The sequence below is a fragment of the Hyla sarda genome, chromosome 6, assembly GCF_029499605.1.
Source record: "Hyla sarda isolate aHylSar1 chromosome 6, aHylSar1.hap1, whole genome shotgun sequence".
Taxonomy (NCBI): Eukaryota; Metazoa; Chordata; class Amphibia; order Anura; family Hylidae; genus Hyla; species Hyla sarda.
In genome coordinates, this window is record NC_079194.1 from 176,963,370 (window position 1) to 177,079,876 (window position 116,507).

The window sequence follows — 116,507 nt, forward strand, 5'->3', positions numbered from 1 at the left end:
GGTATAGATGGTGCCATATGGAGTCATATCAATGCGCTGTAATGCCCTCATAACAGTGCCAAATAAAATACCTCAAAACATTCACAGTCACGTTACCCTGAAATAGTGTCAGCCACATTACAATTATCCCTCTGAGGCTGCGTTTTTAAAGCCAGAAGTCTATTCAAAAAGAATGGAAAATAACCTATACTTCTCCTTTCTCATGGGTCCACTTTTTGCTTCTTGTGCAAAATGCAGAATTGGTACAAAATTCATGCAAAATTCACATGGATTTCACGTGAAATTTAACTTCTGCATTAAAATGAGTCGACCTTTTTAAGTGTACTGCAGAATCATGCGGAATTCATGCAGAAATTCAGCACAAATTACGCACAAATCCTGCAAATGCCTGAAAGATGCGGAATTCAAAGTAAGGTGGATGTAAAATTCAAGAATATGCAAAAATTCTGCTGTGTGAACCTAGCCTGACAGTGCTAGTCACATTGCATCCAGCTGAAATCAGGATTGAGATGTGGGGTACACAGGAAAACACGACTATCACCTTACAATAAGAAGGGAAGTAATTTAATTCCTTTCCGAACTGGCACATTTTTACTTTTTGCTCATATTTTTTCACTGTTCACTTTCTAAGACTCAGTTTTTTGGCTGAACAAGTTGTACTTTTTATATGCCTCCTTTATTTTACTGTATAATATGTTACCAGGAAAGCAGAAAAAAAATATTTGTAAGGGGAAATAGAAAAAAAAATTTTTTAGCGCTCACGTGACCAGCGCCAATGAATATTCAAATGGAGCCCGTAGGCCAGCCTCCAGCGTGCAATTCACAGAAGATGGAATCAGATCTTCGGAGGGACAGATCTCCTGAGTATAGGTACGTATAGTAGTCAGTGACTCCTCATCGGTCTCCTGTTCACCCACACTATAACCCGGTGTATTGGGTTTGATGTGGGTGAACAGGATGACTTTTTTCTTTAATAAAATGGGAAAAGGAGTGCTTCATGAGTATGAATATAAAACATGTGGTACCTAAATAAGTGTTATACATTAGGCAGATTCATTACTTATACACCTGTGTACATAGATACTGTAATAAGGCTAGGTTTACATATACCCGGCATCCAACACAGTTTCCCTTTGGAATGCACTGGAGGGAAACTGATGCTAGAACTGATCCCATTCATTTGATTGGGACAGTTCACAGCCATCCAGCTTTGGATCTCTTCTTAGGAGATATAATACTCACTGTATGAGTGTTTGTGCAGCATGCATGCATCATATCAGAATCTACCTGTTTTTATGTTTTTGCGCAGCGAGAGCCATGCAGATAGACTTAGGATCTAGTCAAGTGCTCAGTATTAATGTGAACATAAGCGTTTGTGCATCGGGGGGGTGCATATCTACATCACATATTGATGTGGCCTTTCTGAGCCTATCACAGGACTGCCCTTTGCTATTGGAGGTATGTACTGAATTATATCTGGCCAAAGTAGATGTCATTAACATGACAAACATAGATTGGCTAGATTTGTATCGAGGGATTCTATTGGGGGATAGGAAGGTCCACCTCCCCTAGTGATGTCACAATGAGAGTTTATAAAAACCTTGGTTACGGCGTTTGACACTCAGTACCCGCTACCTATTGACAAAGCCACGGGATCGTGGAAAAACATGTTGAAGGGGCAGAGTGTAACTTTTAAATTGGTGCTGTCCCCAGATAGGTACTGTGTGTGCAGGTACTGCAGGCACATAATAGCCAAGCTACTGTTGTACATAGCGTAGGGCCGGCTGGCCAATTCTGATTATGGCACAAAGATTTTAAATTATTTTTGTGTAAAATTCAATAAAGTTATCTAGTTTTAGGGTACATGGGAAATATAGGGTCTATGGGAACAATATTCTTAATAGTAAAACTAGTCTTTTACCCCCAGCACCATATTTAAAGGGGTACTCCGGTGGAAAACTTTTTTTTTTATCAACTGGTGCCAGAAAGTTAAACAGATTTGCAAATTACTTCTATTAAAAAATCTTAATCCTTCCAGTACTTATTAGCTTCTTAATACTACAGAGGAAATTATTTTCTTTTTGGAACACTGTGCTCTCTGCTGACATCATGACCACAGTGCTCTCTGCTGACATCTCTGTCCATTTTAGGAACTGTCCAGAGTAGGAGAAAATCCCCATAGAAAACATATGTTGCTCTGGACAGTTCCTAAAATGGACAGAGATGTCAGCAGAGAGCACTGTGGTCATGATGTCATCAGAGAGCTCTGTGTTCCAAAAAGAAAATAATTTCCTCTGTAGTATTCAGCAGCTAATAAGTACTGGAAGGATTAAGATTTTTTAATAAAAGTAGTTTACAAATCTATTTACCTTTCTGGTACCAGTTGATTTAAATAAATAAAAAAGTTTTCCACCGGAGTACCCCTTTATTGACAACAGAATAGAGGTGGTCATGTGTTTAAATGCAAACCCAGAGAGGGTAAGTAATACATAACATTGACCCACGCCAGTGAATACATCATGTCTATAAATATTTGGCACAGAATTCCTGTAGCATTACGGACAAAAATTTCTAACACTGAAAAAGACAAGCTGAATATCCACATGCCATGTATGCGAACTGGCCAGTCAAATATCAAATGTGTTAAAGAATCTCAAATTACACCAAATAAAAACAAAAATCAATGTTTACTCGGGCAGCCTGATAGAACTTGGTGTTGGGCCCACTAGAGTCCTACTGTTATATTAATTATGTAAATATTGTAATATAAGAATAATATATTTTTCCTAAATTAATTTTGTTATGGTTCCATGTATGTATGTATAACATGTTACTGTGCCTTTGTATTGAACTCATATGTACTAATATAAACTGTAGTGGATTGATATGTAATATATATATATATATATATATATATATATATATATATATATATATATACATTTTCCTAAATTGCATTGTTTATCCTTGCTGAAGCTGAACTGCTCCCTCCCAACCCCACCTGTATACTCCTTTTCCCTCCCTCCATCAAACATTAAAGATGGCGTCCTGGATTGGAATGTGGTAGAGATAAGAAATAAGTAGAAGGAGCTTTAACCAATTAGCTGTTTTTCACACCCAATTCACGTAAACCTCCAGCACACAGCATTGTATAACCATATAAAAAAAAATAAAAACTGTAGTCCCTTCATGGTTTAATAAAAGAAAGTATCATCTCAGCTAACAGGTGTCTGGGTGGCCTTTTGTAACGTGTGCACCGCTTCTGATTACTTACTGAACTAATCAGCAAGGGGGCAGATCTTCATTGAGTACAACCAGGATTTATTTCACCTTTAAAATGTGAGCAGTGAACCCCATGTGACCATGTGAGCCAATGAGACCCCAAAAGTTCCCCCCTACATAGCGAGGTGCAGGGAAGGAGTTAGTCAGTCCACAGTTAGTTTCCAACCTAGTGAGACTCCTGAGCAACAGCTAAGCTCAGGTGTGCTGTGTATTGTGTGTCCTAAGGAAGGGTCTACTCAAGCTTCAATCTTTTTACTGGTCATCCTACAAGGTTCACTCACAGGAGGGATACATGCCCCTGCAGAACAGTCTACAGTGCTTTGTCTGGCCCAGGAGAAGCTGCCTACAACCTTCAGACCGTGGTTTGGAAAAATGGTGCCCTGGCTTCACGAAGTGATAAGGTACGTCTACTAACACCCAGTGGCTGCCACAGTAAGTAATTGCCTAAATAACTATACTGTACAGCCATTAATAAGGAATTAGGAAAAAGGGTTTAGGAGAAGCTATGTTCCAATGCTGAGATATAATTAATAATGGAACATTATATTCTTTTGCAAACTGAGATTTACAGATGCCCAGGTAATCACATGAACAATCTAATATGCCTCCCAGTTTAGAAGGATATGTTAACCCCCTTTGTAACAGTCATTTTACCTTTTTATTCACAAATACCTTAAAGGGGTATTTTTGTTATTTGACTATGCTACAGGGGCTGTAAAGTTAGTGTAGTTCATAATATAGTGTCTGTACCTGTGTGTGACGGTTTTCTCACAATTCTTCTGCGATTTTCACTCCAATATTTATCAGCAGACAAAATTACTGTTGATTTTTCCCAGATTGCAATGCGGCCTAGACCTGACTCACTAGTCAGCTGATGACAGGGAGCCTGTCTGCTTCAATGGGTGGAGCGATCGCTTGGTGGGAGACAGATCAATCTGCAACTAATCCAACAGCTGTAGGCACCCTGATTAAAAACCACAGGTCTTTCTTTTGAATGGATGAAGCTCATTTGTTTCAATGGGTGTAGTGGCCGATATGTGGGAGGGAGGAAAATGGAATCATGGGATTTGTAGGCAAAGAAGAAAACAGGAAATACCAGTTCACAAACAGCTAGCCACAGTGTTATGGTAATCTCATGACATAGCCATTTAGCCCCAAGACAAGCGCAGATCCTTCCTAAGCATGTCTATTACTGTCTGCCAGGTACATACTAAAATCCCCTTATGGTGGATAACCCCTTTAAATGGGCATTGTCACCAACTTTATTTTGTGATTTGTTATAGTACTTATGTACTACAACATATCTCTAATACAGTTACATTTTTTTTACATTTTTTTACATAGTGCATTTTACATAGTGCATTTGAAAAGCGGCCACAAGGGTCTCCCTCCTAGTGGCCGGCTGCAGCCTGGCGTGATGTCACGCTTGAATTCGGACCGATGCCGGCCGGGCAATCGGTCCGAATTCATTCAGGCTGTGCTCGTCAATCAGACAGGCGGGAGCGAGCACTCAGAACAGAAGAAGCCCGCATTGGATCCCCTGCTCCCTGGCCTTGCACTCCAGCCCCGCCTCCCGGCATTCCGTCGCTGCTGCCGCCGAACTGTCCTGCAGTTTGGTATGAAGGGGGAGCAGATTGCGCGGCCGGGTTCGGGTGGCGGGTCCGGGGGGGGGGGTTCCAGGTATCGCAGATCACAAACTGACAAGTGGCACAAATCACTGACAAGTGGCGTGGGGGGGAGGGGGTCGCACCGCGGCCTTGGAAGGATATTGTTTTTAACACAGGGTGCCTCCAGTTGTTTCACCACTACAACTCCCAGCATGCCCTGACAGCCAATAGATGTCAGGGCAAGCTGGGAGTTGTAGTGGTGAAACAGCTGGAGGCACCCTGTGTAGAAGAACTAAGGGCGGAAGTGTCGGCCCCAGCAGGCATCAGTGACGTCGCAACTGCTGGGAAAGTCTGCCTGGTAGTGAGCACACTACCAGGAGACAAAAAAGCTATTTTAATATAGTAAAAAAAAAAAAATTAAAGGCAGGGATAGATGGGCAATAGGCAGGGACATATAAAAGAAAAGAAAAAAAAAAAGGATGGTGGGAGCTACACTTTAAGGTAGTGACTGAACCCACATACCAATCTATTAAGTGTTTTACTATCAGGGCTAGTATTACAACCCAAGTGTTCCTTCTGGTACTAGGTTCTACAAAAAACTTTCTGCATTGTGTACATTTAGTTATATAGTTCAGAAGGTTTAAAAAATACAGGAGTCCATCAAGTTACACCTATATAACTATTATGTCCCGAATATGTTAATCCAGGCAATTGCCCCATACCAGGGGAAAAAAATCCTTCCTGACTCCAAAGTGCAATAGAGTATAGTTGCAAGTAATGGCTATTTCTTGCATTCCTGGTATCTCAATTTATGTTTTATATTGTGGGAATTTATGTATATACTTCAAATTGTTATATATTTAGTCTCATGTTCCCCTCACCATCATTTTTACAATTGCCACATGTTTGTATGTTTACTTTTTTTTCATGAATTATGCATTTAATAAAATGTCATTACTCAGTACATTTGATTTGTTTGTTTTTTACCATCCACCTTTTTTTTTTGGAGTATGCACATTTATGTGAGTGGTGTAGTTTACAACCCAGTGAGGTTTTCTTCCTGTTCATATTGGTTGTTAAAGGGGTTATCCACCATAAGGTAATTTTAGTACATACCTGGCAGGCAGTAATGGAGATGCTTAGGAAGGATCTGCGCTTGTCTTGGGGCTAAATGGCTATGTTGTGGGATTACCATAATACTGTGGCTAGCTGTTTGTGAACTGGTATTTCCTTTTTGAGTTTTCTTCTTTTGCCTATAAATCCCATAATTCAATTTTCCTCCCACACATCAGGCACCACACCCATTGAAACATAAATGAGCTGCATCCATTCAAAGATCTGTGGTTTTCAATCAGGGTGCCTACAGCATTAGTTGCAGCTTGATCTCTCTCCCACCAAGCGATCGCTCCACCCATTGAAGCAGACAGGCTCCCTGTCATCAGCTGACTAGTGATGTCAGGTCTCGGCCGCATTGAAACCTGGGAAAAATCAGAGACAACAGTCATTTTGTATGCTGTTAAAAAGAATATTGGGGTGAAAATCACATAAGAATTGTGAGAAAACCGTCACACACAGGTACAGACACTATATTATGAACTACACTAACTTTACAGCACCTGTAACATAGTCAGATAAAAAACATTCCTGGAATGCCCCTTTAAGTTTAATGTACAGTCTACAGTTCTAAAGAAAACAGCCTCTGGAAGAGAAAAACACACAGTCTCATACTTGAGTTGGGATGTAGCCTTTACTCTGATATTTATACTTTATTTTACAAAATACACAAAATAAATATTTTAAATGTTGGTAAGAAGAACAGAACATACTGGGATAACAAAAAATACAAATTTTAAAATGTACAATCTATACAAACTATATATTATCCGTTGTCATGTCTTACTACAGCAGTTTTCTTGACAGTAGCTGTCTTTATCACCCATAGGAGATACATGTAATCCACAAAGGGTTATTTGGGTTATGCCATGGGACAACTATTTAGTGAACTTTTGATACCATCGACTAGAACCTAGAAAAAGAATAAAAATGTCAGGTATTGACAGTTTGAGTTGTTTTTTTGGCCTATGGTATTGCCATTTAATTTACTGAATGTTTGTTTATAAAACCTTATCTCACTTAACCCCTTAAGGGCCAAACTTAAGGACCAGGCCAATTTTCATTTTTGCACTTTCGTTTTTTCCTCCTTTTTGCACCTAGAGACCCTTAAAAGGGCTTGTTTTTAGCATCGCCAATTGTACTTTGTAATAACATAACTTATTTTATACCATTACCTGCGGTAAAACCAAAAAACATTATTTATGGGGTGAAATAAAACAAACTTCATTTTGTAACTATTGGGGGCTTCCATTTCTACGCAGTGCTTTTTTTTTTGTAAAAATTATACCTTATCTTTATTCTGTAGGTCTATACGGTTAAAAAGATACCCAATTTATGTAGGTTTTATTTTATTTTACTACTTTTATTTTACTACTTTAAAAAATTATAACTACATGCACCAAAATTAGTATGTTGAAAATTGTCATCTTCTGACCCCTATAACTTTTTTATTTTTCCACATAAGGGGCAGTATGAGGGCTCATTCTTTGTGCTGTGATCTGTAGTTTTTATTGGTACCATTTTACTTTTTGATCACTTTTTATGAATTTTTTATGGTATATGAAGTGACCAAAAATTCTCAATTTTGGACTTTGGTATTTTTTTTACGTGTACACCATCGACCATGAGGTTTAACTAACCTTAAATTTTAATAGTTCAGATATTTACGCATGTGGCCCTACCACATATGATTATTTCTTCTTCTTCCTAATGGATCCACTACCTATGCCATCTCTGCACACAGAAAAAGCCCACCATCATTGCCTGCAGTGGTAACCTACCTCAGCCAATGTTTGGTTGAGCTGGCATTTTCTGCAATTTTTGGCATGTCAAGTTAGGACCAGAAATTGGAGATCAGTGAGCATCAACAGCAGCAGGAGACTGGCAAGGTGAGCAAAGTTGTTTTTTTAAAGTTTTTTTTAACCTAGTTTGACCCCCTATTTAAGAAAAGAATATTTCACCAGACAACCCATTTGTGGATACTTACTTGAATTACGTTTAAGGCTGGCATAAGAATTAGGAGGCTGAAAAACAATAAAATTGCATTTATTACACTTGGTGCAACTTTCTGCCATAGTTTGCCAATATCATCACATCATAGTGGTAAAGACTTTTGGATTATACTATAGATAAAAATGAAACTGATTGGGGAAACTTTTGTTTACTGCAAATCTGACCAGACTTGCGCTTGTCATAGTATAATAAGGCAGAAATGATCAGAAATGCCAATTCTGGGAGGAGTTAAGAGGAAGAATCCCGAAGACCCTAACAAAAAAGAGAAGGATCATATGGTTTTCTATGGTCAACAAAGTAACAAATTGATTTGGACAACACTTAGACGTTCACACAAGTTAGCGAAGTCAATGGGTAGTAAAACCAGCAGCAGAAAATATGCAGCAAAAATATGCACATGTGAAGTACCCTTAGGTTAAGGTCACACATACCGCCGACATGCAATCCAACCTCCAGACCTGCAGCATATTTTACACAGCATGAAATATGCTGCGGATGTAGAATGTGTGATCCTACCCTTAGGGTGTATTCACATGTACAGTATCTTGCGCATATTTGATGCTGCAGATTTTAATGTAAACTAAACAATTGAACATAGCTTCAAATCTGCAGGATCAAATGTGCACAGGATACTGTACAAGTGAATACACTCTTTGGGTCAGTTCACACCTCCTTCTTTTTGCAGCAGATTTTGCTGCTGTGTCTTCAATGGGTAGAACAATCTGTTGCAGCACATAAGGACGTGTAAACTGACCCTAAGGGTGTATTCACACGTACAGTATCCTGCGCATACTTGATGCTGCAGATTTGAAGCTGTGTCCAATCATTTTGCTTACATTGAAATTTGAGCATACAATCTGCAGCAGATAATGTACATGTGAACACACCCTATAGGTGTTTTATGCTGCAGATTTTTTCTGCAGATTTCAATGTAAACTAAATGACTGAATCCAGCAACAAATCTGAAGCTTCAAATTTGCAGCATTCAATATGCAGCATATCCTGTACATGTGAATACACCCTTAGGGCTCGTTTACATGGGTAGGTTTAATTTTGGACTTGCAGCGTGTTTTTGACTGTGAGTTTGATTAGGGATGGACTCTCCATGGCAGATTTTCAGCAGTGGAGTTTCTGCTGTCAAAAATCCATCACAGACCCCATTGACTTCATTGGGTCTGTGGCAGATTTTGTGCGGCAGAAATTCCGCTGCCAAAAGTCTGCCGCGCAGAGCCCGCACACATTCAAATCCGCCCGTTAATGAGCTCTCAATGTCTATTATAGATGTCCTATTAAGATTTTATAGTAATCCTCCACTCAGGTTTCCCCTATTAGCCACAGTCTTGAGCTGCTTGAAAAGATGATCTCTCTCATTTGGCCTGTCCATATATAATACGATAAGGTACAATAATGATTTGTAAGAAGCTGAGATGATCATCTATGTGAAACTTCTCAGACAGCAGAAGTCAAGTACTTACCAGACCACATGATGGAGGACTGGCGGGAAGAGGTGGTGGAAGATTTTTTTCTGAAAGTTCGGTCTGAAAGTATCCAGTAGTGTAGTAATGTCCCTGTAACCCAGTCCAAAAGTTGTACCTTGATTAACATAATTGGACATTACACTTCGTAGGTAGAGAGAAAATCCCTAACCCTATAGAGCTGATCACACCACATGACAAAGCTACAAATGCATCCACAATATTTGCTTATGTTCAGGTTCTGTTGATTTCATGGTAGTTTGTAGATGTTGCTTCAATACTTGTCCCTACACTATGTACACATAGTTTATCTGGGAGGCTCCATGGCACCAAGAATAAGTTGCTGTAAATCTAGTGAGACTTCATGGCACCAAGAATAAGTTGCTGTAAATCTAATTTTTTATCCCTATATGCCCGAGCTGCTGCAAATGAAAAAAATAAACCTTGACTTTCCTCTCACCGCTCCCCCCATACCATGGTGCAGTCTTTTTCTTGCTTCTGGGGCCTGACATGTAACACTGCAGCTCAGCTTATCACCAGCTGCAACAGTGCCCCGCTTCAGCCAGTGATAGGCTGAGCAGCAGTGCGATGTACTGGGCGCTGGACCAGCGTTCCTCCTGGTTCCCAGGTCCGATACATCACACTGCTGCTCAGCCTATCACAAGCTGAGGCCGGACATCTCTGCGGCCAGCGATTTGCTGAGCTGCAGTATTACGTGTTGGGCCCTAAAAGCAAAAAGAATAGCGCACTGGATGACTAGAGAGTGATACCAGCGGCATCGTGGATCTGTGGGGCGGAAGTCAAGGTTTATTTTTTTTTTATTTGTGGCAGCCCGGCATATAGGGATAAGCAAAAATTTGCTGAAGTACTTCTTTAAGCAGCACTTTGAACAATGTCAAAGTAAGGTCCCATTCACACTACGGAGAATCCACGCAGAATATCCACAAGGATATTCCTCATTGATTCCACCTTGAGGCATCCTCCCATTGATTTCAACAGGAATTCCGCTGCTCGGTTCAGTTCCGTAGTGGAACTTTTGCTGAGGAATTAGTTTCCTGCAGAAGATTGAAAATGTTTTACACCTCTGAAGAGCAAATACTTACTGGCTTATTTTGAGTGACTGAGTGATATGATGGTTCTACTCCAGCCTTAAATGGTGGCAAAAAAATATTGGATTCTTTAGAATTATATACCTCAAGGTCGTGATGAGGTGATAAGACCTGTAACATACAACACAGGGTTCAGTCAACTAGTTGACAGGTAAAGGTTTTCAGATTGGAGCAGGAGAGCATGCTCCCCCAGCTGCTGCATACTGCACATGGATTTATGTATATAAAGGACAACTCCATCAGAATATACAACACTGGGGGTGCAAGATTTCTTTATATTCTACTATTAGAGATGAGCGAATTTAAAAAAAATTCGATTTGGCCGATTCGCTGAAGTTTCCCCAAAAATTTGGTTCGATCAGAATTTATTTGCGGCCAATTGCTATTAAAAATGGCTATTTCCGGCCTACAGAGTGCCTCAGTAGGGGTGTAGAACACTTTGCCTTGCCGTAACATGCATAGGGAGTGAGCTGGGTCAGTGAAATGATACTGTTATTCAGTATGACATGCAGATAACAGGTGTTGCTATTAGAATCACTGACGCAGAGCGTCTGGATGTGGCAGCAGGGTCGGGAGACAATATGGCGTCACAGTTGAAGTGATAATGTTAGTGTTAATTTAATTTTTATTTAATTTAATTTTTTTACATTTTGTAAAATCCTTTTTTGAGGACCCATTCTGGCAAGCATTGAGCTTGTGATAATTCCAGAGGTAATCTATGACGACGACTAGAGAGGAGAGCATTTTTTTTTAATTCGATTTGTCCGATTTGATTCACTCATCTCTATTGAGGACCCATTGGAGGGCATGTCTGGTGCCAGCAGCCACGGTAATTCCAGCCCTAATAGTGCATAATTGCTGCAGTGTATAAGTTGCTGCAGTGAAAAAGCCCATACTTGTATCTTTAACCCCTTCATGACCCAGCCCATTTTCACCTTCAGGACCTGGGCATTTTTTGAAAATCTGACCACTGTCACTTTAAACATTAATAACTCTGGGATGCTTTTAGTTATCATTCTGATTCCGAGATTGTTTTTTCGTGACATATTCTACTGTATGTTATTGGTAAAATTTCACTGATATTTGCATCCTTTCTTGGTAAAAAATCAAAAAATTTCATGAAAATTTTGAAAATTTTGCATTTTTCTAACTTTGAAAGTCTCTGCTTGAAAGGAAAATGGATATTCCAAATAAATTACATATTGATTCACATATACAATATGTCTACTTTATGTTTGCATCAAAAAATTGACAAGTTTTTACTTTTGGAAGACACCAGAGGGCTTCAAAGTTCCGCAGCAATTTTCCAATTTTTCTCAAGATTTTCAAAATTGTACTTTTTCAGGGCCCAGTTCAGGTTGGAAGTGGATTTTAAGGGTCTTCATATTCGAAATACCCCATAAATGACCCCATTATAAAAACTGCACCCCCCAAAGTATTCAAAATGACATTCAGTAAGTGTTTTAACCCTTTAGGTGTTTCACAGGAATAGCAGCAAAGTGAAGGAGAAAATTCTAAATCTTCATTTTTTACACTCGCATGTTCTTGTAGGGGTAAAAGGAGAGAAATCACCCTAAAATTTGTAACCCATTTTCTCTCGAGTAAGGAAATACCTCATATGTGTATGTCAAGTGTTCGGCGGGGGCGCAGTAGAGGGCTCAGAAGGGAAGGAGCGACAATGGGATTTTGGAGAGTGAGTTTTTCTGAAAGGGTTTTTGGGGGGCATGTCCCATTTAGGAAGCCCCTATGGTGCCAGAACAGTGGACCCCCCCATATGTGACCCCATTTTGGAAACTACACCCCTCATGGAATTTAATAAGGGGTGCAGTGAGCATTTACACCCCACTAGCGTTTGACAGATATTTGAAACAGTGGACTGTGCAAATGAAAATTTTTATTTTTCATTTTCACAGACCACTGTTCCAAAAATCTGTCATACGCCAGTGGGGTGTAACTTCTCACTGCACCCCTTATTACATTCCGTGAGGGGTGTAGTTTCCAAAATGGGGTCACATATGGATATTATTGTTGGATATATATTGTTTTGGGTTTGTCAGAACTGCTGTAACAATCAGCCACCCCTGTGCAAATCACCTCAAATGTACATGGCGCACTCTCCCTTCTGGGCCTTGTTGTGCGCCCCCAGAGCACTTTGCGCCCACTTATGGGGTATCTCCGTACTCGGGAGAAATTGCATTACAAATTTAGAGGGTCTTTTTTCCCTTTTACCTCTTGTGAAAATGAAAAGTATAGGGCAACACCAGCATGTCAGTGTAAAAAATAATTTTTTTACACTAACATGCTGGTGTAGACCTCAACTTCACCTTTTCATAAGGGGTTAAAGAAGAAAAAGCCCCCCAAAATTTGTAAGGCTGGGAGTTTGAGCTGCAGCGCAAAATTTGCGCCATCTCAAACTTGCAGCACTCACTGTAAACCTCCGCCCATGTGAGTGTACCCTGTACATTCACATTCGGGGGAGTGGGCAAACATCCAGCTATTGCAAACTCCGAGCATGCCCTTTGGCTGTCCGTGCATGCTGGGAGTTGTAGTTTTGCAACAGCTGGAGGCACACTGGTTTGAAACTCCCAGAGGCAGCAGTGAGATCGCTTTACGGCGATCTCACTGCTGCCAATGAAGGTGCCGCACTGCTGCCGGAAACTCACCTCCGGGACGCACCACCCCCGGGACCGCCTGGAGGACGCAGCTCACGCCGGGACCGCTCGGGACACCGCATGGCTGGGTAAGTGATGCCGGGGGACGGGTAAGGGACACTTAGTAGAGCGGTGTGTGTCCCGATCCCCGTGATCGGGACTCACACACCGCGCTGCTAAGTATTCTGATAGCGAAACGCTGCTATCAGCTAGTCAGATTTGACCAGCTGATAGCAGCGATCACTGGGGGTGGCGGTGGGGGATGAAACCCCCCGTGGTCGCATGGTAAGATGGCTGGCTATCAGTGATAGCCACCATCTTACCGGGCGCTGCGGGATGCCGCGAGTAGCGGCAAAAATGTTCATGACGTACCTGTATGTCATGGGTCGGGAACACCTTGCCACTCATGACGTACAGGTATGTCATAGGTCGGGAAGGGGTTAAATCGAGCTGTCGGTCCGCCGCGAGGCCAGCTACCACCTTTCCCAGCCCCTGCCTCTCAGTGCACCCCCATGCTCATGACTGAGTGTCCACTTCAAAAAGGAGGGAATGCAGCCCCAGCAACTTGGACAGAAGCACATTGAGCTTTTGCACCATTGGATAAGTGGGCGCATACTGCTATAAGTTGCTGCAGTGAAAAAGCTTGTTCTTGTATTTTAAAATCGAGCTGGCGGTCCACCACGAGGCGAGCTACCACCTTTTCAAGCCCCTGCCTCTCAGCGTCCCCCCCCCCCCGCCCCATGACTGTAAATGTTTGATTTAATCAGTTATGGTTCATTGTTATCGCTCCAACATGTTTCATTGGATTCTTGTGGTAAATCCACAAGTAATATATGACAACAACCATGGGGCCTCACAATTGAAAAGATTGAAGAGATTTTTAAAAATTTAAATTGAAGATTTTGATTAGATTCACAAGTTTAACCCCTTAAGGACACATGACGTACTGGAACGTCATGTGTCCACTCCCGATCTATAACGCGGGGCCACGGCGTGGCCCCGCGTCATAGCGGGTCGGGCCCGGCCTCTAACAACGGCCGGGACCCGTGGCTAATAGCGCGCGGCATTGATCGCTGTGCCGCGCGCTATTAACCCTTTAGACGCGGCGTTCAAAGTTGAACGCCGCGTCTAAAGTGAAACCGAAAGCATGCCGGCTAGCTCAGTGGGCTGTTCGGGATAGCCGCGGTGAAATCGCGGCATCCCGAACAGCTGACAGGACAGCGGGAGGGCCCCTACCTGCCTCCTCGCTGTCCGATCGCCGAATGACTGCTCAGTGCCTGAGATCCAGGCATGAGCAGTCATGCGGCAGAATCGTTGATCACTGGTTTCTTATGAGAAACCAGTGATCAACATAGAAGATCAGTGTGTGCAGTGTTATAAGTCCTATCAATGCAAAAATGGTACCGTTAAAAACCTCAGATCACGGCGCAAAAAATGAGCCCTCATACCGCCCCATACACGGAAAAATAAAAAAGTTATAGGGGTCAGAAGATGACAATTTTAAACGTATTAATTTTCCTGCATGTAGTTATGATTTTTTCCAGAAGTCCGACAAAATCAAACCTATATAAGTAGGGTATCATTTTAATCGTATGGACCTACAGAATACATATCAGGTGTCATTTTTACCGAAAAATGTACTACGTAGAAACGGAAGCCCCCAAAAGTTACAAAACAGCGTTTTTTTTTAAATTTTGTTGCACAATGATTTTTTTTCCCGCTTCACCATAGATTTTTGGGCAAAATGACTGACGTCATTACAAAGTAGAATTGGTGGCGCAAAAAATAAGCCATCATATGGATTTTTAGGTGTAAATTTGAAAGAGTTATGATTTTTTAAAGGCAAGGAGCAAAAAACGAAAATGCAAAAACGGAAAAACCTCCGGTCCTTAAGGGGTTAATGTCCCGGGGGCCCGAAGCATTTACTTTGAACTAATTCTGTATGACCGCAAAACCCAATATAACAAGGCGGCACAATGACAGAGCCTAGAGGTGGCAGCAGCCCGATGAGACCATAGTGCCTCACAATTGAAAAGCTTAAAAATATTTTTTTTTAAATTAAATAGAAGATTTTAAATAGATTTTAGATGCCCTGGAGCCTGGACCGCACTAAATTGAGTTTAATGAAGCGATTAATTTCATTGAATCGCGGCGATATTCAGGATTCCTTACAAATCAAATTTTTCCTGAAATTCTTAACGAATTCGGATTCATCAGATTCGATTGGCTCATCCCTAACTATTATGAAAGTTTGTGAATGTCACAATATGCTATATTCAGCCCTATTATTTATGACTATAGTTTAGATGACAAGAAATCATAAAAATGGGTGCCCAGCAGATTCAATCTGTAGGATTAGAACAAATTTCATTTGTAAGAGATGCTTTATAAATAAATTTTAGTGTGTACTTAAGGAATAACAGATACTTAAACTTACTGAGCTCATCGGAGCGAAAGGGTGATATGATGGCTCTTCTCCAACCTTAAATGGTGACAGAATAGTTTTGCATTTTTCTGGCTCATAGACCCCAAGGTTGAAATGAGGTGAAGGGACCTGTGACAAACAACAACTAATTTCAATAAACTGGTATATAGACAATAGTACTGCTATACTTATATTGCTATAGGAGTACAAACTCCACAATTCCTTAGCTGTATATGGGTTGCTATGGCTTATATGTATATACATTTACAGTACCTGAAATTCTGAAAAAGCATCCTTAAGTCACAGCACTCCAATGTAAAGGTGAAAAAGGTGGAACTATTAATTATTCACAAATCCATCTGCCCATGAATTGGTTAAAAAGTACCTGTCACCAAACAGACTTTTCTATACTAACTCAGGCTTTGTTCCCTAACTACTCCTAACACCCCTCCTGCGATAAAAAAAAAAATTCAGAGCTTGAAAAAGCCCTGTATGATACCTTTATTCTTGCTCACATTGTGCAATCTCCCAGCAGGAGAAAGTGGGTGTTTCCCAGAAGGCATTACATCACTGAAGCCTGCCGGGGGACCACTTCTGCCGTCACAGGGTTGTAGTGCTGTGATGAATAGAAGACATCAAGCTCTGTGCAGCTTTCAGTGAGGCTCTATGCATGTTTCAGTGAGGCTCTGCGCAGCTGTCAATCAAGCTCAGTGCAGGGAGAAGCACTTCCTGAGTTTGGTCTCCTACCAGGCCCGGAAGAGACCAAACTCAATGTAATATTTGTGGCAGGGAACAGAACAGAGCCACCTAGTGGACATTTTTCCTATTACATTTTAAACATATTTATGTTGATAATCTTAAAAGCAAGTGAATGGGAAAGTGTCTGCTAATTACACAAGGAACACTATATTAAAAGTTTTATTTGGTGACAGGTACTCTTTAATAAAAGTACCAACTCTTTCAAGTTTACAATGGAGTGCTGTGGTTTCTGCGCATTTTTTCAATGTTTGGAGGAATCCACAGGACAGGATCTTCTGTTACTGCTCGGCACTAGAGAGGTTGGATTGAAGAATTTTGTTTTATTACCTGAAATTTAGCTTTTTTACTTGAATGGGCAACTAGAATAAGAAAAACTGTGGCAAATTAACTTAATTTACATTCTATCTTCCCTTCCTTTAAGGGAATGTGTCATCAGAAAATTACCTATTCTCTAAGTCATGTTACACTTAATCAAGTGTATGTTAAACATTATTTGAAGAATGGCCACTAGGCCTAACATTAAGCTGATGGTAGATGGTGACTTCATGGGATGAGCAGGGTTCAACGGCGCTGACCAGGAAAGACACGCCAGTTAAGATCAGAAAGGTTTAATGAATAAAATGAGATGTGTTTCACTGCAATTGCACAGTTTCATCAGGCATGCTCTGCTCCTCATCCTCCCAGGTGTGGTATCCGCACAGAAGAAAAGCATACTTACAATTGGCATGAATGGTTATCCTTATTAGAAATCCATTACACTTTCCTCTCTCCTAAAATGCTTGGTGAAATTTAAATGGGCACGGTCATTAAAACCAATTTTTGCTATTGCACTTTTTGGTAAATAACAAATCTTTCTAATGTACTTTGTTTAAAAAATATAACGTTTTCTATGTTTTACTTGTGTTTACAAAAACTGCCACCAGGTGTCTCTCTTCTTGTCCAGAACACATTTCCCCCTTTCTCTTACACAGATTTTGAACTCTTGTTGGCCTGGCAGAAGTCCAAAATTAGGAAATGCAGTCTGGAGTGCTGAATGGGGTGTGTGCAGCCTTAGCCAGTCATAGCTCATCTCACACTGAACTGCTCTGGGCTGTGTGTAGCCGAGTAAGGGAGGATGATGTCACACCTGCTGGGGAACGCCCCTTCCCAGTCTGTGAATCTGACTGAGCAGAAGATACAGAGCAATATCAAGGTAGAAAACAAAAACAATTATAAAAATAAAGGCAGGGGGTGGTTTATCATGATGGGGGCAGTGAACTGGGAGGAATATAAAATGTAACAAGATCATGACAGGTACTCTTTAACTCCATACAACTGATGGAGGAAATACTTTCCATAGACCTATTGAACTAAAGAGCATACAATATTATTTGGTGTGGCTTCTATTTAGGGAATCCGCGGCTTTCCAAACTTGCTTAGCTAACCATCCCCCATTCCCAATATAATTATGTCTTGTTGTATATGTGTCTATGTAGTTGTGTTTGGTTTGTCTACTATAGCTCTTTCATTACTATATTACAGTACAGCTGTGCGTGTTATTTTCTTCCAAGGTCATGCTCGACAAGTGTTTTTTTGGTCTTTTGTACATATATGTACCCATGTCCTGTATTGCATTATCTCTGCTGTACACCACATTCTTCTTTTATCTCTTTGACTGAACTATAATATAGGATTATGTATCTGGTACCAGGGGAATCTCCTTGGTCTCTTCCATCAAAGCTTACCTTCCACATGTTTTCATCTGTAATCTCCAAGTTACTAAGGTCAGGCAGCTGAACTTCACTCTGGGAAAAAATCATAATCACAGACATATAATAGTTATAAATGCAAGCATAAAAGACAAAACAATATACTGAAGCTACACATAGGTTGTTTTATAGTGTGTCAAGTTCAGTCTTTTATAACAAGGAAAAACTGGTGCAAACTCACGTTTTGTCAGCTGCTGCTTATAAAGCACAATCTAAAAATGTGTGCATTGTTCTAACGTTGTTTTTGACTGCAGTTTACAAACGCAAAAGTGAGAAAACTACCATGAGGTAGTGTAAATGAATGGTTAGCCAGTGTGGGCTTGTTCATTGAAGTAGTGTCGTGGACGGAGCACCTTTTACATTGTAGAGGGCCTGTTGGGCTGGGGACCCATCCTTTAGATGAATCTGTGCTTTCTTAGTATATAGGGTTAGGATAGTCTAGCTGTGAAAGGGAATATGTAGTATGCAGAAGTCTATGTGTGGGCTATTTATGTGGCAATATGACTGAGCTCATCATTTCCAGCTTGTGAAGGAGTGAATTGTGGAGGGGATGCATGCTGGGGGTGCGAAAGACCACAGACCGAGAGAATAGTTAATGCAGAGGACGGGATAAGAGGACAGGATATTAGGTTGGTATATGAAGTTGGGATATGACTGCAGGATATGAGGTAGGGATATAAGGGCGGCATATGTTGTCTGGATGGGATATGAGGATGAGATATGAGGATAAGAACATTATTATTGCTTTTCCTCTCCCACATGGTTTAGATAGGAAGACAGTGCAACATCAGGTACTCTGCCTTTCTACAGCATAAAATCGGCAGTATGTGTGAATATACTCTAAGGCTGGTTACACACACAGCATTTTTGGGGGGAAAACGGCCATGCAGTTCTGAAAAACAAAAGCTAGAAATAAATTCAAGTGAAATGGGAAATATAAAGGAAGGATTTATACTTCTCCTTCCTGCTAAATCCACTTCTTGCTTTGACTTAAAAACTGCAGTGGCAGTTGTCCAAAAACTACCATATGCAACACCAGTGTTCCGGATTGTTCAAACAACAGCACCACCTACAACGAACTACAACCAATTAGCCTGAGTGCCCTGAAAGACAGTTTTAATAATCAAGCAAACTTAGCCTCTGTAATGTGAAGACTCAGCACTGTGGCCCTTTTATTGTCAACATCAGTGGGGGTCCTAGATGTTACCATCACACTTTAATGAGACAGGTAATCTGAAGCTTTAAAAACGTAGAAATCCATTTTACTCCAGTTACATCAGGAATGCTATATATATATATATATATCCTCAAGCATATAACTAAAGGCTTGTGCAAACTCCAAATTATACTCACTGAAACTGCAAGATCCATTTCATAGGGAATGTTATAGTGGTTGCTGATCTCGATAAGATACTTCTCCACCAGACATTTAGAAGGAGCTACGGTACTAAGCCTCTGCTTCAGCTGTGGAGAAAGAAAGCTTGAGGCCAGAACCTCAAGCATATTACACTTTTGAGTTGACTTAAAATAGCACATACGTTCTGAACGGAGTCTCTAGTTCAGTGGTTCTCAACCTTTTTCACGACTGTACCCTTAAAGGGTGATAGTATTTCGGCGGGTCCCGTGGACAAAATAAATCATAAAAGTACTTAATTTCATAAAGGCGTGTGCTTACCTTTCTAATGCGATACTAATGCGATACTTAATCCCCTTGTGCCATTATTCCCTCCTCCCTCTGATCCCCTTTTGCCATAATCGGATAATGGCAAAAGGGAATCAGAGGGAGGGGAGAATAATGGAACAAGGGGATTAAGATGGGGGGGGGGGGAAATAATGATTACACCCGCTCCATATTAAGCCCCTTGTGCCATTATTCCCCCATCCCTCTGATCCCTGAGGGGGGCATGGCTTATTTCTCCCATGTAGACCTGCATCCTCTGCTCTGCCTTCGCTACCCGCAGCTCTAGATTCGGAAACCTTCGGAGAGCTGAGGGGGGGGGGAGCGTTCGCATGGCAAACGATGGCCGCGTGCCCACAGAGGGGGCTCGGTGTGCCACCTGTGGCACGCGTGCCATAGGTTCGCCATCACTGACCTAGTAATTCTGTTTGGGACATATGTACTTTTTGAAGCAGATTAGACATTGCAACACAAAGCCCAGTTGCCATTAACATGGTTGTTAATGACCATGCAGTTTTGCAGGTAAAACTGCAGGATTACTGGTAAGATTGTTCAGCCATTTAATACTACAGTATGTGATTTTGGTTACATGTCACTACAGCGTTGGAACCCAGGCTGAAATACTACATGCAGTTTTTGCATCTTCTTGCTGGATCCAAAACTGCATCAAAAACTGTACCTCAGGCTTCATCAAAAACTTAAAGGGGTACTCTGGTGGATTTTTATTTTTTTTTTTATTAACTGGTGCCAGAAAGTTAAACAGGTTTGTAGATTACTTCTATTTAAAAAATCTCAATCCTTCCAGTATTTATCAGCTGCTGTATGCTCCACAGGAAGTTGTATAGTTCTTTTCTGCCTGACCACAGTGCTCTCTGCTGACACCTCTGTCCATGTCAATAACTGTCCAGAGCAAGAGCAAATCCCCATAGTAAACCTCTCCTGCTCTGGATAGTTCTTGACAAAGACAGAGGTGTCAGCAGAGAGCACTGTGGTCAGGCAGAAAATAATAATACACCTTCCTGTGGAGCATAGTGCAGCTGATAAGTACTGGAAGGATTAAGATTTTAAATAGAAGCAATTTACAAATTTGTTTAACTTTTTGGCACCAGTTGATTTAAAAAAAAATATTTTTCACCAGAGTACCCCTTTAATGTGTGGTTCTAGCATTCACACATAGGCCCTCATTTACTATTGCAAACCTGACATGTTTTGTCGGGTGGTGTGCCAGATTCTGTCACATTGTGCCAGAAATTCTGTCTGTGCCAGAATTTGCGCCAGAATTGAAAAAACCCGACTAACCCTCCATTTTGTTAAGAAAACCCGAAAAAGGGGACGTGGCCTCCGAAAAGTGGTGTGTTCCCGTCATTTTCACAAAAACCCAACATATTTACTAAGGTTTCCACATAAAATGTGGTGGATTTGAGCTGAGAAAAACCTGCAGATCAGAACATGTGTAAAAAAAATAGCAAAGTGTAGGGAAAGTGCAAAATGTAGGGAAACCTTAGTAAATACAGTGGAAAAAAAATTGTAGGGAATTAAAACCCACAAAGAAACCTACACAACACTCTTAGTAAATGAGGGCCATCGTATTTTAGTCATCATTTGCAATTTGAAAGAATGCAATTTTGCTACTTTTGCCCATGTAGAATAACTTAAAATTTGTCTGCCCATATTTGCACAGCTATAACTTACTTTTGGATTAATGGATTCAGCTTTACCCTTCTGACATAGTTTGCCATACTTTTTGCCATACTTGTTGCACAACTGCATAGAGACCTGTAATGTACACAGAACAGATCATTTACTGCAAAAACACAATCCGCTGGCATGCAGCTTTTATACCACATTGATATCTCTAATGAATATCAACAAGATCTAATAAAATACATTTTAGAACTTAGAAATGTTTCCATTTTTAGACACTAGTAACACTAGCCTTAGGCCGGGTTCACACTTGTGAATCTGTGAATGGAAAACTTTCGTCCGGAGCTTCCAAGCGCGGCCAGCACCAACTGAATCAGCCAGCCCTAGGACCACACAGACATTGCCGTCCCCATAGACATTGAGCAAGTTTAATGTTCTAGCAGAATTTTTCGAGTGGATTTTCCAGGTGGAAAGTCTGCCTAGAAATGTCTGCAGTGTGCACGAATGTAATTTCAAAATGGAATTCCATAATGGGAATCTGGTGTGCTGTGTTGTTGCTGTAGCATGGCTATTGCGTGGGATTAAAGTCTATGGCCCTTAAAGGGGTACGCCAGTGAAAACCTTTTTTCTTTTAAATCAACTGGTGGCAGAAAGTTAAACATATTTGTAAATTACTTCTATTAAAATCTTAATCCTTCCAGTACTTATTAGCTGCTGAATGCTACAGAGGAAATTCCTTTCTTTTTGGAACACTGATGACATCACGAGCACAGTGCTCTCTGCTGACATCTCTGTCCATATTAGCAACCATGCATAGCAGATGTATGCTAAGGGCAGCATGGTGGCTCAGTGGTTAGCACTGCTGCCTTGCAGTGCTGGGGACTTGGGTTCAAATCCCACTAAGGACAACAATAAATAAAGCGTTATTATTATTATAATAATGTCAGCAGAGAGAACTGTGCTCCTGATGTCATCAGAGAGCATTCCAAAAAGAAAAGAATTTCCTCTGCAGTATTCAGCAGCTAATAAGTACAGGAAGGATTAAGATTTTTTAATAGAAGTCATTTACAAATATGTTTAACTTTCTGCCACCAGTTGATTTAAAAGAAAAGGTTTTCACCAGAGTATCCCTTTAATACCTGCTGAGATGTAACATCTCATGCACTGCAGTATTCCCATTTACAGACAGAGGTAAGGCTATGTTCACACACAGTATTTTGGTCTATTTTTGAGCATTAAACAGATGAACGAGCAACAAAAACTGCTGAAAAAAAACAGTATAGCCTCAAAATCTGCAAAAATCGGCTGAAAATATGGCTGACAATATGGACCAATGTGGACATACTGTAGCTTAAAACCAATTTGGCTATGTGAAAAATGTAGCATTGACACTTTATTGAAGCAGAACTTTAGAAAATTCTTCAAATCCTAAAAAAAAATTATTATAGAAAGATATTCTATTACCCACTGGTTTTAGTTCTGGAACGTCCGCCTCTACTAGTGGGGTAGACCAAACCACACTGGACACAGCTTCTTCTAGATCAGGGCTTAATTCCCTATAGAAAAGTAATTTTAGTGTTATTATGAGATGTATGCTGACCACAGATCCTAAATAACTTGACATTGCAAAAATAGCAATAAGAACAATTGTCCTGTTTGATCTCAGAAATTTATATTATTTTCACATCATGTTTTCGGTCATCCAGCAAGGTATCCATTTTTCTATTTGCTAGATCTGTCCAAAGAAAGAATATGTAAATGTCCACACAGTTTTAGACAGATCTGTCTTAAAAACTGATCAGCCCTGCCTGTTTTTTATTGATGCATCTGTTGTTTTTATTTCTTTCCCTATAGGTAACAGATAAGTATTGCGAAAAAGGAGATAGCACCGCCAATTGGACGGAAAAAGCAGACATATTTGATGTCATCCATGACATTATATCCGTCGCTATATACTTTTTCCATAGAAATTTAAGACAGATCAAGATAGAAAGCAATGCATCTCACGGTGTGCAATAAAGAGAAAAGAAGTCTTGGCCATCCAGAGAAACAAAAATACAAAAACAGATATTACACATAGTGTATAAGATATGGTGCAAACTTACTTCATTGTTTTTATTAAATCCAGTCTTTCTAGAATAAGTTGACAGTATAAATGCAGCATCTCCAGGACTTCCACCATGTAATCTTCTCGAATAATGGACTCCACCTGGATTCGTGCATTCTCATGTTTCCCACCTACTAAATAATCTGCTATCTCTTTCCTCTTCTTCTGGACCAACTCAGCTGAAATAAGGAATATAAGTATAATTAAATAAATAAATAAATAAATAGAATACCATTTTTTAATAATAATAAAGATTATATATATATATATATATATATATATATATATATATATATATACATATATAGATAGATATATTAAGCCTTACTGGAAAGGAAGGATATGGGCACATATGGAAGATTAGCAGCAGATTTGTCTGATAGGATCTCTATATGAAAAATCTACAGTGTTTTCAATAGCAGCAATGTGGAAAAGATTTTTAAAATCACATCCTGTGGAAAAGATCCATACTAAAGTCCCCATATCAACTATCCTGTCAGATTCGCTGCATATTTATTGTGTGTTTTCCCCATTGTCTTTAATAAATCTTCATGTGCTGTGGATGTGCTGCGGATCTGCAGAAAAATCTACAACTGCAGAATTTAAATACATTAAAGGGTACCTCTCATCAAAAAAACTTTTGATATATTATAGATTAATGTATGCAGAATAACTTTACAATTGCATGTTATTAAAAAATATGCTTCGTTCTATTTAATTTTCCACTTTGAAGAAATGACCACTAGGGGTCTCCCTACCAGTCCTGGCAGCAAGCATTTCAGACTCATGCTGGAGTCCTAAACACTACGAGCTGCCAGTCTGCTTTGTTCACAAAGGAGAACACTCAGAGCTGCCAGCCTGCTTTGTTCACAGCCTGTTTGGCTGTGAACAAAGCAGGCTGGCAGCTCTGAGTGTTAAGGACTCAAGCATGAGTCAGAAATGCTTGGTGACAGGACTAATCGGGAAAAATACAATAGAAAGAAGCATATTTTTCATTAACACGCTATTGGAAAGTTATTCAACATTCATTAATCTAAAATATATCAAAAGTTTATTTGATGAGAGGTACCCTTTAAGGGTAGGGTCACATGAGGGCATCAGCATCATATTTCACATTGTGGATCACCTGACAGCAGTCATGGAGCAATTGCAGAGCGAGGTAGCTCTGTGTATCCACTCATAGTGGTGTATTTCTACAGTGGAAAATCTGCCACTACAAAGGGAAACACATAGCTACCCAGCGGCAGCCAGTAGCTCGCTCTGCAGTCCCTCAGTAAATGTAGTCAGGGGCATCCGCAGCGTAAAATACACTGCAGATCCACCCCGGGTGACGCTTAAGGGGAGGGTCACACGTAGTGTATACACTGTGTATTCTTCAATGAGAAAACACACAGGGCTTCCCTGTGGCAGTCCTAGTTGCAGCGAGGTTTGGACGCATGACCAGCATGCTGCACTAACTGTGATGCGCTGGCCCTGCCTCCAAACCCCACTGCGTACACAGGGCTGCCACAGGAAAACCCTGTGTGCTTGCTCAAAGGAGAATACACATCGTATTTACTGCTGTGCAGCGGATTTTGCCAAACGTGAAATATGCTGCATAGATGCAATGTGTGACTCTACCCTTAAGGGGTATTCCCCTCCCGTTGTTTTACTGTTTATTATTTTCTTGTGTTTATGAAAACAGCAAAACTTGCAGGGCTATACCATTTATACTTTTCAAATTGCAAAACTTCCCTGCTTTCGCTCCTTCCAGCTTTCCTGAGTACCTTTTAGCGGCTGCACAAAGGCCAAAGTTTCCACTTGGTTTTTTTCTGGCAGTTTTGGGGAAAAAAGCCAAAGTCAGAAGTGGATCCATAAGGAAGGAGAAGTATAGGTCCTTCCGTTATGTATCCTATTCCTTTTGAACACATTTCTGGCTTTGGCTCAAAAACTGCAGTGGCAGTTTTCCAAAAACTGCCAGAAAAAAACATCAAGTGGAAACTTAGCCTAAACGTCCCCAAATCCACAGCAACAAATCTTCAGCAAATCAACACCAGAATGTGTAGCTGTATTCTAATACTTTTAGTATAAGAAAATTTGTTCAGTCATTAGTCATCTGCCTATTAGTAGTAATACGTTTATAACAACTTCACTATAAGGCCTTGTTCACAAACTGTCTTTGGACCTCATTCTAAGATGTAAAGAAATGTCCAAAAAACATTTTGGACTGACAGACATTTAATGCAATTTAATGGGAAAGCAGCTGTCAGTTCATGAGTTCATGTAGGTTAAATTTTACAGCCATAATTGTAACAACCATGGGGTAATTTCTGAGTCAAACAACATCAATTTTCTCAGAATGTGTTCTTTTGTGGCTACAGCACATGTTAATTGTATATTAGCATGTGTTGTAGCCCAAGGAAACTGATGAAAAAGTGTGAAAAAACATCGAAACATTTTTAACCTTAGGGACATTTTCACCTTAAAGGAGTACTCCAGTGAAAAACTTTTTTTTTTAATGAACTGGTGCCAGAAAGTTAAACAGATTTGTAAATTACTTCTATTAAAAAATCTTAATCCTTCCTGTACTTATTAGCTGCTGAATACTACAGCGGAAATTCTTTTCTTTTTGAAACACAGAGCTGTCTGCTGACATAATGAGCACGGTGCTCTCTGCTGACATCTCTGTCCATTTTAGGAACTGTCCAGAATGTTTGATATGGGGATTTCCTTTTACTCTGGACAGTTCCTAAAATGGACAGAGATGTCAGCAGAGAGCACTGTGCTCATGATGTCAGCAGACAGCTCTGTGTTTCAAACGGAAAATAATTTCCACTGTAGTATTCAGCAGCTAATAAGTACAGGAAGGATTAAGATTTTTTAATAGAAGTAATTTAATCTGTTTAACTTTCTGGCACCAGTTGATTTAAAAAAACGTTTTTCAGCGGAGTATCCCTTTAAGGACACAGCCCTTTTTTGCAATTCTGACCACTCTCACTTTATGCATTAATAACTCTGAGATGCTTTTACCTTTTATTCTGATTCCTAGACTGTTTTTTCGTGACATATTCTACCTTAACATACTGGTAAATTTTTGTCATTACTTGCATCCTTTCTTGGTGGAAATTCCCAAAATTTGATGAAAATTTTGAACATTTTGCATTTCTCTAACTTAGAAACTTTCTGCTTGTAAGGAAAATGGACATTCCAAATAAATAATATATTGATTCACAAGTACAATATGTCTACTCTATGTTGGCATCATAACGTTGGGATGTTTTTACTTTTTAAAGACATTAGGGGGCTTCAAAATATAGCAGCAATTTTCAAAATTTTCCCGAAAATTTCAAAATCTGAATTTTTCAGGGACCAGTTAAGTTTGAAGTGGATTTGAGGGGCTTTTCTGTGAAAAAATTACCCCATAAATGACCCCATCATAGAAACTGCACCCCTAAAAGCAATCAAAATGACATTCAGAAAGTTTGTTAACCCTTTAGGTGTTTCACAGGAATAGCAGCAAAGTGAAGGAGAAAATTCAAAATCTTCATTTTTTACACTTGCATGTTTTTGTAGAGCCATTTTTTAATTTTTACAAGGGGTAAAAGGGGAGAAATCCCCCCAAAATTTGTAACCGAATTTCTCTCATGTAAGGAAATACCTCATATGTGAACGTGAAGTGCTCTGTGGGTGCACTAGAGGGCTCAGAAGGGAAGGAGCGACAATGGTATTTTGGAGAGTGAATTTTGCTGAAATGGTTTTTGGGGGGCATGTCACATTTCGAAGCCCCTATGGTGTCAGAACAGCAAAAAAAGAAAAAAAAAACACATGGCATACTATTTTGGAAACTAGACCCCTCAAGGAACGTAACAAGGGGTACAGTGAGACTTAACACACCACAGGTGCTTGATGACTTTTCGTTAAAGTCAGATGTGTGAATGAAAAAAAAGTTTTTTCACAAAATTGCAGTATTTTCCCCAAATTTTACATTTTTACAAGGGGTAATCGGAGAAAATGCCCCCCAACATTTGCAACCCCATTTCTTCTGAGTATGGAAATACCCCAGGTGTGGACGTCATGTGCTCTGCTGGTATACTACAATGCTCAGAATGGAAGGAGTCACATTTGGGTTTTGGAAAGCAAATTTAGCTGAAATTTTTTTTGGGGGGCATGTTGCATTTAGGAACCCCTATGGTGCCAAAACAGCAAAAAAAAACACATGGCATACTATTTTGGAAACTACACCCCTCAAGTAATGTAACAAGGGGTACAGTGAGCCTTAACACCCCACAGATGTTTGACGATTTTTCGTTAAATTCAGATGTGTAAATGAATTTTTTTTTTTCACTAAAATGCAGTTTTTCCCCAAAATTTTAAATTTTTACAAGGGGTAATAGGAGAAAGCACCCCCCAAAATTTGTAACCCCATCTCTTCTGAGTATGGAAATACCCCATGTGTGGATGTCAAGTGCTCTGCTGGTGCACTACAATGCTCAGAAGAGGAGTCACATTTGGCTTTTGGAAAGCAAATTTTGCTGAAATGAAAACAAAAAAAAACACATGGCATATTATTTTGGAAACTACACACCTCAAGGAACGTAACAAGGGGACAGTGAGCCTTAACACCCCACAGGTGTTTGACAACTTTTCATTAAAGTCGGATGTGTAGATGGAAATTATTTTTTTTCACTAAAATGCTTTTTCCCCCCAAATTTTACATTTTTACAAGGGGTAATAGGAAAAAATGCCCCACAAAATTTGTAACCTCATCTCTTCTGAGTATGGAAATGTGTGGATGTAAAGTGCACTGCGGGTGAACTACAATGCTCAGAAGAGAAGGAGCACCATTAAGCTTTTGGATAGAGAATTTGTTTGGAATGGAATTTGGTTGCCATGTGCGTTTACAAAGCCCTCCGTGGTGCCAGAAGAGTGGACCCCCCCCCCACATTTGAACCCATTTTGGAAACTACACCCTTCACAGAATGTAATAAGGGGTGAAGTGAGCATTTACACCCCACTGGCGTTTGACAGATCTTTGGAACAGTAGGCTGTGCAAATGAAAAATTACATTTTTCATTTTCACTGACCCCTTTTTAAAAATCAGACACCTGTGGGGCGTAAATGCTCACTGTACCCCTTATTACGTTCTGTGAGGAGTGTAGTTTCCACAATGGTGTCACATGTGGGGGGGGGTCCATTGTTCTGGCACCATGGGGGCTTTGTAAACACACGCAGCCTTCAATTCCGGACAAATTTTCTCTCCAAAAGCTCAATGGCGCTCCTTCTCTTCTGAGCATTGTAGTTCGCCAGCAGAGCACTTTACATCCACATATGGGGTATTTATATACTCATAAGAAATGGTGATACACATTTTGGGGGGCTTTTTTCCCAATTTTTCCTTGTGAAAATGAAAAATTTAGGGTAAAACCAGCATTTTAGTGAAAAACATATTTTTTTTCATTTTCCCATCCAACTTTAACGAAAATTGTCAAACACCTGTGGGGTGTTAAGGCTCACTATACCCCTTGTTACGTTCCATGAGGGGTGTAGTTTACAAAATGGGGTCACATGTGAGTATTTATTTTTTTGCGTTTACGTCAGAACCGCTGTAAAATTAGCCACCCCTGTGCAAATCCCCAACCTTTTTTGTGCGCCCGCAGAGCATTTTATGCCCACATATGGCGCATTTTCATACTCAGGAGAAATTGCATTACAAATTTTTGGGGTATTTTTTTCCTTTTACCTCTTGTGAAAATGTAAAGCATGGGGCAACACCAGCATGTTAGTGTAAAAAAATTTTTTTTTTACAATAACATGCAAGTGTAGACCCCAACTTTACCTTTTCATAAGGGGTAAAAGGAGAAAACAAAAAACAAAATGTGTTACGCAATTTCTCCCGAGTACGGAAATAAGCCATATGTGACACTAAATTGTTGCCTATATGACAGGGCTCCAAAGTGAGAGAGCGCCATTTGAGGCCTACATTAGGGATTTGCATAGGGACGGACCCGGATGCAAGAATTACACTTGCCTCCGATACCAAAATTACCCTACGGCAGTGTTTCCCAAACAGGGTGCCCCCAGCTGATGCAAAACTCCCAGGATGCCTGGACAGTCAATGGCTGTCCGGCAATACTGGGAGTTGTTGTTTTGCAACCTATGGAGGCTCCGTTTTGGAAACAGTGCCGTACCAGATGTTTGTCATTTTTATTGGGGGGTGGGGGGGAATGTGTAAGGGGTATATGTATACGTAGGGTTTTACTTTTTATTTTGTGTAGTGTAGTGTTTTTAGGGTACATTCACACAGGCAGAGGTTTACAGCAAGTTTCCCACTGGGAGATTGAGCTGCAGCGGAAAATTTGCTGCATCTCAAACTTGCAGCGAGAAACTCACTGTAAACCCGCCTGTGTGAATGTACCCTGTACATTCACATGGGGGGGGGGGGCAAACCTCCAGCTGTTGCAAAGATACAACTCCCAGCATGCCCTTTGGCTGTCGAGCATGCTGGGGGTTGTAGTTATGCAACAGCTGGAGGCACACTGTTTGCAAAGCACTGAGAGTTTGTTACTTAACTCAGTGTTTTGCAACCAGTGTGCCTTCAGCTGTTGCAAAAACCCACAACTCTCAGCATGGAGTGACAGCCGAAGGCCATGCTGGGACCTGTAGTTATGCAACAGCATACTACTAAAACTCCCAGCATGCCCTTTGGTTTCCCGTGCATGCTGATGGTTGTAGTTATGCAACAACTGGAGGCACACTGGTTGCAAAACACTGGGAGTTTGTTACAAACTCAGAGTGTTTCGCAACCAGTGTGACTCCAGCTGTGGCAAAACAACTTCCAGCATCTACGGTCTGTCAGTGCATGCTGGGAGTTGTAGTTTGCAACTGCTGGAGGCACACTGGTTTTGAAACAATGAGTTAGGTAACAAACTCAGTGTTTTGCAACCAGTGTGCATTCAGCTGTTGCAAAACTACAACTCTCAGCATGCACTTACAGCCGAAGGGCATGCTGGGACTTGTAGTTATGCAACAGCTGGAGGCACACTACTGCAACTCCCAGCATGCCCTTTGGCTGTCCGTGCATGCTGGGGGTTGTAGTGATGCAACAGCTGGAGGCACAAAAATGTGCCTCCAGCTGTTGCATTACTACAACCCCCAGAATGCACAAACTACCAAAGGGCATGCTGGGAGTTGTAGTTGTGTCTTTTGCTGTTGCATAACAACAACTCCCAGCATGCCCTTATGTTCATGCTGGGAGTTGTTGCTGAGCAACAGCAGGAGGCCAGCCTTACCTCCTGCTGCTACGCAGTGAAGATCCGCCTGCCGTCGCCGCCTCCGCTGCTAGGACCCCGATCCCGCTGCCGATGCCAGGGATCAGGGGCCCCAGCCTCAGGTCAGGGCTCCCGGCACCCGCTCTCACCGTCGGAACAGGGACAGAGCGGGTGCCGTTAGGGTCACCCCCACAGCAGGCGTCCTGAGGACGATCGTGAGGTGGCACCAGTGCCACCTTACTCCTGCTGCTAAAGGATGATAGGTGCTATCTCGGACAGCACCTATCATCCTTTTTTTCCGGGTCAAGGCTCCGCCCCGTGTGACGTCACGTGACAGCTGCCACGCCCCCTCCCATAGGCTTGCATTGAGGTGACGTCACATGGGGGCGGAACCATGATGTCACAATGCTCCGTCCCCGTGATCGCCAGTAATCAGACCCGGAGCGTACACGCTCTAACGATGTGCTGCGTGCAAGATCACGGGGGTCCCCAGCGGCGGGACCCCCACGATCATGCATCTTATCCCCTATCCTTTGGCCCCTATCCTTAGCCCCTTATGCCCTTTTGGGTGATTAGTTAATTATTGAACCTCCTCTGCTGCATGTGTGGTCGAGCCGTGCCAGGGGTATCGACCTAGGTGCCGCCTGCCGCTGCAAGTCCATCCTGCTTTTCGGCGGGCTCTGGTGAAAACCAGCAGCACCTTAGACCCTGCTCCCTGGTACGGCCCATGTCATCTGCCACACAGGTCCAGCGGTTCCACTACCACAAGTGTTCCTGTCTACTGACCTGTGAGTGTTACAGTAAATAGCAGGAAAAAACATCTGACATTTGAAGAATCATTTTGCATGTAAAATAAGCTTTTTTTTTTTCTTCAAAATAAGTCAAAATGATTGGTAACATACAATGACTTGTACTTGATAAATCTGGGTCTATGTGTGCACATAGCCTAAAGTTGTAAAATGAGATGCTTCTCCAGAGAGTCTCCTGTACACCCTTTTTGGCCACAAGGTGTCAGCACGTACAAAAACTGCAATATTTTGTTAACATTATTTACTTGACCTACAAAAAGAATTAAAATGAGCACTGTGAAAGCCTCCAAAAATGACAAAACTAATGATTTTTAAAATGTCACATTTTGATGTCCTTTGGGCATTTTGCAATATTTGTAAAGAGAACCCGAGGGTTCAGTGAAACCTGTTTTGTACTTGCAGATGACAGTATTTAGGGCACAAACCCAAGATATATTAACTGCATTAGTTTTCTTCTCAGGCTGAATGTATTGGGCTAAAGAGAAAAAACCTAGATGCATAGCCTAGAGGTGTTCGGCCTGTTACAGAGCCACATTGCAAGCATACTCTGAGAAGCACAGAAAAAGACAAACATTACATTCTGCCAGTTGAACTCCATGTTTTTCCAGTATGGCCCTTGTACAGTATCTCATATAAGTGAGTACACCTCTAACATATGTGTTAATATTTTATGATATCTACCACTTGGTAATATTACTGTGTTTTTTATACTTGATTCCATTAGTCCTATGGGTTACGTCATGTTTATATGCTGAGCAGCAATGGCTGCTAGTACTACTATATATATTTTCTGAGGTATTACATAAGCAACTTTGCCCTACTATTCTGCCTTTTGGTCACTTATGAGCCCCCATCTTTAGACTGTCCCACTTTGGCATCCCTTAATACTTGTCTGTATTGTTTCAGTAATGAGTTTGCCATTCTTTTTTAAGATAAATATTTTAAATGTACCGTATTTTTCGCCGCACAAGATGCACTTTTTCTTCCCCAAAACTGGGGGGGAAAAAACGGTGTGTCTTATACGGCGAATACACCCCTATCGCGGCGGTCCCTGCGGCCATCAACGGCCAGGACCCGCGGCTAATACAGGACATCACCGATCGCGGTGATGCCCTGTATTAACCCTTCAGACGTGGCGATCAAAGCTGACCGCCGCGTCTGAAGGGAAAGTGACACTAACCCGGCTGTTCAGTGGGGCTGTTCGGGACCGCCGCGATTTCACTGCGGCGGTCCCGAACAGCCCGACTGAATAGCCGGGTTAGTGCTTACAGGACACCGGGAGGGACCTTACCTGCCTCCTCTGTGTCTTCTCCATTCAGGGATCCCCTGTATGCCGGCGCTCTCCTTCCGCGTCATCACGTCGTTGCGTACGTGCGTCGTCATGTGTAACGACGTGATGGCGACGGAGAGCGAGGATACCCGGCCGGCAGCAGAGACGTTCCAGAGCGACGGGGACACGGCGACAGCGATGGAGCGACATTCAGGGCAGCAGTGACGGGTCCGGAGCGGCGGGGACACGTGAGTATTACCTCCTCCTGCAGTGGTCTTCAATCTGCGGACCTCCAGATGTTGCAAAACTACAACTCCCAGCGTGCCCGGACAGCCAACGGTATGTTTTTTTGCATTTATGTATTAATAAATCTATTATTTGATCCACATATTCGCTGTTCTCTTTTTTGTTGATATTTTGTGGTTATATGTGTGGTAGCGGGCTGTGATAAGGGCAGATGTTGTTACCCTAGGGGCAGATGTAATTAACCCCTTGTATTTGTGATGCCAGGGCATGGTTTAGCCTAAAACCACCCGAAGGTATACCACTGGATCCTGGGCTAGGCACGGGGGCAATAAAGACTCCAGTGCCAACTTACGGACAACGGTAGCTTTATTGAGGGTAGATAGTTGGCAAAGTCTATATAGTTCAGCCAGGGCCCAAGGAGGTGACCAGTGATGCAGAGACCTTAAGGGCTTGCTGGGACTTGTAGTAGGACTGGACAATTGAATGCAGACCATGCTGACTTGACAGATGACAGGGACTGACTTGATTTGACTCAAAAAGCTGTGACTTTAGCTTACTTGAATTGATGGTGGCTGCAGGACTTGACTTTGAGGTCTCCAACACTCTGGACACACACACTAGGCACGAATGCACTGGACCTCAGCAGGAAGCAAGAGCTCTAAGCTCCAAGAGAAAGAAGCTCCACCCAGGGCTTATATGGGGGAGACTAGCAGGGAGCCCATAGGTCACTCTTGGGATCACCTGGTCACTGGTACCTCCTGGGTAACAATCACTAGTGTTGAGCGGCATAGGCCATATTCGAATTCGCCAATATTCGCGAATATATGGACGAATATTCGTCATATATTTGCGAATATTCGCATATTTGTAAAATTCTTGTTTTATTTACGCATATGCGAAAATTCGCGTATGTGAAAATTAAAATATGCGGAAAATTTGCAGATACAAAAATTAGTATAAGCGAAAATACACAGTAGTATTAGAGCCTTCTTTACACCACACAAGCTGGAAGCAGAGAGGGATGATCACTGTGATGTGTACTGTGAAAAAAAAAATTTATAAAAAAAAATACGAATATTCGTAATTACGAATATATAGTGCTATATTCGCGAATATTCGCGAATTCGCGAATATGCAATATTCGCAAATAAAATTTGCATTGCGAATATTCGCGAGCAACACTAACAATCACATGACATAACTCTTAAAGATACAAAACATTTTATAATACAATACACTGCAGAACGTATGTACAGGGGGAAACAGGGGAAAGGGGCCCTGGGGAGACTGAAGGAGGCTGCCTGACAGGGCAGCAAGGGTACCGGGTAACATCTCCCATACTGGACCACCACATATGCATTGGATCTGTCACATATATGGGATTATTTTTGGTGTAAGTTGGCCCTAAAGTCGCATGTGAGGAGGGCGCGCCACTTCCATGCAAGGCCGAGCTTACTTCTAGCCTCCTTCATATATCCTCTAAAGTTACACATTTCTGCACCAAAATATTGCTCTTTAGAAGCCCTATGGCTTGATAAATGTCCCCATTATCTTCTGGTAAAACTGGAAAACAATTAAGTTAATGCCAGCAATGGGGCCTTGACTGTAGCACTCGGCCCCATATGTATATACAACATCTGTTCCCCCGATTTTAGACCCCACATTTTTATAATTATTGTGCCCCCAATCACAAAACTCCTCATACGTATGTAATCACTGTGACCCCTCTTATGTATTTAACCTCTTCAGGACGTAGGGCGTATGCATACGCCCTGCATCTCGAGTCCTCAAGGACGTAGGGCGTATGCATACGCCCGTGGGAATTCCGGTCCCCGCTGGTAGCCGGTTGGGGACCGGACCTGGATGCCTGCTGGAGGATGCTGGAGGAAGGGGGCAGTAAGCGATATTAACTGCTGCCCTTCCTTGTGGGTGCCAAACTGCAACTCCCAGCATGCTGGGAGTTGTAGTTTTGCAACATCTGGAGGGTCACAGTTTGGAGACCACTGTTACAGTAACTGTAACTGTACAGTTACAGTCCCAAACGGTAGCCCTCCAGATGTTGCCAAACTACAACTCTCAGCATACCTAGACTGCCCAGGCATGCTGGGAGTTGTAGTTCTGTAACATCTGTCCCTTCAGATTTTGCAATGTTCATGACATTTTTGAAAATTGCTGCTCTACTTTGAAGCCCTCTAATTTTTTCAAAAAGTAAAAATATGTCCATTTTATGATTCCAACATAAAGTGGACATATTGTATTTGTGAATAAAAAAAATGTATATGGAATATCCATTTTCCTTACAAGCAGAGAGCTTCAAAGTTAGAAAAATGCAAAATTGTCAAAATTTTCCTGAAATTTGGGGATTTTTCACCAAAAAAGGATGTAAGTAACGACGAAAATTTACCACCAAAATAAAGTAGAATATGTCACGAAAAAACAGTCTCAGAATCAGAATATTCGGTAAAAGCGTTTTAGAGTTATTAAAGCGTAAAGTGATGGTGGTCAGAATTGCGAAAAAGGGCTCAGTCCTTAAGGTGAAAAAGGGCTGCATCCTTAAGGGGTTAATTGTGCATCTGAAGCATTATAGAGAACTCCAGTGGAGAAAAAAAAATCAAATCAACTGGTGCCAAAAAGTTAAACAGATTAGTAAATGACTTCTATTTAAAAATCATAACCCTTCCAGTACTTATCAGCTGCTGTATACTACAGATATACTACAGAGAAATTTGAGAAGTTCTTTCCAGTCTGACAACAGTGCTCTCTGCTGACACCTCTGTCCATGACATGAATTGTCCAGAGCAGGAAAGGTTTTCTTTAGGGATATGCATCTAATTTGGCCAGTTCCTGACACGGACAGAGGTGTCAGCAGAGAGGATTTTGTCAGACTGGAAAGGACTTCACAATTTTCTCTGTAGTATACAGCAACTGATAAGTACTGGAAGGATTAAGATTTTGAAATAGAAGTCATTTACAAATCTTTTTAACTTTCTGGCACCAGTTGATTTGAAAACATTTGTTTTCCACTTGTTTCCACCGGAGTTCCCCTTTAATGCCTTATTTTGTTGGGCTAAAAATAAATACCCCGCAACACAGTGACCAAACTTTTCTTACTTTTCTTCTTTTCCAGAATCTTTAGTCTAGTAACAGCAAACTTCAGGTTACTATGAAGATGATCAGCTTTGAAACCTGAACCAAACATTTTTGCATTCCCTTACAAGAGAAAAGAAAATGTGTTAATAAATATAATAGGCATTTCATAGATTGATACAAGTTAAATGGGCACTGTCAGATACAAAAACTTTGTATATGTTGGCAAAACATTAAAGCATACTTGTCAGATGCCCCCCCCCCCCCCAAAAAAAAAATTTTTACTCAGTATCTAATCCTGTATATCTAATTTTTATACCTTTATAACTTATATTTATTATGAAAATACCTCTTAAGGGTAGTTTCACACGGGCAGATTTTTTTGCGGGTTTTCCACTACGTATTTGAAAGTGGGCGGGATCTTCTTGGCTGTCCGTAGCAGATTTTCCGCGGCGGAATTTACACTGCAGAAAATCCGCCGCAGGTCCCATTGAAGTCAGTAGGGACTGCGCTGGATTTTCCATAGTGTAAATTCCGCTGTGGAAAATCTGCTGCGGACAGCCGAGAAGAGCCCACCCACTTTCAAATACGCAGCGGAAAACCCACAAAAAATCCGCCTGTGTGAACCTACCCTAAGGGTGGTGGGAGGGAGTGGGAGGGGTACATATGTTAAACAGTTGGGTTATTTTTTTATGTATGCGTTAATGTTCTATGTACTAGGACTTGACCCTGTTAACTCTAATTCCCTTTATGACACACTGCATTGTCTGTTGGTCTTATCTCTCATCAGGGGATCTTAAGCCCTGTCTGTTGTATTTATTTTATTTTTGAAAAAGTTTAAATAAAAAAAGAATTAAAAAAAACTCTATTCATAAACTCACAGTGTAAAAAATCCTCTCAGGGGAAGGAGGCGTGTCCCTCCCTTGTGGTGGTGGGAGGTGATTGGTGTGTCTGCTCATGCAGCCTTGTCCATGACTCATGGACAAGCCTAATGCTGTTGCAGGAATGGTTACTGTCCCAGTAGGTATGGGGACGGTATGGGGACACCTAGACCCCTACCGTTTTATTTATTCAATGTTCAAAAATTTTTAAACAACCATATTTCAAAAGGTCTTTTTACTTTTCATCAGTAACAACATATAAAAAGTTTTTGGCTCTGACAGTGCCCATCTTACCTTTCTAAGATACTTCATAAGAAAATTTGATTTCCTTCTTATAGAAATCATGGTTTCTAAAAACAACCACTAGCGGTCTCAAACCATGCAGAAAATAATTCTCTCCGGCTACAGCATAATCTTTGTCCAAGCTGAAGCACAGGCAGAGCAGGGACAAAGTCTAGTAAGTAAGGGTGGGACTAGCACACCTTTGTGTTCACTCTTGTCCCATCTTATCAGACTGCAGAATGAAAACAGAGAGCAGAGGTCACTGGGGAGCCTGCTGTGATTGTATGAAGAGACCCAGCATAGCAGACTCAGGAAGGAAACTAAGTCATGCAGAGTGAGGACATGCCCCCTCCAAAGCACAGAATGACAAACAAAGTGAGCAACAGAAAGAAGGTATTTGTGAGAGAGAAATATAGGTGCTAGACACATAAAAATAATATGTACATGATCAGGATGAGATACTGAGTAACATATCACATTTTTCCAAACTACCTAGGTTTACTCTTCCAGCATGGTTTAACACAGTATCTAAACAGTCACTTATTTATACACATAAGGACATTGGAATATTATAGTATGGTAGGAGCTGTGTGTTGTTTAAGAGGGGAGTAAACAACACATAGCTCCTCCGGGCATGCGCTGTCTTAGACCAATTGAAGCAGAGACTTCGCTTACTTCCTGCCTCTAGTGCCAGGACTTCTCAGTGAGCACCGTAATGGAGGGAAACGGCGCATGCACGGAGGAGCTGTATGTCGCTCAGCACAAGGGCATTAGCTGTGACGTTTTTGAATAGAAGCGTAGCAGTGGGCTGATTGTTCAAGACTGTGGATAAAAGTGTTTTTATAGTATCAAAGCCACCGATTAGGCAAAGAAAGGTATGGCTGCATTAATGTGCTACACAGAATTTCCGTACTGTGCATAGATTTAGGGGGTAAATCTTGGTGACAGTTACACTTTCAATTTAGAATGATGTAAAATCACATCAATTAGGGGGGGGTGTCCTGGCAGTGCATGGCGGCGGTCGCATAACTCTTGTGCTCCGCTGCTAGTGAGGCCATTCAGTGGCTACACAGCTTAATTACCCTGACGATTGCTTCTACACTTCTCCTTACTGGTACCTGCTAGCGGTGCCCTCCGGATGATGACCCGCTAGAAGAGTAAGAAGAGCCCGCTGAAGCTCACGGCCTTCTTCCCTGCGGCGGAGGCCTCTCAAGATGGTGCGGCCGCGTCTCCTCCACACCCAGGCTCCCTGTCGGCTCCATGCGGCTCCGCTACTTCAGCGATGGGGAGCGCTTCTCCGGCTTCATCCTCCTCAAAGGTCAGCAGTGCACCAGGTACCTCTCCAGGCTTGTCTCCTAACCTGCAGACGGGGCGGTCTCCCTCTGTGCCCAAAGAGCCACAGATGAATTCTTCCCCTAGATCCCCCGTGCCCCAGGGGTCCGAGACCCGTACTGCATCTGCTCATGTGGGGATCTCCGCTGCACCCCTCACAGAACAAACTATGAGAGGCCTGCTGACGGAGCTGAAAACTTCCATAAAAATGGACTTGAATTCGGCAGTCTCCAGCATCCAGCGTGAGATCTCCTCCTTGGAAATCTAAAATGGCGGAGCTCACCTCTTCCCATAATGAGGTGGTTGATCTGGCTAATTCCTTGGAGGATGAGGTTGGGGCTCTTAAGCTGAAGATAGCAGATATGGAGGATCGGTCATGCCGCAATAACCTGAGGGTTAGAGGGGTCCCAGAAAGTGTTAAAGCAGAGGACCTTAACTCCTTCCTGACTGACTTCTTCTCCCTCGTGTTGCCCTAAGCCTCCACACTGGATCTGTTAATGGACAGGGTCCATCGCCTCCCAAAGCCCAATTCCTTACCTACCTCTGGGGATGTGATTCTCCGCCTCCACTTCTTTCATATCAAGGACCAACTGATGAATGTGGCTCGCTCTTCACCATCCCTGCCTGAGCGATTTGCGGAATTACAGTTGTATGCGGACTTGTCGGCTGCGACTTTGGCACGGCGTAGAGAGTTTAGTGTGGGGACGAGAGTTTTGAGGGAGCATGACATCCCATATAAATGGGGATTCCCCGTCAAGCTGATCATTACCAAGAATGGCTCCACACATGTTACCTCCTCTCCTGAGGACTTGGAGAGGCTCTGTGTGGATTGGAACCTCTCTGATGTGGATAGGGCTGCTAAATCTCCTGCGGCACCCCCTGCTCACAGGATTGAAGAGGAATAAAGCATTGTGTCCACCCGCAAACGGAGGGATCGCAAGTGACATGTTACACTGTTTGTCTCTTGATGGTTTTCCTCAGTCTCTCCCTCTCTGCACAAGGTGGAGAGATCCAGAGATCCAGACTATCCGGGACTGCTGGGGACTTTATTGGGAGGAAGTATGCTTGGTTATTGCACCTCTCATTACGTTTTTTTTTTTTTTCACCTCAGGGTAATTTCTAAGATGAGTTGCCTTGTTTTTGTGTGGCCTAACTGCGGGAGTGTTGTGTATTTACCCCCTCTAGGGCCCACCACATGGCCTTTAAAGATGTCTACACTACTGTTCTGTTTGCTGTTTTTTTGTCGGTTTGTCCTGTTTGTCTTTATGCTACGCTTGTCCCATTCCCACATGTTTCTGCGATCTATGAGGCACGAATGACGGCCACCTTGAGGTCACTGAGTCCGGTGATGGTCCTTGGGACTTCGATGCTATCTCCATTTATGATAGTGGCAGCACTATGCGAATTGATGTTGTTGGGTTATTATGGGGATTAAAGTGGTTTCTATTAACGCCAAAGGGCTTAATTCCCCTTTCAAGAGGTCATTAGTGTGGAGGGAGGCTAGGCGGTTGCATGCTGATGTTTTTTGTGTTCAGAAGTCACATTTAAATGTCCAAGATGCCTCTAGATTTGCTTATAAGAAGTACCCACACGTTTTCCACTACCATGCTATTAATAAAAAGAGTGGGGTCCTTATCGCCATACGGGATATGGTGGCTCTGAAGGTGCAAACCCTAGAGGCATGCTCTGAAGGTCGCTATGTCATCTTGGTGTGCACACTCAATAATGTCCAATATACTATTGCTGCGGTTTATGCGCCGAATAGGAAACAGTGTGCCTTCCTTAGAGCGGTCCTTAGTAGAGTTAATGCCATCTCACAGGGGCACCTCATTCTTCTGGGTGATTTTAATTTGTCTATGTGGCCTACTGTTGATTCCACCTCTTCTAGACTTCCCACTGAACCGTCAGGGTTCTTCACTACGACATCTCAGGCTGAGCTTTATGATGCTTGGCGGCTGCTTCACCCCACTGAAAAGGACTTTACCTTTTACTCTAATGTACATCACATATACACTAGAATTGACTATACCCTTGTATCCCGCTCGTTGTTGCCTTTGATAACTGACGCCTACATCCTCCCTATAGAATGGTCGGACCATTCCCCCATTACTTTAACCATTAGAGAATCATATTTGCAACACCCTGTATCGGTGTGGAGGTTGAATCCTTTGGTCATACACAACCCTGAATATGCTGATGCCACCACACACATGATCCCTATGTTTTTTAGAATTAATGACACGGGAGACACTTCTGACCCTACTCTTTGGTGTTCTTTTAAAGCTACCCTTAGGGGTCAATTCATCAGCCAGATGGCTCATGACAGGAAGACTAGACAGCTACAGACCACCGAGCTTCAACAAAGGTTGGCTGATCTCCACAGGCGCAATAAACAACTCTATTCCCCTGCTCTTGCTACTGAGATTTCACAAGTGCAGGCAAAACTACACTCCTTGTCACTTCATGCACACGAACTAGCTCTCAGACGCCTGAAACTGAATTGGTATTGGCAAGGCAACAAGGTGAGCTCCCTCTTAGCTAAACAGCTTAGGAAAAGAGATCCCAGAGCTTTGAAACCTTTTATTACTAGAGATGATGGGGCCAAAATAGAAGATCCTAAAGGGGTTGCTGACTGTTTTGCTAGGTTCTATAAGAAGCTATATAATCTTAATCAGGATGTTCAGACTCCACAACCCATGGCTTCCTCTATCTCTTCGTTCTTGTCTTCTGTGTCTTTACCCTCCCTTTCTGCGGATCAGATAGCTGACCTGAGCTCCCCCTTTTCGGATGAGGAGGTGCTGTCCGCCATTAAAGCGCTGAGGCTCTTAAAGTCTTCTGGCCCTGATGGGATCACCAATGAGTTCTATAAAAAATTTGGTCCCCTGGTAGCTCCCTATTTAACTAGGACCTTTAATAGCATTGCTCGGGTGGGGTCTCCGGCTGAAATGTTAGAGGCCTTGGTTATCACCATTCCCAAGCCGGGGAAGCCACTTGACAATCCAGCTAATTACAGGCCAATATCGCTTCTTAACAGCGATATTAAACTCTATGCCATGGTTTTGGCCTCTCGATTGAATGCAATTTTGCCCCCCCTGGTGTACAAGGATCAGGTGGGATTCATCAGGGGTCGCCAGACGTTGGATGGCACCAGGAGGTTTATGGACATCATTGCTAGGGCTCGCGTGGACCGAACGCCTTCTCTGCTCCTCTCTCTGGAAGCGGAGAAGGCGTTCGACCGCATTCATTGGGGGTATCTGAGAGACGTCTTGGGGGAATTTGGCTTTCCTCCGGAAGCTATAACTGCTATTATGGCTCTGTATACTTCGCCCTTTGCTAGGGTCTTCTCCAATGGCGGTCTGTCCGATAGATTTACACTAAGCAATGGTACTAGGCAGGGGTGCCCCTTATCCCCCTTGATTTTCACCCTTGTTATGGAGCCCTTTGCCCAACGCATTAGGGAGTGTACCCAGATTAGGGGTATAACTGTAGGCACTGTTGAACACCGTATAGGACTGTTCGCGGACGATGTCCTGATTTGCCTCTCTGACCCACAGGTGTCCTTGGATCCGGTGATGCACATCATTAATGATTTTGGTCTAGCTAGTTACTATAAGATTAACCCGTCAAAGACGAATGTCCTACCTATTAATATCCCTCTAACTGTGCAGAATATACTCCAACGTAAATTTACCTTTATTTGGACGCATGACCATATACGATACCTGGGTATTGCTCTGACCACACTACCTGCTATTATGGTTCCCACTAATTTCACCCTACTGCATTCCCACTTAGCCAAAGAGATCGAACATTATTCGTCGCTCCCAGTGTCGTGGGCGCTGCGTATAGCGGCATCAAAGATTATGCTTCTCCCCAAAATATTTTATTTCTTCAGGAATATGCCGATTATAATACCTGCCAAAGTTATTGCCCTACTGCAAAAATTGCTTCTACAATTTATTTGGGCGGGCATACGACCTAGGGTCAGTGCTCACCTGCTATATCAGCCGGTGAGGGATGGGGGAATTGGAGTCCCTAACCTAAAAACCTATTACCATGCTGTGCTTTTAGACCAATTGAAAAAATGGTGGTTGGGTGATCATACTACTCATTGGGTTGACCTGGAGGCAGCTTTGATAGGTACCTCATCCCTTAATAGCTTCTTGTGGTCTCTTCGTTTTTCTCCCTCCTCTGTACTTTCTTCTCCCTATTCTACTATTGCAGCAGCCGTGAGGTTGTGGAGTAAATCAAGTGTGGCTCGAACATTATGTCCCAATAGATTGGTGGACATTCCGTTGAAGGCAATTGGGGACCATTTGATGGACATTGACTTTGGGCCTTGGATAGCGGCAGGTATTCGATCGGTGGGTGCTATCTGAACCCCGGAGGGCCTTATGTCATTCACTGACATGTTATCAGCGTACTCAATATCTCATAAGGACTTTTATAAGTACTTACGCCTGAGACACTTCATACGCTCCCTCCAGTGGCCTGGTACCCTTCCTCACACCTCTTATGAAACGCTATTTTTTAATTCCAACTCCGCAGCGCGAGGTATTTCTGTCTCATAGTCTGCATTACTTGCGATCAACACTCCTGAACGCTATGTATTTCAGTCTAGATGGGAGGAGGACCTGGCATGCTCTTTTTCAGAGCAATGGAGCTTTGTTTTTGATCTGCATAGAAGACACTCTAGATGTGCTAACCATCTTGAAGCTTCTAGGAAGCTGCTATATCAGTGGAGGTGCTCAAATGAACCAGGTACGCTTCTACACATATTGTGGACCTGCGAGAAACTACGCCCCCTGTGGGCTAGAATCAAGGCCTTATTAGACACTCTCCTGGGTTGTCCTTTCCCCTGGGGCCCGGAGGTGGCCCTTCTATTTTTGACCTTAGAGCAGGTTCCTGTCGGCCCCTCTCTTGTACTGTACCATATCCTCACAGTAGTGCGGACCTCTATTGCTCCTAACTGAAAGCCTACTGACGTGCCGGGTCTTCCTGCCATTATGGCTGTGGTCCATCACAACCTCACCCTTGAAACCTTAATAGCTAGACGTAGTGGTGCTAGAGGCCAAATTGCCTTACTTGAGCATTGGTTGCGAGTTATTGCTGTCTCACTTGGTGGGGTGCCCCCCCAACCTTCACCGACTTAGGAGTATTCATTTCATTCTGCATTATTTTTGGCCGGACTGTCATTATGATTTTAGTCTATTGTCTCACACTGGATCTTATACCTCAATATGTCGATAGTATGGGACTGTTATGTTCTGCTGTTTATGTTCCTTTTACTGTATTGTTTTTGTACTGGGCTTCCATAGTCGAAGTGCGCTTGTACTTACTTTGAAAATCATAAATAAAGTTTAAAAAAATAAATAAAATCACATCAATTAATGCACCACATTTATTCCTGATCTAAGTGTGTCTGAAGTTGTCATGAGCTTATACTCTCAGACTCTTCTGTCTTTCTTTTCCTCTTATTATCAATATCTTTACTTCTGTGATGCTGCGGTCAGGTCTACAAAAATAATAATTCTTTGTTATTGAAAGTTTCAGTTTTTTTTAACCTACATACAGACTCGCAGTAGGACATTTACTACGTACAACTAATTAGAGCACATTTCGTGGATTCAGATTCAATTCAATCAGTTTTACCCCACTATCAATCTAAGGCCATGTTCACAGGGCAAAAAATGTGCAGAATGGCCGCCTGGAAAATAGGGACGGACATTCCACTCATTTGAAAGTCTGGCAGGTGCTAGAACCTCATGGAAATGTATTGTCTCACAGACGGCAATGCATTCCCGAGGGAAATCCGCAGAAGGAATAGATATGTCCAGAGTCAGGATTTCCGCAGGAGATGTTTCCACCATGTGCACAGTGCAACAGAATCAAATTGAAAATTAACTGGACTCTGCTGCAGCAGAATGCCCATGCAGAAAATTCTGTTGGAATTCTGCACAGATATTTCATCTTGTGAACAAATCCCCTAACATTCAATACTCCACTGAAATAAAATTACCTAACTTTCTAAATACCTTTAGCAATACAGTTGCAACATTACAGTACCAAAGCCAAAAGAAACTCAAGCATACCTGAGTTTTTTTTCTATCCACAAACATAGAAAAAATTTAACTGTCTACAGTCATGCTATTAGACACAGCCACATCAATATATATAAAACTCAGTGGGGGGATTTATCATTAGTGGTAGAAGCTTTTACTTTTCTATATGTAGCGCAAATTTTTGCACAGTGAGTTATTTTGCGTCCTTTTTGTGTGTCTTTTTTGATGGAGCAAAAAGCAAGTATTGTGTATTGTGGAATGCATTTTGCAGTGGATACTAATTTATCATGTGCATTCTTTTGTATAGATGCATTTTTTTTTTTACACAAATACGTTTTTTAACGCAAAAATATACCATCAAAAAGGACACGTAGAAAAGTGTTCTATGAGACAGCCGAGTGATGCAGGAGCCGTCCCTCAACACTGCTAAACTACAACTACTCTCATCTTGGGACAGAGTTTGTCCCATGATGGGAGTAGTTTTAGTACCACAGCGCTGAGGGATGGCACTTGCACATCCCCGGCTGCAGGACTCTTTAGGGACAGTTAGGACTACTACTCCCATCATGGACAGACTCTGCCCATGATGGGAGTTAAGGTCCAGGGGCTGAGGGGCAGATCACAGCAGTTCATTCTCCAGAGACCCACTGCAATCCGCATTTGTTAACTGTACAAGCTGGCGGCACATGCGGCTCCCCTGCGCTCCCCTTTTCACCAATCAGAGCTCCCATCTCCTGGTGGCGGGGATTATGAATTGTGAGAGCTGTATACAGGAGCCGACGGGGAGCACAGTGGAGCCGCCGGCTTGTACAGTTAATAAATGCGGATCGCAGCGGGTCTCTGGAGAATGACCTGCTGCAATCTGCCCCTGGACTATAACTCCCATCATGGACAGAGTCTGTCCCATGATGGGAGGAGTTGTAGTACTGCAGCGCTGAGGGATGGCACTTGCACATCCCCCCGCGGCGGGACTCTTTTAGGACTACTACTCCCATCATGGACAGACTCCGTCCATGATGGGAGTTATAGTCCAGGGGCTGAGGGACAGATCCCAGCAGGTCATTCTCTAGAGACTCGATGCGATCCGCATTTATTAAGTTAACAAGCCGGCGGCAAATGCAGCTCCACTGCGCTCCCCACCAGCTCCCGGCTCCTGTATACAGCTCAAAAAAGAAAAAACGTGTGCAGCTCACAACAGAAATGTCCGAGGTATATGTGGCTATATACCAATACCCAACGGTTAATTTAGAACAATAATATATAAAAATAATAACCACACCTCAAGGACACCACCATTAAAAATGGTGCATAATGTTAATGAAAAAGACCATGCTTCAATTTCATAGGATGTTTATTAAAACACATATATAAACATAAATAATAAAAAACATATAAATATGGCAAATGTCAAAGCATATGCTTTTGTTTTATTTGCATCTACTGAAGAAGGGGTCATATACTTATATTCAGAACCCTGAAACGCGTCGAGATATTTTTAACATGTCTGAATACAGCACTAGCAAAACGCACTGCTACCTGGAAAAAGTCTGCACCTGATATTGACTTTGCAAATTGCAGGATATGAGGAGGGGATATGAGGAGGGGATAAGTGGTCAGGATTTGAGGACGTCTATTTATCAAGTGCCCCAACTAATTACGGCCCCTGCTGTTCACCACCTTTCTTATATTCATGCTTCTGCTTCACAATACTTGTCTTACTTACAACACTATTCCTATTTGTGTATAGATATCTTTAGACATTGGGTTAACCCATGCCTGATAAAGTGACCTAAGTACTCTCAATGGTATATATATATATATATATATATATATATATATATATGTACTAGATAACACAGTACAAAGATATTTTCCTTTATTTGTGCAGTGATGCATATTGGACTTTCTCATTGATACATAATGCAAGGATTTACCACAAATGGAAACTGTAATTATGGACAATATGGTGGTCAACCAACTTGGCTAGAAACAGATGTAGCTAACAAAGCAATGTAAGAAAACTTAACAAGACTTAATTCGATGAGGACATGTGCTTCGATATTCAATGCAATCGCTATATTTTTTAGGGTCTTGTTAGTCTATAGTCATATTTTTTGCATCCTTATCTACTATTATCATAGAAAATGAGTCAGTTAAGATGAAGAAACTTACCTGTACACACATCCACTCAGCAGAAGAAACTTGTAGAAATGAGGTGTAAGCACTGTGCAAGGTAGTCTGACCAGATTCTCCTTAATACAAACAAAACTGCCAGCCTCTGACAATGTGTAAATTCCAGGGACTTTTTCATTTTTATTGTATGTATTTTGCAAGGAAAACACCTTTCTACATTTAGAGTTATTGTTTTCTTTTTACCTTTTTATATTAATAAATACAATTTTATTAGAAACTCACAGCATTTGCACAGAAATAAATTATGTTACAAGTGTAAAATCAAGATTATACAGTATTTATCCAAGACAAGATAGAATGGAATTTCAATGAAAAACCTGTATGTATCAAAACCATGGGTCATGGGAGTAAGGTTCCCGATATCAAGACCCTAATAAATAAAGAATCAAAAGTAAAAATAGTAAGGAAATAACCACAACAACATTGCTATTGGCAGAGGCTGTAGAACATTTCAGAGGGGGCTTCCTGCCACAGAATTTAAATGGAATGAGTAGCAAAAAAAGAGAAACCTATAAAGGGATGAATAGAAGGCAAAGAGATGAAAGTACATCCACAACTAAACTTAGGCTAGTGTAGAATATTTGGCACCCCATACACAGCTCAAGGCTTATTACACCTGTATTTAAGGAAGAAATATTACATACTATATTACTGATCAAATCCTGTATACTAAGACCAATGTTCCAGTATATAAGGAGGAAATATTCCCCTAGTGACCATATAGAGACAGGTATCAGCTGTACACAGGCTCTAAAGACCATGTAAGTGATCATATAGTTACATCAGGTGACACACAGGTGACGTCTTCTCTAATTGAAGTCAGTCACGTTCATTTTTCTTCTCCATCCGGACAATTTCTCCCTGCCACTCATATCCACTGCACCTAGTGCTCGCTCTGTGTTCCCATATAGTTGTGTGCCCAGGCCATCTGTGATCCCCCAGCTTTTATATATATATATATATATATATATATATATATATATATATATATATTTTTTTTTTTTTACATCTCCTGCTGCCCTAGACACTAAGCTAGAAAATGCCCCCATTTTCACTCGACAGTTATCATCATGATATACAAGTCAACCATCACTGAATAGCACCACCATGCCATAACTAAATAAGACTGCCAAATATGTTAAAGTTTTTTGTTTGTTTTTTACAAACCATTATTCTGCATAAGGATATGTTAACACATGCATATTTTGCTGCAGATTTTCTGCTGCTGATTTTCCTACCTTTTTAGGTAAAAGGGATGCAAAATCAGATGTATGTATATATGCACGTGTCTTGGGGTCTGTATCTTGGGGTAAATCAGATGCCGAAAACCTGCAGCAATAATAAGGATGTGGAAACTGACCCTAAGGTTCAGCCTTTTACTTCTACAGAGGCTGCAGAGTCATAGAGTAACTGTATTTCAGAGAGTAAATTGCAAGTTCTACAATTCCCAGTGTGGTCTGTCTGTGCCTAATTGTGTCTAATTCTGTGGCTATCTTTTTGTGAAATGTCTATTTCCTGTTGGATTCCATACAAGTCCCATAATTTCTTGTCTGTAAGTGTGAGGTCACTTTTCTCCCTCCCACATATCAGCCCCCTCACCCACTGAAACATAGCTGAGTTGCCTTCTATGCAATAGACCAGTGTTTTCTAACCAGGATGCCTCCAGCTGTAGTAAAACTAAAATTCACTGCAGAAAAATCTCCTTCCCACCCAGTAGCTGATCCACCGACTGGAGCAAAGACAGACTCTCTCTGAACACCTGACTAGTGATGTAATTACCCGGGCCCCCTGCAACCTGGGAAAACCTGAGACATAATTTTGTATGCTGTTAAAAATAAACATTGGGACAAAAATCACAGAATTGCGAATTCACCATCAAACACAGGTACAGATACTATATTATGAACTACACTAACTTTACAGCCACTGTAGCATAGTCAAATCAAAAAACTCCTGGAATACCCCTTTAATAGAGTAATTTTAAAGAGAAGATTAGAATTGATAAAGCTAATTAATTTAGCCAGGGAGGAAGCACAGTTGATAAATCAGTTCCTGTCAATCATGTCTTGTAATTTACATTCCCTGGGGGAAAGGAGGGCACTATCCTAAATTTTCTCCACGAGTCAGCCCATATCCTCCTTTTAAATCAACTGATACCAGAAAGTTCTACAGATTTGTAAATTATGTCTTATTTAAAAATCTTAATCCTTTCAGAACTTTTCAGCTGTTTTCAGTTTTTTTATTTGATCTTTGTCCATGTCAGAAACTGTTAAGAGCAGTAGAGGTTCTTTATGGGGATTATCTCCTGTTCCAATCAGTTACTGACATTGACAAAGGTTGTATCAAAAAGAACTGTGGTCAGGCTGGAAAAAACTACACAACTACACAACTGATAATTAGTAGAAGGCATAAAATGATTTAATATACATAATTTACAAATATGACACCTGTGAGAATAACTGTACTGGATGTAACTGTACTATAGTCAACAATTAGCAGTGCAGCTGTGTAGAGCTGGTATCTAAACCTGTACAATCATTGTTTGGGGGAATATTGGTCTTTAATACCTTAAGGACGAAGGACATACCTGTATGCCCTTGACCCGCTCCCCTTCGAAGACGTGGGCTCAGGAGCTGAGCGAGCATCATAGCAGGTGGTCCCGGTGGCTAATGCCGGACATCACCTATCATGGTGATGCCGGAAATTAATCTCTTAGACATAGCGACCAAAGTTGATTGTGGCATCTAAAATAAAATTTAAAAAAACAGTCCCGGCAGCTCAGAATGCTTGGATGTATAGGGAGAGGTATAAGCAGTAGAAAGAGAGAAGTGCTCATGCCGTTGTACAGAACACTGGAGAGACCTCACTTGGTGTATTGTGCACAGTACTGGAGGCCATATCTCCAAAAGGATATAGATACTCCAGAGAGATTTCAGAGAAGAGCTACTAAACTAGTACATGGATTGCAGGATAAAACTTACCAGGAAAGGTTAAAGGACCTTAACATTTATAGCTTGGAAGAAAGAAGAGACAGAGGGGATATGAAAGAGACTTTTAAATACATAAAGGGAATCAACACGGTAAAGGAGGAGAGCATATTTAAAAGAAGAAAAACTACCACAAGAGGACATAGTTTTATATTAGAGGGGTAAAGGTTTAAAAGTAATATCAGGAAGTATTACTTTACTGAGAGAGCAGTGGATGCATGGAATAGCCTTCCTGTAGAAGAGGTCACTACAAATACAGTGAAGGAGTTTAAACATGCATAGGATAAGCATAAGGCTATCCTTCATATAAGATAGGGCCAGGGACTATTAATAGGATTCAGATTATTGGGCAGACTAGATGGGTCAAATGGTTCTTATCTGCCGACACATTCTATGTTTCATCGAAGCGATGGTGTCCCAATCAGCTGAGAGGACAGCGGGAGGGCCCATACCTACCTCCTTGCCGTCCGATCGTTGCTCTGAAGCTCCAGTCAGCCATGGCAGGCTGAAGCAGCAGAGCACCAATAACACTGATCATCTATGGATAAGGGATAAGATGCCTAAGGGTGGAGTACCCCTTTAATGGCAGGAGGACACTCAACACAAATGCATTACAAAGAGTTTCCTCTCAAAGCCATCTTCCAAGGAAGAATCACTTGCAAGGCCTGTAGGAGATCTGTGTAGAAGTTAAAAACATACTGTTACGTCGAGCGCTCCGGGTCCCCGCTCCTCCCCGGAGCGCTCGCATCGTTTACCTGCTCGCAGCGTCCCGGTCAGACCCGCTGACCGGGAGCGCTGCCCTAGTGTCTCTAGCGGGGATGCGACCCGCGATGCGGGACGCGCCCGCTCGCATCCCAGCCTGCTTACCCGACCTGTTCCCCGTTTGTCCAGTCCCAGCGCGCGCGGCCCCGCTCCCTAGGGCGCGCGCGCCGGCTCTTTGCGATTTAAAGGGCCAGTGCGCCGCTGATTGGTGCCTGGCCCAATTAGTAACTTCACCTGTGCCTTAGCCTTTATTACCTCACTTCCCCTTCCCAGTATTGCCGGATCTTGTTGCCATTGTGCCAGTGAAAGCGTTCCTTGTATGTCCCAAGCCAGTGTTCCAGACCTCCTGCCGTTGCCCCTGACTACGATCCTTGCTGCCTGCCCTGACCTTCTGCTACGTCCGACCTTGCTCTTGCCTAATCCCTTGTACCGCGCCTATCTCAGCCGTCAGTCGGGGATGAGTCACTATCGGGTGGAACGACCTGGGGGTTACCTGCCGCAGCAAGTCCATCCCGCTTTGCGGCGGGCTCTGGTGAATACCAGTAACCCCTTAGACTCCGTTCCCCTGGTACGGCCCACGTCATCACCCCACTGACACAGAGGATCCACCACCAGTATCCTCACAGTACCCGGATCCTGACACATACACAGCGAAAAAGAAAATACAAATGTTGTGTTCACATCTTCATTAAAAATAGCACCCTTGTTACTACTTCCACTATTGATCCACATGTCAAGTGGACTAAACAAAACCCCTACATAAAACTCTAGATTCAATCCCTTTAGTTCATGGGTATCTAACTCACAGATCCTACCTAACTTAGTTGTGGTATTCCATTGATTAAAAAGCTGGGACACCTTACGCTTGTACATTTCGAAAGGATATCCAATGTAAAGTGATCATGTCCTTGCTACAATAATTTCTTCTAAATTGTGTACTTATATTGGTTGAACCAATGTATTAAATTTGATGTCACCATGTCAAAGGCCCACCCACTGACCTTATTAGGGATCAGAGACATATTAGAAGAATCTTTGTGTGGGTTAATAAAAGAGATTTGACAGAGGGCAGAGAGTGGGATGGTAAATATTATACTTATCCCTCCAGTCACTCCCAGTCCATAGCCGAAGGAGAGCTAATTTGCATACTCCCATTTTTAAAAGCATTCTTTAAACTGATTTTTTGAAAGCAATTTCCTTGTTGCTCTGAAATAATTACAAAACACAATGAAAAATGTAGGAAACAAGGCTCTGTAAAATGGTGAAAGCATGTAAAATGTAGCAAAACCAGAATGATTATTACTAAAAACAATTTCTGCAATAGCCTGAAGTGCTTGTTTCACTTTTAAAAAAACGTAAACTAACCACAGTAAGGCTATGTTTCCACTTGTTAGCTACTACAAATGCCATACCATGTTTTTGGGGGGTAAAATGGGAAAAAAGGACGATTTACATTTTATTGGGGAGGGGATTTTTCACATTTAATAATTTTTTTTGTTTAAGCTTTTTTACTTTTTTTTTTTTTTAACTCTTTTTATTTTCCCATAGGGGACTATTTATAGCAATCATTTGATTGCTAATGCTGTTCAGAACTATGCATAGGGCATAGCACTGATCAGTGTTATCGGTGATCTTCTGCTCTGGTCTGCTCGATCTCAGACCAGAGCAGAAGACCCCTGAAGAGGGCCGGAGGCAGCCATGCTGGATGATCGGATCTATACCACACTGCTGCAGATGCCTTGATCTGTATTAATCACGGCATCTGAGGAGTTAATGGCGGACATCAGCGTGATCGCTCATGTCCGCCATTACCAATGGGTCCCTGGCTGCTGATAGCAGCCGGGACCTGCCATGCGTGATATGACGTTTATGTGCTTGCGGTCATGTCCATGATGTAAATGTATGTCATGGCGCATTAAGTACCAGCGCACCATGACGTACATTTATGTCCATTGTCCTTAAAGACATTGAGAGACTAGGCCTGAACAATGTGGGCAGAAAGCATATCTTCCCTGGACTAAAAGGAACAGTAAAAGGAGTAGCCAACTGTTCTGAAACCTTTTTTTTAATCTTTATAAAAAAATTTCCTCACATACAAAAAGTACCAATACACATTTATAATACAATTTACATATCTCTCCCCCTCCCACATATCCTACCTAAAAACTAGACATACACCACAGATGTTTAGACCTAAAGGTGGCCTTGGCTTAACCAAGATCTCACCAAGAATAGATTAAAAGGCAAAATCATAGTTTTAATTGAGTGAGCACAAAAGATTATAAAGGTGACAGTGAGTACTGAAACCATTTATATCAAGTACTAGAGATCTTTCCTTGAAGTAAGAGTGTACTCCCAATCCTAAAAGCTTCATTGCATTAGGCTGGATGAGAGCTTGTTTACCCAATGTCCCCTCGTCACTTGATACTTACATTATTTTTATTTACCTGGGGCCTAGATTTCCCCCTGACTCTACCTGCTTTAATCTTGGAAACTCTTCTTAAGATGGATCTATAACCCACCCATGAAATCTTGGCAGATTTTTCTTAACCTTCCACTCCTCTAACCCTCTGTTCTCTTTTCACTTCAGGTTTTATTTGTTACACTTCAAGTTCCTCGCTCCTCTCTCTAATGGAGCTTACGGTAATCTCTCCACTTGATCTCGTCTCTTGGAGAGCTTGGTCTCTCAATTGTTCTGGAACCTTCAGCAGGGCCCATCCTCCTGACTTTACATCCTCCTTAGTTATACACAGAAAACACTCACTAGAGTAATGATTCCAAATGATCACAAACTTTATTCCAAAATATTGCACCAACAATCATATTAAAAACGTTAAGGCAGGAATACCCATAAAAAATATGGGGACATCTGACACAATCTATATGCAAATAATGTATCACAAATGGGCAAAGGAATCACATATAGTCAGTAATGCCACTATTCAGAGTGCAAATACCATAAACCCCAAATCTATCTAGGTGCTTTTATACTATTTGGCACTATACATAAAAGGGTTGACAGGTAGTTATGACAATGTCCTATTGCTGTAACATAGTATAATAGTCTTACCCATGTGGGACTGTGTCAGTATGCCTCCGCGACCCCTACAGCTGTTGCGGCTCCTAGGAAGAGTAGAGGACAGTTTGGTAGAGATGCATAGTCAGTATACCTGTCCTGTGAGACCATTGTGTCTAATTGTTATCCTCCTTAGTTAGCGGTCTGTTGAGAAGAATCCTTTGTACAGGACTCCTCCTCTTAAAGGGGTACTCCGGTGAAAAACTTTTTTTTTTTTTTTTAAATCAACTGGTGCCAGAAAGTTAAACAGATTTGTAAATTACTTCCATTAAAAAATCTCAATCCTACAGTGGAAATTCTTTTCCGTTTGAAACACAGAGCTGTCTGCTGACATCATGAGCACAGTGCTCTCTGCTGACATCTCTGTCCATTTTAGGAACTGTCCAGGGTAAAAGGAAATCCCCATAGCAAACATATGCTGTTCTTGACAGCTCCTAAAATGGATAGAGATGTCAGCAGAGAGCAATGTGCTCGTGATGTCAGCAGAGAGCTCTGTGTTTCAAACGGAAAACAATTTCCACTGTAGTATTCAGCAGCTAATAAGTACAGGAAGGATTAAGATTTTTTAATAGAAGTAATTTACAAATCTGTTTAACTTTCAGGCACCAGTTGATTAAAAAAAAAGTTTTTCACTGGAGTACCCCTTTAAGTAACTGATAAAAGTTTACAAAATAGTAATATTCTATTTTGTTATTCAGTAAGTATTCAGCAACTGGTTTGTGGACGTTGCTCTTATATTGCCTCTGTAATTAATGTTGATTCGCTATTCCATTCCATTAAGGACTTGGACTGGAACTGCACTTGGCACTGTTTAGCTTGGGGCCCATTCTCTGGTGTTATGAATTATGTTATCATGTGTTATGCATGTCTGTAACTGAGGGAAATCAACATAAGTGGCTGGTTCTGTGAGATGGTGCTGTGAGTGGCTGTGAGATGGTAGCCCACTCTGAGACCTTTAGCAGCACATTAGGACAGGCACTCTTAATTGTCACACCATTTCCAAGTAAACAGAGACCATTTAGGAACCCCAGAGCATCAGTGCTGGAGAGGCCTTCTCCATAGCAATACACTGCACACAGGGAACAACCACAGGTGCAGTGGGGAAAGCCACATGCTTTTTTCCATGCAGCAATGTTATGGTTGGGAACACTGCCAGAAAGGGGAGACACTACACATATTAGGATAACAGGGTACAGTTTAAATTAAAGAGAAATTTTACTTCAGATTACTTTTGACATACATTTTGTCATAGAGACATCCAATGTACCAGGTGTAGGACCACACAATAATCTCCAGATAATGGATGCACGGACATAGCCAAATGGACTCAAACCCAACAGTTACCCAGATAAAACAAGTGAAGGTTCCAGAATCCAATTACATCTTGGTTTAATTCAGCCATGCGAAGAAGAAAGAACTGAAACCTTTTTAACCATATAAGTCCGGGTTCACATAAGCATTGAGCTCAGCTCAGGGAAGCTCTGCTTGGGGGAGCTCAGTTGAATGAGTCCATTCAAATAATGGGAGATTAGCATAGAAAAAAATACTACAGGTCACTTTCTTTTCTCCGCTCAGCTCCTGCTAAACAACAGACACTAGATGGAAACCTAGCAGATCCCTTTCAAAGTCAATGGAACCATCCAGGTCTGATGTTTGGCTCTAAAACAGGCTCTGCGATGAAGCTCCTGAACAGAGCTCCAGCACAAATATGAACTTAGCCTAACAAAATGCGGGCTTGATAAAGACGTGCATTTATTATATGGATGCTGGGAACTTAAAGGAGTAGTGCAGTGAAAATAACTCAGGGGATAAGTTATAGATCGTGGGGGGGGGGGGAATACGACCACTGTGACCTCCGCGATCTCCTGAACGAGGCCCCGGACGTTCCGACCCCCCTCAGAAAGCCATGGCCAACACGCCCTCTCCATGTATTTCTATGGGACACATGGAGGGGGGGGGGGGTGTCGGCCACCACTCCATGCGGGGGTCAGCACGACCCCTTCCAGACGACTGCCAGGGCCACTTTCAGGAGATCGCAGGGGTCCCAGAAGTTGGAAGCCCCCGATCTATAACTTATCCCCTATCCTTTGGATAGGGGATAAGCTATCTTTCAATACCACTACACCCCCACTGATCACTAGAAAGAATGGATAGAAACAGCAATCAAGTGAACGATTCTCCCTCTGTTCTAGTGATTTTTTCTTTATAATTAAGTTAACTAACTTTAGAATCATCAAAATGCTTTTCTTAATAAGGTCATGTTTACACAGGACTGACATGCTGAAAATGTTCAGTCCTGTGTGAACATATCATTATTGTAGAAACAGAGCCATCTCTTTTAAAGGCATTGCAACGTAGCTGGCCATCGTGGATTACCTTAAATAAAGTAAGTAAGTCATGAATGATGATTGGGCAGGTACTATATGGGTGTCTGTGTGATCAACAGCAGGAGCCTAGCAGTGAGTGACAGCCAGGTTCCAATGTAACAGCTAAGATTAAAGAAACGTCTTATTTTAGCTGTTTAACCACTTAGACCCTAGGTCAGGTTTGCCATAGGTATAAGCTTATTAGGCCAGAGGCATAGCCTAACAGATTGTCTGTCAGTCTAAAACTGGCAATAATAAGTACTCTAAAGTTTTATACCATTGATTAAAAGTATCCAGGAATGGTGTGTGTGTGTGGGGGGGGGGGTGTTTAGAACAATGCCCAATCTACAGTATATAACAAAATTACCTTCTACTTATTTCCAGCGCTACCGTGGTGCCTCAGGTGTCCTGCTTCGGTTCCTGGCTGTGATCCTCGTCCCAAGAGATAGTGTAACACTAGGGCCCATAGTGACGTCGAAGCCCAGGGGGTCATCCTGCTCCTCAACCAATCACTGGCCAAGGCGGGACATTGTTGCTGCCAGTGATTGGCTGAGCAGGGTTGTGACACAATGGGCCCCAGCGTCACTCTGGGTACAACGGGAAGAAGGAAAAAAAAACAGACATGGTCGCACATCTACATCTTGCTTAGTGATCCTGAGCTTCTCAGCATAAATTCATAAAACTAACAGGTCGTTAGTGTACATTATGATAATAAAGTGCAAGCCCGCTAGCCATGTCAGGCAACCTGTATGTAGCAGGTCCTTAACGTCCCTAGCATAGATTGGAGCTGTGCAGCAACGCCTTTGCTTATAGATGGAACAACCCAGTTGTAGGGCAGCCCCAATGCTGCCCGACCGCAGTATGACACACTAAGGCCCCAACAACACTCAGGAAGTGTACCACAAGCAAGGACCAGAGCAGAACACTGGAGGCATAAAATGCAAGCACCACTGTAGTAACATCACTGCCCATAAGGGAAATGATCCAGTGGTAGGGCAGCCCCAACGCTGCCCAACCTAGCCCTAAGCTCTGGACGGCACCACCCCACAGATAGGGCATCATAGCATCAATGGCCGCCGCACAACGCCAGTGTGAACAGATGGCAAAAACCATGCTTACCATGTGCTCCCAGTCAGAGGACTGAAAGACTGCCAGAAAAACAGGGCACCAAGCAGATTCCTGCCAATTAAATAGGTCTGGGCTGAAGGGGGGAAATGACCAAGTAAAAACAAAACAAAAAAGCAATAGAAACCACAATGTAAATTCAGTAGAGAAAAAAAAAACACTTCACAGTGATCCTGAGCTTCTCAGCAAAAAATGTTAAACTAACAGGTTGTTAGGTGTACATTATCATCTAAGGGCAGGGTCACACGGGGCGCATCTGCAGTATATTTCATGCAGCTGGAAATGCGCCACTATGAACAAACACACACAGAGCTGTGACTGCCGTCAGCACATCCGCAATGTGAAATACGCAGCTAATGCGCCCCATGTGACCCTGCTCATAAAGTGCAAGCCTGCTAACCATGTCACGACACCCTGTATGTATGGTACCTGTGTGCAGTATGTTAGTTTAGGGACCCACTCTTATCAGGTGGCCTTGACATGGCGAGTGGGCTTGCAAATATTGAACAAAAGGTACACTAACAACCTGTTAGTTTTTGAAATTATGCTGAGAAGCAATTAGATCAAAGTACAAGTTGTTCATGTGCAGCCATGTTGTGTTTCTTTATTTGTGAGTAATTTGATATACTGTAAAATGGGCATTGTTCTAAAAAAAAAAAAACTCCCGCCAGATAACCCCTTTAAAGATATTGAATATAGGTCCCTTAGTACAGCTTAAAAAAAGTCTAGTTTACACAGAAGTTCCTGAGGGAAATCACACAATATACACACACATGCAAAAGACTTAAAGATACTCTTAAAGATACCTGTAACGCCGAGCGCTCCGGGTCCTGCTGTCCCTCCGAAGCGCTCACGGCGTTCTGCTGACAGCAGCGCTACGGTCTCTGTCTCTGACCGCAAGCGCTGCTGCATTCGTGCCGGCGGGGACACGATACGCGTGGCGGGTCATGTCCGCTCGCGGATCTCACCCCGTTCCACTGACCCTCCTCCTCCGGTGTCGGTCTCGTCCCGGCACGCGCGGCCCCGCTCCCTAGGGCACGCGCCCCGGCGCCGCTAATTGGTGCCTGGCCCAATCAGTCTACTCACCTCCCTAACACATAAATACCCACTTCCCCTTCCTGTCCTTACCGGATCTTGTTGCCTTGTGCCCTGAGAAAGCGTTTAGTGTGTTCCCTTGCCTGTGTATCCAGACCTTCTGCTGTTGCCCCTGACTACGAACCTTTGCCACCTTGCCTGGCCTTCTGCTACGTCTGACCTCGCCTCTGTCTAGTCCTTGTGTACCGCGCCAGTCTCAGCTGCCAGAGAGGTCGAGTCGCTACTGGGGGACACGACCTGGTAGTTACCGCCGCAGCAAGTCCATCCCGCTTTGCGGCGGGCTCTGGTGAACCCCAGTAACTACTTAGAACCGATCCCCCAGTACGACCCGCGCCATCGCCTCTCTGGCACAGAGGATCCACCTCCTGTGTCCTCACCAGCCGCCAATCCGGATCCTGACAATACCACGGTGCAGTTGGGCACTCTTTTACCACACAAAGTTTAAAAAGCAATTTGCTGTATGCGAACAGACCTGATTGCTTGTAAGGGCTCATTCACATTGCCATAATTCTCCATTATATGGAGCTCTGTTGGCAAGTTTGTCGGAATGATGGAATTTTAGCAAAAAGAGAAAAAAAAATTCATGCACTTTTTTTATTCTCCGCTAAACTCCAGTAAATTACCATATCCCCGACAGACACCATTCAAGTCAATGGGATCCATCGGGACCTAGTGTTGTGCTTTGACCTATTTTTGGGGTCGTTTTGTGCAAAAAAAAAAAAAAAAAAAAAGAACCGAACGGCTATGCCTAAAAATAAACAGTCTTTGAATCATCTCCATAAAGTCCAACTTTGCACTGGCCTTTGCACTTCTCATCCTAACCATATGTATTCTGCATTTCATTCTATTTACATTCCGAACCTGCTAGGTCTTCTGAACATTCTTGCCCTTTCAAATGAAGAGGTCTCTGATGCAGTTGCTAGAATGAATTTATGGATGGAGCTGGACCCAGATGGCATTATGGCCCAGTATTACAAGAAATCTTTTGTTCCTGCTGATCCCGCATCTCACCATGCTTTGTAATTATTTTCCGCTACCGTGATCTCCCCTGAGTTTCTTGATGCTCTGATTACAGTAATTCCCAAACCCCAAAGGGATCCTCTCCAACCTGCTTATTATAGACCCATATTCCTTATTAATATAGATACCAAGCTTGTTAGTTCTATTCTTGCTTGTCGGTTAAATTATTTTCATCCTTACTCAGTCCACTCTGACACACACACTCTTCGTATCTTTAAATTGCTACTGCATTTGGTATTCTCTGGCTCATTTGTGAACATCCTCCATCCCCTTTACTCTGCCCCTAAGGCTTATCTGAAACTCCCTACTTTCTCTTACCTATTTCTATTACGCATAAGCAGATCTCATTAGGAAGTATTTCAATATCAAGGGGATCTCACTGGGTACCTTGAAGTATAAACCTCAATTTATTTGTGGATGATCTGCTTCTCACTATTACCAACCCCCTTATTTCTCTTCCCTCTCTTTTTTCTGTTCTTTCTACCTTTTTGGCTGTTTCTAGACTAAACGTTAATACTTGAGGTCATGTTTTGTAATGTCCCTCCAGCTACTCAGCACTTAATTGATCTTACCCGTATATACTCGAATAAGCCGACCCGAATATAAGCCGAGGCCCCTAATTTCACCCCAAAATCCCAGGAAAAGTTATTGACTCGCGTATAAGCCTAGGGTGGAAAATACATCATCCCCCCATGTCATCATCCAGACCCCCGTCATTAACACCCTCATCATCATCACCCTGTCATCATCCCCCCTTCATCATCAACCTGTCATCATCCCCCCTTCATCATCACCGCCTGTCATCATCCCCCCTTCATCATCAACGCCTGTCATCATCCCACACCCCCCCCTTCATCATCCCCTTGTCATCATCCCACACCCCCCCTTCATCATCCCCTTGTCATCATCCCACACCCCCCTTCATCTTCCCCTTGTCATCATCCCCACCTCCCTTCATCATCCCCTTGTCATCATCCTCTTGTCATCATCCCACACCCCCCCTTCATCATCCCCCTGTCATCATCCTCTTGTCATCATCCCACACCCCCCCTTCATCATCCCCCTGTCATCATCCCACACCCACCCCTTCATCATCCCCTTGTCATAATCCCCCCCCCCCCACTTCATCATCCCCTTGTCATCATCACCACATGTCATCATCATCACCGCTTGTCAATGTCTGATACAGTGGTCTTCAACCTGCGGACCTCCAGAGGTTTCAAAACTACAACTCCCAGCAAGCCCGGGCAGCCATCGGCTGTCCGGGCTTGCTGGGAGTTGTAGTTTTGAAACCTCTGGAGGTCCGCAGGTTGAAGACCACTGCGGCCTTCAACATCATCCAGCCCCCTCTCACCCCCTTTAGTTCTGTACTCACCTCCTCTCGGCGCTGGCACGGTGCTGCAGGACTGTCCGGTGGGGAGGTCGTCTGGTGGGATAGTGGTTCCGGGCTGCCATCTTCACCGGGGGGCTTCTTCTCCGCGCTTCGGGCCAGGAATAGAGGCGTTGCCTTGACGATGACGCAGAGGGACGTTGGTAATGAACAAGGCAACGTGACTATTAGCCGTGGCCGGGCCCGAAGCGCGGAGAAGAGGCCCCCCCGGTGAAGATGGCAGCCCGGAACCACTATCCCACCGGACGACCTCCCCACCGGACAGTCCTGCAGCACCGGACCAGCGCCGAGCGGAGGTGAGTACAGAACTAAAGGGGGTGAGAGGGGGCTGGATGATGTCGAAGGCCGCAGTGGTCTTCAACCTGCGGACCTCCAGAGGTTTCAAAACTACAACTCCCAGCAAGCCCGGACAGCCGATGGCTGCCCGGGCTTGCTGGGAGTTGTAGTTTTGAAACCTCTGGAGGTCCGCAGGTTGAAGACCACTGAGGGCGGAGAGTTCACTCGAGTATAAGCCGAGGGGGGTGTTTTCAGCACGAAAAATCATGCTGAAAAACTCGGCTTATACTCGAGTATATACGGTAATTTTGGTTTGTAACACTCTTCCTCCAAACTTTCCTATTTAGGTGTTTCTCTTACTTCTACTCTATATACTTACCATAACACTAATTTTCTTCCTCGTTATCAATAGTGTTGAGCGGCATAGGCCATATTCGAATTCGCGAATATTCGCGAATATATGGACGAATATTCGTCATATTCGCGAATATTCGCAATATTCTCGTTTAATTTTCGCATATGTGAATATTCGCGCGTGCGAAAATTAGCATACACGAATTTTCACATATGCGAAGTTTCGCACGCCAGTCTCACACAGTAGTATTACAGCCTTCTTTACACCACACAAGCTGGAAGCAGAGAGGGATGATCACTGTGATGTGTACTGTGAAGAAAAAAAAAAACACGAATATTCGTAATTACGAATATATAGCGCTATATTCGCGAAATTCGCGAATATGCGATATTCGCGAATAATATTCGAATTGCGAATATTCGCGAGCAACACTAGTTATCAAGCCATTAGGTTGGATCTTTTAAATTGGGATTAGCCGCATATTTCTTGGGTCGGTAAAATTAATGTAATTGAAATGGTAGTCTTGCTATATTTAAACAGTATCCTCCTGATCCCTCTCATTACGAGAGATTCCTTTTCTTTGAAGAAAGATATCTTTGTGTTTATTTGGCGGGATAAGCACCCTTATATTACCACATCCATTATACATTATCATAAGCGTTTAGAGGGATTTTCTATACCTCACTTGGTTAAGTACTTTTATGCGGTATGTACTACCCAGCTTCTACTTGTGAAAGTGAGTGATTTGGCTCCTCTTTGGTGACTGTTGAATCTCACAGTCTCACAGAATCTCTCACAATCTCACAGAATCTCTTCTCCTGTCTCTCATCTTGTTCCCGCCTCTGCTCAAGTCACTCTTTATTCTCTTTCTCTATGGTGCCTGGTTGGGTTTACGTTTCATGTTCAGTCTTTAGCTTCTTCCCTAACACCTACCCGCTTTCACACCTGGTCTAGAACCGGCTCCTTTTTTTTTTTTGGTGGACTTCTAATAACTTTACTGAACTCCCTGATTTCCCAGTGCGTAAACATCTCCCTACTATGGAGCACTTTCACTCTACTGCTACTCTCCCTTCAACTGAAACTTTTTGTGCTCAGCAAGAGTTCTTTTATTTAAAATCTGTAGTATCTGCCCATGAAGATATTTTTGCCAAATTTTTTGAGGCTATGGTACTATATTCTCCCAGTCGCATGGGGGTTCTATCCATTTAAAATCTTCATCTTAACTCACCCCTGGTGGGTGTTTTATGGTTGCCTTGTAAGGTTGCCTGGGAGACCAACTTTTTTCCAGTATCTGTGTATTCATGTATTGTATCCAAATGTAGAAATGCAGAAAAATGGAACACTCTCCAGGTCCTTGAGTGCTCCATTGTTCTGCATTTCTACATTTGGATATATATCTTACCTTACCGGAACGGTCTGTCAGCTGCAGGAGTTTTACGCACAGTCCCTTGTTATAGTCACAGTGCCGGGTAGTCTCTGTGTTGGACTTGTTGTATTCATGTATTGGTTATATTTTTGGCTTATAATAAAGCATCACTGTTTGAACCATACATTATTAATTTGGGCATTGTAAGGCTAGGTTTCCACACAGGTTTTTTTCTGCCTGTTTTGGAAAACTGCAGATTTTAAGCCAAAGTCAGAAGTGTATTCAAAAGGAAAGGTAAATATAATGGAAGGACTTATACTTCCCTTTTCTCATGTATCCTCTTCTGACTTTGGCTCAAAAACTGCAGTAGCAGTTAAAAAAAAAAAAAAATCTGAAAGAATGTGCAAAAACCTAGCCTAATAGTTGTACTGTAAGGGCATTGTATGAGGGACCATTGTACTGATCTGACAAATACACATAAGGGTAAGTTCACATCTATACTTCACACAACCATTTGTGATATACCACATACCGAGGTGCAAAAACAAGACCGATTCGGCTCTATATTGCACAAGTTTTTGTTCTATAGGTTTTTAATTGTGATATATGTTTGTATCCATTTGCATACCATGTAAACATATAATTTTTTTGTTAATATGCCACACTATGTTAAAACTGGTTACCAAAATGTGAGGCCATCTGAGAGTGGCTGTACCTCTGGTCAATAAGAAACATATACACCAAACAAAACGACCAGGGTATATATTATCAAAAAATGATCAATCTTTATTAGTACACATGACACCCCCTGAAGAAGCATTGGTGCGAAAACAAGCATTCGGAGAGTAGGTGAGAGGAATCCTTACAGGGTGCATGACCATTTATTGCTACTGCTAAGGTTGCATGCACACCACGTTTTTGTTATACAGTTCCCGAATACAGTTTCAAGTTAAAACCCATATGGAACTGTATAGAAAACTGTATGCATTGACTTAACATTGTAAACTGTATGTCAAACGCATCATCCAGTTTAGTCCATTTTGCATCTCATACGGTTTTGTCCATTTTTTTACCCGTACCCAAAACTGCAGTCTACCATGTTTCTTGGTCCGGGTGAAAAACTGTATTAAACTGTATACGTTTTTTTTTTTAACATGGGAGTCAATGGGAACCGTACAGAACTGTATGTGCGTACGGATCCATCCGGTTTACACCATACGGTTTTTGACTTTACCCAGTTCTTTTCCTTGGAATTTCAATCAAACAAGTGAAACTTATACGTATACGTTTTTTTCTTAAAAAACGGATGCAATCGGACTTCATTTTTCAAACCGTATACGGTTTTCAGCTGTATATGGGTTAAAATTTGTACACACTTTTTGATACAGTTTAGTCAGGTTTTGAGGAATCCGTTTTTCATCAAAAACCTGATACAGGAACTGTATTGCCAAAACGTGGTGTGCATGCACCCTAAATCTTTTACTTTGTTGTTTATATTTATCTAAGCCTGTCAGTTCTATATATATATTTCTATTAGCGTTTGTCTTTAACTTATCTAGATGACTTGCTGTATGCACATGGTAATACCAATGCATCTATATTTGATGTTATCATCCCTCTCGTCCTTAACTTTTCTACCTGTACAACCAATTTATCTCTCAGTATAAGTTTTATGTATTTTTTATTATGTGTACTAATAAAGTTTGATACATTTTTGATAATATATAACCTGGTCTTTTTGTTTGGTGACTATGTAAAAACTGTAAAAAAAAGCAAAAACAAAAAAAATTTTGGATAGTTCACCATACGTCTCTAATATACTTCTTTGTAGGAAAAACATACCACAGCATATACCATATTTATCGGGGTATACCACGCACCGGCCTATAACACGCACCCTCATTTTACCAAGGATATTTGGGTAAAAAAAGTTTTTTATCCAAATATCCCAAATATTCCAAATATCCATGGTAAAATGAGGGTGCGTGTGTGCGCGTGTATACCCCGATATACCCCCAGGAAAGGCAGGGGGAGAGAGGCCGTCGCTGCCCGCTTCTCTCCCCCGGCCTTTCCTGGGGTCTAGAGCGCTGCTGACTATCGGTGCCGGCGCCGATAGCCAGGGGCAGAGAAGCGGCGCCGACAGCCAGGGGGAGAGAAGGGGTAGCGGCACCCATTGCCGGCGCCGCTGCCCCGTTGCCTCCCCCCATCCCCGGTGGCATAATTACCTGAGTCGGGTCTGCGCTGCTGCAGGCCTCCGTCGTGCGTCCCCAGCGTCGTTGCTATGCACGGCGCGGCGCACTGACGTCATGCGCCGCGCCGTTCAGCGCATAGCAACGACGCCGGGGACGCACGCCAGAGGCCTGCAGCAGCGCGGACCCGAGTCAGGTAATTATGCCACCGGGGATGGGGGGAGGCAACGGGGCAGCGGCGCCGGCAATGGGTGCCGCTGCCCCTTCTCTCCCCCTGGCTGTCGGCGCCGCTTCTCTCCCCCTGGCTATCGGCGCCGGCACCGATAGTCAGGGGGACAGAACGGGCAGCGGCGCCGATAACCAGGGGGTGAGAAGGGCCGACAGCAGCGCTCTAGACCCCAGGAAAGGCAGGGGGAGAGAAGCGGGCAGCGACGGCCTCTCTCCCCCTGCCTTTCCTGGGGGTGTATCGGCGTATAACACGCACATAGACTTTAGGCTAAAAATTTTAGCCTAAAAAGTGCGTGTTATACGCCGATAAATACGGTAAGTATTTAGTGGTGAAGAAAGGTAGTGCATGCAGAACTTTTCTATTTCACAAAGAAATCGTACACAAATGTACAGGGGGAAAAAAAAAATAGGTACAAACTGACTGACTCTTGCCAATTTTTTACATAATAAAAGTCTATGGGTATACCACAACATACGTTTAGGTATCGTTTAAATGTATCTCCCAGCATACTCCTGTGGTTCACCAGCTTTAAGCTTGGTTCACATCACATTTTCTATCTGTTTCACTGTTTTAATTACTGTATTGCTGAATGCCCAAACCATGCTATTGTGTATTGCGCCCCAAAAAAAACAATCCATTGTGGTCAGGTTTTTTTTTCATAATGTAAGTCAATGAGAAACGGATTAAGCTGTATGGCATTAGTTTTAAGCATTCATTAACCCCTTCCCCGACCCTTGATGGTCCTTCAAGGGTCAAGTGAGGGAAGCATAGCGCGGGCCCACGAGCTGGGTCTGCATCATAACTGGCCGATGCCAGCTGCTATTAGTAACTGATATCAACCGGTAATGATGGACATTAAAGATCGCTATGATGTCCATCATCTCCCCTCCTTCCCCCTTCCCTCTTTCTCTCATTTGTCTGTTTCCCCCTTTTTTTTTTCTTTTTCATTTATAAAATTTTTCTGACATGTCATTTTCTTTCAGTTTGTTTTTATATTCAGGGATTTATTTTGTAGAATTGTATGTAAGATGCTTTGTACTTCATTTGTACACTTTGGGGGACATGTATCATTATTTGTGTATGGTAGAAGCATTTTACCCCTTTTGCCGAATTCTAAATTATGTGCAGAAGCGCTAAATTCATCAATCAAGCGCAATGAGTTTCATAAATTGCGGGCAAATATAGTAATCTCCTTAATCCACTCTTTAAAAAAATGGCTTGCGGTCAAAGATGGCTTATATTTGCGTCAAAAATATGGTCATTGCGCACGTTTTCTGCGAGTAAATGAAATGTAAGCAGTTAATAAATTTGTGCGTACTAAATATGTCCCTCAAAGCTACACCGAAACCTACACATCTGGAGGAAACACTCCACCAGAATGTAAGCAAAAAAACAGCTTGCGCATAAATTTAAACACAAAACAGGGGTAAAATATTTGATACATGTCCCCCTTTGTCTCCTTTTTTTTCCTTCCTTATGTAAAAATATTATTTTTCATAAATAAACAGTTTAAAAAAAATTATGAAATGCGCCAATAAAAAAAATAAGCCCTAATACAACTTTGTAAAAGGAAAAATAAAAAAGTTATGGGTCTCCCTCCTCACCTCATAGGTAAGGAGGGAGAAAAAGTATGCCGCAAACCAAAATTCAAAGGGTCGTGAAGGGGTTAATTTTCCAATTTTTTTTTTTCCCCCCTATTAAACATATATGTTAACCGGAGAGTAACAATGCGGTATGAATGTACCCTAACACACTGTGAGTGGCGTAACAATTTTCTGAATAGGGTATTTTTTTTTCTCAATTCTACTTCACAAATTTTTGGGTGGGGTTTGCAGTGTAGCTTATGGAAATATAAAGGGTGTCATAACAAAGTACAGTGACCCCTCGACCTACGATGGCCCCGACATACGATCATTTCAACATGCGATGGCCTCTCAGAGGCCATCGCATGTTGAAGGCAGCATCAACATACGATGCTTTTGTATGTCGGGGCCATCGCATAAACGGCTATCCGGCAGCGCAGACTGCTTCAGCTGCCACCGGATAGCCGTTTACGGTGCCCCGTGAGCTCTGGTGATGGTCACTTACCTGTCCTCGGGGCTCTGGCGCGTCCTCTTCGGGATCCTCTGCATCGTCGGTGCTCTCCATCGTCGTCATCAGGTCGCTGCGCACGCCATCCCGTCATCCAATAGGAGCGGCGTGAGTAGTGGCGTGATGGCGGCGACGGAGAGCGCGGATGGCGAGGAGGCAGAGGCCTTGCTGGAGCGTCGGGGACACCCCGGGGACGCGGCGACAGCGATGGACGGCGACATCCCGGGCAGCGGTGACGGTCCGGAGCGGCGGGGACAGGTGAGTACAACTTTGTCTAACAGTGGTCTACAATCGATGTACATGGAGACAAAAAAAATAAAGAGTTCTGGCTCTTAGAAGATGAGGGGGGGGGGGCTTCGAAGCTGTGACCTCAAAGGGTTAAACGGTGGTTCTCTGCTGTAGTTTTCGATGAATCTGCTACTGAACGCTCTTTGGTGTACACTAACGCCCTCCTGTGGATAAGAACAGCGGTTAATATTTTTTTATCGTCTCCATAGCAACCAACCTCTCTTTTCCGTCTCTTTTTGATGACGACAAAGGTGAACGTCACGTGGGGTTGCTATGCGTGACGTTTTGCTCACGCAATTTTTAGACGTCGGTTGCTTAGGAATCGTCACGGTGACGCGACGGCTGCTGTGCCCGGGCAAGGCCGCAAGGAGGCGCCGGGGCCGGATAGAGATTGTCCGGGGCCCCAGAGAAAGGCCGGGAGCAGGAAAGGGAGAGCGGGATGTAGCTGCCCGGTATCCGCCGACTGGAGAGCGACATCATCATGAGAAGATGTACCGGTGAGCTGCTATACCCGAGCGGTGTACGTGCACTGTGTGCGTTCTGGGTTCTCACCTATGGCCTCGTATGTTCCAGACCTGTTATATGGGGTCATAGCCTTCTGTGCTGCACAGCCGGGATCTCCTCGGGGCATTGCATCGCTAGGCCTGGGCTCCATCATATGTGGATTATGGGCTAGGCGAGCACTACAAGTCTCAGAATGCCCAGAGTGTGACATTGAAGACGGCTGTTACATGGTGCAGCCTATAGACCAGTAGTAGTGGTGAATAGGCAGCGGCTAGATAATACCAGATATTGGGCACAACCACAACTTCTCCATTAATATGTGTGGTGAAAGTCAGTATATGCAGATTACATGCCACTCTAGACGAGAGAACATGGCATGGTGCCAGTGCCCGGACCTGTAGGTGATCCAAGACACACAATACATCCGCGTCTCCCAACAGAGAGATTGTGTAACTATTCAGCACTGAATACTGGATCACGTGACCTTATGTGGAGAAGGGATTGTGGAGAAGTGGCTTTGTGGTAGCCAGAAATGTGGACCCCCCCCCCCCCCTTTTTTTTATTTTTATTTTTTTAAAGGGAACCTGTCATCACTTTTATGCTGACTAAACCAGGAGTCATCGTGATGGTCCTGAAGGCTTCTCTCCGCCCCGGTAGCATTGGGGAATAAATCTTTACCTGTTTGGGTATAGGGGGAGATCTATCACTGAAAGCTGCTAGAAGCCACTGGGACCACTATGATGAAGAATGAAAATGAGCCAAAAGTATGGGCAGCATAAAAGCAGGTTCCTTTTAACTCCAGTTCAGCTTTATTCTTAAAATGGTGTATATAGATTTCTATAGGGCAGTGTTTTCCAACCAGGGTGCCTCCTGCTGTGGCAAAACTACAACTCCCAGCATGCCCGGACAGCCAACGGCTGTCCGGACATGCTGGGAGTTGTAGTTTTGCCACAGCTGGAGGCACCCTGGTTGGAAAACACTTCTATAGGGTGTGTTATTTGGAATTGAAGCAAAATTTCAATCTGATTTTGAAGTTATTGATGGGAATTTCAATGGTTCCCAGAAACTAAAGTTACTTTGGGGTTTGTCCTAGTCCCTGTGGCTCATACTGTAGGTCCCAGCGGTATATTACTGTTGGCTTTTTATGTGACCTTTTGGGCCCTCTCAGGTAGGTACCAGGGCCCGGGTGACTCCTGCACACTCGCTATTTAGACCTTTTGTCACTTGGTATAAGTTTATATTAGACAAGAGGTCAAGGATTATGTTGTTGCTATCATGCAGGATTGTAGGGTGAGATGGATACCAGATCTAGACTGCCACATACAAGTACATAGACCTGGCTAGCTCTGCGGGGAAAGCACTTGAATTTTGCAGGGGGAAAAAAATGAATGGATGAGATGCTTTTATTTTTGGCTGGGGGCGACAGTACATGAGGCTGCAAGAGCTTAAAGGGGTACTCCGGTGGAAAATGTATTTGTTTTAATCAACTGGTGCCAGAAAGTTAAACAGATTTGTAAATTACTTCTATTAAAAAAATCTTAATCCTTCCAGTACTTATTAGCTGCTGAATACTGCAGCAGAAATTCTTTTCTTTTTGGAACACAGAGCTCTCTGCTGACATCATGACCACAGTGCTCTCTGCTGACACCTCTGTTCATTTTAGGAACTGTCCAGAGTAGGAGAAAATCCCCATAGCAAACATATGCTGCTCTAGACAGTTCCTAAAATGGATAGAATGTTCCAAAAAGAAAAGAATTTCCTCTGTAGTATTCAGCAGCTAATAAGTACTGGAAGGAGTAAGATTTTTTAATAGAAGTAATTTACAAATCTGTTTAACTTTCTGGCACCAGTTGATTAAAAAAATAAAGTTTTCCACCGGAGTACCCCTTTAATAAAAACTTTACCTAGGCGAGTGCATTCTTTTGTACCACCTGCTTACCTGTGAACTGACATCTGTAGCAGACAGAGATGGGCATCTTAGTTGGATGGAAATGATGGGGGAGTTAGTCTTTGCTTTTGGACATTGTGAAGGCCTTAAGAATTGCGTGGACTAATGTTAAGGACAAGATCTCCTTATTCAGACAAGATATGTAAGAATTCAGGCCCAGAATTTAAAAAATTGTCCTATTCTTAGACATTGTAAACTTAGCATAGTCTTAAGAATGCGCCAGTTTTATTGAAGTACATGCTGTTTGATAAATTTGTCACATTCTTTGTTATAGTCTTAATTTAGACCAACAGTACTAAACTGGAGGATCACGGCTGCTTATCGTCCAGACCTCCAGCTGTTGCAGAGAACTGGCAAGAAAAATCATCCAGTCTCCCTGCATTCATTTATATCCGTCATCCACTCCCTGCATTCATTTATATCCGTCATCCACTCCCTGCATTCATTTATATCCGTCATCCACTCCCTGCATTCATTTATATCCGTCATCCACTCCCTGCATTCATTTATATCCGTCATCCACTCCCTGCATTCATTTATATCCGTCATCCACTCCCTGCATTCATTTATATCCGTCATCCACTCCCTGCATTCATTTATATCCGTCATCCACTCCCTGCATTCATTTATATCCGTCATCCACTCCCTGCATTCATTTATATCCGTCATCCACTCCCTGCATTCATTTATATCCGTCATCCACTCCCTGCATTCATTTATATCCGTCATCCACTCCCTGCATTCATTTATATCCGTCATCCAGTCTCCCTGCATTCATTTATATCCGTCATCCAGTCTCCCTGCATTCATTTATATCCGTCATCCAGTCTCCCTGCATTCATTTATATCCGTCATCCACTCCCTGCATTCATTTATATCCGTCATCCAGTCTCCCTGCATTCATTTATATCCGTCATCCACTCCCTGCATTCATTTATATCCGTCATCCACACTCCCTGCATTCATTTATATCCGTCATCCACACTCCCTGCATTCATTTATATCAGTCATCCACACTCCCTGCATTCATTTATATCAGTCATCCACTCCCTGCATTCATTTATATCCGTCATCCACACTCCCTGCATTCATTTATATCCGTCATCCACACTCCCTGCATTCATTTATATCAGTCATCCACTCCCTGCATTCATTTATATCAGAGTCATCCACTCCCTGCATTCATTTATATCAGAGTCAGCCACTCCCTGCATTCATTTATATCCGTCATCCACACTCCCTGCATTCATTTATATCAGTCATCCACACTCCCTGCATTCATTTATATCAGTCATCCAGTCTCCCTGCATTCATTTATATCCGTCATCCACACTCCCTGCATTCATTTATATCAGTCATCCACTCCCTGCATTCATTTATATCCGTCATCCACACTCCCTGCATTCATTTATATCAGTCATCCACTCCCTGCATTCATTTATATCAGTCATCCACTCCCTGCATTCATTTATATCAGGCATCCAGTCTCCCTGCATTCATTTATATACTCCCTGCATTCATTTATATCCGTCATCCACTCTCCCTGCATTCATTTATATCAGTCATCCAGTCTCCCTGCATTCATTTATATCAGTCATCCACTCCCTGCATTCATTTATATCCGTCATCCACTCTCCCTGCATTCATTTATATCCGTCATCCACTCTCCCTGCATTCATTTATATCAGTCATCCAGTCTCCCTGCATTCATTTATATCAGTCATCCACTCCCTGCATTCATTTATATCAGTCATCCACTCTCCCTGCATTCATTTATGTCAGTCATCCACTCTCCCTGCATTCATTTATATCAGTCATCCAGTCTCCCTGCATTCATTTATATCAGTCATCCACTCTCCCTGCATTCATTTATATCCGTCATCCACTCCCTGCATTCATTTATATCCGTCATCCACTCCCTGCATTCATTTATATCAGTCATCCACTCCCTGCATTCATTTATATCAGTCATCCACTCTCCCTGCATTCGTTTATATCAGTCATCCACTCTCCCTGCATTCGTTTATATCAGTCATCCACTCTCCCTGCATTCGTTTATATCCGTCATCCACACTCCCTGCATTCGTTTATATCCGTCATCCACACTCCCTGCATTCATTTATATCCGTCATCCACTCCCTGCATTCATTTATATCCGTCATCCACACTCCCTGCATTCATTTATATCCGTCATCCACACTCCCTGCATTCATTTATATCAGTCATCCACTCCCTGCATTCATTTATATCAGTCATCCACACTCCCTGCATTCATTTATATCAGTCATCCACTCCCTGCATTCATTTATATCCGTCATCCACACTCCCTGCATTCATTTATATCAGTCATCCACTCCCTGCATTCATTTATATCCGTCATCCACACTCCCTGCATTCATTTATATCAGTCAGCCACTCCCTGCATTCATTTATATCCGTCATCCACACTCCCTGCATTCATTTATATCAGTCATCCACACTCCCTGCATTCATTTATATCAGTCATCCAGTCTCCCTGCATTCATTTATATCCGTCATCCACACTCCCTGCATTCATTTATATCAGTCATCCACTCCCTGCATTCATTTATATCCGTCATCCACACTCCCTGCATTCATTTATATCAGTCATCCACACTCCCTGCATTCATTTATATCAGTCATCCACACTCCCTGCATTCATTTATATCAGTCATCCACTCCCTGCATTCATTTATATCCGTCATCCACACTCCCTGCATTCATTTATATCAGTCATCCACACTCCCTGCATTCATTTATATCAGTCATCCACTCCCTGCATTCATTTATATCCGTCATCCACACTCCCTGCATTCATTTATATCCGTCATCCACACTCCCTGCATTCATTTATATCAGTCATCCACTCCCTGCATTCATTTATATCAGAGTCAGCCACTCCCTGCATTCATTTATATCCGTCATCCACTCCCTGCATTCATTTATATCCGTCATCCACACTCCCTGCATTCATTTATATCAGTCATCCACACTCCCTGCATTCATTTATATCAGTCATCCAGTCTCCCTGCATTCATTTATATCCGTCATCCACACTCCCTGCATTCATTTATATCAGTCATCCACTCCCTGCATTCATTTATATCCGTCATCCACACTCCCTGCATTCATTTATATCAGTCATCCACTCCCTGCATTCATTTATATCAGTCATCCACTCCCTGCATTCATTTATATCAGGCATCCAGTCTCCCTGCATTCATTTATATACTCCCTGCATTCATTTATATCCGTCATCCACTCTCCCTGCATTCATTTATATCAGTCATCCAGTCTCCCTGCATTCATTTATATCAGTCATCCACTCCCTGCATTCATTTATATCCGTCATCCACTCTCCCTGCATTCATTTATATCCGTCATCCACTCTCCCTGCATTCATTTATATCAGTCATCCAGTCTCCCTGCATTCATTTATATCAGTCATCCACTCCCTGCATTCATTTATATCAGTCATCCACTCTCCCTGCATTCATTTATGTCAGTCATCCACTCTCCCTGCATTCATTTATATCAGTCATCCAGTCTCCCTGCATTCATTTATATCCGTCATCCACTCCCTGCATTCATTTATATCCGTCATCCACTCCCTGCATTCATTTATATCAGTCATCCACTCCCTGCATTCATTTATATCAGTCATCCACTCTCCCTGCATTCGTTTATATCAGTCATCCACTCTCCCTGCATTCGTTTATATCAGTCATCCACTCTCCCTGCATTCGTTTATATCCGTCATCCACACTCCCTGCATTCATTTATATCCGTCATCCACACTCCCTGCATTCATTTATATCCGTCATCCACTCCCTGCATTCATTTATATCCGTCATCCACACTCCCTGCATTCATTTATATCCGTCATCCACACTCCCTGCATTCATTTATATCAGTCATCCACTCCCTGCATTCATTTATATCAGTCATCCACACTCCCTGCATTCATTTATATCAGTCATCCACACTCCCTGCATTCATTTATATCAGTCATCCACTCCCTGCATTCATTTATATCCGTCATCCACACTCCCTGCATTCATTTATATCAGTCATCCACTCCCTGCATTCATTTATATCCGTCATCCACACTCCCTGCATTCATTTATATCAGTCAGCCACTCCCTGCATTCATTTATATCCGTCATCCACACTCCCTGCATTCATTTATATCAGTCATCCACACTCCCTGCATTCATTTATATCAGTCATCCAGTCTCCCTGCATTCATTTATATCCGTCATCCACACTCCCTGCATTCATTTATATCAGTCATCCACTCCCTGCATTCATTTATATCCGTCATCCACACTCCCTGCATTCATTTATATCAGTCATCCACTCCCTGCATTCATTTATATCAGTCATCCACTCCCTGCATTCATTTATATCAGGCATCCAGTCTCCCTGCATTCATTTATATACTCCCTGCATTCATTTATATCCGTCATCCACTCTCCCTGCATTCATTTATATCAGTCATCCAGTCTCCCTGCATTCATTTATATCAGTCATCCAGTCTCCCTGCATTCATTTATATCAGTCATCCACTCCCTGCATTCATTTATATCCGTCATCCACTTTCCCTGCATTCATTTATATCCGTCATCCACTCTCCCTGCATTCATTTATATCCGTCATCCACTCTCCCTGCATTCATTTATATCCGTCATCCACTCTCCCTGCATTCATTTATATCAGTCATCCACTCCCTGCATTCATTTATATCAGTCATCCACTCTCCCTGCATTCATTTATATCAGTCATCCACTCTCCCTGCATTCATTTATGTCAGTCATCCACTCTCCCTGCATTCATTTATATCAGTCATCCACTCTCCCTGCATTCATTTATATCCGTCATCCACTCCCTGCATTCATTTATATCAGTCATCCACTCTCCCTGCATTCATTTATATCCGTCATCCACTCCCTGCATTCGTTTATATCATTCATCCACTCCCTGCATTGATTTATATCCATCATCCACACTCCCTGCATTGATTTATATCCATCATCCACTCCCTGCATTCATTTATATCAGTCATCCACTCCCTGCATTCATTTATATCCGTCATCCACTCCCTGCATTCATTTATATCCGTCATCCACTCCCTGCATTCATTGATATCCGTCATCCACTCCCTGCATTCATTTATATCCGTCATCCACTCCCTGCATTCATTTATATCCGTCATCCACTCCCTGCATTCATTTATATCCGTCATCCACTCCCTGCATTCATTTATATCAGTCATCCACTCCCTGCATTCATTTATATCAGTCATCCACTCCCTGCATTCATTTATATCAGTCATCCACTCTCCCTGCATTCATTTATGTCAGTCATCCACTCTCCCTGCATTCATTTATATCCGTCATCCACTCCCTGCATTCATTTATATCAGTCATCTACTCTCCCTGCATTCATTTATATCCGTCATCCGCTCCCTGCATTCATTTATATCAGTCATCCACTCTCCCTGCATTAATTTATATCAGTCATCCACTCTCCCTGCATTCATTTATATCTGTCATCCACTCTCCCTGCATTCATTTATATCAGTCATGCACTCTTCCTGCATTCGTTTATATCCGAGTCATCCACTCCCTGCATTCGTTTATATATCCGAGTCATCCACTCTCCCTGCATTCGTTTATATCCGAGTCATCCACTCTCCCTGCATTCGTTTATATCCGAGTCATCCACTCTCCCTGCATTCGTTTATATATCAGTCATCCACTCTCCCTGCATTCATTTATATCCGTCATCCACTCCCTGCATTCATTTATATCCGTCATCCACTCCCTGCATTCATTTATATCAGTCATCCACTCCCTGCATTCATTTATATCAGTCATCCACTCTCCCTGCATTCGTTTATATCAGTCATCCAGTCTCCCTGCATTCATTTATATCAGTCATCCACTCCCTGCATTCATTTATATCAGTCATCCACTCTCCCTGCATTCATTTATGTCAGTCATCCACTCTCCCTGCATTCATTTATGTCAGTCATCCACTCTCCCTGCATTCATTTATATCAGTCATCCAGTCTCCCTGCATTCATTTATATCAGTCATCCACTCTCCCTGCATTCATTTATATCAGTCATCCACTCTCCCTGCATTCATTTATATCCGTCATCCACTCCCTGCATTCATTTATATCAGTCATCCACTCCCTGCATTCATTTATATCAGTCATCCACTCTCCCTGCATTCGTTTATATCAGTCATCCACTCTCCCTGCATTCGTTTATATCAGTCATCCACTCTCCCTGCATTCGTTTATATCCGTCATCCACACTCCCTGCATTCATTTATATCCGTCATCCACACTCCCTGCATTCATTTATATCCGTCATCCACTCCCTGCATTCATTTATATCCGTCATCCACACTCCCTGCATTCATTTATATCCGTCATCCACACTCCCTGCATTCATTTATATCAGTCATCCACTCCCTGCATTCATTTATATCAGTCATCCACACTCCCTGCATTCATTTATATCAGTCATCCAGTCTCCCTGCATTCATTTATATCCGTCATCCACACTCCCTGCATTCATTTATATCAGTCATCCACTCCCTGCATTCATTTATATCCGTCATCCACACTCCCTGCATTCATTTATATCAGAGTCAGCCACTCCCTGCATTCATTTATATCCGTCATCCACACTCCCTGCATTCATTTATATCAGTCATCCACACTCCCTGCATTCATTTATATCCGTCATCCACTCTCCCTGCATTCATTTATATCAGTCATCCAGTCTCCCTGCATTCATTTATATCAGTCATCCAGTCTCCCTGCATTCATTTATATCAGTCATCCACTCCCTGCATTCATTTATATCCGTCATCCACTTTCCCTGCATTCATTTATATCCGTCATCCACTCTCCCTGCATTCATTTATATCCGTCATCCACTCTCCCTGCATTCATTTATATCAGTCATCCACTCCCTGCATTCATTTATATCAGTCATCCACTCTCCCTGCATTCATTTATATCAGTCATCCAGTCTCCCTGCATTCATTTATATCAGTCATCCACTCTCCCTGCATTCATTTATGTCAGTCATCCACTCTCCCTGCATTCATTTATATCAGTCATCCACTCTCCCTGCATTCATTTATATCCGTCATCCACTCCCTGCATTCATTTATATCAGTCATCCACTCTCCCTGCATTCATTTATATCCGTCATCCACTCCCTGCATTCGTTTATATCATTCATCCACTCCCTGCATTGATTTATATCCATCATCCACACTCCCTGCATTGATTTATATCCATCATCCACTCCCTGCATTCATTTATATCAGTCATCCACTCCCTGCATTCATTTATATCCGTCATCCACTCCCTGCATTCATTTATATCCGTCATCCACTCTCCCTGCATTCATTTATGTCAGTCATCCACTCTCCCTGCATTCATTTATATCCGTCATCCACTCCCTGCATTCATTTATATCAGTCATCTACTCTCCCTGCATTCATTTATATCCGTCATCCGCTCCCTGCATTCATTTATATCAGTCATCCACTCTCCCTGCATTAATTTATATCAGTCATCCACTCTCCCTGCATTCATTTATATCAGTCATCCACTCTCCCTGCATTCATTTATATCCGTCATCCACTCCCTGCATTCATTTATATCAGTCATCCACTCTCCCTGCATTCATTTATATCCGTCATCCACTCCCTGCATTCGTTTATATCATTCATCCACTCCCTGCATTGATTTATATCCATCATCCACACTCCCTGCATTGATTTATATCCATCATCCACTCCCTGCATTCATTTATATCAGTCATCCACTCCCTGCATTCATTTATATCCGTCATCCACTCCCTGCATTCATTTATATCCGTCATCCACTCCCTGCATTCATTGATATCCGTCATCCACTCCCTGCATTCATTGATATCCGTCATCCACTCCCTGCATTCATTTATATCCGTCATCCACTCCCTGCATTCATTTATATCCGTCATCCACTCCCTGCATTCATTTATATCCGTCATCCACTCCCTGCATTCATTTATATCAGTCATCCACTCCCTGCATTCATTTATATCAGTCATCCACTCTCCCTGCATTCATTTATGTCAGTCATCCACTCTCCCTGCATTCATTTATATCCGTCATCCACTCCCTGCATTCATTTATATCAGTCATCTACTCTCCCTGCATTCATTTATATCCGTCATCCGCTCCCTGCATTCATTTATATCAGTCATCCACTCTCCCTGCATTAATTTATATCAGTCATCCACTCTCCCTGCATTCATTTATATCTGTCATCCACTCTTCCTGCATTCGTTTATATCCGAGTCATCCACTCCCTGCATTCGTTTATATATCCGAGTCATCCACTCTCCCTGCATTCGTTTATATCCGAGTCATCCACTCTCCCTGCATTCGTTTATATCCGAGTCATCCACTCTCCCTGCATTCGTTTATATATCAGTCATCCACTCTCCCTGCATTCGTTTTATATAGCCGAGTCATCCACTCTCCCTGCATTCGTTTATATCAGAGTCATCCACTCTCCCTGCATTCGTTTATATCCGAGTCATCCACTTTCCCTGCATTTGTTTATAGCCGAGGCATCCACTCTCCCTGCATTCGTTTATATCCGAGTCATCCACTCTCCCTGCATTCATTTATATAGCCGAGTCATCCACTCTCCTTGCATTTGTTTATATCCGAGGCATCCACTCTCCTTGCATTCGTTTATATCTGAGGCATCCACTCTCCCTGCATTCGTTTATATATCAGAGTCATCCACTCTCCCTGCATTCGTTTATATCCGAGTCATCCACTCTCCTTGCATTTGTTTATAGCCGAGGCATCCACTCTCCCTGCATTCGTTTATAGCCGAGTCATCCACTCTCCCTGCATTCATTTATATAGCCGAGTCATCCACTCTCCTTGCATTTGTTTATATCCGAGGCATCCACTCTCCTTGCATTCGTTTATATCTGAGGCATCCACTCTCCCTGCATTCATTTATATAGCCGAGTCATCCACTCTCCCTGCATTCGTTTATAGCCGAGGCATCCACTCTCCTTGCATTTGTTTATAGCCGAGGCATCCACTCTCCCTGCATTCGTTTATATCCGAGTCATCCACTCTCTCTGCATTCGTTTATATCCGAGGCATCCACTCTCTCTGCATTCGTTTATATCCGAGGCATCCACTCTCCCTGCATTCGTTTATAGCCGAGGCATCCACTCTCCCTGCATTCGTTTATAGCCGAGGCATCCACTCTCCCTGCATTCGTTTATAGCCGAGGCATCCACTCTCCCTGCATTCGTTTATAGCCGAGGCATCCACTCTCCCTGCATTCGTTTATAGCCGAGGCATCCACTCTCCCTGCATTCGTTTATAGCCGAGGCATCCACTCTCCCTGCATTCGTTTATATCCGAGTTTTTAACACATCCTTATAAGTGAATAGTCAAGTGCTCACTTAAGGAACACTACTCCCTGCATGGCCACTCAGTGCTTCCTCTATGATGCAGCTAGTATAAACATGGGACAGGGGAGCATTTGTTGGTGAACAATTGTGTTGCAGAACTAGAGCTCCTATCATAACCTTCTGTCTGTGCTTATTGGGAGTTGTAGTTTGCAACCGCTGAAGAGTCACAGGTTGGGAAACAATGATTTAAAAATGTACTGGGAAACAGTACATTGGACGGCACAGGGCACAGTGGTACGGCTCATAAAGGGGAGGGGAACAATTTATTAGAATGGAAATGGCATCATTTATTGTTTGGGGGGAGGGTGGGGGGGGGGGAAAGACACACAGTGGCATAATTATTCTGTTCAGGGTACAGTGTTTCGTAACATTATATTTAGGAGGCACAGTGTGTGGCATTATCATACCCAGGGACACAGTGTGTGGCAGTATTATATTCAGATGGTACAGTGTCTCGCAGAATTATACTCAGGTGAACAGTGTGTGGCAGTCTAATTTTTTTGGGGGGGGTGTGACCTTGTTATATTCAGGTGCACAGTGTGTAACAGTATTAGATTCAGCACCAAAATATTGTGCCAGAAATTCTTTGCTAAAGTGATGCCTCTTTTTTTCAGGCTAGGGGAAAAATGTCTAAAGCTCACAACAAAGTGTTGCATGTCATGTAGGACCATTTTTTTGTTGCAAATTACCAAGACTCTGTTGCTCCACTGCCACAGGACATCTGGAACACTTAGCAAAGTACATTCAACTTCTTGTAAAAATGTGCTTTGCAGAAGGTTGTACTCCTAGATAATTGGCTCATCAATTGGTGGGGGGGGGGGGGCTGCATCACGTGAATACATTGGGCTCCTGGCATTCTACCCTATTGAATAACCAGTAGGACTAACAAAACAGAAACATATGCACATGTAAGTGACATACTGAAGAAATTAGTAGGCCTGTCAATAATTTATGCTACCCTAAAGAGAGAGAAGCATTACAGGGTTCCCTTTAAGGGCATGTTCACATGGCTAAAAACTGCTCATTTTCTCCAAAAAGAAAAAATTTTTCTCCCATTGATTGAAACAAGTGATGTCACATTTTGTGCAGTCCCACTATAAAGCTTTTATTAAAATCAATGGGACCTTCAGGACAGGACCCAAGAGTGCAGGTGTGTACATGCCCTAAGGAAGAGGCTGCAGGTCCAGTCCTTGCTTTGGGAAACCTGAAAAGTAAACCTGTATGTCTAGGAGAAGATTTTCTCCGGCCTGTCATATTTTAGGCAAGGTGGTAGCGAACTCTATCTATCCCTGCAGGAAGGAGACTGATCAGAGCAGAAGCTAGAAAAGATCTTTATACATTTGGTTTTTGCAGTGATACAGTATCTGCATCCTTGTTGATCAGGGGGTAGAAGTACTCTCCTGCATGGATAAGGTTTCACTATATACATTATTCTCTTCTTACAGTAAAATAAAATCAATAATATCCTTAAATTACACTCTTCATGTTGTTTAAGATTCTATTGAGCCATTTTTGCATGGATCTTTCTCTGGGTGATGACCTGGCCTTCCGTTTACGTAGTTCTAAGGCAGCCTAACGTGTACCTTCACATGATTCAAGGGAATGTATCACCCAATTTCCCCCTTCCGTCTCCGTACAGGAAAAAACGCTGAAAGGTTAAACTCCCCACCCCTTCCTGTCCACACCAGTGTTTTTCCTGTCACTGTCAGGGAAGGAGTACTGAGAGGTGTGAGGGACTATGTCTCCTGCGGAAAAGAAGGACCTTACGGGGGCCTGGTAGACTCTTGGTACTGGGAATAGCACCTCCTGTCATTTTTCTCCTGTCATTCCGGTACGTTTCTCCAGCATCCGCTCCGGGAGTACAGAGGGTGCTGGATCGCTGCAAGAGGTCCTCCTTCTGGCTGATGGTTGTCGGCGGTCCCGGCTTCCTCCGACGCGGCCTGGCTACTAGGGATCAACCGTTATAGATTTTTTAGGGCCGATACCGATAATCTGTCACCTTTCAAGCCGATAACTTATACCGATATCGGTATAAGTTATCGGCTATTTCAACACCCCCCGGCGGGGCAGAAGCCGTTGCAGATCAATGTTTTAAAGTGGGCGCTTTAAATCAATGAACTGCAGCAGCTTTTGCGGGGCCAGAGACCGCCGCCGCCCGCTTCTCTCACCCTGCCTGTCCTGGGTCTAACCACCAGAGTTGCCCCATCGCCTCCCCCCCCCCCCCCCCCCATCCTCTGCCCACATACCGCCGCCTCTGCCCCATTGCCTCCCCCCCTCCCCTGGCCACATGCCGCCGCTGCCCCATCGCCTCCCCCCCCCCCCATCCTCTGCCCACATACTGCCGCTGCCCCATTGCCTCCCCCTCCCCCCATCCCCGGTGTCATAATTACCTGTTCCCGGGGGTCCGCGATGCTTCTGGCTCCGTCGGCGTCCTGCGCTGTCACTGTGCGTACTGATGGGTACGTGACTTGTCATTACGCAGTGCAGTGCACAGCAACAGCGCAGGGGCCATAAGGATCGCGGACCCCCGGGAACAGGTAATTATAACACCGGGGATGGGGGGAGGCAATGGGGGGGGGGGGGGCGGGGCATTATCGGCATATCAGCAAGGTAATTGCCGATACCGATAATGTCCAAAATCGCGATTATCGGACGATAATATCGGCCAAACCGATAATCGGTCGATCCCTACTGGCTACACAGACATGGGTCAGAATGACGTCACTTCTGCTGGAGAGAGTGAAGTAATTTCTCCTTCCTGCCAGAACGCTGGTGTCTGACGTCACTTCCGCCACTTCTACGGCGGCAAATTTGATTCAGGAGACAGGCCTTTTCTATAAAGTGCCCCTCTCCTGTATGGAAGCTGCTCTACTTGATTCTAGCGTTGGATCTTCCCAGGCTGCATCATGAGCTCACATGCAAACATTCCAGATCCTCCAGCGGTCCCTGGATCTGTGAGTACTGAGGGCCTAAGGTTTTTTTTTTACCCTGGCCTATCTTCGATTGCTTGGTGTTTTATCCTTCTCTTCCTTGTATTTTCAGGGAGACAAGGATTCTACAGGTTCTTCGGTTAAACCGAAGCAGAGAACTAAATCCAAAAAGTGTTTGTGTTAAAGATTTTTATGCAGACTCTGTGTACTCTTTTTATGTAAAGCATATATTGCATCTGTGGTTAACGATGATTCTCCCACCCTTATGCAAGAAATTAAATCCATGATCCATTCGGAGATACTCTGCTTTAGCTTCATTTACTCCACCTCCTACCCCTGTGGCATCTACTGCTTCGGTTAATGTCTCAGCTGTTAAAAAGGCTAAGATGGTGTCTTTTTCTGACTCTGAAGAAAGTGTGTCTCCAGAATTGGAAGAAGGGGAATGTGTAGAAAATCCTCATGAAGAGGAAGATTGTTCACTTAAGAATTTTATATGTAATTCTGATGATAGTAGACAGAAAGACCTGTACTTTTCCTGTACTTTCCCTGTTCATGCTAATATACATAAAAATTATTAAGGATGAATGGACAAAACCAGAAAATAATTCTTTTATACCTAAAAGGTCTGAAAAGGTGCTACCCCTTCAATGATACTGACTCTAGCACTTGGGATACCATACTTTTAATTGATGTCCCAGTTACTAAGGTAGCCAAACGTACCTCTTGGCCTTTTGAGGATGCCACACAACCAAAATATCCTATGGATAGAAAGGTAGAGAGTTTGTTAAAAAAAAAAGACCTGGGAGGCTGCTGCATCTTTATCAAGACCCAGTATAACCTCTGCTTGTGTGGCCAGAACTCTAGGAGTCTGGTTAGATCAACTGGAATTCCATCTTCAGTCTTGGAATCCCTGCCTCTACTTAAAATGGCTTCAAATTTTTTGTCTGATGCCTCTGCTGAATCTGTAAAACCAGCCCCTCGTACTGCTGTTTTGTCTAATACCACTAGGTGTGTACTACAGTTAAGATCTTGGTCGGGAGACATGACATCTAAGAGTAAACTCTGTTCTCTTCCGTTTCATGGTCCGTTTTTTATTTGGTCCATATCTTGACTCCAATATTAGAGAAATTAGCAGACAAGAAAAAATGATTACCCTTAGATAAGATTCAACCTAAAAAATATCCTTTTCGGTCAGCCAGATCAGCCTTCCAGAGGAGGTCAAGGGAAATCAGGCCGTTGGTCATACAGGAAAGGGTAGGGGAAGAAATCTCCTTACTAACTTCAGTCAGTCTTCTTCCAACCCTAAACAGTGATGCCAAGTCAGTGGGGGCAAGGCTTTCTCATTTTGCCCCAGTCTGGGAGTCCCTGATTCCCAATCGTTGGATAGAAGTCATATCCCAGGACTTCCAGATCAAATTGTCATCACCTCCTCCCCCAAAGTATGTTCCCCGGTTCTCAAGGTTGTTCAGGACCTTCTCAGCCTGGGGACTATCCAGTAGGTTCCTCTCCCTCAGAGAGGCCTAGGTCATTATTGTTCCCTGTTTCTAGTTTCCAAACCGAAGAAGTATCATACAATTATAAATATGAAACCCTTGAAAAAATTTGTGGTTTACAGAAAATTAAAAATGGAAATAGTAAAATCTGCGGTTCAGTTGATAAAGGAGGGGGCGATGAGGGCGACAGTCGATCTGCGTGATGCATATTATCACATTCCCATCCATTTAAATTCCCAAAAATATTTGAGGTTTGCCATCCGATGGGGGTCCAGTGTTGGCAACTGTCAGTGTGTTTGTCTTCTATTCGGCCTGTCATCTGCCCCTCAAGTCAGACCTTCTTCTTCTCAGTCAAAGAAAGATCTTCCTGGGTACCATCTTTGATTCGATAATTCAGACCTCTTTTCTTCCAGATTCCAAGAGGGCAATGCTTTGTGCCCTTCATCTCCCGGTTCCTAACCCTTCGCTCATGTTCAATCAGGACAGCAATGTCCACTCTGGGCTATATGACATTGTGCATACAATCAGTAGCCTGGGCTCAGATTCACTCCAGGCCTCTATAAAAGTGGATTCTATCCATTTGGAACAAGTCTCAAAAGACTTTAGACAAAAGAGTAGTTATTCCCAATCAAGTAAAAACCCAGCTAAAGTGGTGGTTTTCCATAAAAAATCTGGAAAGAGGAGTAAGCTGGTTTCAGACTAACTCGTTACTAATAACGACAGATGCCATTGTGTGGGGATGGGGGCACTCACTCAGAAAGTCAAACAGTCCAAGGAAGGTGGTATCCCCAAATTTCAGAGAACTACTGGCCATATGGATGACACTCTAGGAGTTGGAGCATAATTGCAAAAATCATCACAGGGAGCCTTTAGCCTTTCTAAGACATCAGGGAGCTCCAAGACACACTGCCCTTCAATCAATATCAATCACATCAAATATTTTCTTGGGCAGAAAACAAAGTGCTTTCCATCTCATCAGTTCACCTCAAGGGTGCCTGGAACCTGGAAGCGGACTTCCTGAGCAGACACTTAATAGACCCAGTAGAATGGTCTCTAGCTCCTTGTACGTTCAGAATGATTACAGAAAAATGGGGAGTTCAAGTGGACCTCTTTGCAACCAGGAGAAATCACAAAGTGGATCTATTCTATTCCCTCAATCCAAGGATTGGACCTTCAGAATAGGTTATGCATTTCCTCCCCTGTCTCTGATCTCTCGGGTCCTTCAAAAGCTAATGAACTGCCATTGCATTCTAATTCTCTTTACTGGCCAAAGAGGGGCTGGTTTTCCCTTTTGAGAACTCTGAGTATAGAGGAGCCCATCAGGCTTCCTTCTCAAAAGGATCTTCTGTTCCAGGGATAATTTCAAAGCCTCAGCTTGACAGCATGGAGATTGAAAAGTCCATTTGCTGAAGGAAGGTTTCTCTGAAAAGGTAGTGAATACGCTTCTATCTAGCCATAAAGATACTACCTCTAGAATCTATGCTAAGATTTGGGGGAAATGTATCTCTTGGTGTGGGGATTCTTTTTCCAATTACACTCTGGTCATTCCTAAAATTTTAGAATTCCTTCAGCAGGGATTTCATTTAGATCTTTCCCCTAGTACCCTTACAGTACAAGTTTCTGTCCTGAGTGCTCTCTATCAGGTTAAACTAGCTGATAACATAAGTTGCCTGATCGCGCCGGGTCCCGCCGCTGGGGACCCCCGCGATCTCGCACGCAGCTCCCCGCTCTCATCAGGCCCCGGAGCGAACATCCAATCCGGGTCTGATGACTGGGCCGGTGATCGTGATGTCACAGCTACGCCCCCGTGTGACGTCACGCTCCGCCCCTCAATGCAAGTCTATGGCAGGGGGCGAGACAGCTGTCTCTCCCCCTGCCATAGACTTACACTGAAGGGGCGGAGTCTGACGTCACATGGGAGTGGAGCCGTGACGTCACGATACTCCGATCCCGTGATCGGCAGTCATCAGACCTGGAGCGGGGCCTGATGAGAGAGGGGTGCTGCGTGCAAGATCGCGGGGGTCCCCAGCGGCGGGACCCCACGCGATCGGGCAACTTATCCCCTATCCTATAGATAGGGGATAAGTTGTCAGCACGGTAGTACCCCTTTAAGGCTACTAGTAGACTCAGACCTAAAACTTTCAATCTCTGTCCTCAGTGGAATTTTTAAATACGGTCTTAGGGGCCCTTCCTCTGGATCTCTTTGAACCCCTGGATTCTGTTTTCAGATAAATTCCTGACTCTTGAAACAATTAATTTTAGTCACCATCACTACAGCTAGAAGAGTTGGGGAAATTCAGGCCTTTTCTGTCAAATTCAGGAGCCTTATATTAGAATTTTGGATGACAAAATTATTTTTAAACTTGATCAATATTTTTAACCTAAAGTTGTATCTGCTTTTCATAGATCACGGGATATCGTAATTCCATCCTTCTGCTCTAATCCTAAAAATGACCTGGAAAGAACATATAGTCTTCTGGATTTTAGAAGAGCTGTTCTCCAATATATTGAAAGAACTAGTCAGTGGGGAAAAGAGGACAATCTGTTTAGTTTGCTGGTCCTAATAGCAGTAAAAAAAAGCCTCTAGAAGTTCCATAGCCAGATGGATTAAAACCGAAATTTCAGCTTATGTGGCTAGAGGTAAATCGCCACCTCTTCAGATGAAAGACCATTCGACCAGAGCAATATCCACTTCATGGGCAGAGAGAGCTGGAGCTTTTGTAGAGCAAATTTGTAAAGCTGCAACTTGGAAAAGCATTTTATACTTTTTCCAAACATTATAGAGTTGATGTTTTGTCTAATGAGGATATGGCCTTTGGACGTAAAGTTCTCAGAGCTATAGTCCCTCCCTAAGAAAATTATTTGGTATTTCTTAGGGGTGCTGTCATGGAGACGGAAGGGGAAATGGTGAATTATACTCACCGATAATTATTTTCCTGGAAGTCTCCACGACAGCACCCATATACCCCACCCTTTAGTTTTCTTCTTTTGTTGTGGTGTTCTTATGCACTTTTTTTTCCCCTTTCCTTCAGGGTTCTTTGTAAATACACTGTTGTGGACAGGAAGGGGTGGAGAATTTAACCTTTTTTTTTTTCCCCTGTTCCAATCAGGAGGAGGAGTTAATCTCAGGTGCTGTCGTGGAGACTTCCAGGAAAGGAATTATCGGTGAGTATAACTCACCATTTTTTCTTTCCTAACTAGAGACAGATGCTGAAACCTGTTCTTTTTTTCTAATCTTGTATTTTTTGTTCCATTTTTGTGTACAATTTTATGAGGGCTGCCATCTTGCTTGAGCTGTTTTTAACAGCATTTAGATAGATGCTTTACCGCAGGACCCATGGACAATAGACCGGAAGTGTCCCATTTACATGCATTAGAAATGTGACCTTTTTGAGAGGTTATTCTATAGGGAGGGGAAGGCTGATCTCTTCTTTTATTGTGGGTGGATTCAGTATTATCTCTTTACTGTTGGTACCTTTTCATTGTACTTGTTCTGTGAAGAAAGGCATTATTCAGAAATGATCTGTACAGTACAGGAGGTCCCCACCTAGTTTTAGGCCTAGTGGCCACTATAACAATTGCAAGTTTCAGGATTTTTCTAAAATATTGGTAGTAAAATGAATAAAAAAGTTCTTAAAAAATAAGGTTAACATAAAAACTTGATCTAAACAATAGGTAATTTTTAATGACACATTCCTTGCGCACTATTCTCTTGTGCTTTTACATTCTTGAAGTAACTATTTGGTAAGTGTCACTCTTAAAGGACAACTGCAGCGGAATACACTCCAGCGTTTCCTCCCCACCTTGCAATCAGACACTTATCCACTTTCCTGTGGATAGGGGATAAATGTAATTTGCTGTAGATTTCCTTTAAGGGCTCAGAGATGAAGGGTTCGGTTTCTGTCTGAAGATATTGATTTTTCTATTAAAGAAACACTCCTGTTTTTGTCCATATCACACACACTGACAGTACTGTAGTGCCTTCTGTTTTATTCCAGCAGAGCTGCATCCATATGTTTTATTACTGTAACTGGGTCATGTAATCAACAGCCTGACCCACAGAAAAACCCAGTGTTTGACATGTTAGAGGAAATAGTTTGTCCAGGGTTAACTGACTTTTTGTAAACTATAGGATGACACCATTACCTATCAGATCTCTTCTGGATTGTCACAGACCCTTTCACTCCACACCCATTTTTGCTAGGAAATCCAGAAATCACAGGAAAATAGCACTATTTTACTGCAGTTGCACAGTTTACAAATAAAATACAATACATTGTTTGTTTGTTTTTTCCCATACATTTAGAAAACCATGAAAAATCACCTGAAGGGGTGCTCCCTTGCATGGTATATCAATAAGTATCCACCACTACACCAAAGTGATAGGGTGCATTCACACTGGGCAATTGATGCTGAATCTCCGCTTACTGAATACAGCAAGCGGAGATTCAGTCTGGCAGCCGCCGGCAAAATTATTTGGCGGTAGGGACCGCGCACCCCTGCAACTTCCGTGAAAACAATGAACATGTTCCTCCTTTGTGCTAAACAATTTTAGAGGCGGAATTGTCATTCACACTGATGTTAAAGTTAATCATGCGTAATTCAGCGGGAATTACATAGTGTGAACGTACCCATATGCTGTTAACAAAAATAATATATAAATAAACTTTGAATAAGAAACTTGAATCAAAACTGCATGTGATATGAACTGACCCCCAACCTACTTATGAGTCTCAGCTGCTGCAGTCTAGACAGTTGTATCACCAGTTGTGTTGATGAGACTCCACTCCCTTTTTCTGCAAAGAAAAATGTTTTCATTAAAGCACGCCTCTGCATGCAGTAAAGGGGTGGGGATTGTGTTAGATTTTAATAATCACCTGCATGGTCCAGGTGTGTTCAGAAGTGGTGTATGTGGACTGCGGCACAACACCCTCATACAGATATCATGCTGCATGCAGAGGCATGCTTTAATGAGAATTTGGTTCTATGTACACTGATGAGACCAGTGGGTTGAGGTTTTTGATTTATATAAAGACACATAATAAAATTTGTTTCAATACGAATTAGTGAACAGGGAATTTAGGATTCTAATGATAAAGTGTATATACAGTCAGGTCCATAAATTTTGGGACATTTACACAATTCTAACATTTTTTGGCTCTATACACCACCACAATGGATTTGAAATAAAACGAACAAGATTTAACTTTAACTGCAGACGGTCAGCTTTAATTTGAGGATATTTACATACAAATCAGGTGAACAATGTAGGAATGACAACAGTTTGCATGTGTGCCTCCCACTTGTTAAGGGACCAAAAGTAATGGGACAGAATAATAATCCTAATTCAAACTTTCACTTTTTAATACTGCAAATCTTTTGAAGTCAATTACAGCCTGAAGTCTGGAACACATATATATCACCAGCTATTGCTGGGGTTCATCCCTGGTGATGCTCTGCCAGGCCTCTACTGCAACTTTCTTCAGTTCCTGCTTGTTCTTGGGGCATTTTCATTTCAGTTTTGTCTTCAGCAAGTGAAATGCATGCCCAATCGGATTCAGGTCAGGTGATTGACTTGGCCATTTCATAACATTCCACTTCTTTCCCTTAAAAAATTCTTTGGTTGTTTTTGCAGTATGCTTTGGGTCATTGTCCATCTGCACTGTGAAGCGCCGTCCAATGAGTTCTGAAGCATTTTGCTGCACATGAGCAGATAATATTGCTCGAAACACTTCAGAATTCATCCTGCTGCTTTTGTCAGCAGTCACATCATCAATAAATATAAAAGAACCAGTTCCATTGGCAGCCATACAGGCCCACTATGCCATGATACTACCACCACCATGCTTCACTGATGAGGTGATATGATTAGGATCATGTTCCTTTCCTTCTCCATACTCTTCTCTTCCCATCACTCTGGTAGAGTGGATCTTGGGCTCATCTGTCCATAGGATGTTCCACAACTCTGAAAGCTTTTTTAGATGTCACTTGGCAAACTCTAATCTGGCCTTCCTGTTTTTGAGGCTCACCAATGGTTTACATCTTGTGGTGAACCCTCTGTATTCACTCTGGGGAAGTCTTTACTTGATTGTTGACTTTGACACACATACGCCTACCTCCTGGAGAGTGTTCTTCATCTGGCCAACTGTTGTGAAGGGGGGGGGGGGGGTAGCACACTTGAAATGAGCTCTGGACCTTTTATCTGCTCATTGTTATTGGGATATAATGGGGGAATAACACACACCTGGCCATGGAACAGCTGAGAAGCAAATTGTTCCATTACTTTTGGTCCCTTAACAAGTGGGAGACACATGCAAACTGTTGTAATTCCTACACCGTTCACCTGAGTTGGATGTAAATGCCCTCAAATTAAAGCTGACAGTCTGCAGTTAACTCCTTGGGGACGGAGAGCGTACCTATACACCCTCAGCCCGCTCCCTGTCTATAACACGGGGCCACGGCATGGCCCCGCGTCATAGCGGGTCGGGTCTAACAACGGCCAGGACCCGTGGCTAATAGCGCGCGGCATTGATCGCGGAGCCACGCGCTATTAACCCTTTAGATGCGGCGTTCAAAGTTGTCTAAAGTGAAAGTAAAGCTTTGCCGGTTAGCTCAGGGGGCTGTTTGGGATCGCTGCGGTTAAATCGCCGCAGCCCGAACAGCTTACAGGACAGCTGGAGGGTCCCTACCTGCCTCCTCTCTGTCCGATCGCCGAATGACTGCTCAGTGCATGAGCAGTCAAGCGGCAGAATCATTGATCAATGGTTTCCTATGAGAAACCATTGAACAATGTAAAAGATCAGTGTGTGCAGTGTTATAGCCACCTATGGGAGCTATAACACTGCAAAAAAAAAAAGGGGGGGAAAAAGTGAATAAAGATCCCTAATAAAAGTTTGAATCACCCCCCTTTTCCCAATTGAAAAAAAACTGTGTAAATAAAAATAAACATGTGGTATCACCGTGTGTGGAAATGTTTGAATTATAAAAATATATCGTTAAACCGTACGGTAAATGGCGTATGTGCAAAAAAAATTCCAAAGTCCCAAAAATAGCGTATTTTTGGTCACTTTTTATATCATAAAGAGTGATCAAAAAGTCTGATCAATGCGTAAATGGTACCGCTAAAAACTTCAGATCACTGCGCAAAAAATGAGCCCTCATACCGCCACATACGCAGAAAAATAAAAAAAGTTATGGGGGTCAGAAGATGACAATTTTAACTGTATAAATTTTCCTGCATGTAGTTATGATTTTTTCCAGAAGTACAACAAAATCAATCCTATATAAGTTGGGTATCATTTTAACCATATGGGCCTACAGAATAAAGATAAGGTGTAATTTTCACCGAAAAATGTACTGCGTAGTAAAGTAAGCCCCCAAAATTTACAAAATGGCTTTTTTTTCTTCAATTTTGTCGCACAATGATTTTTTTTTTTTTCCGTTTCGCTGTAGATTTTTTGGTAAAATGACTGATATCATTACAAAGTAGAACTGGTGGCGCAAAAAATAAGATATATGGATTTTTAGCTGCAAAATTGAGTGTTATGATTTTTAAAAGGTAAGGAGAAAAAAATGAAAGTGCAAAAACTGGAAAACCCTCCATCCCCAAGGGGTTAAAGCACATCTTGTTCATTTTATTTCAAATCCTTTGTGGTGGTGTAAAGAGCTGAGCATGTTAGAATTGTGTTGATGTTCCAATATTTATGGACCTGACTATAGAAGTATTGGCCGAATTTCACCCCTCCACAGCATTAGTAATAAGACATTTATTTTATTGCAATATATATATATATATATATATATATATATATATATATATATATATATATATATATATATATATATATTTTATATAATATATAGTTTCTGGGAAGGTACCGGCACTGTGATAGGTACTCTGGGTCCACGTGGGTGCTCTGCTCCTACGGATGTGACTCAATATCCCACGACTAGAAGATCCATAGAAGAAGAAGCGGCACTCCAATAGTGATAATGTGGATTTATTCACCCATGAAGTCAAAGAGGTGCTACGTTTCAGTCTGCACAATGAGACTTGAAAAAGGTCTCATTGTGCAGACTGAAACGTAGCACCTCTTTGACCTTAATGGGTGAATAAATCCACATTATCACTATTGGAGTGCCGCTTCTTCTTCTATGGATCTTTCATATATATAGTTATATTACATTTTTATTTTTTATTTTTTATAAATAAAACATATTTACAGCTCTCTAACAGCTCAGTCTGCAGTTCCTCTCTCTGTTCCCTGAAACTTTATACTGACATTTACAACCAAAGTTTATATTACTCACTTGTAAAGATGACATCTTAGCCACTTTAACATGGCAATATTTTAGTAAGTATTTTAGATCAATATTGGTAAACCAAAAGCAGTAGTGAAACCTACAGAAAGAAAAACTCCAATGGAAAGATTGGCACTTATTTCATTTTGGACTGCTCTTTGCTTTTGCTTACAAATCCTGATGCAGAATACTGCAATGTAAAAGTAGATATACTGTTTAGAAAAACGTTGAGAGGGGCTGCAGACTGTTCACCTCACATTAAACGGGTTGTCTGGGCAAAAGCTAAATCTGCTTTGGGGTTGGGGATTGTACAAAAATAATGCACACCATACTCTACTCCTTTGGTCCCCTTCAGCTGCCTTACCAACACTCACAGTCCTCTGCTTATATCCACTTATTCTAAGTTGTGTGCCGTCCCTTCCCCCAAGGACCTCCCACTCAGCCAGTCGGTGGCCATAGTGGTGTCCCAGCACAGTCACTGACTCACTCAGTGGGCCGCTCTTATTTGAATGGGACTGCATACAACCCAGAATAAGCAAAAGACCGAAAGCATTGGTGCGGCAGCTGTGAGGGACTGGAGGAGGGGAGTATGGCTTGTTTATTATTTTTATACAAAACCCTGGCCTGAGACCAAATTATTCTTTTTCCTGGACAACACCTTTTTAATGGCTTCTGTTTCATGTATATGCCTGGAAATTCTTCTGACTTATTTATTTAACGGAGGCCTGTGATGGATTCCATAAACATAAAAGAAAACTATTATGTGAAAAGGGCCTGAGAGTCTCATGGATTGAGCACTGAATGACATCTAGCGGCTTGTATATTCTACGGTAAGACATCCTAGCTACAGGGTAGAAATTGTCCACTGTTTTATTCAAACAGTTTGGGAATATATGTATAAAATATAATAAATAAATAATGTCTGCAACTGTGTCTATAGCATTTAGTTTTGACAACCCATTTTTGTCCTATTGCCATCCATACCATTGCACATTCCACCACTAGTTTACATTGTCTCCATGGTTTGTCACCGAATTGTCTCAGTCTAACAGCTTTCTTTTCTCCTGCAGCTCATAGACCAACAAGATGCCGACAGAATACATGTGGTGTCATCACTTGCTGCCAGACACCCATGAAGCTAACCAAAAGTCATAGAGGCCCCATTAAAAGCAGGAAGCACCATGAAGCCTGCACACGAACGGAGCCAGGAATGTCTTCCACCAAAGAAACGGGATCTGGCTCAGAGTACGATAAACATAGAGGAGCAACCGCCCAAGGTGGATAACTCCTCTAATAATGAAAGCTCTGCTAATGAGACCTCAACCTGGCCCAGAGGAGTATTGGTTGCTTCAGGACAAGGCCATGGGGTGAGGTATGAAGTGGCTGGGGAAGGGACTGAGGCTGTCACAGTGGATCAATATGGAAACTTGTACAAACTGTCTGTGCCCCCAACCTTCTCCCCACCAGGCCTCCACCAAGTGGTGAACATGGGGTCCCTTCCGCCATCCTTTAATGTAGCATCACCATTGATTCAACACCCAGGAATTACTTATCCACCAATCCATTATGCACCTATATCTCACACATCAGTGCAGTTTCTAGGGTCACCTTATGCTGTTCCATATGCTGTTCCTCCAGGCTTCCTTCAGCGCGCTGTAATATCTCCACCTGCCACATTGGCTACTTCTCATGTACCCCATTATGTGCCATATAATTCTATCCTGACTGAAGGAGTCACCCCTCCTCCACAGCCTCCATCTCCTCAAACTTTCTGTAAAGTTACCACAGCACAATCTCCCTCTGTTCTTATGGGCGTGGTACCAGTTGATGTTACAAAGGGAAGAGTTCCTGTGTTTTATCAGCATTCTTCTCAAATGTCAGCAGGGTATCCTGTACATGAAATGCTCCTGGCATGCCCACCTAATACAGAACATAATTTAGCTTCCCCCAGCAACAAAGAAACTTTGATAGCTTCTATTAATGGGTCCCAGAGGGGATCTGACTGTGCCTCCAACAGAAGAGGGAGCCAGGTCATAGAACAGTATATTCAGAATTCTGATGAAGAAATGACAAGAGGTCAAAGCAACAATCTGCTGGACTGTGATACATACTCTGGCCATGCTTCACAGAGGACAGAGGTAGCTCTGATGACCCATAGAAGCACTCCTGATACAGACCTAGAAGTACAGAGAGTTGTTGGAGGAATGGTTTCACAAGAATACTGTTCACCTTCAGTTCAGAGAAAACAGCGGATGAGTCCTTTAAATCTCTCCAATGACATTAAGCAGGATTCAAAAAGGGGAATGAGTAATCTTACAAGTCCACAAAGAGGAGATCTTCGAGGTGTGTATGGTGTACAGCATCCTCTTAAATATACAGAGAAAAATGCACTTATATCGAATGGTGAGTCAACACAGGGAACACTTTGTTCTGCTGAGAGATTGTCTTCAACAGTTCCACAACATGTCCCAAAAACCCAAGAGACCAGATCTCCAGAAGTGCATAGTCGTGGCAGAGATTCTTCACCCACCGGTCCTCAACAGCCTCCTCATTCCACTACTTTACCTTCACACTTCATGAAAGGGGCCATTATCCAACTTGCCACTGGTGAACTGAAGAGGGTAGAAGACCTACAGACCCAGGATTTTGTGCGGAGCGCAGAAGTCAGTGGTGGCCTTAAAATTGATTCCAGCACAGTGGTGGATATCCAGGAGAGCCAGTGGCCAGGATTTGTGACTCTACATTTTGTAGTTGGAGAGCAGCAAAGTAAAGTTTGTCTTGATGTCCCTCCTGAACACCCATTTTTTGTCTATGGACAAGGCTGGTCTTCATGCAACCCTTCACAGACTGCTCAGCTTTTTGCACTTCCTTGCCACCGGCTTCAAGTGGGAGATGTCTGTATATCGATAAGTTTGCAGAGTATATCCAAGAACGGTGCATCGCCTACAAGCAGCACTTCCACACATCAGGCTCTGCAATCTAGGGAGTGCCCATTGGTGTCCGGAAGAGAGAGCGATAAGCAAAATCAGCTTCAGAAAGATGGTTTGGTTCAGATTTCCCTGGCCCAGACCACATGTCCTCTTCCCTCAGCTCTGTCAAGCTGGTCAAGCCCAGGAGTCCAAAGATTTAGCGGACAGAGTACAGAAACCCGACCCTCACCTTCACGCCATTCTTTCATTCCTCAAGAGGTGAAGCTGTCCATTGAGGGTCGGTCAAATGCAGGGAAGTAGTATATGAATCTCTGCAAACATATTAAATTTGCACAGTTTGAGTACAGGGATAATCATTTTATGTTGTGGCTGGGGTCCCTGCTGCTGGAGGAATGATGTGGGAGGGTAATGTCTAGTACATGACACTGCTCATTCTCTAGTGACAAAATCTTCTATTTTCTTGGTAATCATTTAAACCCTATTGTACCATATTTTATACATACATATTGTGCATTTACATGCATTGTTGCTGGTGTGTTAAGTATAGGGAACAGCAAAAATGTTTTAGATAGGGTGACTGTTTTGAGGAGAATGAATAAAAGGTTATTTTGGTAAGTGTCTTCCTGGGATTTCAAGCTTCCAGATATGTCTGTTGAACAGGCACAAATAACAGGCAGTCTGTGGATATGTTTCTTGTGGTGGTTTCTGCACACCCAGGACTTTAGAGGGCAATTATAATAGTAACTGACACTCCTGAGCCAGCACCATGGCCATGATACATCCTTTCCTTGGTCACCCAAACACACCCAGAGTGCAATAAATGGTATACGTCCTGTTGTAGCATGGACCCTGGCTCTCCTGCACCTTGACTTCTGACTGAAAGCTTTACCTGCAGAGACATTTTATCTTATATTCTATATATTGATCTCAGATCTGGAATACACTTGGCGTGTAGTAGTATGCTATTTTTTTTAATGACAACTTTTCACACTGCCAAACTCTCTTTAGAAGACACCTGATCCCATTCTGAACATCACTGGACACTACATATACTCCCAACATTTCCTTCTAAGAAGGCCAGATAAGTCACTGGATAAATTAAAGAACACCCATGTCTTTAATAAGATATATATATATGCTATAATAGAAGCAAAGCAAATATTGTTCAAAAGCAATTGCAGCGCTCAGGTGCATACAGTACACCTGGAGTAATGCGCATGGGGCGGGGCTTAACGCATTGCTCGGTTTTTAAGATGCCTTTTTTTCAAGAAGCAAACCGTGTTTTCCTGCCTCAGACTACAGTGTTAAATAACAGATACAGCTTTAGGGTACGTTCACACGTACGAAGATTTGATGCACAGGAGTTTCTGCTGCAGATTCCAACGTAAACTAAATGACGTGAGCACAGCTTCTAATCGGCAGTTACAAATCCTGCCCATCAAATCTGCGCAGGATCCTGTATGTGTGAACGCACCCTTAGACAGATACTTTTGTGCAATGTGTCATCTATGAGTGCAATAGATCATACTACTTTCCTATATAAAAGGGTACATAAATCATCTCAAGTCAGTACCCTGAACACATTACATATGATTAACCAATAGTCTAATATGCATCCTACAAAGCCTTAGACTTAGGCAGGTGCTTCTATTCTATTATGCTACCTGATCTTTACCAGAGCATTAATCTATATTTTGTTGTGCTTTTTTGTAACTGTTTTAAATAAATCAATTTGTACTGTATATTTGTATTCCAGCTGAGAAGCTTTTTGATTTATTTTTTTTTCCTTTCTCCTCTGTACTTGAGTTATTAAAAAAAAAAAAAAAAAAACTGTATTTTCATGCTAAAACACATTTAACATATGTAAGCATTCTATGTACCAAAATGCCTATATAAACACATAGCTCTTTTTCTCTGGGTGTGTCTTAATTTTTCAGGCTTACATCAGTTATTTTGATAATCCAATATTAAAGAGAGAATACTTTGTAAGGCTTTGGTAACACAGTTTTTGGTCCTCTTTTTCCCCTCAATAAAGATGGACATTTTTTTTGCAGCCATCTTTTGCTTAAAAAGTCTGTCTTTTTCTGCCTAGTGAATAATACACAAAAAAAAAAAAATGCCAAAATATGGGCACTACACCAAAATAAACCCACACACTCAATGAACCTGACTCAATCCTGGATAAAGCTGAAAAAGGGCAGTGATCCCTTTTTGTGATTTTATGTGAATATGTGACTGAAAAATATCAGAATTATGTATTTAAAAAAATTAACACTTTTAGTAAATCAGGGCCAGTGTGTACATTACCAGCTGCTTTTCCGGTGAGTTCCATTGAAGTCAGTAACTGGAAAATGTGTTTTTATGGCTGCCTTTTTGTACCGTGCAATTGACAAATTATTGCAGGTTTTTTTTTTTTGTTACAGAAGATAGCTGAAGAAACTGTGTGAGCATAGCCTAATAAATCTGTAGTCAAAGGTGGTAAACTGAAATTACATGCAATGCATACATTATATGGACAAAAGTATTTTGAAAAACTTCTTAAAGGGGTACTCCGCCCCTAGACATCTTATCCCTATCCAAAGCATAGGTGATAAGATGTCAGATCGCCACAAGCTGCACCCACCTGTAACTGCTTCTGGAAACGCTGGAGGCTGTCAGGCTAATTCCATCCGACCACCGGGACGGAAGATCGTGTCGTCACGACTCCGCCCCCGTGTGACGTCACACCCCGCCCCCTCAATGCAAGTCTATGGGATGGCCGTCACGCCCCCTCCCATAGACTTGCATTGAAGGGGGGCGGAGTCGTGACGTCACTATCTTCCATCCCCGTGGTCTGGAGGAATTAGCCTGAGAGCCTCCAGCGTTTCCGGAAGCAGTTACAGGTGGGTGCAGCTTGCTATATTTTGGGGGTCCCCAGCAGCGGGACCCTGGCGATCTGACATCCCCCTATCCTTTGAATAGGGGATAAGATGTCTAGGGGCGGAGTACCCCTTTAAACATTGAATGTAGGTGTTTGTTTAAAAGAATGGATTGTTTTAATCACGTTTTTATGCTTAAACATATATTTTGAGAATTTTTTATGAATTATTTTCAAATTTTACTATATATATATATCCAAACAGCTAAAACGAATTATTCTATAAATCACGATCTTCAGTTCTTTCTATAGCTTTCCAGTGGATTTAAGTCAGGTGATTGGCTGGGCCATTCTAGCAGCTTTATATTTTTTCTTTGATACCATTTGAGTTTCCTTGGCTGTGTGTTTTGGGATCAGTGTCTCTGAAATTTCCACCTCCGTTTCATCTTCATCATCCTGGTAGATAGCAGCAAACTGTTTTTCAAGAATTTGTCAGTAAATTTGCCAATTTATTCTTCCTTAAATTGTGAAGTTTGCCAGTACCATTTGCCGTAAAGGAGCCATGATGTTCCGACCTCCAGACTTCATTGTTAGTATGGTGTTTTTATGGCATCCAAACAGTTCCATTTTGCGCTAATCTGACCACACTACATTCTCTTCGGGGGAGATTTATCAAAACCTGTGTCGAGAAAAAGTTGACCAGTTGCCCATAGCAACCAATCAGATAGCTTATTTCTTTTTGGAAAGGCCTTTGCAAAAATGAAAGAAGAAATTTGATTGGTTGCTATTGGCAAATTTCCCCCTGCACAAGTTTTGATAAATTTGCCCCATAGTATTTCACTGGCTTTCCAAATGTTGTGCAGCAACATGCTTTTTATTCAGCAATGGAGTCTTGTCTGATGAGTGTGCATACAGGCCAAGGCGACTGAGTGCATTACTTGTACCTGCTACTTCCAGGTCTGTTTGAAGCCCTCCACAAGTGGTCATTGGCTCTTGGGCAACTCTTCTGATTATACTTTTTCCCCCTCAGTTAGAATCTTGGGAGGAGCACCTGGTCAAGGCAAATATATGGTGAAATTGTCTTTTCACTTCCGTATTATGGCGCCAACAGTGCTCACTGGAACATTTGGAAGCTTAGAAATTTGCCTGTAACCAACACTATTGTTGTTGTTTTTTTGTAACAATTAGGATGTGAAGGTCTTGAGGTATTTTGCTTTTACCAATCATGAGATGTCTTGTGTGACACCTTGGCACTAAGACCTTTTTGTATCAGTTGGGACTGAACCAGCTGATATTAATTTGCAATGAGAAGGGGTTGGATTTTTAATTACCAATAGATTTTAGCTGTTGTCTTGGCATACCATTTCTTTTTAAACCTCCCTTTCTTTGTGTTCCCTGTGTCACTTCACATTATTACTTGGGTTGTTACAGTTAGTAAAAAATTTCATGCCACCTTTGAAAACATTTTAATATGCTCTAGTTTATCTTCCATTTCTCTGCTTGTCTCTAGCAAGTGGCTGTTAAAATTGTGACAGCAAAAAATACACATTCACAGGTCCTGATTAAATGTTATGATTAATTACACGCAAATACACAACATAAAAAAAAACTGAATTAGACCAAATGATACATTTCCTAGGTGTTAAAGGGGTTATCCACCATAAGGTGATTTTAGGATTTACCTGCCAGACAGTAATGGACATGCTTACGAGTCCCAGAATTCCTTGTTTGTAAGTATGAGGTCACTTTTCTTCCTCCGACACCCTACCAATTGAAGCACAGTTCTGCTGCTTTTCAGTGAACAATAGACCAGTGTTTTCTAACCAGGGTGCCTCCAGCTATTGCAAAACTACAATTCACTGCAGCATGATCTCTCTCCCACCCAGTGATCACTCCACCCATTGAGGCAGACAAGCTACTTTGAACACCTGACTAGTGATGTAATGTCTCGGGCCGCATTGAAACCTGGTAAAACGAGACTACACTCCTTTTGTATGCTGTTAAAAATATCAGGCCAAAGATCACATAAGAATTGCTAGATCACCATCAAACACAGGTACATACACTATTTTATGAACTACACTAACTTTACAGCTCCTGTAGCATAGTCAAATAATAAAAATAAAAAAAATCCTGGAATACCCCTTTAATCTAAAGTAGCCTTCTAGCAGTTCTTGTTGAGGAAACATACTCATTGCTAAACTATCCCCTTTTAAAAAGAGTACCTATCACCCAAAAAATGTTTGTTGTTTATTATCCTCTAATAAAAAACGTTTAAATTGCATTCCTTTAAAAAAAATATATAAATATTTATTTATACCTTTTTTATGCTATCTATAAAATTACCTCTAGGGGTCTCCCTACATGTCCCGGCCACAAGTCTCCCGTAGAGTTCGGACTCATGCCAGCCTGGCATGAGTCCAAACTCTGTCATTGCAGCTCCCTGCCTGTCAATCACACAGGCGGGAGCGAGCGCTGTGCCCGCAGAACGGCACACTCCTGACATGGCCAGCCGGCCGTCTAATCGGGCTGGGTCATGTGATAAAGACTTGAAGCTGAAAAGGCTAGTGCTGTGAAGGAAAAGAAAAACACCTAGAGAGTGAATGTCTTGTGGCCTCGGATCCCTCCCCTTGGAAGGAGAGCCGGCACGTGACACAGAGCACAGCAGTGATGTGAGGGCGGAAGCGCTCCCCCCAGCAGGCTTCAGTGACGTTGCGCCTGCTTGGGCACGCCCACATCCTCCTCCCGGCAGCTCACTGTAGATGAGCAGAAAGACAGGTAAGAAATAGCTTTTTAAAGCTCTAAAATGTTTAAAAGGGGGGGGGGGGGAGGGTGTAGATAGGGTACATAATGGGAATTAGTTTAGTATAGTTTTTCATGACAGGTACTCTTTAAAGGGGTTATCCAGGGAAAACATTTTTTTTATATATCAACTGGCTCCAGAAAGTTAAACAGATTTGTAAATTGCTTCTATTAAAAAATCTTAATCCTTTCAGTACTTATGAGCTTCTGAAGTTAAGGTTATTCTTTTCTGTCTAAGTGCTCTCTGATGACACCTGTCTCAGGAACCGCCCAGTTTAGAAGAGGTTTGCTATGGGGATTTGCTTCTAAACTGGGTGGTTCCCGAGAGACATGTCATCAGAGAGCACTTAGAAAAGAACAACCTTAAAGAGGCACTGTCATTGTTAAAAACTTTTGATATATTGCAGGACTCATTATAATGACATTTCACAATATACACCTGTTAAAAAAAAATGTACATTTTCACCTGAAATTCAAGCTCAAAATAGCCGCCACTAGGGGTCACCTGTCTTTTAGCCAGACAGACTAGTCTAGATTTTACAGCATACTGGATACCGGCCGTAAAGCATACCGGTATCCAGTATAGGAGATTTCTATTGTGTATGCAAAACTACAGATAAAGGATGCGTGGACATGCCTCCAGGTGTTGTAAAACTACAGCTCCCAGCAACACTGCTCTAACACAGTTATTTACAAACATTGCATTGCATTCGCGGACTCCTGAATGACAAAGAAGTTGATCAGACATTCAGGAGTCTGTGAAAGATGAATGACACACATAGTGACAGCTATGCTGATTAGCATCCAGCTTTACTAGACGGTAAAACAACACTTATTCATAAAAATGCTGTACTTTTATCTAAAAAAAATCCTTGCACTAATTTTATAAAGATCTATTCTTATATTTATACATTTTATCCTGTTATGAATTCACCATAATGTCTTCTGATTACGGCAGCCAAGCTCCAAGTATCTTCCTCTGAAACATGACACAGCATAAAACCAGAGAGGAAAGGGTTACAGAGTAGAGAGTACTGATTGGCTGACTGCCCAGGCTTGCTCCTGTGAGGGAGACAGACTGACACGCCCCCTCCAGCCTGCACAATGAAAAAGTAACTCACCAGCAGATAAATGCTTATATCTCTGTATATATAGGTCCGAGATGCATAAAAATTATATGCACATGATCGGGATTGGGTCCTGAGTAACATATCACTTTTTTTCTTTTTTTTGCACTATGACAGGTATGCTTTAACTTCAGAAGCTCATAAGTACTGAAAGGATTAAGATTTTTTAATAGAAGTAATTTACAAATCTGTTTCTTTCTGGAGCCAGTTGATATATATAAAAAAAATTCCATTCAAATAGCCTTTTATGTAATTAAAAGGGGTATTTTAAAGCTAGTGTAGTTTATAATATATTGTCTGTACCTGTGTGTGATGGTTTTCTCACAATTCTTATGTGATTTTCACCCCAATATTTATTTTTACCAGCATACAAAATGACTCTCAGATTTTTCCCAGGTTTTAATGCGGCTGAGGCCTGACTCACTAGCAGCTGATGACAGGGAGCCTGTCTGCTTCAATGGGTGGAGGGATCGCTTGGTGGGAGACAGATCAATCTGCAACTAATGCAACAGCTGTAGGCACCCTGATTGAAAACCACAGGTCTTTTGAATGGATGCAGCTCATTTATGTTTCAATGGGTGGGGTGGCTGATGTGTGGGAGGGAGGAAAATGGAATTATGGGATTTGTAGTCAAAAGAAAAACTCGCTTAGGAAGGATCTGCGCTTGTCTTGGGGCTAAATGCCTATGTTGTGAGATTACCATAATACTGTGGCTAGCTTTTTGTGAACTGGTATTATGGTAATCTCACAACATAGGCATTTAGCCCCAAGACAAGCGCAGATCCTTCCTAAGCATCTCCATTACTGTCTGCCAGGTACGTACCAAAGTTACCTTATGGTGGATAGAGATGAGCGAAGTTACAGTAATTCGATTTGTCACGAACGAGACTCTCTCCTAGGACTGTATCCACCTTTTCCAGCCCACCGGAGCACCTGACAGCTGAACTAATTTATGCAGGATAAGTCACCAAATGCAGAGGTGAATTACTGTAACTTCGCTCATCTCTAGTGGATAACTCCTTTAATGGAAGGACTGCTTCTACTTGAGCAGTAGGTGCTCTGAGTGAATGTTCTCATGTTCAGTTTTCTGATGCAGCTTTTTAAGGGTACATTCACACATATGCAGATTTGATGCACAGGATTTTCTGCTGCAAATTTCATTGTAAACTAAATGACTGAGCACAGCTTCTAAACATCAGTTACAAATCCTGCGCATCAAATCTGTGCAGGATCCTGTATGTGTGAACGCACCCTAAATCAAGGAATGAATTAAAGTTAAGTGTTAACCACAGTGCTCTCTACTGACACCTCTGTCTGTGTCAGGAACTGTCCAGAGCAGGATAGGTTTGCTATGGGGATCTGTTCCTGACATGGACAGAGGTGTCAGCAGAGAGCACTGTGGTCAGACAGAAAAGGAATTCAAAAAGAAAATAACTTCTTGTACTGGAAGGATTAAGATTTTTAAATAGAAGTAATTTACAAATCTGTTTAACTTTTTGGCACCAGTTGATTTAAATAAGAAAAATTGTTTTCCACCGGAGTATCCTTTTAATTCCTCTTCCTATAGCATGTAGCCAGTAGGTCCTGTGCCATCACCAGCATCCAGCAAACATAAAACACATTACTCCTAAGTATCTATTAGAATAAATAGGATACACCCAGGTTCCAGAAGCAGACAGCCACAATCCCATATTAAAATAATTTATTAGCTCCACATTACACGGCTTGTACACAGTTCCACATGCCGCAGCAATACTCTGTCATACACAAATAAATAAGACAATCTACACACATACAGCTCACTTACTGCAAAGTTCAGATACAGCACAACAGGAGCCATGTGAGCAAAATGTGAATTTCATACCCTGTATAACACAGTCTCAGGACTGTGCTGGTCGAGGAGATCAGAAGTCTGTGCAACTCTAGACATGGACCCTGCACAGATCAGATAATAGTCCCTTTGTATGAAGTTACAATATCCACATTACAAATGCAGACAGTGAATATTTCCCTCCAGCCAATTTGTAATCCTGAGCAATGGATTTTTGACACAGAGCACCCAAGGAGGGAAAAGATGGGCTTCTCAGTTCTGAAGAGACCCAATAGAGGTATAGAGAAAACATGATTAAAGTGTATCACATTCTAACAGGAGTTACTTCGTGCCCTGTAATAAATCATAACCCAATAGTCAGTGCAATGTCCCATTGTTCTGATCGTCCAGTGCAATCTTCCCAAGAATCTGCTGTTCCAGCTCATTATTTCCCACTGGAAGCTGAAAAAAGTTCATTTCTGCAGCCAATGCTGCCATAGCTGATGGGTCCTGCCCAAACTGTGCCCGAAGCATCATGTCCATCTTTTCCAATCGTCGTTTCAACCGTTTAGCTTCTCGCTCACGGACAAGCCGTGCTTGGCGTTTCTCTGGTGTCTCATTGGCCCGTTTTAAGCGCATAGCCTCGCGATCACGCTGTAAACGTCTTGCTCTCTGCTCATCTGTCTCCTGCATTCTCTGCTGTCTCTTAGCTTCTCTGTCCCTCATTCTTCTCAGCTCTCGTTCCTCTGGGGTCTCGCTGTCTCGCCTGCTCTTTTTGGCAGTACGCTCTCGCTCCAACCGTTGCATTCTTGCCTCCACAGGCTCATTCTGTCTACGACTGGCCCACTTGCGCACTCCAGGGGTCTGGTTTGCCATCATCTTCCTGTAGGCTACACAGTTATTGCACACAAGTAATATTCCAGCAGGATAAACAGCATTGAAGTCCATATTGGGGTTTTTGTGGTCGTTCTGCTCCCACCTTTCTGGGGACACAACTTCTGGCAGTTTTTCACTAGAAAAAAAAAAGCAAAGTTTTAAATCTATAGGAAGATGTCTGGCTCCTTACACATCATAAGATTTTAGGGATCTCTTAACCCCTTAATAGTTGCAAAAAAAATTATAATAACCCTTCCAAAATGTTACTTTTTTGTAAATGTTGAATGTATTTCTCAAGTAAATCTAGTTTGTGCATTGCTTGCGTGGGTTAAGTCTATTTTAAAGGGGTTATCCAGGAATAGAAAAAATAGCTAATTTCTTTCAAAAAAATCGCTCCCTGTCTGTCTGCAGGTTGGGTGTGAATGGAGCCAAATTGTAATAACACACCCAACCTAGGGACAGACAGGGGTGGTTTTTAAAAGAAATTAGCTCTTTTTTTATTCCTATTTTTTTTAATTCCCTAACCCCTTAATGACAGTACTAACTTTAGCTTTAAAGGGTTATCCCGCTAGAAAACATTTATTTTTTTTAAATCAACTGGTGCCAGAAAGTTAAAACTGATTTGTAAATTACTTCTATAAAAAAATCTTAATCCTTCTAGGACTTATAAGCTTCTTTACTTTTTAATTTCCATTCTCCCTGACCACAGTGCTCTCTGCTGACACCTATCCAAACCTATCCTGCTCTGGATAGTTCCTGACATGGACAGAGGTGTCAGCAGAGAGCACTGTAGTCAAACAGAAAAGAAATTCAAAAAGAAAAGAACTTCCTGTGGGGCATACAGAAGCTTATAAGTACTAGAAGGATTAAGATTTTTTAATAAAAGTAATTTAGAAATCTGTTTAACTTTCTGTCATCAGTTTATTTAAAAAAAAATTCCAGTGGAAGATGGGTAAAAAAAAAATATGTTTTTCGTTTGTGTAGCTGTGTGAGACATTGTGTTTTGCAGGACAAGTTGTAGTTTTATAGGGACCCTTTTGGGGCATATATATTGTATTGAATAATTTTTCATAAAAACTGCAAAAACAGCAATTCCACAATTTCCCCCCCTGATTTTTTTTATTTTGTGTTGCTATAGTCAAAGCGCCATTGCAGTGCACTTTTGCTTTTAGGCTTTGTCTGCCCAATTTACTTTCATGGGGATTTGGTGCAAGACAAGGCCCATACAATGTGTAGTACTAGCTTCCATGGGAGAGAAAAAAAATCCTTCTAATCCTGGAGAACTAAGTAGTCCTCACCTGTTGAAGGTGTCATGGGTGGAAAACTGAGCACCACATACAGCACAGTTAGAAAGCTGATCTTCTGAATGTATAAGAAGATGACGTCCCAGAGACCCCGGGGAGCTGAGGGCACGGCCGCACACAGGGCACAGATAGCTTTTTGCACTCACCACAGCAGCTGTGTGCTAAAGACAAGACAACAGAATAATTAATAAAACAAATGAAAAAAAAAAGTTTGTAGGTCCCCCTGATCCTCAGTGATGTAAATAGTATTTTAGGTACCAAAAAATATAATACTTTCATATGAGGTCCCTGCAGTGGTACGAGCACTGGGACTGTATGTCACCTACCTGATATACATGAGTGATCAGCTGCTCTTGGCTTATACAGTCCAGTTGACAAAGAGGGCAAATAAAAAGTGCAGAATCCAGGTTACTGTCAAAAGACTCGGCAACCTATCAAAAGAGGAAGGAACTATCACTAATTTCTGTTGTTGTAAGTTTTTGGCACTTGTCCTGTGCATCTGCCTAGTATACTCCCTGAGCACTGTATAGTGTAACTATTTTTGTCAGTCTTATAGACAGTAATGGAGCATTAGTGAGCACGCTTGACTGCCACTCCATCCTGACAGGAATCCTCATCCTTGAGATCACAGGGGTCCCAGATGTAGAAAGCCAGTGTTACATCCTCAATAAAATATCCTACCCTTCCCATCCTTACCATAGATACACCTTCCTGTTTCCTCATCTTTCTGCTTCCACATGGCTCTCCTTCTTCTTTCTCAATGTTGTCTTCCTCAGAGGTTGGAGACGACAGCTCATCAATTGTAGTATCCTCATCACTGTCGCCTAAAATTAGGAAATTCTCATTACAGCAGAAGCAATAATGCAATAACAAAACCCAGTTTTTATTCCATTTTAAAATTAGTATAAGTTTGAAGGCAATTTTTAGCAGCTCCCACAGGCAGTGAAAGCCAACTGCTGGAACCCCTGTGACCTCTGGAATGGGGCCTGGCTGTAGACCGCACGCACTTTATTTATTTGTATGGGAGTGCTGGAGATGCTCGAGTACAGTATTTGGGCATCTCCAGCGCTCCCATACAAATGATAAGAGCGTGTGCTGTTGATACGCTCTATCAGAGCCGAGGCCCCATTTTTGTGGATTGAGCATATGATAGGGATGTCCGATACTAGTATCGGGACTGATACTCGGCATTTGCATGGTATCGGGGACTTGTTTAATGTCTCCGATACCTGCTGTTGTGCTGTCCCGTTCTCCCGATCGCATCATGGCGTCCCATGGAGGAGCATGTGACACACACGTCACTCCTCCTCCTCCCAGCGTAACGCTACAGAGGAAGCAGAGTGACGTGTGTGTCACATGCTCCTTTATAGGACGCCATGATGCGATCGGGAGAACGGGACAGCGGAGCGGCAACACCCGAGGACAGCCGCAGGTGAGCTGTCTACAAGAGGAGAAGGGGGGGGGGGCCTGCGGTCTAAAAGGGGTGGGGCTTTCAGTAAGGGGGGGGGGCTGCTCCCTACAAGGGGGGACCCTGCTGTCTACAAGGGGGACAAGAGGAAGTGCTGTCTACGAAGTGGAGGGGGGGGCCTGATGTCTGCAAGGGGGACAAGAGGAAGCACTGTCTACAAGGAGGGGGTCCACTGTCTACAAGGGGGGGGGGGGCAAGAGGGAGCACTGTCTACAAGGGGGACACGGGGCAGGTGCTGTCTACAAGAGGGGGTGTTGTCTATAAGGGGGCTGCTACTAATGTCTGCAACTATCTATACTACCTACAAGGGGATACTACCTACTATTAAAGGCTATCTTACAGCAGAGTCACCTGCTCTAACTTGAATAGGTAGATAGTGCAGGTGACCCGGTTTCTATTGCATGTGAACATCAGCGCAATCGCTCCGGAGACAATGGTCTCACCACCAATGCAAACTCCCTGTTCTGTCCAATGGAGAAGAGAGAAATCTTGGCTCATTCTACAGCAGCCACCTCCATTGTACACAACAAGTAACCCACATATCAGCACGGTAATCAGCGCCAGAAACTGGGTCACCCTGGTGTCAGATTCCCATCAAGAGAATGGGTCATTGCTGAAGTTCCATGCATTGCCACTGCTAAGTAATGCGATGAAATATACAAGCTTCCGTAAACAATGAAAAAGCTGCAGAGCTTTTCAAAACAGATGATCGACAGAGGTGCCAGATGTCAGACCCTCTGCCGACCTAATTCTGCATGTTTTAAAAGGTCAGATAACCCCTTCAATGATAAGGCAACCCCTTTAATAACTAGGTCCAAAGTACAGTGAAAATGCACGAATAATACTCCATAAATTCCCATTAACTGCTGTGGTGCGACTGTCACAAGTTAACCCCTGATATTAATGCCAATTTCGAGTTAGGCAGTATTTAAACATGTCTGTCATCAAGATCCATGTAAACATACAGCAGTGGTAGACATGTTTTTTTTGTTTTAAAATACCATATACAGTATACAGTCCTAAACTGCAGGATAAGGATGCGTTCTTTGCAAAGATGCAATCATGCAACTTAATTTCCCAGAAGACGAGATTTGATAACCACAAAACAGCATGATAGTCTTATCTGTCACACAGTCCACCAGACTCACTGCTACTATGGTCATTCTGCTCCATCTCAGACACTTCCTGTTTAACGATCTCAGTCTTCATCATGGCTTCACAAGCTTGTTGCTCCAATCCTGCAAACATGTTCTCCCCTGAGGAGGAAAAAAGATCCCATATTATACATATCCTATAGCAGTCTCCTTATCAGATCTGCTACCATAAAATACAGACCTGGGATCATGATAAAGCTTTACCGTTTAATCTGCAAGATAATCTGGAAAATAGAGATATGGGGGAAGATTTATCAAAACCTGTGCGGAGGATGAGTGGTGCAGTTGCCCATAGCAACCAATCAGATCGCTTATTTCATTTTTAAAGCGGTCTGTAACAAAAGAAACAATCTGATTGGTTACTATGGGCAACTGCTTCACTCTTCCTCTACGCATGTTTTCATACATCTTCCCTAAAGTTTTTGAGGAAAATCAGATCTAGCCAAAGCCACTAAGGGTAGGTTCACATTGAATTTAATGGGTAGGAAAATACGCAGCAGCAAAATATGGCACATGTGACCCTACCCTTCTAGACAGAGATTTCTGCTGCTGACAATTTAATATTTGCATGGTCAGTTAGTCAGTCAGTGAAAAAAACTAAATGTTGTGTGAATTTTTGCCTTATCTCTTGAATAAGTAAGTAGGGCCATGGGGTCTAGAACGCCCCCTCCACCTCAACTGGTTTAAATAACATGCACATTTAGCCAGCACCATTGTTGCCAATAAATAGAGAAGATGAAAACACTTCTGCTGTTACTGCTTGAATCTGAGATTATCTGAACAATAAGATCGGATTCCATACGAAGGACTGATGAATTTTACATTTTGAAAAATGTACATTTTGATGCTAAACAAAAACACTTCAGCGTTGAAATGGGTTGTGCCTTTCACATACAGTCTGCAAACACATGCTTCCTTCTGTCTCCAACTTCTTACTAAGCTACCAAATGTGCATTTGCCATTCCTATGAACAAGAGAGCACTTACAATGTACTTTATTTGGAGTTGTCTGTTTCCTCCGGGACATCTTATGAGGACTGGCTACATCCACGCTGTCCCTCTACACAGAGCAGCTCTGAAATTGAGAGGAAAAACTAAAAGTTAAAGAAGAACTTCAGAATAGCAAAACTGTCCCTCATACTGCTGGCAGTAAAAAAATAAATAGATACATACCTTCCTTCGCTTCCCCGGTGCCTCCGGTAAACCACTCCAGTCTCCGCCGCGATCCTCTTCCTGGTTGCCGGTGGTCAGCGAGTCATACTGCGCTCAGCCAATCACCGGCCGCAGCGAAGTCCCGACTTGGCCAGCGATAGGCTGAGCGGCAGTTTGACGTTTTCGGCCCCGGCAGCAGGTGCCGCTCAGCCTATCGCCGGCCGAGTAGGAACTTTGCTGCGGCCGGTGATTGGCTTAGTGCAGTATGACTCGCCGACCACCGGCAACCAGGAAGAGGATAGCGGTGGAGACCGGAGTGGGTTACCGCAGGCACCGGGGAAGCGAAGGAAGGTATGTATCTATTTATTCTTTTTACTGCTGGCAGTATGGAGGACAATTTTTCTATTCTGGAGTTCTCCTTTAAAGAACCTTAGAAGAAAAAAAAAAGCTGGACATTATATATCCTGCATTGGAAATGTGTCAAAGCTAGAGCAAGGGAAATGGAAGGACTTTGGGCGACCGTTATCAATGTTTGCTTATGTTTTCCTTTTTTAGTTTTTTTTTCTTCCAATTTTTTTGCTTATGTGAGACTTATTTATCAACTGCTTTCAGCCTGTCGATAAATTTCACATAAGCAATTTTTTTTTTTTTGCTTTGGTAGTGACTTTTTCTGCTCCATGTCTGAGCTGGAGTAAATTTAGTAGGTTTTTTCATACAATGCGACTTTTTTGCGACTTTAGCACTTGATAAATCTCTGACCACTGCAAGTCAAAAATCACTTTTCGCTTTGGTAAGCAAGTTTCTTTTCTTTTTTTTTTGCTTAGGGCACTGAACAATCAAAAAGTTGCACAAAAAATAGAGTAGTCGCACATGCAACTTTTTTTGCGACAATTTTAGCAAAAAAAAAAAACAACCTACTAAATACTTTGATAATTGTCCCCCTTTGTGACCAGATCTTACTAGTTCCTCGGAAAACTAAATCTGGAATTTTAGAGGTTGCTAAGGGCAAAGTCTCCACTTTTCCCCTGCTTTAGGGCTTGATAAATCTTCTCTAGTATCTCTCCAGAGAATAGGTATTGAATGCTGCTCACTCTGGTGGCCATCTTAAAAATAATAAATCGATGGTTGAAGTGTGGAGAGGTGTCAACCCTCCATGCTGCAGCATTTCTGAAGTACAGAAGCTGACCAAGTTGGGTCTTCACAAGAAGATCCTGTGTAGGTACCTCTGTTGGTGGGTCTTGCCCCTTCCATGCATTATGGCGCCAAAAACCTATCGGCTGCAGTCAAATTCAGACACAGGTTACCGTATTTTTCGCCGTATAAGACGCACTTTTTCTTGCCCAAAACTGGGGGAAAAAGTCTTATAAAGCGAATACACGCCTATCGCGGCGGTCCCTGCGGCCATCAACGGCCGGGACCAGCGGCTAATACAGGACATCACCGATCGTGATGCCCTGTATTAACCCTTCAGACACGGCGATCAAAGCTGACTGCCGCGTCTGAAGGGAAAGTGACACTAACCCGGCTGTTCAGTCGGGCTGTTAGGGACCACCACGATTTCACCGCGGCGGTCCCGAACAGCCCGACTGAATAGCCGGGTTAGTGCTTACAGGACACAGGGAGGGACCTTACCTGCCTCCTCGGTGTCTTCTCCGTTCAGGGATCCCCTGTATGGCCTGCGCTCTCCTTCCTCGCCATCACGTCGTCGCGTACTTGCGTCGGCGTGCGTAACGACGTGATGACTGCGACGGAGAGCGAGGATACCCGGCCGGCAGCAGAGACGTTCCGGAGTGACGGGGACGCGGCGACAGCGATGGAGCGACATCTAGGGCAGCGGTGACTGGTCCGGAGCGGCGGGGACACGTGAGTATTACCTCCTATGCAGTGGTCTTCAATCTGCTGACCTCCAGATGTTGCAAAACTACAACTCCCAGCATGCCCGGACAGCCGTTGCTGGGAGTTGTCGTTTTGCAACATCTGGAGGTCTGCAGGTTGAGGACCACTATTGGGTTCAAAATCTTTATTTTTTTAGATTTTGCACCTATAAATTGGGTGCGTCTTATACGCCGGTGCGTCCTATAGGGCGAAAAATACGGTATATATATTTAGATATATCAGCAGGTGGATGAATTGTTTTATGTATGTTCATGGTTTCAGCACAGGTTTAGTGTTTTGGCTTTACTCTGAAAAACCCCATTAGGCTGGAACTCCACTGAGGTTTTTTTTTTTTTTTTTTCAAAAACTCTGTCAAAATGCCAATTTTCCCGCACAGCGTTTTTTCAGTGAAAAAACGCTGTGTCCAGATGTTAGCTGCAGGTCAATAGTGAACTCCAAAATGCCAGATTCACTTGGCGTTTTTCAGTTTGGCGTTTTTTTTATCCTTTTGGCGTTTTTCAGCAATTTCGGGCTCAGAGGCTGGATTTTCAAAAGGCGCAACAAAACCTAGTTTGGCGTTTTTTGCCTTGAAATCGTGGCGTTTTTATTCTTTTTTGAACTTTAGCGTTCCAAAAAAGTGATGGAGATACCTTTTTTATTAAAATTTCGTAGGGTACCATTAAAAAATAATAATAAAAAAGATACTGTAGCGATGGAAAAAATTGTACCTAACGAAATGTATCTTTTTTATTACGAAATGTTTATTAATTCTTAAACAGGGATCAATTTATGTGGGCGAGCAGTTCAATAAAAATGTAGTGTGTGTGTGTTTTTCACTTTATTTATTTTACATTTTTTAGGTAGTACTACTACTCCCAGCATGGAACACACTGTTCCATGATGGGAGTAGTAGTACCTGTACTAATTGACAGATCGCCCATTGCGATCCTCCTGTATAATGTATAGATGCTGTGGCCACTCTCCTATGGTCCCCTGCACTCACGTATATATACACATATTCATATTTCCCGCAGAGCTGTGATTGGCCAGATGGTTCCAGCCAATCACAGCTCTCTGTGAGAAATAGGAATATGTGTATATATACGGCGTGCAGGGGACCATAGGAGAGCGCCGGCCGCATCCATACATTATACCAGAGGATCACAGCAGGTGTCAGTAGTGCTACCTGCTGTGATCTTTCCTACTACTACTCCCAACATGGAGCACACTCTGCTCCATGCTGGGAGCTGTAGTACCTGCATTAATAGACAGATCGCAGCAGGTGCCAGAAGTTAAACTCACTGCGATCTGTCTATTAATGCAGGTACTACAGCTCCCAGCATGGAGCAGAGTATGCTCCATTTTGGGAGTAGTAGTGCCTGCTAAAGGACACATCACAGCGGATGTCACTACTGACACCCTCTGTGATCGTCCTGTCTATAGCAGAGATGGAGCGGCTGTATACATTGCTCGCATCCCTGCTCTGCACTATACTCCGGGCCAGACACATTCATTGATATTTTCCTCAGAGCTGTGATTGGCTGCAACCATCCGGCCAATCACAGCTCTGGGCGGAAAATATGAACGGCCAGTGATGTGAATAGAGCAGAGATGCGAGCGCTGTATAGAGCCGCTCCGCTTCTCTGCTATATAATGGACGATCGCATTGGGTGTCAGACTGACACCCGGGGCGATATGTCTATAGTACAGGTACTACTACTCCCAGCATGGAACAGTGTGTTCCATGCTGGGAGTAGTAGTACTACATAAAAAATGTAAAAAAAAAAAAAAATGTTAAACACACACACACACTTTTGTAAAAAAAAAAAAAATAATTATAAAAATGTTGTTATAAAAAATAAATATTTAGTTAAATACATTTTTACATCCCTACTGCGTCCATTTTTTTTTTTGGTACCCAACTATTTTGTAAAAAAAAAAAAAAACGCCAAAGGGGCCAAAAACGGCAACTTCCACACAAAGGTAAAAACGCAAGGAAAAATTAAAAAAAAAAAACACAGGGAAAAACTGTGGCAGTTTTTCTGGCGTTTTTATGCCACAAAAATCGTAGGGCTAAAATCTCAGTGGAGTCCTAGCCTTAAAGGGGTATTCAAGGCAAAAACTTTTTTTTATATATCAACTGGCTCCGGAAAGAAACAGGTTTGTAAATTACTTCTATTAAAAAATCTTAATCCTTCCAATAGTTATTAGCTTCTGAAGTTTTCTGTCTAACTGCTCAATGATGATGTCATGTCCCGGGAGCTGTGCATGATGGAAAAATATCCCCATAGGAGCTGGACAGCTCCCGGGATGTAAGTCATCAGAAAGCAGTTAGACAGAAAACAGCAACTCAACTTCAGAAGCTAATAACTATTGGAAGGATTAAGATTTTTTAATAGAAGTAATTTACAAATCTGTTTAACTTTCCGGAGCCAGTTGATATATAAAAAAAAGTTTTTGCCTGGAATACCCCTTTAAGCCATATGGGAACCATCATCAGCCTGACAACAGTGTGATTATATTACTAGTGGGGAGATGTATGAAACCTTGTGCCGAGGATCACTTGCCCATAGCAACCAGATTCCAGCTTTCATTTTTAAAAATGCATCTTAAAAATGTAAGCTGGAATCTGGTTGGTTGCTATAAGTAACTGCACCCCTATATCTCTGCACACGTTTTGATTTCCTCCATAGTGCTTTGGAACACCCCATCCTAATAGCGTGCACATTTCAGGGAACAATTCTAAATCCAGACCTGTGACATGATCCATGCTGTTTAGAATTGGAACCAAAGAATGAATCCCAATTCGAATGTTTCCTTATCTTCTTTTACCTTTAAAGGGGTACTCCAGTGAAAACCTTTTTTCTTTTAAATCAACTGGTGGCAGAAAGTTAAACATATTTGTAAATTACTTCTATTAAAAAATCTTAATCCTTCCTGTACTTATTAGCTGCTGAATACTACAGACGAAATTCTTTTCTTTTTGGAACGCTCTCGGATGACATCACGAGCACAGTTCTCTCTGCTTAATAATAATAATGCTTTATTTATTGTTGTCCTTAGTGGGATTTGAACCCAAGGCCCCAGCGCTGCAAAGTAGCAGTGCTATCCACTGAGCCACCATGCTGCCCTTAGCATACATCTGCTATGCACGGTTGCTAAAATGGACAGAGATGTCAGCAGAGAGCACTGTGCTCGTGATGTCATCAGTGTTCCAAAAAGAAAGGAATTTCCGCTGTAGCATTCAGCAGCTAATAAGTACTGGAAGGATTAAGATTTTTTAATAGAAGTAATTTACAAATATGTTTAACTTTCTGTCACCAGTTGATTTAAAAGAAAAAAGGCTTTCACCGGAGTACCCCTTTAAAGGGGTACTCCAGCTGTTAACATTTATCTGCTGGAGAGGTAAAGAAAATTAGACTGGTGGTGGACCCATGCTTTACTCTAGAATAGGGGACCCCCCAGTACCACATCCACAAGGAGGAATAGTAAGCAGTAAAAGCACTGACTTCCTATAAATTGTCAGCTCTGCATAGTCCATCTCCTATCCACTGAGGACGAGGAAGTAGAGCAGTGGTCTTCAACCTGCGGACCTGCAGATGTTGCAAAACTACAACTCCCAGCATGCCCGGACAGCCAACGGCTGTCCGGGCATGCTGGGAGTTGTAGTTTTGCAACATCTGGAGGTCCGCAGGTTGGAGACCACCGAAGTAGAGTATGTGGTCTGGGGTCTCTTATTCTGGAGACGAGTGGGCAAATATTTAACACTTGAACTGCAGATAGGCAATGACTGTTCATGGCTAGCCTACTGCTTCAATAGGAAGCAATTACACATCCAGACACCCCAATTCTCAGAGACAGGGGGAATCCCAAATAATTACTCATGTTGGATGAATGACATACACAGCAGGAATTCACTATAGAAAATGTCACTGTATGCTGCATATAAAGCCATACACTGACCCAGCAGCACATCAGTCTGGCCCTACAGCCCCATAGATGCAAGTCGCCTATAAAACATGCATGGTGCAGTGCTCCAGTCACCAGGGGGCGCCCTGCACCGTGCATTTCTCCAGAGCCTTCTGCATTCACAGAGAGAACACTGTGGCTGCACATCCCCCAGCAGTAGTCCTTCCAGCAGCACAGCTCTGGGCATGGTAACCAGCAGGCTGCTCATCACTTGTACTCACAGGCATGATCCCCGGAAGCCGCCCCGGCTCCGGTATCCGGGTGTGTCCCGGCTCCAGGCAGACGGTGAATGCTGTAGCTGCTAGAGGGAGAGAGGCCCTCTGATGACGTCATGTGGTCACGTGATCAGGGAGGTGGCGGAGAGGGCTACATGGGACCCTGCCTCCAATGTGTCATTCATTGTATGTTGTCTGCGGCCTGAAACATAGGGCAGCAAAACACCCCTGACGGGTAACCAGTGCCCACTGTTTGATAGTCAGCCACAGTTACCCCACAGCTGCAGACACAGTGCCACCATAATGGCCAGTGGTAGAGTCTTCTCAACATGGCAGGAACTGCTTCTGGCTACATTTATAGACTGACCTGGTCTATATCAGGTGCCAGTCACAATATAAGGGGGTCATATTTTAGTTCACTCAAATATGGACACTTTCCTAAAAAGTCAGCGTTTAGGTGCTAAAAAGAACCTAGAAATTCATGTCCTATAATGTAATGGTCCTGGATGGATTGGGGAAGCTGGCAGCATCACATGTGGTGGCTCAAAAAGTCACAGTGTGGTGCCAATATAAACTACAGATCACGGCGCAAAAAACGAGCCCTTATACAGCTT

At 42.6% G+C, this 116,507-nt stretch overlaps 3 protein-coding genes across 6 annotated transcripts; 1 reads left to right on the forward strand and 2 right to left on the reverse strand.

Annotated features, from left to right (window-relative positions):
* Positions 1–8,243: 8,243 nt before the first annotated feature.
* LOC130277472 (IST1 homolog) lies at positions 8,244–67,615 on the reverse strand. The gene is made up of 13 exons (XM_056528147.1): positions 67,345–67,615; positions 53,840–53,892; positions 53,412–53,507; positions 36,295–36,393; positions 23,610–23,790; positions 22,973–23,060; positions 21,553–21,636; positions 19,536–19,646; positions 18,159–18,218; positions 15,688–15,804; positions 10,594–10,710; positions 9,491–9,583; positions 8,244–8,267 (listed from the first exon to the last, which is right to left on the reverse strand). Exons 1-13 carry the CDS (start codon positions 67,386–67,388, stop codon positions 8,244–8,246), a joined length of 1,167 nt encoding a protein of 388 aa, XP_056384122.1. The 5' UTR covers positions 67,389–67,615.
* Positions 67,616–67,903: 288 nt separating this feature from the next.
* Positions 67,904–97,290, forward strand: ATXN1L (ataxin 1 like). 3 transcript variants are annotated; one of them, XM_056525870.1, is made up of 3 exons: positions 67,904–68,132; positions 87,165–87,219; positions 93,426–97,290. In XM_056525870.1, the coding sequence occupies exon 3, from the start codon at positions 93,537–93,539 to the stop codon at positions 95,583–95,585; it is 2,049 nt and encodes a 682-aa protein (XP_056381845.1). In that variant the 5' UTR covers positions 67,904–68,132; positions 87,165–87,219; positions 93,426–93,536; the 3' UTR covers positions 95,586–97,290. The 3 variants fall into 3 exon arrangements, with proteins under 3 accessions (XP_056381845.1, XP_056381846.1, XP_056381844.1); XM_056525871.1 differs by having other exon boundaries at positions 87,168–87,219; XM_056525869.1 differs by lacking the exon at positions 87,165–87,219 and having other exon boundaries at positions 93,426–97,289.
* A 6,449-nt stretch (positions 97,291–103,739) lies between these two features.
* ZNF821 (zinc finger protein 821) lies at positions 103,740–116,025 on the reverse strand. Of its 2 annotated transcripts, XM_056525872.1 has the most exons (7): positions 115,900–116,025; positions 109,670–109,757; positions 108,678–108,785; positions 106,758–106,885; positions 106,388–106,492; positions 106,056–106,222; positions 103,740–104,893 (listed from the first exon to the last, which is right to left on the reverse strand). In XM_056525872.1, the coding sequence occupies exons 2-7, from the start codon at positions 109,707–109,709 to the stop codon at positions 104,260–104,262; spliced, it is 1,182 nt and encodes a 393-aa protein (XP_056381847.1). In that variant the 5' UTR covers positions 109,710–109,757; positions 115,900–116,025; the 3' UTR covers positions 103,740–104,259. The 2 variants fall into 2 exon arrangements, with proteins under 2 accessions (XP_056381847.1, XP_056381848.1); XM_056525873.1 differs by lacking the exon at positions 106,388–106,492.
* Positions 116,026–116,507: the final 482 nt, after the last annotated feature.

Bases quoted from the DNA above. Each gene is read 5' to 3' on its own strand.
- LOC130277472 (XM_056528147.1), bottom strand. From the start codon at position 67,388: ATGCAGAGGATCCCGAAGAGGACGCGCCAGAGCCCCGAGGACAG. The intron at 36,394-53,411 runs GTAAGCTCCATT...TTCTCTTGTAAG, and splicing joins GATCAAGTGGAGAGATTACC to GGAATGCAAAAATGTTTGGT. The intron at 19,647-21,552 runs GTAAGTTATAGC...CTTTCTCCACAG, and splicing joins CTGAATCCATTAATCCAAAA to CTGAAGCAGAGGCTTAGTAC.
- ATXN1L (XM_056525870.1), top strand. From the start codon at position 93,537: ATGAAGCCTGCACACGAACGGAGCCAGGAATGTCTTCCACCAAAGAAA.
- ZNF821 (XM_056525872.1), bottom strand. From the start codon at position 109,709: ATGTCCCGGAGGAAACAGACAACTCCAAATAAAGTACATT. The intron at 106,886-108,677 runs GTGAGTCTGGTG...TCCTAATTTTAG, and splicing joins GCAGAATGACCATAGTAGCA to GCGACAGTGATGAGGATACT. The intron at 106,223-106,387 runs GTAGGTGACATA...TCTTGTCTTTAG, and splicing joins TGATCACTCATGTATATCAG to CACACAGCTGCTGTGGTGAG.